The sequence below is a fragment of the Podarcis liolepis genome, assembly GCF_965112155.1.
Source record: "Podarcis liolepis genome assembly, chromosome: 17".
Classification (NCBI taxonomy): domain Eukaryota; kingdom Metazoa; phylum Chordata; class Lepidosauria; order Squamata; family Lacertidae; genus Podarcis; species Podarcis liolepis.
In genome coordinates this window covers 40782301-40916294 of record NC_139571.1, presented here as the reverse complement: position 1 = coordinate 40916294, position 133994 = coordinate 40782301, and the positions used below count along the sequence as shown (strand labels likewise).

The 133994-nt window shown below is 48.0% G+C and overlaps 5 protein-coding genes and 1 long non-coding RNA gene across 9 annotated transcripts; all 6 read right to left on the bottom strand.

Annotated features, from left to right (window-relative positions):
* Nucleotides 1-1574: 1574 nt before the first annotated feature.
* LOC310696480 (protein C10) lies at nucleotides 1575-6774 on the bottom strand. The gene is made up of 3 exons (XM_083482059.1): nucleotides 6493-6774; nucleotides 3687-3863; nucleotides 1575-1915 (listed from the first exon to the last, which is right to left on the bottom strand). Exons 1-3 carry the CDS (start codon nucleotides 6566-6568, stop codon nucleotides 1767-1769), a joined length of 402 nt encoding a protein of 133 aa, XP_083338185.1. The 5' UTR covers nucleotides 6569-6774; the 3' UTR covers nucleotides 1575-1766.
* Nucleotides 6775-10148: 3374 nt separating this feature from the next.
* ATN1 (atrophin 1) lies at nucleotides 10149-42065 on the bottom strand. Of its 3 annotated transcripts, none has more exons than XM_083481675.1 (11): nucleotides 41965-42065; nucleotides 28178-28390; nucleotides 26851-26904; nucleotides 26450-26587; nucleotides 24772-24885; nucleotides 22464-24445; nucleotides 20954-21176; nucleotides 17786-18503; nucleotides 15097-15240; nucleotides 13024-13204; nucleotides 10149-11128 (listed from the first exon to the last, which is right to left on the bottom strand). In XM_083481675.1, exons 2-11 carry the CDS (start codon nucleotides 28253-28255, stop codon nucleotides 11095-11097), a joined length of 3666 nt encoding a protein of 1221 aa, XP_083337801.1. In that variant the 5' UTR covers nucleotides 28256-28390; nucleotides 41965-42065; the 3' UTR covers nucleotides 10149-11094. The 3 variants fall into 3 exon arrangements, with proteins under 3 accessions (XP_083337801.1, XP_083337802.1, XP_083337803.1); XM_083481676.1 differs by lacking the exon at nucleotides 41965-42065 and adding an exon at nucleotides 41756-41934; XM_083481677.1 differs by lacking the exon at nucleotides 26851-26904.
* Nucleotides 42066-60378: 18313 nt separating this feature from the next.
* LOC310696520 lies at nucleotides 60379-67178 on the bottom strand. The gene is made up of 3 exons (XR_014520603.1): nucleotides 66863-67178; nucleotides 66392-66483; nucleotides 60379-61449 (listed from the first exon to the last, which is right to left on the bottom strand). It is a non-coding gene; the product is annotated as an uncharacterized lncRNA (long non-coding RNA).
* Nucleotides 67179-71520: 4342 nt separating this feature from the next.
* Nucleotides 71521-100258, bottom strand: ENO2 (enolase 2). Its single transcript, XM_083481874.1, has 12 exons — nucleotides 100067-100258; nucleotides 90576-90677; nucleotides 87104-87199; nucleotides 86818-86876; nucleotides 83552-83621; nucleotides 82575-82708; nucleotides 80392-80614; nucleotides 77535-77732; nucleotides 76604-76805; nucleotides 76374-76482; nucleotides 75628-75686; nucleotides 71521-72482 (listed from the first exon to the last, which is right to left on the bottom strand). Exons 2-12 carry the CDS (start codon nucleotides 90658-90660, stop codon nucleotides 72413-72415), a joined length of 1305 nt encoding a protein of 434 aa, XP_083338000.1. The 5' UTR covers nucleotides 90661-90677; nucleotides 100067-100258; the 3' UTR covers nucleotides 71521-72412.
* A 146-nt stretch (nucleotides 100259-100404) lies between these two features.
* On the bottom strand, nucleotides 100405-109278 carry LRRC23 (leucine rich repeat containing 23). 2 transcript variants are annotated; one of them, XM_083481933.1, is made up of 8 exons: nucleotides 109156-109278; nucleotides 106647-106781; nucleotides 105186-105298; nucleotides 104750-105003; nucleotides 104504-104634; nucleotides 103573-103709; nucleotides 102503-102770; nucleotides 100405-100715 (listed from the first exon to the last, which is right to left on the bottom strand). In XM_083481933.1, the coding sequence occupies exons 2-8, from the start codon at nucleotides 106770-106772 to the stop codon at nucleotides 100674-100676; spliced, it is 1071 nt and encodes a 356-aa protein (XP_083338059.1). In that variant the 5' UTR covers nucleotides 106773-106781; nucleotides 109156-109278; the 3' UTR covers nucleotides 100405-100673. The 2 variants fall into 2 exon arrangements, with proteins under 2 accessions (XP_083338059.1, XP_083338060.1); XM_083481934.1 differs by having other exon boundaries at nucleotides 109152-109274.
* An 11530-nt stretch (nucleotides 109279-120808) lies between these two features.
* Nucleotides 120809-133618, bottom strand: TPI1 (triosephosphate isomerase 1). Its single transcript, XM_083482015.1, has 7 exons — nucleotides 133366-133618; nucleotides 125450-125573; nucleotides 124647-124731; nucleotides 124387-124519; nucleotides 122887-122972; nucleotides 122638-122725; nucleotides 120809-121398 (listed from the first exon to the last, which is right to left on the bottom strand). The coding sequence occupies exons 1-7, from the start codon at nucleotides 133475-133477 to the stop codon at nucleotides 121280-121282; spliced, it is 747 nt and encodes a 248-aa protein (XP_083338141.1). The 5' UTR covers nucleotides 133478-133618; the 3' UTR covers nucleotides 120809-121279.
* Between the last annotated feature and the right edge of the window lie 376 nt (nucleotides 133619-133994).

Here is a 133994-nt window from a genome sequence, read left to right as displayed (position 1 = left end):
TCACCCTTAAATTTCAGCGTTCTGCCTCATAGGAAAGTGTCGTAACAGCTTTTCTTTGTTCTTGAAACATTATTATCCCTCTTTATATGCTTGTGTGTATATTCAGGATTCATTCTGGAAGCATTGATACATTTCTGACTGCTATGGCAACCTCTGTCTTCTCCCACCAAGGGTGATTTATGTGTGTGTGAGAGCCGTGCAACTCCCTCAATCCAGCACTGTTTTGTTTATGATGCTGCCCTCTAATGTCCGGTGAATTCATTTACTTTCAAATTAGTTTTTGTTAATTTTCAGAATTACAGAACTGCAAACAAATCTTACCAAAATGAGTAAACAGGAAAAGTTGTATGCAAAACATGAAAAACTATTGCTCATAAACTTATGCTCTTTCCTACAGCATCATTCCACTGCCCATTGTTCCACTGCCCATTCCACAAAAGCACATATGCCATGCTGTGACCCTCTGAAACTCCTCCTGTCCTATTTAAAACAAAATAAGGTCTTCTCATATGGAATAAAACTTGTCCTTTTTTTATTTCTTTCCTGAGCAGGTGCAGCTTTTGAGCCAAACCAAAACCCGAACATTAGACTACCAGGCCCCAACAGTGGCTCCCTCAAAATGCTGCCGGAAAGGAATAATTAAAACGATCATTCTTGCCCCCATCATCAGGAAACCAATGAGTTTGTAGTCCTTACGCTCTTTGGTTTTGGCCGTCCCAAATGTTTAGAAGCACTACTGCAGCTTTTGGTAAAAGGTATTGCAGAGTAATCTGATCTCCGGAATCCCCTCGAACTATTGCTATGGTAGAACTCCCAAAATAAAATTATTTCTAGGGAGAAATGAACAAATCATTATTCCCCTCCCCTTTTTTGGCCTGGTAATCAAGTTTTTCAAGGGACACGGGTGGCACTGTGGTCTAAACCACTGAGCCTTGGGCTTGCTGATCAGAAGGTCGGCGGTTCGAATCCCCATGACAGGGTGAGCTCCCATTGCTCAGTCCCTGCTCCTGCCCACCTAGCAGTTCGAAAGCACGTCAAAGTGCAAGTAGATAAATAGGTACCACTCCGGCGGGAAGGTAAGTGGCGTTTCCGTGTGCTGCTCTGGTTTCGCCAGAAGTGGCTTAGTCATGCTGGCCACAGGACCTGGAAGAACTGTCTGCAGACAAACGCCGGCTCCCTCGGCCAGTAAAGCGAGATGAGCACCGCAAACCCAAAGTCGTTCATGACTGGACTTAACTGTCAGGGGTCCTTCACCTTTTTTTTAAAAAAAAATATCAGTTTTGCAGCATGCTTTGAAGAACTAGGCTTTGTATCCTCAATTTCAGAACATGAACTACGTGTGCACCAAATTTTACTTATCCAGACTGTGGGAAATCGTTTTAACAATTTTTGATGGCCCAATAAGTGAGCCTAGATAACAATGAGCTTATTCTCCTTCTCAGGACCGAGCCAACTGATTTTATGAGGATTCCAGGTTGTATATGTGTGTGTTGAGAAAACAGGAATGGAGCACATTAACCAAACCTCTTCTCCCACCATGGGGCAGAACTCTGTCAGAAATATGCAGGGAGATGATTTACAAACAAGCAAAATTTATTGACGAGCACAAAAAATACATAATATATGATGCAAACAAGGACTGCTCACAGAAGTAAAAAACATCTCTCATGACAACGGAAAGAAGATGATGTCCAAGAATCACGTTAAGACTGCCTCAGGGGCAGCAGCATAATTTAGACAGGAAAAGGCGGCAGAGGTTGCCTGCTTCATGACGCTGCCACACCCCCTGCCCCAGTCCCATGAGGGGGCAGTGTCATTGGAGGCAGGAACATGGATTTTAGCTTCCCAGACATGCTTGCAATCTCGGGATCCTGAGACTCATACGATTTTATCAATCGGGCAAACTTTAGGACTCCTAGGAAAAAAAGGAGGATAAAGTGAAATCCAATTTATTCACCAGAACACTAACTTTTATCACAATGATCCCCAACATTGCATGACAAGTAAGGAAACCTCTTTTGGCTCAACCAAGCAATCAATGGGGCACCTTCCTTTTTTTGCCAATTCATTTAAAAAAAATTTAACAAATTAATTCAAATTAAAAACAAATTTAAAAGTTGACTTCCCACCCCTTTCCAGATGTTTCTTTTCTCTCCCTCCTTTGCTGCTCTCACAATAACATACCTTTCCCTAATTTCTATTAATTTCCCATCCTTTCTCAGTTTCCACCTGCTGTGCAGGTTTCGATCCCTGCTTAGACTTTTGTTTAACTATAACATTTCCCCAGTTATTCAAGTGGAGTTATTCTTCCTTCATCTATCCATATAAACCGTAAATCACAATTTTAAAATCGTATTTCCTCCAGTGCAACTTGTTAATCTTGCCTTTATGCATTCACAACACTATAATTAAAAGGGGTAATTCTATAATCTTCTTTAACCCCAGAATTCTATTCAAACTTCGCAATCCTCACAAACATCTGGGGAGTCTCCTGATCCCGCATGTTATGAAGTTCCCTTTAAGCAAATCAAACTTTGACAATATCCATTTCCTCAGGCTTAATCTTCTAGCTGTGTCCATGGTCAGATAATAATAATAATAATAATAATAATAATAATAATAATAATAATAATAATAATAATAATAATAATAATGTATTATTTATACCCCGCCCATCTGGCTGAGTTTCCCCAGCCACTCTGGGCAGCTTCCAATCAAGTGTTAAAAACAATACAGCATTAAATATTAAAAACTTCCCTAAACAGGGCTGCCTTCAGATGTCTTTTAAAAAGAAGATAGCTGCTTATTTCCTTCACATCTGAAGGGAGGGCATTCCACAGGGCGGGCGCCACTACCGAGAAGGCCCTCTGTCTGGTTCCCTGTAACCTCACTTCTCGCAATGAGGGAACTGCCAGAAGGCCCTCAGAGCTGGACCTCAGCGTCCGGGCAGAACAATAGAGGTGGAGACGCTCCTTCAGGTATACTGGACCGAGGCCGTTTAGGGCTTTAAAGGTCAGCACCAACACTTTGAATTGTGCTCAGAAACGTACTGGGAGCCAATGCAGATCTCTCAGGACCGGTGTTATGTGGTCTTGGCGGCCAGTCCCAGTCACCAGTCTAGCTGCCGCATTCTGGATTAATTGCAGTTTCCGGGTCATCTTCAAAGGTAGCCCCACGTAGAGCGCATTGCGGTAGTCTACGTGGGAGATAACCAGAGCAAGCACCACTCTGGTGAGACAGTCCATGGGCAGGAAGGGTCTCAGCCTGCGTACCAGATGGAGCTGGTAGACAGCCGCCCTGGACACAGAATTAACCTCCATGGACAGCTGTGAGTCCAAAATGATGAAGAGAAAAAGAAGAGTTTGAATTTGATATCCTGCCATTCACTCCCTTTAAGGAGTCTCAAAGCGGCTAACATTCTCCTTTCCCTTCCTCCCCCACACCAAACACTCTGTGAGGTGAGTGGGGCTGAGAGACTTCAAAGAAGTGTGACTGGCCCAAGGTCACCCAGCAGCTGCATGTGGAGGAGCGGAGACGCGAACCCGGTTCCCCAGATTAGGAGACTACCGCTCTTAACCACTACACCACACTGGCTCTCGATGGGACGCAGCTTGCGTTTGTGTCACCCCACAAGGAACGTGAGTCAGTCTAGCCCCTTCCCCTTCACTTCAGCACCTTGAACTCACCTTCCCCATCATTGCTGAACCCATAGGCTTTGATCACATCCTGCTGGATCTGGGTAGCCACAGGCAGCAGGAACTGGAGCATCTTCCCCATGTCATTGCAGGCATTGTCCCTCGCCTCCTCCATGCGCTGGGCGTTTTCCGGCGAACCAAACGCCTTGATCACTTCAGCCAGAACCACTGAGGAAGAGAGCAGAAGGACTGTTGCCACTAAGCCATCACAAACCTGCGAGGAACTTCCAACACTGGAAGACTGGCAGGTCAAGATGGTGGAATAAGCAGAGTTGGCAAAGTTGACGGGGGAAATCCGGAATCAGTGCGATGAACTGTTTCAAAAGGACTGGAGTAAATTTATATTTTATACGAAAGAAAATTGTAAACATCTGAAAACGTTTGTAGGTTTGAATTGAAATGTTTTGTAATGTGAATATAAGGAACTGATTTGCATACAATGAGGTGAAATATTAAAAGAAGACAGAAGGTAAAAAAGTGGTTATAGAAATGCTAAGAATTTAGTAAAAATGTTTGGAAGTCAGAAAGAAGGAGGGAAGGAGGTTGATGCTCGGTCTGAGTAATGTATCAGGTTATAGAATTATGTAACAAAATGTGAGTATGATAAATATGGAAAACTAAAAAAAAATTATATAAACAAAAACCCTGGCGAACCATACACACAGCAAGTGGAACATGCAAGCCATAGGCACTGACTCTATAGGGCTGAGGTGTCTTCAAGTCCCCACATAGTCTGTTGGTACAGGTTTGTGCCACCCCAGTCTTGAGGAGCCAGGCCTTGCCACGGTGGGCCTTGCTGCTGTGGCAGCAGACCTCGCCAGGGCAGCAGACCCTCCCAATGTTGGGTAGAATTCGGCACCTCCGAGGCAGGAGCATGCCTCCACCTGCTAATACTTTATCCATGAGGATCAAATCTCACCCTTGTCTCAAATTTCCTGGGATGAGTTGCCTACACGCAACAGCCTTGAAGTGAGGCTCTCTGAGAAAAGGTTTCCAGTGAAGGCGATGCCAAGTTCCTGGAATAAGGAAGATTAAAACGAGGAACCAGCACCATCGTCCCTTATTTCACAGAAGACACTCTGCAACTAAACAGTCCAGTTCAAGAGAGAACTGACAGGAACCGTGGCAAAACCCCAACCCCTCCGTCTCACTGGAAAACCACGGTTAACACAACATTCAGTTTTCCACTAGTCTTTCGTGCAATGGCTTTCAATTGTGTGGCTTTCAGGTAATCCTTTCCTTGTAAGCACATCAGCCATGGAACTCCTGTGTGTAGCAGAGGATTCCGGGGAGTGTTTTGAGAGCGCACACTCGGGCCCTGGTCATACATAAATACACACATCCATACTAAAGCGTATCAGGGACAATGCCAAGCTCAATCCTTCCTCCAGAGATGCTCGTTTTGCATGTACACAGATTTATTTGTTCATGAAGGGAGTACCACAAACAGTCAACCTTGAGCCTACAATAGTGCAATGCACTTTACAGCTTTACCATTTGATTCTGCTAAAGCAGCAACTGCTCCCGAGTAAAAGCAGAATGCTTTCTTATGCTCATGCTGGGTCCACCAAGAGAGAAAACGTCTAGAATAACACATATCCACAGGCCTTATTTACACATCTGAATGTGTTGTGTTGGTGCACATAACGTCCTTCAGGAAAGCTCGACTGTGATCTTCTCATTAAACACCCCTAATAAGTTTCCATAGAACCAAGTTTCCTAGTCTGAAAAACTCTGCTTCTGTGCAGCGGAGAGAGCCAATCTGCAGTCCACAAATGTGTTCCACAAAGGAATTTAATCTGACCCCTGACTGGCCCTGCTATATTTTAATCAATGCATGGCAGAAGCCTTTTTTCAGGAGATTTTGAAATTATTTTCAGGAAGCTTCCACTACTAAAAACATCACATCTGCCTAGGAAGGGCTATTACTGTGACGCTCTTACTGGTTTGGAAATTCTAAAGCAGTGTATATGTTGTTGTTGTTATTATTGTTATTATTATTATAAGCTAACTTTATTAAAGAGCCTCAATATAAAAAAAAACAACCGAAGATCCTGGCCACTGGGCCCATCACCTCCTGGCAAATAGAAGGGGAAGAAATGGAGGCAGTGAGAGATTTTACTTTCTTGGGCTCCATGATCACTGCAGATGGTGACAGCAGCCATGGAATTAAAAGACGCCTGCTCCTTGGGAGAAAAGCAGTGACAAACCTAGACAGCATCTTAAAAAGCAGAGACATCACCTTGCTAGCAAAGGTTCGTATAGTTAAAGCTCTGGTTTTCCCAGTAGTGATGTACGGAAGTGAGAGCTGGACCATCAAGAAGGCTGATCGCCGAAGAATTGATGCTTTTGAATTCTGGTGCTGGAGGAGACTCTGGAGAGTCCCATGGACTGCAAGAAGATCAAACCTCTCCATTCTGAAGGAAATCAGCCCTGAGTGCTCACTGGAAGGACAGATCCTGAAGCTGAGACTCCAAGACTTTGGCCACCTCATGAGAAGAGAAGACTCCCTGGAAAAGACCCTGATGTTGGGAAAGATGGAGGGCACAAGGAGAAGGGGACGACAGAGGACGAGATGGTTGGACAGTGTTCTCAAAGCTACTAACTTGACCAAACTGGGGGAGGCAGTGGAAGACAGGAGTGCCTGGCGTGCTCTGGTCCAGGGGGTCACGAAGAGTCGGACACGACTAAACAACTAAACAACAACAACAATCATCATCATCATCATCACCACTATTATTTCCTCTCAAACGACAAGGGAGGTGGATTTCGCCCCCGATGCGCTTCCTCCTCTCACCTTTGGCTTGCTCGGCTGTTAGGGAGACGGGCTGGGCCTGGGCCGAGGCGGCCACGGGGCGCTGCAGGCTGGACATGCGGCGGCCGAAGGGAGGAGAGGCGCTGGCGGCGAAGAGGAGACCCGGGGGGAGATCGGAGCAGGCGGCGGCGCCGGGGCTCCCTCCGCTGCTGGCTGCGCGCCCGGGTCAGGCGCCGGGAGGAGCGGACGCGCGACTTCCTCCTTCGCCCCGCCGGGAAGACGCAGCAGCAGCTGCCTCGCAAAGCATCCCTCCCCGCCCCGGAACGTGTGGATCCGCCTTCCTACTTCCGCGCTGCAAAGCGGGTTGGAAACGCCCCGCTCTGCCTCCACCCCCGGCGGCGACGTCACTTGAAAGCTAGAGGGAACCTCCCATGCAGGGGCAGTCGAGCTGCAGATTGTTCTGGGGTGGCAAAGCAGCGCTTGGCTTGATCCCTTTAGCTGCTGTTTCGTTGTTTCAGAGATTCTAATAAATGCCCAATTGATTTGTGAATCCTGCAATATGACTTCTTCTCTTTTGCTGTAATAGTGACACATAGGATTTATTTTTTTTAGTTGCTGCTTTGCTCATAGCGCTTTATAGATGACTGTTTTTTGTAATGATTGGTTAATTATTTTGTATGATTTATGCAGGGCCGGATTTAGGTCTGATGAGGCCCTAAGCTACCGAAGGTAATGGATATGTCCAGCTGTCCTTTGTCAACAACAAATTGACGCTGTTTTTTCTGTTGAGTGTATGCTATATGGTAATTTATGGACCTAAGAGGTATCCAAAGCCATTTGCACATGCAGAATGTAGGCACCCTATATATAGAAATGAGCAAACCAGTGATATTTTAGGGAGCAGGCGGGCCCATAACTTACATCATAGGAGCCTACACAACACAAAACACTGTTGCTGTAGGTAGGTTTTATTTTGTTTTTTTATCTTATATTTTGGAAACATCCAGTTTTTTACCCTTTGAATTTTTTGGGTGGCCCCAAGAGAGTGGGGCCCTAAACTATAGCTTGCCTAGTGTATACATAAATCTGGCACTGGATTTATGCCTTACTTGCGCTGCTCTGTTTCATTCTATTATGTTACTGTTGTTTATTGCTTGTAAGCCACCTTGGGATTCATAGAATTGTAGAGCTAGAAAGGGACCCCCAAAGGTCATCCAATCGAACCCCCTGCAATGCAGGAATTAATTTGAATGAAAAGCAGCAGAGAAATACAGTCAGTCGCACAGTCAATCAAATGGGTTGCACAGCAAGATGCTCCTGTGGCCTGATCCTGCAGGGCTTGCTTGATGGTCTGCCGACCTACTGTTTTGCTCCTTTGTCTTCCTCCTCAGGATATATAGAGCGTGTCATTTTGGCTACATGCAGGTTGTGGGTTGTCACGGGGTTCTTGCACTCCATGACCCGCAGATCTGTTAGAGCCCCACGCAGTGAATTTCAAAGTAAGAGGCTGACTTACTGATCAGTATTGTTTAAAAGTGTCCCTGCCCCAACAATTGAAAATCCTCAATTCCAGTCTGATCTCATTTATAGGAGCACAATTCAAAGTGTTGGTGCTGACCTTTAAAGCCCTAAACAGCCTCGGTTCAGTATACCTGAAGGAGCGTCTCCACCCCCATCATTCAGACCGGACACTGAGGTCCAGCTCCAAGGGCCTTCTGGCGGGTCCCTCACTGCAAGAAGCCAAGTTACAGGGAACTAGGCAGAGGGCCTTCTTAGTAGTGGCACCCGCCCTGTGGAATGCCCTCCCATCAGATGTCAAAGAAATAAACAACTACCAGACTTTTAGAAGACATCTGAAGGCAGCCCTGTTTAGGGAAGCTTTTAATGTTTCATAGATTATTGTATTTTAATATTCTGTTAGAGAATTGATCGAGTTTTCTGTGAATTGATGTTTGTTCCAATTCAGTGGTGAGCAGTGGGTTGAAAAGCCTCTCCAACCTGTGCCTAGAAAGCAGAGAGACACGCAGAAGATGTGGAAAAAGATGTGTGGATAAACCCTTTGGGTGGAGGCCTGGCTCTTAAGACAGCCTCTTGTTCTTACTCAGAAGTTCCCCCACAAACCACATTGAAAGTTGTTTGGTCCACTTTTTGGGGTGGATGCCAGCAGGCAGCTGGTTATTTTGGCTGTTGCTGGTGTACCTAATGTCCTTGTCTGTGCCGTGTGCCCACACATCTCCCCAATGAACATCTGCTCGCTATGAAGAGTGCTGCTGTTGAAACATCCATTCTTGCCACCCACCAAGTGGGTGGGTGGGAGGGGAGTAAGAGGAGAGCCAAGCTCAAAGGCCGCTAAAATTAAGACACTTGTTGATTTGGTATTTGATAAGCTTTGTAACTTGCTTTGTATGCACATTGTAGCATGATGCGTCACACACTCAGCTATGAGCTGCCGATTTACCAAGTAAGAGATGAGATTTGGCCAGATGCATTGAAATGAATGCACTTAACTTTTTATCATGTTAATTAATTCAATGGATCTACTCTAAGGGCTCACTCACACTTTTGCAAAACCCACATTTTTATTGTATTGTGTACCAATAAATTTCCCCACACCTGATAGCTATTCTCGATGCTCTATGAGTGTGTCTTGCAAAAATCCGATCTCACTCACTGAACCGGATCTTATCAGATGCATGGACAATCCAAAGAGAGGTCTTGCTTCAGTTCAGGGGGCAAGATCGGATTTTTTCAAGGCAGAGCCATGGAACAGTAAAGGAAACTCTTGGACCCACGGGAATTAATCGGTGCACAATCCGATCTAAATACGGCCAAGCAAGAGTGTGGATGAGCTGTAATTAAGTTAGCTGAATATTACTCAGAAGTTTTTTAACTGGCAGGTTTTTCCGTATTAAAGTTGAAAGTGGGCATTGTGTACTCCCTCCTTCCACGTGCATAAATCCTTGTGCAAGTAAGGGTGTTGTGGGTGAGAACGGTTTATGCATTTCAGCCCTAGAAAAAGAAAAGAAATGAATTGCACCTGTTGGTCCATCACGTTATCTTACACGAGTATATGCACTGGTGCATTCCTCCACTGCACAGAAGGTATGCCTGGTGAACCCAGTCTTTTCAATAGTTGATCCCTATCACCAGGGATGTAAAGTGAAGCAAGAGCAGCGGAAAAAACGTCCCCTACCTAAACCTCCCAAACCTGACACTGGGGATTCCACTAATGCAAGCACAAACCAACATTCTGCTTGCTACTGGAAGAGCAGTATGAAAACCTAACTAAAGATTCCGTGGAGGTAGTTTGCAAGGAGGAACTGGGTTCATCCAGCCACTTGCCCAAGCACACGTCAGGAGACACTGAACTGCAGAGCTCTGGAGAAAGGAGAGCTTCAGAATAACAACACCACCCCACTCTAATCCAGAGCAACAGATCCTGTTTCCGGCAGTGTCCTGTTCCACTTCCACACTTTGCAACAAAATAGCAGGGGATGTGGTTTCAAAAATCTTATCCTCTTGGTAATAATAGCCCCCGCGGGGTGTGCAGAAAATGAACAAAGCAGAACAGTTTCCAGTATGCTTCTGTTTTGTTGTTGTTGCTTTGCTAGTTTCTTTCTCTCCCCCTCCCCAACCCCTGCCCCACACTTTTAAGAGCGCCCTTAATATAAAAATTATTAGAATGTGTGGGGGGGAAATTGGGTGTGTAGGGAGAGTCTCCTCCCATAGTTGGGCATCTTTTAATGTTCTTATGTAAATATATATGAGGACAGATCAAGATATACAACCGTGAGATTAGACACACACACGGGGAGATCAAGGAACCACAAATTGCTACGCAAAACCGCCACGTCTAACAGAATGTGAATGAGTTAAAAGTACATCAACTGGAAGGGGGTGGAGGGGGAAAGGGGCAGCTGCCATCGTGGAAAGTCCCAAACGTGCTTTTTTTCGTCACTCGGCTGCATCCACCTCCGCCCTCCTCACCCCCATGAGATGGGAGGGGAAAGGGCAGTTGCCATCCTTCAAACAGTCCCGCAGCTCGTCAGTGCTCCTTCCCTCTAGGCATGGATACGAAGAAAAACGGCAGCTGCCCTCTTGGAACAGTCCTGTGGCGCTTTGCACCTCTCGGCTCGGCCCCCGTCTCTCGGGGGGGCTGAGCAAGAACGTGGCCATGCCTTCTTGAAACGTCCCGCGAGTCTTCTGGACTCTCTCCTGCGTCAAGGCATGGAGGAAGGGGGCTTTGGGAGACTCCCCCCATGCCTTTCGAAGTTCCTGCTGACTGGCCGCAATTGCCCGAGGATTGCAGGGGGTGGGGTGGGGAGGGCAGAAAAATAGATGCACGATGGTTTATATACCTTTGCTTACAGGATACAAGGGCACATTTAGCCACAGGTTCGGAATCCTTGCCTGGTGTTTGGCGCCCTGCTTGTCCTTCCCCTTTTGCCCCCCCCCTCCCGCCAGGGGTCAGCCTGCTTTCGTCCCTCTCCCATTAAACGACATTAGAAGTTGTGTCACTGTGCAGCTTCCAGGGTTTGGTTGGCAAATCTTCCTCTCTTCCTCTCTCTCTCTCTCTCTCTCTCTCTCAGAAGCAGCAGCAGCACCAAGAGGGTCAATGACGTCGCCATGGGGAATGGGATCTGCTTAGAGGGGCTTGTCGCTTTCTTTTTTCAGGTGACTGGGGAGAAGAGCAAGGGGGAGGGGAGAAACAGAGAAGAAAGAGTGAACAAAACACCACAAATGTGACCTTTTATTTTTCTCATTTCAAGGCAATCTTGTCGCTTTCCATTAGCAGCCTTCTTCTGTGTCCAGGGCAGCTGTCTACCAGCTCCATCTGGTACGCCGGCTGACACCCTACGTGCCCGCACACTGTCCTGCCAGAGTGGTACATGCTGTGGTTATCTCAATGCACTCTACATGGGGCTACCTTTGAAGGTGACCCAGAAACTGCAATTAATCCAGAACGCGGCAGCTGGATTGGTGACTGGGAGTGGCTGCCGAGACCATATAGCACCAGTCTTTAAAGATCCACATTGGGTCCCAGTACGTTTCCAAGCACAATTCAAAGTGTTGGTGCTGACCTTTAAAAGCCTTAAACAGCCTTGGCCCTCCATACCTGAAGGAGCGTTTCCACTCCATCGTCCAGCCCAGGCACAGAGGTCCAGCTCTGAGGGCCTTCTGGTGGTTCCCTCACTGCAAGATGGGAAGTTACAGGGAACCAAGCAGAGGGCCTTCTTGGTAGTGGCACCCGCCCTGTGGAATGGCCCTCCCATTGGATGTCAAGGAAATAAACAACTACCTGACTCTTAGAAGACATCTGAAGGCAGCCCTGTATAGGGAAATTTTTAATGTTCGATTATTTATTATTATGCTTAATAATAATAATAATTTATTATTTCTACTCTGCCCATCTGGCTGGGCTTCCCCAGCCACTCTGGGTGGCTTTCAACAAAATATTAAAATGCAGTAATGCATCAAACATTAAAAGCTTCCCTAAACAGGGCTGCCTTCAGATGTCTTCTAAAAGTCTAGTAGTTGTTGTTCTCTTTGACATCTGGTGGGAGGGCGTTCCACAGGGCGGGTGCCACTACCAAGAAGGCCCTCTGCCTGGTTCCCTGTAACTTGGCAGTGAGGGAACAGCCAGAAGGCCCTCGGAACTGGACCTCAGTATCCGGGTAGAACGGTGGGGGTGGAGACGCTCCTTCAGATATGCTGGACTGAGGCCAGTACTTGTTGGAAGCTGTCCAAAGTGGCATATCATTCTTATTCTTATTCCACTGTAAACGTCCTCAATATCACTAGGGCCCTGTGGCAACAGGAAGGATTTTCAAAACACTGAAACACACTTTGGAAACCTATACAGTGGTATCTCAGGTTAAGTACTTAATTCGTTCCGGAGGTCCGTACTTAACCTGAACCTGTTCTTAACCTGAAGCACCACTTTAGCTAATGGGGCCTCCTGCTGCCGCTATGCCGCCGGAGCCCGATTTCTGTTCTCATTCTGAAGCAAAGTTCTTAACCTGAAGCACTATTTCTGGGTTAGCAGAGTCTGTAACCTAAAGTGTATGTAACCTGAAGTGTATGTAACCTGAGGTACCACTGTACAGTGGTGCCTCGCAAGTCGAAAAGAATCTGTTCTGTGATTCTCTTCGTCTAGCGGTTTTTTCGTCTTGCGAAGCAAGCCCATTGACGGATTAGCGGATTAGCGCTATTAGCGGCTTTTAGCGGCTTATTGGGTCAGCTGATAAGTGGCTTAGCGGCTTAGAAAAAGGGGGGGAGGGGAAAAAACCCGCAGGAACTCGCAAGACATTGGCGTCTTGCAAAGCAAGCCCATAGGAAATTCGTTTTGCGAAGCACCTCCAAAACGGAAAACTCTTTCGTCTAGCGAGTTTTCCGTCTTGCGAGGCATTCGTCTTGCGGGGCACCACTGTATTAAGAAGATTGGAAGCTGTTGTGTCTGGGAGCAGGCAGCTTCTTAACAATTCTGCTCTTGGGATCCCTGCTGGTCCCTTCATGCTAGTGCAAAACCAAACCTGTTGCCCCCCCCGCCCCCCGCCCAAAGAAGCCACTCACCTGTAGTAATCCTCCTGGGTGGGGAGCGGCACTCCGTGCAGAGGGTGGTGGGCGTGCAGCCACTGCTGCTGTTCCAGGGCCAGGCGCTGGAGCTCTGCTGACTGTGCATGCATGGCTTGGAGCTGATGCGCTGCCGACATCGGAGCCGAGAGAGAGCCTGGCAGGTCTCTGTAGGGGGCAGCTGGAGCCACAGAACAAAACAAGGACAAGTCACATTTTGGGGTGATCATGGCGATCCACATGGGTTCTTTGCCTTTAACAGCGGCACAAAAGAAGAAGAGTTTGGATTTGATATCCCACTTTATCACTACCCTCCTGCCAACCTAGCAGTTCAAAAGCACGTCCAAGTGCAAGTAGATAAATAGGTACCACTCCAGCGGGAAGGTAAACGGCGTTTCCGTGCGCTGCTCTGGTTCGCCAGAAGCGGCTTAGTCATGCTGACCACATGACCCGGAAACTGTACGCCGGCTCCCTCGGCCAATAAAGCAAGACGAGAGCCGCAAACCCAGAGTCGGTCACGACTGGACCTAATGGTCAGGGGTCCCTTTACCTTTACCTTTATCACTCCCCTTCAGGAGTCTCAAAGCGGCCAACATTCTCCTTTCCCTTCCTCCCCCACAACAAACACTCTGTGAGGTGAGTGGGGCTGAGAGACTTCAAAGAAGTGTGCCTGGCCCAAGGTCACCCAGCAGCTGCATGTGGAGGAGCGGGGAAGTGAACCCGGTTCACCAGATTACGAGTCTACCGCTCTTAACCACTACACCACACTGGCTCTCAGAATTTCAGGCAGAATTTCAGCAGCAGAGGCAGCTTGCCACGGAGAGCTGAAAAAAGGCGTGCCTGCTCTCATTCCCTCTTCTGTATACCTACCTAAGGCAAGCTGCCTGCCACCTTCCTTTGCATCGGGCAGCAGCTCTCCAAAGCTTTCAGACAGCAGCCTCTCCCACACCCCTCCCTAGAAATGCTGTGGGTTGCACCTAGTGCCTTCTGCATGCCAAACTGTTGCTCTGCCCATGAGCCACCCGGCCCTTGCTCTGCGCTTTTGCCTTACAGAGCTGAAGCAATGCCCCAGCTGAAATCCGCAGTGGGTATCCTTCAGTTTCCACCTGCCTGACCCAAGAGCCTGCAAGCTGAAGATTCTTCCCTTTATCAAATAACAGTAACAAAACACATTCTAATGTAATTAAAAATAATCTCCCGCGTGCTTGTCGATTGGCACAGCACCTTGGCATTCATTGGCTGCAACCCTGTAAGCCGGGAGCAGATTTATATTCTCGGCAAGCCATTGGTTAGAGAGAGAGAAAAGGCTGCCTGCCCACTTCCCTGTCTTATTTCCATAAATAAAAGCAGTGGCGTAGCGTGGGGGGTGCAAGGGGGGCCGGCCGCACCGGGCGCAACATCTGGGGGGGGGGCGTGCTCGCCGCCTCTGGAGTCGCCGAAGAGCCTCGGGCGCAGGCTATAGCAGAGCCCCATGTCTCGCGGAACCGACGAGCTGGCAGCGGCTCTCAGAGCTCGCCGCAGTCCCCGCGCATCAGGGCCACGGAGGGCGCACCAGGCAGCCCCTCCTCACAGCCCCGCCGCCGCTGCTGCAGGTGCTGGGCCATGTTGCATTTTCCTCGCCTCTCTGCCCTCCTCCTCCTCCTCTGGGCAAGCGGCGTCGTTTGGGCGGCAGCGCCAGCGGCAACTCGCCTCAGGTCACCTGACGTGGCAGGTTAGGGGTTAGGGGGCGCAAATTACTTGCCTTGCCCCGGGTGCTGACAACCCACGCTATGCCACTGAATAAAAGGGCAAGAGAAGGAGCCACAGCAGAAGAAGGTGTGAAAGAGCACATAATATTTCTGCGAAGACCAGACCCCCAGAGTCTATTATCCTACACCCTTGCTCCCAAATCAGGTTCTCGCTTTTGATTCACAGTTGTTTTGCAGTTCCACGCATGCGCCTATGCTCTCGGCCACACTCAATCCATTTTCTCACACTCCCGCTTTCGTTCTGCCAGTTCTCTTCCCTGCCCCCGAATCTTGCCGCTGCCTTTGCCTCTATACTGCACTCCTCCATCCCTGACAGAGATCTTACCGAAAAGCTGGTGGCGCAGCACCTCATTTTCATGCAGTGGGTGAGGAAGGAGCGGATTAGGGATGGTACCAGCTGGGTAGGGTATCCGGGTGAGATGTGACCCGGAAGCCAGTGGGTCGATAAGAGGGTGAACGGAGGCGGAAGCTGAGGAAATGGAGATTGTAAACAGTTAGCTTGTGACATGGGATAGAGAGAGCAACAGGAGAGAGAAAAGTATGTTGTGTAATATGTAATACAGTCCTACCTTGGAAGTCGAACGGAATCCGTTCCAGAAGTCCGTTCAACTTCCAAAACGTTCAGAAACCAAGGTGTGGCTTCCAAATGGCTGCAGGAAGTTCCTGCAAAAGCCACATTGGACGTTTGGGTTCCCAAAAACGTTTGCAAACCGGAACACTCACTTCTGGGTTTGCGCCATTTGAGAGCCTAAACGTTCGAGTCACAAGGCATTTGACTTCCGAGATACGACTGTAAATTCAAATACAATTTGTTCCTGATTTTTTTGCATTCAGGCTAAATTGTATGTTAGCATTTATGTGGCATTTTTTCAGTAAACTTTGCAACACTCTTGTAAGGTAGACAAGTATTACCCACACATTGCAGATGGGTATTGGATCCACCGAGAAAAACAGTTATTATTATTATTTATTAAATTTGTTTACCGTCCTTCATCCCATAGATCTCAGGGCAGTTCACAACATAATATCTACAGAAAGAATTTGTAGCTGAGATGATACTAGGTGCTGGACGTCATTGCTCACATTAACATTCATACCACTCCTCTTCCTCTCATGAAGGGGCCTGATTCATGTAACCAGATCCCTCAGAATCTCAACAAGATTCTAGCTTTTACACATGCAAAGATAGGAATACAAGTCGGACATCACAGAGCCCCCAAAGAGTGACTGAATAAAATGTCCAGAGGTTATGCCCAGAGACTTTAGTACTTCAGAGTTCATTTTCCCTCCCTGACGAGCAAAAGCAGAATGAAATTTGCAAAAGAAGCAACAATTTTGCGTGGACGTTTGCTTGATTTGAATATTCAAGTAGCGGAACCCAGCATTTCTCTGCAAAATTTGGATTGCAGAAAAAGTCCACAGATAAGAAAGAGGGAAGCAGAGTCTCAAGAGCTCGTCTTTCAACTTGCAATCAACTTGAAAATACACAGACTATTAATTAATTAATCGGCACTTCCAGGCTGAAAAGAACAGCACAGTTGCTTGAAGCTTAACTTCTAGGTGAGGTGTGAAACCCATGTTTGAGCTATACCATGTCAGACAGAATGTGGGGGTCCGCACAACTGACTGCTGCTCTGCATGCAAAAATCCCCATCGCGCAGAAGATACATCAGGCAGAATGATTCTAGTCCCATATGACACGCACCAGTTTCCCATGTGCAGGAGATTATCTTGTATGCAACAGCGTTCATTCATGTAAGAATTCCATGCCCCCCCCCCCACCGGCTGAAATGGCACAGCCAGAACAGAGGTCCTGCACTGTATCATGAGCTGGAAGAGACCCAAATGGTCACCTAGGCTCATGCCCTACAATGCAGGAATATTTTGCCCAACATGAGGCTCGGACTGACTGCAAGAAGTGAAGTTACAGGGAACCAGGCAGAGGGCCTTCTCAGAAGTGGCCCCTCCCTGTGCAACGTGCCCCCATCAGATAACAACAGATAAACAACTACTTGACTTCCAGAAGACATCTGAAGGCAACCCCGTTCAGGAAAGTTTCTAATGTTTGATGTTTTATTATGCTTTTATTTGTTGGGAGCCGCCCAAATTGTCTTACAAGGCAACTAGAAATAACAATGTCTACATATTTGAATTACGGTGCTGGAGGAGACTCTTGAGAGTCCCATGGGCTGCAAGAAGATCAAACCTCCCCATTCTTAAGGAAATCAGCCCTGAGTGCTCACTGGAAGGACAGATCCTGAAGCTGAGGCTCCAAGACTTTGGCCACCTCATGAGAAGAAAAGACTCCCTGGAAAAGACCCTGATGTTGGGAAAGATGGAGGGCACAAGGAGAAGGGCACGACAGAGGACGAGATGGTTGGACAGTGTTCTCGAAGCTACAAACATGAGTCTGACCAAACTGAGGGAGGCAGTGGAAGACAGGAATGCCTGGCGTGCTCTGGTCCATGGGGTCACGAAGAGTCGGACACGACTAAATGACTAAACAACAACAACAACAAATTTCACTTTAAGTAGCATGGGACTAGAGACTTCCTTTTTTGTTTCAATTAAATATGAAAAACCTGGAAATGTGCCCCAAATCATCATCCATGTTGTTGTTGTTGTTGTTGTTGTTGCTATACCACTGTGAAGGTCCTCGATATTGCCAGGGGCCTGTGCTTTCAATATTTTGTTTATTCAATTTTTAATATTTCACTTAATATTTTGTTGGGAGCCAGTGGCGTAGCGTGGGGGGTGCAGGGGGGGCCGGCCGCACCGGGCGCAACATCTGGGGGTTAGGGTTAGGGGGCGCAAATCCACGGGTTAGGGGGCGCAAATTACTTGCCTTGCCCCGGGTGCTGACAACCCACGCTACGCCACTTTTGGGAGCCACCCAGAGTGGCTGGGGCAACCCAGTCGGATGGATGGCCTAGAAATAATGTTATTATTATTATTAAGGACAAGACTTAAAAGTGATGCCAAGGCAAGCTGGAGAGAGAGGCCCCGCTCCTCACCTGCGTGGATGGCGTCCTGCTGGTGGAGATGGAGATGGGAGTGGATGTGGGAGTGCTGGTGGTGATGGGGGGTCACGTTGAGCATCTGCAGCCGGGCCAAGGGGTCGTTGCTCAGGGCGGCCACCCTTTCAGCATGCTGCCGCTCAGCCGCCAGTCGCTCGGCGTAGGACATGTCGGGCCGCAGGGCAGGGCCGGCCGCCAGCGCTAGCCGCTCCCTCTCCAGGTGGCCCAGCCCCGGGTGGAAAGGGAAAGCGGGGTGCAGGCCTGGGCCGGCCTGCAGAGCCAGCCCCCCGTGCCGTGGGAAAGGATCCATGGTGGCGCTGGGCACGGCGTGCAGCTGCTCCAGCTCGGCGGGCTTCACCTCGAAGCCGGGCTTGAGGCGTTCACGCAGGTCACGGTCCCGGAGGTCTCGCTCGCGGGCCTCCCGCTCTCGCAGCTCCCTCTCCCGGGTGGCCGGGTCGCTGCTGTAGATGGCCGGCACGTTGTAGCCCAGCAGTCCGGGGTCCACCGCGCCCAGCGGGACGTAGAAGGGGTGGTTGCGGTTGCTGGGGGACATGACGTGGGGCCGCGCGTACTCGCTGAGGGTGCGGAGCGCTGGTGTGTCGGGGCCCAGGTAGGGGGGGACAGTGGCAACGGCGCTGCCTTGCTCAAACGACGGGCGGTGAGGGACGGGCCCCAGGGAGGCGCACTCCACTGCGCGGCCTTCTTGCGCCACCTTCTGCAAAAGACCAGAGAGAGGCGTGTTCGATTGATTGAGTATGTTTCTCTGCCACTTTTTAGTCAAAGAAATCCCAAAGCGTGTTCGATTGATTGATCAATTCTGTTTCTATGCAGCTTTTTATTCAAATAAACCCCAAAGCGGCTTACAAACAACAGATAAAAATAACATAATGGAACATCACAAATACAGTGGTACCTCGGGTTAAGAACTTAATTCGTTCCAGAGGTCCGTTCTTAACCTGAAACTGTTCTTAACCTGAAGCACCACTTTAGATAATGGGGCCTCTCGCTGCCGCCGCACCACCACTGCACGATTTCTGTTCTCATCCTGAAGCAATGTTCTTAACCCGAGGTACTATTTCTGGGTTAGCGGAGTCTGTAACCTGAAGCGTATGTAACCTGAAGCGTATGTAACCCGAGGTACCACTGTACAGCATGAATCGTATGGAATACAGTGGTACCTCGGGTTACATACACTTCAGGTTACATACGCTTCAGGTTACAGACTCCGCTAACCCAGAAATAGTACCTCGGGTTAAGAACTTTGCTTCAGGATAAGAACAGAAATTGTGCTCTGGTGGCGCAGCAGCAGGAGGCCCCATTAGGTAAAGTGGTGCTTCAGGTTAAGAACAGTTTCAGGTTAAGAACGGACCTCCAGAACGAATTAAGTTCTTAACCCGAGATACCACTGTACTTAACAAATCATCAGTAAAACAATCCCAAATCAAACAATTACCATCCATGTAACGCTATTAACAAAACAACTAAAAAATAACATAAACATCACAGTTACACCAAAAATCATATTATAGGATTCATGAAGTACAACAGCATTCATATCTATAAAACAATATTAACAACATTAGCAAAACAAAATGTTGAATTTGTACAGGTGCTCTCCCCTCTGCCATGACTCATAAACTTTCATTCTATTCAATACATCAAAATACACCTGTACAGTGGTGCCCCGCAAGACGAACGCCTCGCAAGACGGAAAACCCGCTAGACGAAAGGGTTTTCCGTTTTGGAGGCGCTTCGCAAAATGAATTTCCCTATGGGCTTCCTTCGCAAGACGAAAGCCCATAGGGAAATTTCCGGGACAGCGGGGAAGCGCAGCGCGTCTTCCCCACTGTCCTCGGACCTCCTCTGAAAGCTGGCGGTGGGGCGGAGAGACTTCCTCCCGCCGCCAGGCTTCGGAAGGCTCCTCCGAAGGCTGGCGGTGGGGCGGAAAGACCTTCTCCCCGCGCCAGCCTTCGGAAGGCTGCTCCGAAGGCTGGCGGTGGGAGGAGGGTTTTCCTTCCCACCGCCAACATTCAGAATGCTGTTCTGAATGTTGGCGGTGGGGAGGAAAAACCCTCCTCCCACCGCAAGCTCCGGGAACAGAGGAGAAGCGCTGCGCCCCTTCCCCTCTGTTCCCGTACCTGTCCTGAAGGCTTGCGGTGGGGAGAAAAGCCCTTCTCCGCACCGCCAGCCTGGCAAGCGGTTTCCATAGGAACGCATTAATTGATTTTCAATGCATTCCTATGGGAAACCGTGCTTCGCAAGACGAAAAACTCGCAAGAAGAAAAAACTTGCGGAACGAATTAATTTCGTCTTGCAAGGCACCACTGTACACAAAGCTCCTCAGTGAGCTACATTCCTTTTCATTAGCCGCAAGGGGCCCTGTGTTATTATCAGGAGCAAGCCTGATAAGTAAATCACACTGTGCAAGTTGAGAATTACCTCTTTATTGGCAAAAACATGATTGACACAAGTGTCAGGCCTAATGAGCACATCAACTCGTCTCCAGTAGGGCTTGCCCCCATGAAACATTTGCTGAGATTGAAGGTCCCTGCTTCCTCACAGCTGCCTAAGTCCCCTCCTCTCTGGGTCTCCCCCCCCCCACAAGCAATCGGATACTGCGCCTGCGTGAAGTCAACCTCTCCTCTGCCCTTTTCATGCCTCTTCTGGTTCTGGGAGCGCTTGTTGCAGCAGGAGGGAGAGACACCCGTGACTCTTCACCAGCCTGACTCATCTCTGCCTCTTGGCCTCCCTCCTCTCCTGCTTCAGCTTCTGCCTCTTATTCTGGACTTCTCTCTGCCACAGAATCTCCCCGCTCACTAAAGCCCTGCAACCTCTTCAGCTTCCACCTCCTCTTCCTCACCTTCTCCCTCTGACCACTCATCGTTGGCCCACCACCAATCCTGGACTCTGAGCCTTCTCCGCTTGGGGGTTCCCAGCTGATTTCTCCCACCATTCCTCAGAGTCCAACCAGTCCATGACAGTTACAGGCATAACTGAAAAGGCCTTGTGCCAAGCCAGGCCATTCATTCGTTGGGTTTGGCACCAGACCACCATGTTGACCACACCATTGTTCTGTCCAACATTGGCTCTCCTCATCACTGGTGGAAACCTGGCAGTTTCCTACCCTTTTAATTGGGAAACGGAGGCTCCTGCGCCGGTACTTACCACACTTCTTTCCAGCTCCCGTTCTTTCTCCCTCTCCCTCTCCTTCTCTCGCTCTCGCTCCCTTTCACGCTCCTTCTCCTCCCGGGCCTTCTGCTCAGCCTCCCTGCGCACCTTCTCCACAAGATCTGCCCGCTTTTTGGCCAGCTTGGAGCCGTCCAGTGGTACAAAGTAGAGATCGGTCCGTGAGCAGGAGTTGAAACCGCGGTCCAGGTGTTTATTGAACCTGTGGAAGGGAAGAAGGAAGAAGGCGTCAACGCCCAAATGAAATGGAGAAGGAGGGAAGGCCAAAAGTGGTGAGGACAACTGAGAAATGTGCCTTCAAAGGTAAATAGCATGTATATACAGCCATACCTCGGAAGCCGAACGGAATCCAAATCACAGCTTCCGATTGGCTGTGGGAAGATCCTGCAGCCAATCGGAAGACGCGGAAGCCCAGTCAGATGTTTGGCTTCCAAAAATAGTTCGCAAACTGGAACAGTCACTTCCAGGTTTGCAGCGTTTGGGAGACAAAACGTTTGAAAACTAAGCTGTTCGAAAACCAAGGTACGACTGTATCTGAATCCTCTAAAACCCAGGAAGGGAACTTCAGGGCTGGGGGGCGGGGGGCGCACACAAATGCCTCTCTAGCTAGCCTCTTGGGATTCTTCCCTATGCCATTCTGGCTCCCCAGACTATGCCCCTCACAGACCCTGCTCCCTAATTTCTGGAACAAAAAAATATATGAATTCTCCAGTCTGTGTTAATTAGGTCAATGAAGCCAATAGGCAGAATTCTCTCTCTTTTGTTGTTGCATATTCTATCCTGTTTCCACTAGTGTTGGTGGGGGGTGAGGAAAGCAAGGAATGTTGTGGGGCACTAGTGAAGATTACCACCCACTTGATCCACAACAAGTCCTGTTCTGGCTTCTGAGATTTTCCAAGGCTCATCCTACAGCCCCCAAGGCTCAGGGAAGTCTCTGGGGCACATTTCCAGGTTTTTAATTCCTACCTTGGAAGTTGAACAGAATCCGTTCCGGAAGTCCGTTTGACTTCCAAAACATTCAGAAACCAAAATGTGGCTTCTGATTGGCTGCAGGAACCAGAAGCCGCGGGAGCCCCGTCGGACATTTGGGTTCCAAAGAATGTTCGCAAACTGGAACAGTCACTTCCGGGTTTGCAGCATTCGGGAGCCAAAACGTCCGAGTACCAAAGCGTTTGGGATCCAAGGTACGACTGTATTTCATTGAAACCAAAAGGAAGGGTCTAGTCCCATGCTACTTAAAGTGAAAATATGTAGGCATTATTCTATCCAGTTGCTTTATAAGAAGAAGGCAGGGGACCACTTTTGGCCATTGAGAGCAAAACCACCAGAAGGTGGCTAAAGTACTGCGCTTGGATCGGTGCAGACCCAATGGCAGAACTTCTTTTATGATGCGCTCTGAGATTTCCCAACCCTTCCCGCTCATCCTTACCCCATCTCTCCCCCATTCCTCTCCCTTCCACCCTGTCCCTGGCTCCCTTTCCTTCCTCACCTCGCAGACTGGCTGGCATGGCTTGCCACGTCCACCACCTTGGGGGCTGGCGAGGGGCTCCGGACGGGGGGCATCGGACTCTCCGGGGGCTCGTATTCCTCGGAAGGCTCTTGCTTGATCTGCGCGGCGCTGAGGGGCAGCGGGGGCAAGGGAGGGGGAGGGGCCGGCATACCCCCCACAGCTGGGGGGGCCACGGGGGCCGGCGAGGGGGCCTTGTAGCCCCCACCTGCCGGGGAAGAGGCCAGTCTGTACCCCGGTGGGGTGGCAGCACGGAATGAGGACGCTGAAGAAGAGGAGGAGGAGGAGGAAGGAGGGGAGCCCGGCTTGTAGGGGGCCGGGGGCTGGAAGGTGGGGGACGGAGAGGCCGTCCGCTTCCCATAGGGGGTTACCGAGGGGGGCCCTGCAGGGGGCGACGCCGTCTTGTAGGGTGCTGCTGAGGCGGAGGCCATGGTGGTGATGACGGTGGAGAGGGTGGCGGAGGCGGAGGTGACCGGTGGTCCGGCTCCGTGGGCAGGCGAAGGCGGTGGTGGTGGTGGGAATGAGTAGGCCGTGGTGTTTTGCCCCTGGGGGTGGCTGCAGACTCCCGGGTACGTTCCCTGGGGTGCAGAGGAGGAGGAAGAAGAGGAGGTGGTGGAAGAAGAAGAAGAAGAGGCAGAGGACGAGGAGGCAGAAGAGGAAGACGCAGAGGGGGCCTGGCTGTATGTGGCATGGCCGTGGGGCGGGTAAAGGCGGAGGCCATAGGCAGCGTGGGACGGGTGGTGCGGGCCTGGCTCCAATGGGTGGGGATACCCTCCGGGGGCCTGGGGGGCTGCCGCAGCCGCTGCCGGGCCCCCCGCACCACTGCCGTGGCTGTGTTGCTGGTGCTGCTGCTGGTGCATGGCAGTCTGACCCGGGAAGGCGGCCGGAGGGTGTGAGCCGACATTGCCCAGGGGGCGGCTATAGGGCGGCGGCCCTTGGCTCCACACTGGCTGGGAGGGCATGGAGGGCTGGGTGTACTTGGGGGGCTGGCTGGCGACGGAGAGGCTGCTGGGCTGGGGAAAAGAGTGGCCGTAGGAGGAGCTGTAGCTGGGGAGGGCCTGGGAAGGGGGCGGCAGAGCGTACTGGGCGGCCGAAGAGCTGGGCGGGGCGGGGGCGTAGGGGTAGCGGGAAGGGACTGGCGACTTGTCCTGGCCCATCCCGTGGGGAGGCGGGAGGTGCCCGCCCAGCGCTTGCCCCGCCACCCCCGGGGAGCTGGAGGCGGCCGACATATTGTTGAGGGGCCTCAGAGCGGGCGGCGGGGGCAGGTTGGCAAGGACGTGGGGGAAAGCGGCCGCGGAGGAAGGGAGCACCGAGGGGGAGTTGTTCGGAGGGGTTTTCTGAGGGGGCAGGCCCCCCGCCACCGGGGCCAAGGAAATGGGGGTTGTCGGGGGCGGGTTGTGCTTGGTGCCAAGGGCTTGCTCTCGCCCACCTGGCGCGGGGAGGCCTGGCCCTGCGCCAACTGCTTTGGGTCCCATCTGGACCACGTTGGCGCCAGAGTAGAGGGGGACGTGGGTCGTGCAGGAGGAGGAAGAGGTAGAGGAGGAAGGCGAGGACGAGGAAGAAGAGGAATTGGCAGACAGAGTGGGAGGCGGCGGGGCTTGCGCCTGGAAAATCCTCGAGGCCTGGGCCTCAAGTTGCGGCTGGTAACTGCCGGCGGGGCCCGGAGGATGGCCGTCCCCTGCCAGGCCAAAGTTTGGCTCTGGTGGGCGAGCTAGGCCCTCTGCCAGGGGGGCAGGAGAGGGGCTCTGGGGGAAGAGTGGGGGGTGGTGGTAGGAGCGGGCCGGCCCCTGGGACAAGACTGAGGAGGAGTCAGAGTCGTTCTCCACGCTGCCAGGGCTGTAGACGCTGGGCGAGGTGCTCCGGTTGTCCTGGTCGATGTCGCGAGGGTCGCTGCTTGTCTCATCGTTGAAGCTGTGGCCGTCGAGGCTGTCAACGTCCGAGGGCGACTGAGGCCTCGGCAGCTCCTGGAGTGGAAAGATGAGTCACAGGTTGAGCAGAGGGTCTCACAAGGGGGAGGGTCCCAGAGGGAGAATTTGGGTGCACAGCAAATTTGGGCTCTCCAAGGGTGGTATGCCTTGCTCACGCAAGAAGAACCTGCAGCCATTGTGGCTTGGTGAGGTCTCAGGTATGGAAGCACATCAGCCAGGTAGCTGGACCTAGCACAGGTGAGCACAGGAAATAGGTGAACGCAGGAAAGGCAGGGACAGCCTTAGAAGGACCTGGGACAGGACACCTCAGGAGGTGTTTGGGGCAGGCAGGGAGAGGAAGCCTGTGGCCAGGGAAGCCCCACCTCGGTTTTAGTTTTCTTTGGGGCATTGGTGTCCTCTCCTTCGCTCTCCGATATCTCCTCTGGGCGGCTTTGCTTGCTTCCTTTAGGGGCCATGGACTCCTCCACCCGACCCTTCTGCAAGGCAGAGAGAAGCCCGGTTAGAAATTTCTCCCCCAAGTTTTGCAATGTACGTTTGTTTGGGTTTTTTTTGCCTTCTATTAACTGTGGAAAATGTAATGTAACACGATGTGCATGCTAGACTAGCTGAAACTGCTTCCTGTACTAGTCCAAGGAATGATCCCATCGTTCAAAGTTCGGGACGAGAACGGGAAGGCATTGTGAGGCTATGCAGGTGATCATATTTTGTTACTTGATGACGGAACACAGGACAAGTGATTACATAGAATTGTTGAGTCGGAAGGGTCCCTGAGCATCATCTAGTCCAACCCTCTACAATGCAGGAATGTGCAGCTGCCCCATAGGGGGATCGGACCTGCAGCCTTGGCGTTATCAGCCCCACACTCTGACCGCTGAGCTATCCATGTTTGTGAGAGTGAAGATAATGCAAATTAACAAGTGGACAATAATTGCTCCAAAGAGGAAGTACTCTGGGATGCATAACTCAGTGCTGCAAAGCATTTGCTCTCGGGAGCAATTGTTGTTCAGTTGTTAATTTGTATTGCTCTCACTTGGACACAGTGCTGACACTGAGCATAGCACTGTGAGGCGTTTCCATCCAGGAGGAAGAAGCAACAGATAGATAGATAGATAGATAGATAGATAGATAGATAGAGTGGTGCCCCGCAAGACGAATGCCTCGCAAGACAGAAAACTCGCTAGACGAAAGAGTTTTCCATTTTGGAGGTGCTTCGCAAAACGAATTTCCTATGGGCTTGCTTCGCAAGACGACAATGTCTTGCGAGTTCCTGCTGGTTTTTTCCCCTCCCCCCCCTTTTCTAAGCCGCTAAGCCGCTTATCAGCTGATCCGATCAGCAGATAAGCCGCTAAAAGCCACTAAAAGCCGCTAATAGCGCTAATCCGTCAATGGGCTTGCTTCGCAAGACGAAAAAAACGCTAGACGAAGAGAATCACAGAACGGATTCTTTTTGTCTTGCGAGGCACCACTGTAGATATAGATAGATAGATAGATAGATAGATAGATAGATAGATAGATAGATAGACAGACAGAGGTGCTAAAGAATCAGTTGCTGGGTAAAACAACTTCACTCAAAAGGATTTTTGAACGGCAACTATTTTAACAATCTAAGTGGTTTTTTGGAGAAATTTCTAAAACAGCTTTTTTTTAATGCAATTTTTCACTGAGACTTTCAAAAAGGTTAAGGAAACAAAATCATATTAAGAAACCCCTGCAAAATCACAACAAAGGTGAATTAAATAAAAGGTAAACATTCATCATTGCTTGTTCTAATTTTCCTGACTCTTGATAGGGTCGTGATGGTGCAGCATAAGAGTTCCAGAGATGCCGCCTTACTGGTCTCAGGTACCATGCGCCATGGATGTGAAGAATTCCACAAACTTGCATTTCCCATTGGTGCATTTGGTTAGAACATCTTGCTTCTACTGCACATAAAAACCAAAACTGGGGACTATCTGGTACAACTCAAATAAGTGTGTTTCTGTCACTTCCAGTTCTTGAGCTGCCAAAGTGTAGCTTGACACAGAAGCTATGATGACCTACCTTGGAAGTTTGCCGGGATTTCTCAGCCTTGCCATCACTGCTGGAAGTGCTGACGCCACCTGGAGAGGCTCGGCCCCGCGTCCTGAGCTCCTCTCGGGGCCCCGGAGTCTCCTTCTTCCTACCACTCCGCATCGACATCTGCAGAGAAAATTAACGGAGAGACAAGAGGCTTCTTTCGATGGTCCTGTGAAAGTGTCTCCTGCTTATCCCAAGCTGGGGCCAATCCCACCCTGTTCTGACAAGTGTTTCTCAGGGTTGAGTCGCACCATCGCTTTGATGCATGGAACTGTCAAAGTGATAGGTTCCCCCCCCCCCGATGATATTTTATTAAGTTTCAACATTTTAAACACATACAATCAAAGCACAATTTCGTCTTTTTGCTTTTTTTGTCGACTTCCCACCTTGTTTTCCATGGAGTTGCTGTTCCTCCCCTTCTGCTGCACCCTATCTTCCATCTATTAAATCATAACCACAATTATTATAATCTAATTACATCTGTTGGTTCATAGCTCAAATCCTGTTCTTGAGTTCCATCATGCTATAATATTTCCTTAAGTATCCCGAAAAAGCCATCCATTCTTCCATAAAACACTCATCATTAGGTTCTCTTCATTTTGCTGTTAATTTTGCCAGTTCTGCCTAGTCCATTATCTTACTTATCCATTAATAAATCTGCAGTTTTCACGCTGTGTTTCAGGAAACTCTGAGGTTCCTTGGAGGCTTGTCAAGGAGGCCTCATTGTGGACTTCAACAACGGTGCACAAACTTTCCTGAAAGCCACTCTGCCCATTACTGCAGCTCTTCCTTCTGCAAGGGGCTGTAGTACATGACCCAGGTACATCGTAAGTGAAGATTCATGAGGTCCAACAAAACTGACCAGACCCTGTGTGGACCGAATGTACACCCTAGAACAGGAGTAGCCAATGAGGTGCTCCCCAGATCACGCTGGATCACAGCTCCCAACATCTCTGACCAATGGCCAAGTTGTCTGGGATTGATGGGAGTATGAGTCCAGCAACATCTTAGAAGATTTTCTCCCGAGAATTCTAAAGGAGGCAAGTTACCAAGGTGAGATGTTTGAAGGTCTCTGCACTAAAGCTTCCATTCATTATTTGGTGGACCTCAATCTTAATCAGCAGAGGCTGACAGTTTGAGGAACACAGTTATTTCACTGAAGGACGTTTGTAATAGGGGATTAAAAAGAACACTCTTTAGGATGACCTTTCCTCCCAAGAGTGATTAGTTAACTTTACTTTATTGATTTGTTAATAATCCAGCTTTACTTTTCATATATTGAAAACACACCTATCTTGAGGGTGTTGGGGATTTTTTTGTTAGACATGGCTTTATTTAGAATTGAGTCAATTTATAAATTAAAAGGCAGAGAATTAATCAACTGAAACAATTTAACACCCAAATTCCCCCCCTTTTTTGCTTCTTTTCTCCCCCCAAACCACACCCAAAAATTATCCATCACCCAGGTGCAAATGGTCCACAAGTGACCAGCTCCCCTGCTATTTATGTCCATGAACCCTTAAGCTTTTCCAGTGTCCTCAAAGTCTCAGTGTCCTCTATTCTACCTCATTGCCCAAAACAACTTGGATGGCTTTAAAAGGACCTGAGACAAATTCATGGAGAGTAAGGCTTCAACTATGATGGCTTTGCAACAATACTGGAGAGACCCTGAGTCCTTCCCCCTCTCTACCCCGCAGTCTCCTGGGCACTTACAGAGTCTTTATTCTGTCGAGTCTTCATTCTTTTGGATGTAGGGTCCCCATTCTCCTTTGTCCGAGTGGATGAAAACATTAACTTTTATACAGTCCGCCACACAACTATTCCTTGGGAGACTGAGGTGTGAGCCTCAAGGGGTAAAACAACCTCTGCTCTTCGGGAAAAGGGCAGGGAGAACTTTGTCCAAGGATGCTAGGCTCCCAACAATTCCTAAAACAGAGAATTTTGGTTAGTGGGAAGGATTAAGAGGTCTGGAAGTGCTGTGTATGTGAATCACAGCTAGAGATTTGTTCATGCCTTGATTTATATCCCTCCTTCTTTCCAAGGAGCTCAAGGTGGCGAACATAACTTCTCCTCCCCATTCTATCTCCACAACGACCCTGTGAGGTATGTTAGGCTGAGAGGCAGTGGCAGGCCCCAGTGGCGTAGCGTGGGTTGTCAGCACCCGGGGCAAGGCAAGTAATTTGCGCCCCCTAACCTGTGGATTTGCACCCCCTAACCCTAACCCCCAGATGTTGCGCCCGGTGCGTCCGCCCCCCCCTGCACCCCCCACGCTACGCCACTGGCAGGCCCGAAGTCATCCAGTGAGCTTCGCAGCAGAGGGGGGATTTGAACCCTGGACTCCCAGGGCCTCATCCAGCACTCTGGAGAAACCCAGCCAGATGGGTTGAGTATGTATAAATAAATAAATAAATAAATAAATAAATAAATAATTATTATTATTGCATAATGCTCCTTAACCTCAGTTCCTTTCAGTGAATACACAGTTACAATTTAAAACACAACAAATTGCACTAAGCATTTCAGAGCGGCAGAGAGAAATGAGTCTATGCTTTCATTTTGTTCATTTATAGACTACAGTGGTACCTCAGGTTAAGTACTTAATTCGTTCCGGAGGTCCATTCTTAACCTGAAACTGTTCTTAACCTGAAGCACCACTTTAGCTAATGGGGCCTCCCGCTGCCGCCGCGCCGGCGGAGCACGATTTCTGCTCTCATTGTGAAGCAAAGTTCTTAACCCAAGGTACTTTTTCTGGGTTAGCGGAGTCTCTAACCTGAAGCGTATGTAACCTGAAGCATATGTAACCCGAGATACCATTGCACTTCCCCCAAAACTGGCAAGAACAACATAAAAAAAAAATCATTTATTGCCACAAAATACAACAAAACATCGACACTACGACTGCTTATTGTTGTTCCTGAATTATTATGTTGTTGCTCTTATTTATCTGTTTGAACATTAACAGTGGTTCCCTCTCCTTGATTGCATGTCTGTGAAGCCGGACTACAAGAAAAACCCATTGCTTCAAAAATTTGCTCAATTCATAACTATGCTACTTATATCCTTTTATAAAATCATGGAAACATGGGTTATCTTAAGTGCCTTATAAAACAGAACTCCCCCACCAAATGCGCTGATAAATTATAGTCAAGAAAATGTATATTACACATGACTCCCAAAAGGAAATCAAGTCACTGGGCTTTGACCAGAAGATGCAGTCAGTTATTTATTTTAATGTTACTCAACAAATTGCATATAGTTGATGACCATTTCACATGGAGGGTCCGTTCTTGGCCCCCGTATGTGTCAGTGGAGCAAGTTCATCCTGTGCAGTTATGGCACGTGCTTTGTGACATTTTTGGTTACTTCCAGGCTTGGCTTGTGTGCTTATCCACAATCTCACATGTTTCAGATGTGTGCTAATAGGTTTCCCCCCCTGTCTACCACTTTCACTGCAGTAAAACCTCTAGGCGATTTACATGAAATATTAAAAGTATCAATAAAAACATTATTTTTAAATTTAAAATGAACAGTAAATGTGATTAAAACACATCCATATCCCTGTGTCTGGATTTCTGCTTCTTTTCTGACTCCCGTTACCATTCTAGAGCCACTGCGATCTGGTTGAGGTCCAGACATGACCCATGTGGGGTGCCATTTTGCATGGTAAAGTCATTTATTAGGAGCACAGCTTACATGGCTTGGGCTAACCCCAACCATGCCAGCTCATATTAATGTTGTGCTTCACAGGCGGTGTTAGAACTCAAAGCTAGGTGCTAAATGGCTCCTTAAACCAGGGTTACAATTGCCTAAACAGAATGTCTAGTTGCCATTTTGGGGCCAGACGGCTTGGGAGTCATATTTTTCATTACGTTTTGGTTCCTGAAATCCGTTCTGACTGTGCAAATAAAATATAATGGATAGAATTCCAAAGGATGTGTTGCTAGTGTGTGAAAATAGGCAAGATCCTATTATTATCCACCCCCATCATCCAGCCAGGACACGGAGGTCCAGCTCTGAGGGCCTTCTGGCAGTTCCCTCACTGTGAGAAGTGAGGTTACAGGGAACCAGTCAGAGGGCCTTCTCGGTAGTGGCACCCGCCCTGTGGAACACCCTCCCGTCAGATGTCAAGGAAAGAAACAACTATCTGACTTTTAGAAGACCTCTGAAGGCAGCCTTGTTTTTAATGTTTGATGTTTTATCGTGTTTTTAATATTCTGTTGGGAGCCGCCCAGAGTGGCTGGGGAAACCCAACCAGATGGGCGGGGTATAAATATTATTATTATTATTAGTTGTCTAATCAGGCCAAATGACACTTTAAATCCAGGTTACTATTGCCACAACAATGGAATGTCTATTCGCCAGGGGGTTGGGCTACATGCCCCTTGAGGTTTTCTTCCAACACTACAATTCTACACTCTCAACTGCATTGCTTGACTGTAGCTTGCTCTTACAGCAATTCACTTGTCCCACTATGCAGGAAGGAGAAGCAAACACACATAGTGGAAATGGAAATAGTTAAGTTGTGGGTGAACATATCAGACGACACAGCAATTCTTCAAACAGCTCTTGTTTATTCACAGGTCAGAACAGAACTGAACTGAAGGGTTCAGCCAGCCTGCTTATATAGAGCTCCACTACAACGCAACTGTAACCATTTTCTGTTACTAGCCAATCACTGAACGTTACTTTCAATCCCTTATTTGCATATGTGGACCTGAACTATCTACAGTATCCCCCTGCTGGCCCAGGGTGAGAACTTCAGTACATAACAGAAATGGAAATGGTGTAACTATGGACTAAGGCAGAAATTTTTAAACTGTGGTCACCAACCCGGTGGCCAGAAATCTCCACATAGCCGCAATTGGACTCTCACCAGTGGCAAAACGTGCCTGGCTCATTTCCAACACTGAGCAGAACCAGTGAAGCTTTCAGAAGCTCCCTGTCATATTGCCACTTCGTTCCACGGAAAACTGCCCCATGTCAGCACTGACTGGCATCTCCACAAATGTGGATTTGTTAGGACACATAGCTGCTTCTGTGTCGTCCCCCACCCCCAAGTTTTCACTTCAAAATAGTTCTCTAATCAAAGATGCCCCCCTCCAGTTTTAGGTATAAGAATATGCCCGCAACATCAGCACCATGCAGACAGAAGAAGCCTCTTTCTTTTCAGCAGAACTTAAATTTCTGTTCCTTGCTTTCTGCCACCTTCTCATGCCTGGAAATCCCTATGTCACCCACCCATCCACCCTATGTTGTTGTTGTTTTTTATCCCACCAGGGACGTGGGTGGTGCTGCGGTCTAAACTACTGAGCCTCTTGGGCTTGCTCATCAGAAGGTCAGCGGTTCCAATCCCTGAGATGGGGTGAGCTCCCGTTGCTCAGTCCCTGCACCTGCCAACCTAGCAGTTTGAAAGGATGCCAGTGCAAGTAGATAAATAGGTACCGCTCTGGTGGGAAGGTAAAGGGCATTTCCACATGCTCTGGTTTCCGTCATGGTGTTTCATTGCGCCAGAAGCGGCTTAGTCATGCTGGCCACATGACCCGGAAGCTGTACGCTGGCTCCCTCGGCCAATAAAGCAAGATGAGCGCCACAACCCCAGAGTCAGCCACTACTGGACCTAATGGTCAGGGGTCCCTTTACCTTTACCTAACATTTACAGTACAGAACAATCAAGTAGAAATAGGGCATTCTCTTCTGCAAGTCCCATTGAAGTGAATGGGATACATGTTAGAATATAGCGCTGCTCTTGCACAGCTCCTGTTTGTTCCCTTTAATGTGAGATGCACAAGAGAATTTCATGAAGGAATGAGTTTAAATGTGCACATATTGCTATTCACTATCCTGGAGATGCACTCAAGCAAATTTGTGGGTGGGAAGGAGGTATCAATTTCTCACTTATTTCACAAAATCTATAAACCGCTTGATTGTAAGAAAACAAAGAAGAATTAACTACAATAATTTGAGAATTTTGAAAAGGTAAAATAACAAGAAACAGATTAACAGATTCTTCGTTTAAAATCTAATGTTAGGCTGAATACCCTTACTTGGGAGTAATTTCCACTGAACACAATAGGACTTGCTTCTAAGCAAGCATCCTTAGGCTCGTGCTGTAAAAAAACTAGGATCATTTTGCATCATGCAGAGTTTTTGAAAAATGAAAATATAACAGATATTCTGGGTTGCAGAACAGTTCGCAGCTCCTAGCGGTGTTTAGCAGTATTCCCCTTTTCACAGGGAAAACATTCACACTCAGAAATCCAGCAGTTCATTAATGCTAAGCAAGAAAATGTGTTTCATGCTAACTAAGCTCGCTTTGAGCTATTTTGGAAGGTCACGGTCTATTTCCTGCAACATACAGAACAGTGTGAGAAACTCAGATATATAAACTAGGTGTCAAATGGCTCCTTAAACCAAGGTTGCAGTCGCCAAAATGGAATGTCTAAGTTGCCACTTTGGGGCAAGATGGCTTTCCATTTTTATACCGACTTATATTTTAAAGAACAAATATCAAAGTGGTTTACAACACATTGAAACATCAAATAAAATAATCCAGAATAAAACAAAATTAAACTTCAAGGAAAATATTTCAGGTCCTTCTCTTAAGTGACATTTTGCTTTCCCCAGTCATCAGCCTGGCATCCAGAGATCTCCACGTGGTCACAATTGGACCTGCCCCAGTCGCAAAATACGCCTGGCTAATTTAAAACACTGCCAGGATGAAGTAGGGACCTCTTGATCTGCAGTCAAGTGGCGTACCGTGACTCCAGACAGTCACATGGAAAACTTATCAGGCCCTTTCCCAAAGCTGGTAGGCCAACAGACCATTTCTGACCACTGAAACATCTCCTCCGGGGTGCTAGCATTTCAAGGTATGTAGGCACATCAATGAACCCATCCTCCTAGCAAAAACCAGTGCAAAACCTCCTATTAGTACAACTGGTTCTTCCTCTTTCTTCTCCTGCCATCTCCCCCAAATCTACTCTGGAGGGACAGAAGAACCTGTGGAACAGCCTGCTGCAGGAAGTGAGGGGAGATTTTTCTGTCAGGGTACCCAGAAAAGCTTTCACGGACAGAACAATCTCCTTTGTGCAGCACTGAATTCCACCCAGATAATCCCTCTCTATCTTACCCTTTCGTAGCACATGTAATATGGCTATAGCGGCCTTTTGGAGTCCCTGGGGTACATTACCTTTCTACAGGTCTGTAACCAACCTGTAATTTGGCAGAACCATGTGTATGACACACATTCACACACCCACACACCCCATAGCCTGAGGGCCACACCTTGGGAAACCACGGACATGCCCACAGCCAGGAATGTTATGGCAGAAGTTCAGGGGCTGTTTGTGCGTGGGCAGAGAGCATCACGTCAGTATGAACAGGCATGTGTGAATGAGTCAACACCGATGAAACAGCATGGAGAGGTTTTGTGTCACCTCCCATTGCTTTGAAGACAATTCGGCAGAGCCACTTTCTGTTGTGAGTTGCCTGGTGCTGGGTACCGTATTTTTCGCCCTATAGGACGCACTGGCCCATAGGACGCACCTAGATTTTTTGGGGGGGAATAAAGGGAAAAAAATTATCCCCCCCCCAGGCGCGGGGCTGGGGAAGCTCGGGCTTTGGCAGCTTTGGCATCGTTCTGGGAGCTTGCGGGGCTGGAGGAGGGGAAAGCCCTCCGCCAGCCTTCTCCCACTGTCCCCCGAGTTTGCGGGGCTGGCGATGGGGAGGAGCAGGCTTCTCCCCCCCGACAGCCTTCTAGCCAAGTGGGGGACAGTGCGAAAGGCGCGCTGCGCCTCTCCCGCTGTCCCCCGAGTTTGCAGTGCTGGCGATGGGGAGGAGCAGGCTTCTCCCCCCCCCCCGCCAGCCTTCTAGCCAAGTGGGGGACAGTGCGAAAGGCGCGCTGTGCCTCTCCCGCTGTCCCCCGAGTTTGCAGGGCTGGCGACGGGGCTCTCCAGGCTTCAGCGAAAGCCTGCATTCACCCCATAGGACGCACACACATTTCCCCTTCATTTTTGGAGGGGAAAAAGTGCGTCCTATAGGGCGAAAAATAAGGTAGTTGGGTGTCACACACAAACACACGCACGCACGGGTCAATCTGCTGTCAGTTACAGCCTCACACACTGCAATGACAGTGTACATGCATGCAGTGTGGCAAGGAATCTCTGAAACCAGAATCGTCACTTTGCAGCTACACCTGGTGACGCATAAAATAAATAAATACATATTTTACGTATTCAAACAGGGCTGTATACCTCTGCCTTCCTCAACCTTGGCCCTCCAGAGGTTTGCGACGCCAACTCTCATCCGTCCCAGCAGGCACAGCTGTGCTTGACTGGTGGCTAATGGGAATTGTAGTCCAAAACATGTGGGGAGGCCCAGACAGGAAAAGGCTTAGCTTGATCCTATAGAACTGGAAGGAGCTGTAAAGCTGGTAGGAGGAACAAAATGTAACTCCAAATAGTGATAAGGAATATGGGGCAGGGGGAGGAACAGACGCCCTGACAGTTTCTGGCTCCCATTTATCCACTCTGCCCAACGCAGAACAAAAGGACAATCCAGCATTTCACAAACTACTCCTGGTCTTACTACAAGAAAGCAAAATAAAAAAATTCCTTCCAGTAGCACCTTAAAGACCAACTAAGGTCTTTAACCAACTTAGTTGGTCTTTAAGGTGCTACTGGAAGGAATTTTTTTATTTTGACTATGGCAGACCAACACGGCTACCTACAAGAAAGCAATTGGACAGGTTTTTGCAGCTTCAAATGGCAAACAAAGGGGGGGGGGTGGAGGTGGAAAGAGACCCAATGCCTTTTCCAATCCACCCACCTAGAAAGGCTTTGAAGGATGTTAGCAGATCCAGGCACCAACCCAGAAATCTCCAAGCATGGTGTCTTCACACAGCCAATGGGACCGTACCACTAAATCATATGATGTACCGTGATTTACACAGCTGGGACACAGATCTTATCGAATGAAAAGAGGCAGGGAAGGAGTCCAAAATTGCATGTGATAATGACGGAGCCACAGAGTGTTTGTTGTGGGGGAGGAAGGGAAAGGAGAATGTTAGCCGCTTTGAGACTCCTTAGGGTGGTGATAAAGCGGGATATCAAATCCAAACTCCTCGTCTTCTTCTTCTTCTGACAAACAAGGGGGCTGCTCACTTCACATCTAATGCATGTGTGATTATGTGGTGGGAGTGATTTAAAGTGCCAAAGCAGCAGCAGCAGCAGCAGCAGCAGCAGCAGCAGCAGAATAATAATAATAATAATAATAATAATAATAATAATAATAATAATAATAATTTATTACTCATACTCTGACCATCTGGGTTGCCCCAGTCACTCTTGGGCAAGGATATTGAACCTTCACCCTCCCCAATCTATCCCCAGAAGTCCCCCCCCCACTGGATTCCAGTACAGTGGTACCTCTGGATGCGAACGGGATCCGTTCTGGAGCCTCGTTCGCATCCAGAAGCGAACGCAACCCATGTCCCTGCGTCTGTGCATGCGCGGGTTGCAATTCACCACTTCTGCGCATGGGCATGATGTCATTTTGACCATCTGCGCATGCACGAGCGGCAAAACCCAGAAGTAACATGCTCCATTACTTCCGGGTCGCCGCAGCGCGCAACCCGAAAATACTTATCCCGAAGCTACTTCAACCCAAGGTATGACTGTACTGGAAACAAGTCTCGCTGGAAGAAAACAAGTAGGCAGGGCAAGAAAAAATGAGCTGCAGAGAGAAAGTGAGTGGAGAAGTTCAGCCTCACCTCCCATGTGATCCTTAGGTGCTCTATATTACACTTCCACCTCATCTTATACAAGATTCAGGCAAATCTGTGTTTAAATACATAGACCTGCCACAGCCATTCCCAAGAAACTTTGGTGCAACGGGAGTGTCAAAGAGTAATGAAAGATGAGTGGGGAGTGGGGAAAACTACTCACTAAGTCACTAGAGATGCGGGTGGCGCTGTGGGTTAAACCACAGAGCCTAGGACTTGCTAATCAGAAGGTTGGTGGTTCGAATCCCCACGATGGGGTGAGCTCCCGTTGCTTGGTCCCTGCTCCTGCCAACCTAGCAGTTTGAAAGCATGCCAAAAAGTGCAAGTAGATTAATAGGTACCGCTCCGGCGGGTAGGTAAACGGCATTTCCGTGCGCTGTTCTGGTTCGCCAGAAGCGGCGTAGTCATGCTGGCCACATGACCTGGAAGCTGTACGCCAGCTCCCTCGGCCAGTAAAGCGAGATGAGCACCGCAACCCCAGAGTCGGCCACGACTGGACCTAATGGACAGGGGTCCCTTTACCTTAAGTCAATAGCTTTCACACACTGTTCTCTAGAAATCAAGACTAGCACAATTTCTGAGCTCCTAAGCCAACCGCAGCAGACCAGACACCTACTGGAGCCCACCAGGACCTTCCCAACCCCATCCCTGTTTTTGCAATCCCCAAAGCAAAAAAATCCAAGCAACAACGACAACAAAAGGTTTCTCAACTTAGTGGGGTCCTGTACATGGCTGGTTGTGTTCAGCTTGGTGGATCACCAGTTGTGCAGGCCTGATATAAGTTAAACTGAAAACCAATGTTATGTTTGGGTCTTTGGAGAAGAAGTGGCTGATTCTGGCTCCTTCTGAGACCCAGGTTTCTGAGGTTTTGTGGGGCTCCCTTTGGTGAAGCCCCTCGATTCCTGCACTCCATTCTGTGCCCTTCACCCAAGAAACGGATTAATAAAGTATAATGAACAGAACTCAAAGAACAGCCTGTCCGACAGAGACTGCAGAAGTCCTGTCAGTTGAACTGGCCCAAACTGGCCACAGTCTGACAAGTCATTTTGTACATTCACACAGACACAAACAACTAAGAGCAGCTGCCATGCTTCTGTGTCCCTTCTGGAGACAGTCTACCATTGAAATGGAGTTTCAAGCACACTTCATAGCAGTGGTAACCAATGTGGCTCCCTCCACATTCTGTCGGACTCCAACTCCCATCAGCCCCAGTCAGCGTGACCAGGGATGATAGGAGTTGTAGTCCATCATCAACTTAGCAACGTGACATTTGCCACCTTTGTTCTATGGCAAATCACAAGTCTGTGAAAAGGCAAAACTAAATAAAAGTGATGCTACATCTGCAGGAAAACATATTCTCCCTCTCTCAGTTCAGTCTTTCCTGCCTTTTCTTCAAGCTTGGTGGCCAATATGAACTTTACCCTGTGTTCAGATCTTTAGGGGAGATACTCTGTTCCTATTTCTACAGTGGTACCTCGGGTTAAGTACTTAATTCGTTCCGGAGGTCCGTACTTAACCTGAAACTGTTCTTAGCCTGAAGCACCACTTTAGCTAATGGGGCCTCCCGCTGCTGCCGCACCACCAGAGCACAATTTCTGTTCTCAACCTGAAGCAAAGTTCTTAACCTGAAGCACAATTTCTGGTTTAGCGGAGTATGTAACCTGAAGCGTATGTAACCTGAAGCGTATGTAACCTGAGGTACTACTGTATTGCCTTATTCTTTCTCAATTTTAAAATGTTTCCTTTAAACTTATCAAAATATATTTCAGACAAGTTGGGGGTCCAAATTTCCATTCACGCTGCAAAGCTCATGGGTTAAACTTGGGAAAGTAGTGACGTCTGAGTCTAACCTGTCTCCCAGGGTTCTTGGCTCAACACCCGGAGCACCTTGAAGGAAGGGCAGGATTCAATATCATAAATGCAATGAATGAATTAAATAAATAAAACATATTGCAACTGGTTTTTTCCTTGTCTAATGTATAGGTTGTATGGCGCATTCTTTTTATAATAGTTTTATGAGATGGTTGTTAATTTTAAAAGCTGTGACTTTGAGCGTTTCCTTGTGAGATGTCTTGAGGGTTCCACTGGGACTCTAAGGCGGGATAAAAATGTTAATAATTTTAAAAATGCCATTATGGTGCTACTTTCCTTCAAAGGGGCACATTATTTTACATTTCAGCATCGTAAACGCTACTCAGCAGCTAGAAGATCTCCTCCCCATTCATTCCCTAACTATCAGAAGTAAAATGGAAGGAAATATGGATAAATCCGAGACACGCCTCTGGACTGAGAGTCATTACTGAAGTTAACAGGCTGGCAGACATAACATTATTTTTATTTAAAATAAGAAGAATTTTCACAACGATATTACAATGTGTTTTTCTAGCACTGGTTTCAGTGGGGAGGAAAGATAGGTAAATCCAGTGAAATCTATTTCCAATTCAATTTCTGTGGAACCCCTTTTCCACAAAGAAATGTGGTTACTAGAATGCAGTAGAACCAACCACAAATGTATATTGCTCTGAAATGGCAAGATAATAATGGCCAAGCCCAATGGCAGCTCAGCCTTCTGTATGGGTATCAGTTAAGACAGAGGTAGGCAATGGAAGGCTCCATCTTCTCTGGAGCTGTTTATCCTTCCCTCCCCCCCCCCCCGGAACAATGCAAAAAGTCCTGATACGGTGGCCAATAAATCCTGATACGGTCCATAGATCTTATATCAATTACACCTGAACTGTCCCATTGGCATTATTATTTGAATATCCACAATACATGGAGTCGGGCCGTTGATCTATTGCATCAGGCCATGAAGCTACCTAGCTCAATAACGCTATCAATGGCTATTTAAGGTCTAGATGCTTTACAATGGAGGTGACAGTGACTGAATCTAAGGCCTTGCATATAACAAAGCAATGTTTTGCTTCAAATAAATCACTTCTGCTCGCTAATAGAAACGTAGGAAGCTGTCTTGTACGAAGTCGAGCCAACAGCCCATCTAGGTTATTACTGTCTACACTCTGGGATTTGACAGGATTTTTTCCCCTAGCGTTACCTGGAGAAACTAGAGATTGGAAATAGGTACTTCTGCATCTCTACCGCTGAGTCCTTCCTCTAATACAGCCTAGAAAGCATAACAGTGACTCCACGGATAACACGTTTCCCAGTATTCTTAAAACAAAGCAGACTACAGCCAGGCCAAATGATGCCCATCTTTTAAAAACTACTAGATATCAAGCGATGCCCATTGTCATCTCTCTACAGAAGCATTCCTGGTAGAGCAACTGAGCCATGGAAACTATCCAGTGACAGGGGACAGGGAAAGAAGAAATATCCACTATGTATATCCGTGGAGCTCCTGAGTTGGAAAAAAACCCAGTGGGTCATCGTGCCTAACCCTGAGGTTGCATCCCCACATATCCAACCGATTGATATCTTTTCTTGAAACAACTCCAACCACAGCAACAAAACACCTAGAGAGATCTCTGTCCATTTCCTGTTTCCTTGTGATTCCTCCCTATTTCCATCATTCCATCCCCGCTCCCATGTTCCCTAAAATGATTCCATGGCATTACTGCAAGGATGGGATAGCAATAACAAGAAGAAGAAGATATAAGGAGGAATAGGGAATAAGGGAAAACCATTTTTCCTAGTGCCCATTCTTATTCAGCCACCCACATATACATATACATATACACATACATATACACAATATTGCATACATATATTGTACACACAGAGACATCCGGTGAGAGAGAAAGCAGGAGGGCGAGCACAACGGTATTAGAAAAAAAGCACACCAACTGACAAGATACTTTAACTTAGTAGAAGATGTGTCTCTCCCAGCCATGGTTGTCAAGACTGGTCCTATTTTGCGTGGCATTTGAAGAAGCTCAGGGGAATGCAAGTGTGTGTGGGGGGAGAGGGTTGAGAGAAAAAGACTGATGGCCATATTCAGTGTATCCCTACTCCCAGAGTAGTCCCATAGAAATTATTGGACATGACTAACTCAGACTCATTAATTTCAATGGATTGCAACCTTGACTGTTTTCTGGACTATACGGACTAAGAAAAGTGGGAGGTCTCTTCTTTGCAGTCTTGTGGATGTGTCTGTAGGACAACTGGAGAAGAAACACCTAGAGCAGTAGCTTCCATCTTGCCTACTGATGTAAGCGTTCTCTCTCTCCCTCTCTCCAGGTACTGAGCCAGGAAGCCTAATGTTCAAATTTTGCCTCATCTTGGAATTCACTAGGCAGCCTTAGGCAAGACACGACCACCTCATCCTTCACCTCCCACCTCCAATTTGTAAAGCAAGAAAAGCGGCCTACTTTGCTGGGCTGTTGTCCGTGAAGCGTTATAGCGCCTCAGAACTGTTAAGTACAGAGTTGAGAAGGCGCCTCCAATCGCTGGGCTTTCTCGCTAGGTGCATGACGTACTGGGGGGTGGCTCTGGAGAGAAGCAACATCTCCTTAATGTTCTACTGGATTGCGGCCTTTCAGGGTGCCCGTTCTACGAAACGTGAAACCTTCCTCCAAGAGGAGAGATTGAGAAGTCCTCCTGCTGTCACTTAAAAGACTGAAAAGAAGCCACCTTCCACGGAAAAGACCACGGCTTGTGAGGTGCTGTGGCCTCGCCTGTGCATTCCAGTCTCCATTCATTTGCACAAATAAGCGAAAGGTTTTTACAAGACCCATCTACTCCGTGGAGGGTGTGAAGCGCCAGACCTTGCTCTTCATAAGAGGCACCCTCCTTGTCACCCCCCACCCAGGAGTAGCGCTACTAGACTATAACTCTCCAGAAGGACACACTGGAATGTCAGGCTCCTGGCTCTCTGGCCAGGCTACAGGAATCGGTTCTCTGAGGTCTAGTGGAGCTTCTACATTATGAGGGGGTCTCCTATGGCAGAATGCAGCTTGGGTGAAGGGGCAGAATTAAACTGGGGGGTGGATGTTCTCTTTGGGGTTCTCCTTGAGGTTCTGCAGCATCAAGGGGTTACTCTGTCCTGGGTTCTAGGCGTCTTCTACTGTCAGGCCCCGCGGATCCGGCGCAGGGAGTGGACTTGTTCCACGGGGCTCCACCGTGGAGTTGGCCATCTCTGCTTCGGGGAGGCGTTTCTTAGGGGCTCCCTAAAAGATCTCTTCCGCAGAGCCAGCGCTCTTATGGGGACGGGAGTCGCCAAGAGGCTGGGCAGTGGTGTGTGTTGGTGCGCGCGCGCCCGATCGCTCGCGCTCGGGTCCTTTTAAACCACGACCTCCCGGGCTAGGGTGGGTGGGGGGTACCTTCTCTCCTGCGCGCGGGGCTCCTGTCGCCCGATCCCTCCTGCTTTCTGACAACCCCCTTCCTTACTTCGCGCTCTCCTCCCCGCAACCATCCTCCTCTACAGGGAGAGAATGAGAAGAGATGGCCAGGCGCCCGCCAGCCGTCCCACCTCCCTCGCCCCAGAACGCACGATCGGTGTCGAATGGATGCCGAGCAGGCGAGAGAGATGGGGCTCCCGGGCTCCTCGCACTTACCGGGCTCCGGCAGCGAGGTCGAATGAAGGGGGGAAGGAAGGAGAAGGAGGCGCAGGAGAGGCTCGGAGAGCCAGCTGTAGCAGCGGCGGCGGCAGCTGCACAACTCCGTCTTCCCCTCCCTCCCTCCTCCTCTTCCTTTTTCTCCCCGGGACTTCAAAGATGGGGGAGCGGGAAAACAGGATCGCAACCCCCCCCCTCCCCCGCCGTACCTCCAGCCTCCGAGTGGCGTCTGTCGGCGGCGCCCCCCCCCCCCCGCCTCCGGGTTCAGGCGCCGCCGCCCGTGCCTGCGCGCTCGCCCATCGCAGCGCCCGCCCGCCGCCTGCCGCCTTGGCCACCTCCCATTTCCGAAGAGCCCAGTACGCGCAAGCAGCCCCCTCCCCTCCCTCTCCCCACCCCTCTCTTTCCAACAACCCCCTCTCCCTCTCCGCGCAAGAGCGCATCGATTGCACCCGCCGCTCGCCAGCAGGGGGGAAAAGAACTGTTTGCGCCTTAAAGCAAAACGATGGCGAGGGCGCAGGAGTCGGGACATGTTATATAACGCTTTTTAAAAGGCGAGGCGGTGGGGCTGGAGGGGGAAGGGGTTGGTGTGAGCAAAGGCGAGGTCGCGGGAGAGAAATGGGGGCGGACGGGTGCAGGGGGACCGGGTGATGGGGTGTCCAAGGATACGAGGCCTTCTCTCGGGCCTTCGCCCCCCCCCCATTGCGCGCAGTATTGACCCACACAGGGGTGCCAACTTGAATAAAATATTGGGGGGCCCAGGTAAGTCCCGCCCCACATAATCGATCACATGACACGGCGCGCGCGCACACTATTTGGATGGCAATAGCCATCAACTTTGCGGGGGGGGTGCAGCCCCCTTCAGTATTTTATTTGGGTTGGGTGAAGGTACCTCGGCCCCTATGAACTGGTTCCAATGGACCCACATGTTTTGGCGCTGCATACTGTGCCGGAGTGTGTGTGTGCGGGGGTGTCGCATTGAGGGTACCCAGCTCCGTGAAAGTTTCATTGGGGAGGAAATCCCACTGGGCTGCCGAGCGTTTGCTGCCAAGGCTCTGCAAGATGTCTATAGGATCGGGGCTGCGTAAAGCTGGCGAGCGGCACCTTTCCGCTTTTCACGGACGGCTATGTCATCTCTCTCTTCCTTCCAGAGCATACGTGCAAATCTGGGAGGATGGGGGGGGGCAGTGGTGGTTTCAAGGGAGACCCCTTCAAACGACAACGAGAAGGGAGTTCGGAAGAGAACGACAAAATGGGGAAGAATATTAATCTGTCTCCGGCTACAGACGCTCCGAAATGGCTGTGGTTGGAGCCGAGGTCCTCCTGGCTGCCTGCCTCCCCCTCCTTCCCAAGCCCCCTGCCCCCAACGCTTCCCCCTCCTCCTTTCTCTTCCCAGCTTTCCTGCCATTTCTCCTCCCCTCTCAATCCCCAGTACAAAGGAATGGGAGATGCCTGGAGCTTTTTTTGGCAAGGCAAGACTCAGGAGCAACAGAATCTAGGAGCGGGGGAAAGGAAGGAAGAGACGGATCGGATCCCGTAGGAACTGGATTCCGAGCAAACACTGTGCTCTGGAAAAAGGCAAGGGCGAGGGAAGGAGCCTCTGTGGAAGCGGTGATGGCTGGCACCACGGAGGAGGTGGGCACGTAGCGGGAGGTGTAATAAACGGAGCCAATTCAAGGGTGCATTCAGACGCGCCACTAATGCCTCTAATGATCCCCGCCCTAAGGTTTGGCAGTTCTTGTCATTTAACTTGTCAACGGGTTTTGGACATTCAAGGCTGCCAGCTATGGGAGCTTACTGTTTTGCTGCCCTGGGTGAAAATGAAATTGAATCACTTCTTTCTCAAAGAGCTTTCAGGAGTGTGGCCCCTTTTCCGTGCAACCAAATGGAGTCTGAAGGAAAAGGGCTGCAACCAGCAAGACCTTGGCAGAGGGAGCGCCATCATCCCTTCTTCAGACTTTCCTTGGGACAACAGGGACTTTGGTGGGGAGAAATTGCATTTTCCTTCAAATATTTACCCAGTTGCACTCTTAGGGACTCTGCTCTGGATTTGTGTGGGGTTAAGCCCAGCTTCCTCAACCTCCAGATGTTTTGGGCCTACAACTTCCATGATCCCTAGCTAGCAGGACCAGTGGTCAGAGATGATGGGAATTGTAGTCTCAAAACATCTGGAGGGCTGAGGTTGAGGAAGCCTGTTCTTGAGCGCTGGACCCACTATTGGTCTTGTCCGCTAAATCCACCAGAGCCTGTCTTTGCATGCAGGGGAGGTCCCTAACTCACCAAGGGTTTGAGATCCATCAGCTATCCTCACCTGGTTTAGCTGGCCAGTTGAAGCTGTTTCCCAGGGTGTGGCCACCATCACATGCTGACAGCTCCTAGGAGCCACAGGTGAGAGCTGAGTGCAGGGTGGGACCAAAGTCAACAGTGTGACGCGGCAGCTAAAAAAGCCAATGCAATTCTGGGCTGCATCAATAGGAGTATAGCATCTAGATCAAGGGAAGTAATAGTGTCACTGTATTCTGCTCTGGTCAGACCTCACCTGGAGTACTGTGTCCAGTTCTGGGCACCACAGTTCAAGAAGGACACTGACAAACTGGAACGTGTCCAGAGGAGGGCAACCAAAATGGTCAAAGGCCTGGAAACGATGCCTTATGAGGAACGGCTAAGGGAGCTGGGCATGTTTAGCCTGGAGAAGAGGAGGTTAAGGGGTGATATGATAGCCATGTTCAAATACATAAAAGGATGTCACATAGAGGAGGGAGAAAGGTTGTTTTCTGCTGCTCCAGAGAAGCAGAAGATTCCACCTAATCCAGAGAAGCAGAAGATTCCACCTAAACATTAGGAAGAACTTCCTGACAGTAAGAGCTGTTCGACAGTGGAATTTGCTGCCAAGGAGTGTGGTGGAGTCTCCTCTTTTGGAGGTCTTTAAGCAGAGGCTTGACAACCATATGTCAGGAGTGCTCTGATGGTATTTCCTGCTTGGCAGGGGGTTGGACTCGATGGCCCTTGTGGTCTCTTCCAACTCTATGATTCTATGAAAGGTGGACAAACAAACAACCAGGAGGAGCACAGTGTGTCCTCCATCAGAGGTACTACCCATCACCTAGCACACAACTCCCGTTATCCCTGATCAACGAACATGCCAGCTGAGGCTAATGGGAGTTGTAGTCCAACAAAATGTGGATGGCCACATGCTGGCAACCCCAGATCTAAATAAGGAAGAAGAAGAGGTAGTTTGATTTTGCTTAATTTTAGAATGGTACAAAATACAGAGGTGTTACGCCACTCATCTCTACCAATGTTACTTGGTGGAAGGTCCAAGAGGTAGCCATGAAACTTGTTCAGTCATATTCTACCTGGTAGTCACACAAAAAGTGATAGCAGGGAGAAAGACAGCATTTCTCCAGGAACTGCATGTTAATGTAGTTTTCCCATAACAAAAGCACTTCCTGGAGGGGGAATGTCAGGCACTCCCACCCCCAAAATACACATGAATAACAATTTCACATTTATTGTTCGGGGGGGGGGAGACAAATGGGGGGGGGGAACCCTAAGAAATCATGGAGAAGAAGATGCAACTTTTCTAGATAGGACATAAACAAAACGGACTGGTTGAAGGAAAGTCACAAGATTGTAAGTCATCATAAGAGCCAGAGAAGGAAGATTTAAAATCCCTGGGGCCTAGGAAACAAGGAAACTTGGAATATTATTATTATTAATTATTTGATTTCTTTGGCACCCAATTTCAAAATGTTTCTAGGCAACTTGCACACACAATTAAAAGCAACGATTAAGTTTAATATCTACACACAGCCATTAGTTGGCATCTAGTGGGCCAGGAACCATTTTTGAGTTGGAGCTTGGTCTAAGCTTGGTTGCTACAAGAGCACGACCACATGCACAAAACAACCAGTTTTAAAATAAGAAGTGGGTCCCAATTGCATCTTTTGGCTAAAGATGGCTTCCAGACTGATGACTGACTGACTAAATAATGTCGCTTCCATTTGCTATATAGTTAAGTCAGGTCTACAAATGTAGCCGATGGGAGATCTTTTCGAATTCTCCCTTACATCAAAAGCTCCCTGAAAGTTGAAACAGCAGGAAACAGGCTAGACTAGAAATGTTCATCTTATACATTAAAAGCTCCCTGAAAGTTAGAACAGCGGGAAACAGGCTAGACTAGAAACATTCACCTCATTTGCCAAGTTATTTTACTCACAAGGTGGCTTGCTATGCTTTAAAAACAAAAAACAAAAACCTCATGCCACTGAACTAAAAATGGCATTTCCCATCTGCAGTCTGAAGTGGTACAGTTAACCTCAGGATTCTTATTGCCTCATTCTGCTCCTTGTATAGGCCAAACGTGAAACTGTCCCTCCAAAAGGTATGGGATTTTCTAATCCAGGGAAGGGGAAGCAGTGACCTGCCGTATGCTGTTGGACTACAACTCCCATCATGCTTGACTGCTGGCTGATGGGAGTTGGAGTCCAACAACATTTTATATTGTGATTTTATGCCCTGAAAACTGTGAGTATAGGGCAGTATGCAAATTTAATAAAAATAATAATATTTGGACAAGTCACAGGTTCCCCATCACCCTTCCACACATTATTCAAAGGTAGAGTGGCGGGCCAATATGGTGGAATTCTGACTTGCGCCATTTCAAAATAAAGGTGACTGGGCCGTATTTTGAATTCTTCCCTGTATAAAAATTTCCCTGCATATAGTAGTACCCAAACAGAAAATACATGCAGGAAGATTATTAACATGTGGTGCATTCAAAATCATAACCCCCTGCCTTCACTTGGAAATATGTATAAGACCAGGTTTCCCCCCTAAAAAATAATGTCCCAAAATTGGGGGCATCTTATACACGGATAGCTCTCTCCCCATTTTCTTAAATCGGAGTCCCCCCCAAATAGGGGGCGTCTTATTCATGGGGAGCGTCTTATAGACAGAAAAATACGGCAATTCAGAATTCTGCCACCTCGGCCTGCCACGTCCTTCAGCTCCTTAGAATCATAGAACTGTAGAGTTGGAAGGGACCACGGGGGTCATCTACCTCAACTCGCTGAAATGCAGGAATATTTTGCCCGATACGGGGCTCAAATCCATGCCCCTGAAGTTAAGCATCTTGTGGGAGTTCTTGCAGTGTGGCTACATTCTACATTTGCTGCTGCATAGCTATGGGGGTATCCATACATGAACTCCACATGTGCAGGTTAGACCCACCCCACTGCTTCCGCCCCTGCTGTCCATGTGTTTACCAGGTATGAGAAGAAGAGATATGATAGCCATCTTCAAATATCTGAAGGGCTGTCACATGAAAGATGGAGCAAACTTGTTTTCTCCTGCTCTGGCTTCAAGTTAAAAAGGTAAAGGTAAAGGGACCCCTGACCATTAGGTCCAGTCACAGACAACTCTGGGGTTGCGGCGCTCATCTCTTTTTCTTGGCCGAGGGAGCCGGCATACAACTTCCGGGTCATGTGGCCAGCAGGACTAAGCCGCTTCTGGCGAACCAGAGCAGCACACGGAAACGCCGTTTACCTTCCCGCCGGAGTGGTACCTATTTATCTACTTTCACTTTGACGTGCTTTCGAACTGCTAGGGTGGCAGGAGGCTTCAAGTTACAAGAAGGGAACTTTCTGACAGCAGAAGCTGTTTGGCAGTGGATCGCTCCCCCTTGGGAGTTTGTGGACCTGGAGGTTGGACGGCCATCTATCATGGATGCTTTAGCTGAGATCCCTGCATTGCAAGGGGGTTGGACTCTAGGATTCTATATGCACACAGCAACCTTCTGGTGGAGGTGTTTTATTCACACACATCCATATGCGCGTAAGGGCACTTCACATGGCTGGAGGTGGGGGAATGGCTGGCAGGTGGGAGTGGGGCTGGTCCATGTGGCTTCCTCACAGTCCTCTGGCTCTGGAGCCGCATGAGCACCATACACATAAAGCGGTTTCATTCCATTTCAACAGGCATGGCTTCCCCACAAAGAATCCTGGGAATTGTAGTTTGTTAAGGGGCTGAGAGTTGTTGGGAGACACCGATTTCTCTCACACAGCTACAGCTCTCAAAATGATTTAACAGTCAGTCCCTCTTCCCAAGGAACTCTGGGAACTGTAGCCCTGTGAAGAGAACAGAGGATATTGATTATACCTGCATTTTTTGAAAAACAACAACTCATATATTTTGGCATAAATCATGTCTGAATTCTCACTGCTTTTTTAGGGTTGATTATTTTAGTATACTGTACTTTGCATACATTACATTCATAATTTTCATTTCATTATGTTTAGAGCGCTGCATTAATGTTGAAAGTGCTTTATGGTATTTATTTCATTTCTACAACAGCCTTAGGTGATAGATTATTAATATCCCCATTTTACAAATGAAAGTTGAGATTGCCCTCCTCAGTCTAAGGCCAATACTCTGCCAACTACACCACTTTTCACAGCATGTGGTTAAGCCACTAAAATGCTTCACTTGATGTGACCATGACTAATCACATACTCCGTGGTTGAAATTCTAGCTTCTGAAATACTTAGAAATGAACAAACTGTGAAGTAATGAAATGCAGATTGCAAAACTCTGGGCCGAGATGAGATTTCTGATCAGAACTCGCATTACACGTTTGTGAACACTGTGTTCGTACAGTTGCTTTGCAATAAAAATGAGAAACATCGCAAATCAAATCTTTGTCTTAACTTGCCATGTGTGCTACAAGGAGAGTTTGAGAACAACGTTTAACATGTCTGTAGCCCTGTAGACTGGTGTTCTAAGTGCTTCTCATATGTTTTTATTAAATCTTACAACAGCCCTATAAAGTAGGTCAGTATTATTCTCATCCCCATATTTAGATGAAACAGAGATACTGGCTTCTGAAGTAAGTTTACAACAGGATATTTGGACAGTGGACTGCCCGGTTTATAGCACATTTACATCATGCGTCACAACAAACAATAAACCACATAATTTAATGGAATTTACTCCTAGTCCCGAGTAAATGCTTTTGGAACTATAACCTTAGCCACTCTGCTATGCTAGTTCTATGTGAGCCGGTTTTTAGATGGAGGCCATAAAGGGAAAGGGACCCCTGACCATTAGGTCCAGTCGTGGCCGACTTTGGGGCTGCGGCGCTCATCTTGCTTTATTGGCTGAGGGAGCCGGTGTACAGCTTCCAGGTCATGTGGCCAGCATGACTAAGCCGCTTCTGGCGAACCAGAGCAGCACAAGGAAACGCCATTTACCTTCCCGCCAGAGTGGTACCTATTTATCTACTTGCACTTTGACGTGTTTTTGAACTGCTAGGTTGGCAGGAGCAGGGACCGAGCAACGGGAGCTCACCTCGTTGCAGGGATTCGAACCGCCAACCTTCTGATTGGCATGTCCTAGGCTCTGTGGTTTAACCCACAGACCACCCGCGTCCCCAATAGATGGAGGCCATATAATACTGTTATAGCACCAGTTGCCAGTGCTTTTTTTCTGGGGGGACGCAGAGGTACACATAACCCTAAACATTTTTGTATCCAAGTTTGGCCTCATTGAGGGGCAGTATTTCAATATGAGTAGGAAAATGAGAGTACCCCTAAACATTTTTTTAAGGGGGAAAAAGCACTGCCAGTTGCCGTTTTTAGTGCTCAATGTACATTTCCTCAGTGTTTATGCTTCATATTCATATAGCGCTTTCCAACACTCAAAGCACTTCACAGTTGTGATCCACAGCAAACCTGTAAGACAAATCAATATTACCATTCCCCATATTGCAGGTAGGGAAACTGAGGCTGAGACAAAACCGTTTGTGTTCGTAGTGCCAGTGCATTGGGAAGGAGCCCATAACAACAGTGGCTGCCTGCCTAAGACCCCCTTATGGGTTTATGGATGAGACTTGAGTGGGAACTTCCCAAGTCATAACTCATGTGCAAGCAGCCTGGTTCAACGCATGGTTACTACTCAAAACTAAGCCGCCCTTTCAGCTACGCTCTGCTCCCAAGATGGCACATGCCTCAGCATGTTCGCTAGTCCCACTGACTTCAGCGCCACTTGCACATCACTGCATGGCACAAACTGTCAGCTGATGTGTCAGCAGCCAACCCAAATCTCTCCCTCACCCCAATACGGTAGTTGATACGCAGCATCCATGTGGTTTGGGGGCAAAAGGTTCTCAGAGTGCATAGAGCAAAATCCTAGTGGTTGTGGTCCCTTCACCCCCCATAAAATATTTGAGGGGGTTGTCCCCCCCAAAAAGTTGATAGGCATTGCCATTCAAATGGTGTGTGCATAGGGGCCAACTCCTAGGTGCTGAGGTCCTTTTGCTCCCCACAAAATATTTGAGGGGGCTGCCCCTCCCCCCCAAAATTGCTGGGCATTTCCATTCAAATGGTGTGCACCAGGACTAGTGATTGATTGTGCAAAATGGGGCATAGGAAAAGGTAAAGGGACCCCTGACCATTAGGTCCAGTCGTGACCGACTCTGGGGTTGCGGTGCTCATCTTGCTTTACTGGCTGAGGGAGCTGGCATACAGCTTCTGGGTCTTGTGGCCAGCATGACTAAGCTGCTTCTGGTGAACCAGAGCAGTGCACGGAAACGCCATTTACCTTCCCGCCAGAGCGGTACCTATTTATCTACTTGCACTACTTTGACATGCTTTTGAACTGCTAGGTTGGCAGGAGCAGGGACCGAGCAACAGGAGCTCACCCCGTTGCGGGGATTCGAACCGCCGACCTTCTGATCGGCAAGCCCTAGGCCAGGGGTCTGCAACCCGCGGCTCCGGAGCCACATGTGGCTCTTTTACACCTTTGCCGCAGCTCCGGGGCGGATACTAGCGAGGGGAGGAGGTGCATTGTGCGCCCCGACACTCCCCACTGTGGCGGGCGCTGTACTGGCTGGGACGTCACATGGGGGCAGTGCGTGTGTTAGTCACGCACCGTCCCGACGTCACCTTCCCACCCGCTATCAGATCGGAAGGCAGCGGCGCGCATGCTTTAAATGTCGCAATGGTTTTGCGGCTCCCAGGTTTGTTTTTCTTTGGAAACGGGTCCAAGTGGCTCTTTTTGTCTTAAAGGTTGCAGACTCCTGCCCTAGGCTCTGTGGTTTAACCCACAGCGCCACTTGCGTCCCTTAAGACGGGGCATACCCACCCCCCAAATTTTTTTTACTCAAGTTGGCACCCCAGTTGGGCTGTCTAGTTGTGGGTGAGAGTATGCAAAAGAGAGAAAGAGAGAGAGAGAGAGAGAGAGAGAGAGAGAGAGAGAGAGAGAGAGAACTATGGTCCCGCTGCTCAGAGCAGTGCTTCAAGCCCCACTGGTTGTGGGGTGTGCCAGGCCCAGCCTTGCTTTTTCAAGGGGGGGGTGCCCCCTACTGAAGCCTCTGCGCCATCGCCTGCGGCGCGCGCTCTTTGCGCGCCTTGAAGAGCGCAACTCGTTCTTCCCTTGGATGCGGGTCAGGACTCCACGCCTGGTCTTTGCTTCCGCCGGCCTGCAACTAATCAACATGCAGAGCCTTGCCTGGAGGATTACACAAACCGCACACACTTCAATTGCTTTCTCCTTCTCTCTCCTCTCTCTGCCCCCCCCCCCAACTTCGCCTCTCTCCATCTTCCCCTCCTGGAGCCTGTCCCATCCCCCCCCCGCCTTTTTCCCAGTTACCAGGCAACGGCACAAAGGGAGAGAACTAGTGCGGAGGCCAAGCGAGGGCCCCGAGTCCTTTGCAAGAATGGAGGGGAATGCGAGGCAACCCAATCAGAGCCTCTGTACCTGGGAAGCGAGCAGGGCATAATGGAGAGCGAGAGCCATTGAAAGGCGGAGGCGGGAGGGGGGCCGGCAGGGAAAGAGGAACACACAGCGATCATGTTCTACAAAGGGCAGGCAGGGCAAGGGACCGAAATGCAGGAGGAAAATAACGAGGAAGCAAGCACCCGCCGCCTCCTCCTCCTCCAACTGGGGTGAAGATAACAAATGTGACATTCAAGGCGCGAGCTGGGCTTCTGGAAAGATGGCTGGCAGCGCAGTTGAGGTTCCCTTCGTTCTTCTCTTCCTTTCTCGCCTTGGAACAAGCCTTAAAATTGCCACATGGAATTTATCTACAGCTCTGCCCCCCTCAAAAAAAAAGGAAGGGGAGGAGGTTTCCAGAAGAAGAAGAAAAAACACGTTTAGCTATAGTCATGGTTCTTCCACAGCCAACAACTCCCACGTGTTTCTCATCTTATATTTTTGCATTTTGAAAGAATGCCCAAGGCCCCTTTAAACAACGTTACTGAGTAGCTACAAGGGCATCTGAGTATGTGCAGAGCGCTTTTACCTTGCCACTGAGCAACTACAGCAGTTTGCCCCAGTGGCGTAGCGTGGGTTGTCAGCACCCGGGGCAAGGCAAGTAATTTGCGCCCCCTAACCCGTGGATTTGCGCCCCCTAACCCTAACTCCCAGATGTTGCGCCCAGTGCGGTCGGCCCCCCCTGCACCCCCCACGCTACGCCACTGGTTTGCCCATATCCTGAGAACCAAGAAGCAGACCTTCTTCCAAGGCTGATGACAGGGATCCTGTGCAGTCCTGGGCTGCGGCATCACCCTATTTTTAAGCATAATACTGTTGCCTCTTCCCTTGGCAGCCTTCTGGGAACACAGACCCAATAAATATGACTGAAGTGTTCTAGCTTATGGTTGTACCCCCATTCTACTACTAAGCCTTATCTTGGTCAGGGGAAGGAGGGCTTTAGCTCGATGGTGGAGAGCATTAGAAGCTTCCACGTTCAATCCTTGGCATCACCAGTTAGGGTTAGGATTGCACCTTACCTGAAGCCCTGGGGAAGCAGGACCAATCAGAATGCTGCATTCTGAATCCTATTGTTCTGGGACCAATCAGACTGCTGCATTTTGGATCCTATTCAACTCAGTACATAACAGCAGTGTAAACAATAACAGTGCAAGGCAGTTTTCCTCTCTTCTTATGCAGTAACTGGCCTTAAACCTACTTTTCACCACTGGTCGGTTGCAGGTCATCAGAATATATTACACTGCATAGCTGTGATTTTTTAAAATGTCCGTTGGTGGATTTTTCTTCCAAGCTCTGGAGCCCAGGGTCCGTTCTCTTCCAGGCCTGTGCCAGCCACAGAGGTTTGTCGCAGGTTATGGATGCACATGTGAATGTAAGAGGAAGGAAAAAGTTGTAGCGTTGTCCACTGCCTTGTTCTGGTCAATGAGGCCAATTGAAATGCTCTTCCTGCACTTTAAAGCATGAATATCTCTTATGGGGACAATCCTCCAGGAAATTTTCGTTTGCAAGACCTATTGAAATTAATGGGAGCCCACATTGCAATGGTCCCTGTGCAGGAAAATTTACTGGCTGATAGGAGTGCTTCTCTCTTAGTATGAACGTCTGTTCCAGATGATAAACAACCCATACTACAACGTTCATATTACAGTAGTCACAATCCAGCTCCAAGTATGATATCCTGTCCACATAAGAGCACGAGAATAGCTCTGTCGGAGCAGACCAAAGGTCCGTCTAGTTCAGGGGTAGGCAACCTAAGGCCCAGGGGCCAAATCCAGCCCAATGGCCTTCTCAATCTGGCCCATGGACGGCCCGGGAATCAGCATGTTTTTACATGAGTAGAATGTGTCCTTTGATTTAAAATGCATCTCTGGGTTATTTGTAGGGCACAGGAATTCGTTCAGACTTTCCCCCCAAAATATAGTCCGGCCCACCACATGGTCTGAGGGGTGGTGGACTGGCCCACGGCCGAAAAAGGTTGCTGACCCCTGATCTAGTTTCTCACAATGGCAAACCAGATGTCTATGGGATGCCTCTAAGCAGGACGTGAGTGCAACATCGATCTCCCCACTGGTATTCTCCAGCAAGTGACATTCCCAGGCATACTGTCTCCGACTGTGGAGTAGAACAGAGGCATCACAGATATCAGGACCTGAGAATTTTATCCCCTTTGCAAGTCCATGCCCTCAAGGTGTGTTGGGATGTGCATAAGAGAACAGTTGCTGCTTAGGTAATAGCCTAATAAAAGTTTAAAAACTGATAGAGGTAGACAGAGAGGAAGTTGGGTATCTTGTGACCAGTGACATTGCAGAAGGTATTCATTGGTTGCCTGTAACATTGGCTTGCGCACATCTCTGTGTAGTGATTGGAGCAGTGGTTCTCAAACTTTCCCCTTTGGGCTACACTTTCAGAATAAAAAATTCACTGTGCCACACCACATTTTTTTATAGAGAAGAAAAACATTGGAAAACAGAAGGAAACTGAGCTGTTATGTACTGAGTTGAATAGGATCCAAACTGCAGCAGTCTGATTGGTCCTAGAACAATAGGATCCAAAATGCAGCAGTCTGATTGGTCCTAGAACAATAGGATTCAGAATGCAGCAGTCTGATTGGTCCTAGAACAATGCAGCAGTATGATTGGTTGGCAGGAACCACCCAATCCTGCTCCAGATAGAAGTGAATCCACAACCTGATTGGCTTACAGTAGAATTCCGGAATTAGCCAATCATGTGCAGCCCATTGTGTAAATAATGTATATAAAGCAGATACTGTGAGGGGACTTTCATTCATTCCTCCTCACCACTATGAGCTGAATAAAGAGCATGAAATCACTTTGCGACTCTGAGTATATTTCATCAGCGATGCTCACTTTGTAACATAGAACACAGCTATCACCATGGGAAATCCAGAAAGTATAAAGCAATGCAGCTACATTACGTAAGAACATGAATCACTCCCAAAATATAATGATAAACTGGTCGCTTACATATGCACCTTAAGTATGTATACAAACTCAATGAGAAGTGTGAGGTCGTTTTTGCCAGGTAGCCTCAATTACTGTATATGAGGTCTAATTTGAGGCAAACTCTCATCTCTTCATCAGAGCAAAGCAGCTTTTCTGTTTTCTGATCTTTCATATTTCATAGAATCAGAGAACTGTAGAGTTGGGAAGGACCCTGGGGGTCATCTAGTCCAGCCCCCTGAAATGCAGGAATATGCAGCTGCCCCAAATGGGGACTGATTTGTCAAGAGTTGAAAATCCTTGCTCGCAACAATATGTCACGGAGAACTGTAGCCAATGCTTTCGAAGAGAGGCGTGGATACTGTTTCTGGTTGTATATCCAACAAGAAAATACTTTGAAACTATACTAGCTAAAATGTTTAAATGTGGGGGGTTTTTTAGTGTCCTTGAATCTTCCCACCACACTTGCCGTTCTCTAAAGCCACACCCTTTGAGAACTACAGGCTTAGAGTGTTGGACTAGGACCTGGGAGTGGCTGGGGTCCTGAACCAGATGGGCGGGGTATAAATTAATTAATTAATTAATTATATTATTATTATTATTATTATTATTATTATTATTATTATTATTATTATTATTATAATATCCCCACTTGGCCATGAAGCTCACTCGGTGATCTTGGGCTAGTCATTGCCTCTCAGCCAAACCTACCTTGCACAATTGCTGTAGAGATTAACTGAAATCTTTCCCCAAGGTGAAATGTGGGATCTAAAAGCAATGAAATTATTATCATCATCATCGTCATCATCATCATCATCCCACACATCAATTACAAAAGCAATGCGCTGTGTTGGCTATGGTGTGAAAACATGGTTGTGCAAGTGACATAAGCAACTATATATTTTTTTTGAAGTGGATAAAATTACTTCCAGCCATCAGCTTCCCTAGCAATGGTAGCTCCTCCAAACCCTCAAAGCATGACGACAGAAGAGTCGCCTGTTTGAACAGGGAGTTGTACTAAAATAGAGACGGTAGACCCATCTGCTGCTGTCAAGGCTAACCCGATACAGTCTGATGTTTGAGGCAGGCTGTCCAAGTGGCACTCTGCTCCACAGTCAAAAAGAAATTGGAATAACTCACAAGTTGCTGCCTTTAAACAACATCCACAATTTGTCAGATTTTGTGAGGCAGTCACCTCACGTGGTTGCCATTTCTCCCATGTTAAGCCCTTGTCAGCAACCTGTTTGTACACCTAGCAACCAATTACATCTCACGGTGAAGAAAGCCTGACATGTTTAACAGGTCAGGAAGCACAGGGTCAAGAATGAATGCTTGTGGAAAAGCAAATATTAATACAGAACTTGAGATTAGTGCTAGACATTACTGTGTAATGGCTTCTGTACCTCTCTGTCCTTGTGCTGTTTTGTTTTTCCAGATTTTTTTAAAAAACTTGTTGGTAGAGTATGTTACTTTAGAATTAAAATAATATATATATCACCAAACGAAGGTAAGCAACAACCAAATACATCCATTCCATAAAATCACCCACCCTTTCGCTAGTCCGCTATAATCTGCAATCTTATTGTTCCCAGCAAGCCAGTGCCCCAGTTGCACCAGTGTAACGTTGGCACAACTTAGTCAAGATTCTCTATAACCTCAGTGCAAAAATTAAGGCGAGAACAATAGAACAGCCAAAAGCATAGAACAAAGCAACCCCACCCGTGTCCTTGTCTACCGAACCACAACAGCAGATAAGAAGCAGATATATTATAGAGTCCTGTTGAGCCTCCAAAGTTTCATGCAGGACCACAGAGGTTGTATAAGAACACAAGGACATATAAAGGTAAAGGTAAAGGGAACCCTGACCATTAGGTCCAGTCATGACCGACTCTGGGGTTGCGGCGCTCATCTCGCTTTACTGGCCGAGGGAGCCGGCGTACAACTTCCGGGTCATGTGGACAGCATGACTAAGCCGCTTCTGGAGAACCAGAGCAGCACACGGAAATGCCGTTTACCTTCCCGCTGGAGTGGTACCTATTTATCTACTTGCACTTTGACGTGCTTTTGAACTGCTAGGTTGGCAGGAGCAGGGACCGAGCAACGGGAGCTCACCCCGTCACGGGGATTCGAACCGCCAACCTTCTGATGGGCAAGTCCTAGGCTCTGTGGTTTAACCCACAGTGCCACCCGCAACCCTCAGGACTTTATATACACGGCTATAAAGGCTTTCATGGCTCAGGACCTCAATACCTTAAGATTTGCCTCTCCCCATATTGAACCAAACCTGTGCTTGTCATCTGAGGCCTTTCTCTGTGTCCTCCATCCCAGAGAGGTTTGGATGGTGGCAATATGAGAGCGGGCCAGAGAGATTCACCTGGCACCTTCATTATATGTTTTTAGGCGCCAGACAAAAATGTTCCTCTTCAACCAGGCCTTTGGCTGATTAATATTCTACAGACTTTTAAATGTGTCTGTGGGAAAGGGGGTTAGTGTTCCACTGTTTTGTTTTACTTGTATGTTTTTATCCTGTGTTTTATTCTGTGAACCATCCCGAGATCTTCTTATAAAGGGCAGAATAATAATAATAATAATAATAATAATAATAATAATAATAATAATAATAATTATAATTTATTTATACCCTGCCCATCTGGCTGGGTTTCCCCAGCCACTCTGGGCGGCTTCCAACCGAATATCAAAAACAATACAGCATCAGACATTAAAAACTTCCCTAAACAGGGCCGCCTTCAGTTGTCTTTTAAAAGTAAAACCTCTGCCTGGTTCCCTGTAACCTCACTTCTCGCAGTGAGGGAACCACAAAAATGCCCTCAGCGCTGGACCTCAGTGTCTGGGCTGGATGATGGGGGTGGAGACGCTCCTTCAGGTATACAGGTATATAAATCTAATCAAATAATCAAAAAAGACTGAATAGAAGTTTAAGTCTCCCACATGTCCTGCCACTCCCCCGCCCCCCGCCTCCCGGGGAAATGGACCAAATGTAGACTGGGTTTTCCGAGCATTGGTATTTGCTCTGATTCCGTGGTAAAGAGAGGATTTTCCCAGGGAATGCAGGGAGGCGAACAGAAAACCATCACACCTGTGCCAAAAAGCGTGGGAGAAACAGAAAGCATCTCGGACCCGTGAAGTCCGGAATAAGCAGAAATGTGGATGAACCCTGAATCAGACATCCCATTGTGCCAGAGTAGGCAGAACAGTTGGAAGCGGATGTGCAGCGATGGGTTTTCTTTGTTCCCCTTTGAGTTCAACGGAAGAGTTTTAACTTACAACATGCCTGTTGTCACTGTAATATTATGCTGGTATGTGGGCCAGGTGAGAGGTTTGAGGGAGCAGAGGATTTGGTGTAAGCCCGTTCTTCCTCTGTCAGCACCCTATTTGGAGACAGCCATCCATGGAGTTAAGATGGAGTCAGGCGTACGCATATGGACTGCCCTGCCAGATTATCCCTGACGTTATGCCAGGATAGGGGGATTTACAGTGCATCCTAAAGCCCCTGGCCAACATATCTGAGGTAAAAGATTGTGCCCAAATTCCCTTTCCAAGGGCAGCCCCATAAACTTTCTGACTATTGTTACCTCAAAGGTGTTTTTGTTTGTTTTTTGTTTACTTTTTAACCTGTCATGTTCGAAACCCCTTCAAAACCAGTTGAAGCCATTTGGAAATAAAGAGGAGCTTCTTATTTTTTGAGTTGGTTTAAATCACTAGAGGGGAACAGTCAGTAGGGCCCACATTACTTAAGCACTCTAACAGGCAATTTTAGATGACAAATTCCTGATACTTATCTATTTTTGTGTGTGCGCGCACGTGCACATATATATATTATAAATGTGTGTGTGTACATATAACACACACACACACACACACACACACACACACACACACACACACCCTGTGCCAAGGTTATCCAAACTTTGCACAGGAAAAACTGAATCCTGCAATCTTTATAAATTAGGCAAATTAAGCAAATTTTCATATTTGTTATCATGCATAATTTATTCTGCTTCTCCTAGCTATAGGGAGGCATGAGGAGCTATGCAGGGCACTGAAACCTCTTCTCCATCTCTCTCTCTCTCTCTCTCTCTCTCTCTCTCTCTCTCTCTCTAACACACACACACACACACACACACACACAGTATCACTGAGCCATTCTTCACAGCCACAGGAACTATCTAGGAGGGATGGGGAACCTGCGGCTCTCCAGGTATTGTTGTACTCTGTCTCCCAACGCCCCCAACCAACAAAGCCGATAGTCAAAGGATGACAGGAGTTGTTATCCAACAACAGGTTCTCTACCCTTAAACAAATGAAAACGGGGGTTCTTGTACCCCGTCCTGCATTTGGTGCCTCTTCTGTGCTTGCACAGAACTGCAGAATAAATAGAGCGCTGGCCACAGACACAACACCATCAAGAGACACGCTAAATATTAAGTGTAGTAATTGTTTTAGAAGCCACGGTTGGAGCACACAGTTGACAGTGGATAAACTAAGTGGGGAGGGACATTCCAGCTTTCCTGCCCAAACACAAATTTTAAACTCTTAAAGGGGAGAAGCTGCTCTCTGGGGAAAGGAATCAGAAGTAGAAAAACAGCAAGCAGAGAAAACGCTTCGACTCCACACACCTACACACACCATGTCTCCACTATCAGGTCATGCAATATGGAAGTGACTTACAAAACAGAAAAAGAGGTTTTGGACTAGAGTTAGAAACAGAAAAGACCAAGGGCCTATATACACTAGGGTTTTTCTTTCTTGAAGTCAGTAAGCAACAGAATTAGGACATACATCTCATAGACATTGCAATTTGTTTTGAGCACATTGACTAAAGTGAGCACTAGCAAATCTGATGTGCTTGCATGGCAAAATAAAGAATCTGGGTGCAACAGAGTGACAAGTTCTGCCGTGCAAACAAGCCCCATTGAATCGGATGGCACTGCTCTTTACGCAGATCCCATTCAATTTGATGGCACTTGGGCAGGAGGTCTTGTGCCCTTGATGTAACTGAAACACACAAGTCCTGTACTCCTTCACCGACACGGCTTGGTCCAATATACAAGCCGTCACCGATCAATTTAGCAGCTCCAACGGGCAGTGTGAAGAGGCGATGTTCGCCAGATAGATTGTCTAGTAAAATCATTATCTTCTCTGCCCACAGGACACACATTGTACTTCAAAATCACATTGCCGACGGGAAGTCGTCCAGTTCAGCTAATCATCTACAAGGGCATTTCCCCCAATGCAGTCGAAGAAGGAATGTCAGAGCAACTTACGCCCAAGAGATACGTGTGGCAGCAAATGTTCAGAGTCCAGTTCTGCTGCCAGTCCTGAGGCAAATCTCTATCCTGCCAGATGTTGCTTTCTGTGGGGCTGATAGATACTGAACAGGACTCAAGCCTTTAAAAACCTGATCTGGTATAACATTTATATTATGACGGCATAGCTCTCCCCTTCTCCTCTTCTGAGTAATGTCATAATGTGGCAGTTCTTAGCGTCTGGTGAAGCTAATTCTTTACCTTCAAGCTTTGTACTCAAGCCTGTGAGGTACAGGTAAATACTCAAAAGATTTCTGACCCTTTGGATTTTCCACAATAGTCCCTTCCCTCCAAGGAAAAGCTAAACATCAAGGCCTTTTTAATTTAGAAAAGAAAAGATGGCTGAGGATGGGGAACGTGTGTCTATGAAATTATAAATGGCCAGGGGCTGCCTCACTACTCGCTCTGCTCCCCAACCCCCTACCATTCACACTGCATTAACTCTCCAGAGCTTCCCCTTCCCACTGTATGTGAAGTGTAGGTGAGTTCCCACAAGGCAAAACACAGTGATAACAGCAAGAACCTTTATTGAACTAACAGAACTGGACAACGGGCTGCTGATATACATTCCTGAAAGCCCGGGCCACTCCCACTCCCAACATGATTGGCTGTCTAAACTTCCAAGCTGCGAATCACAAGTCCAAGGGCCAATGGCAGAGGCCCAAATCCTGAAATATTCTGTGATTTCACATCAAGTATCGAATCAGAACACAGGAGCTGAGAATCCTTAGTCCAGACTCAAGCTCAGGCAAACGCAGAGCACTGAATACATAACGGTGTGCAACTGCTAAGCTTGCTTTTCACCATCCCAGACCCCTTTCTGAAACCACCTCTCTCTTCTGTTCTGCTGCCCTGCTTTGCACCCCATGCCCGTGCCTCCTCGCCCCCAACACCTTTTGTGCAACCCTCCCTTGCACACAAACCACCCTTCATGGTAACGTTCTGCATCCGGGGCCGGCTCACCCATGAGGCAAGGTGAGGCAACTGCCTCGGGTGGCAAGATCCATAGGGGCAGCAGATCCTGCCTCCAAGGAATGCATCACCTGCTGCTTCTGTGGCAGCAGCACACGCCTTGAAGTCCAGATCTGCCTTTCTGCCTTGTCCCTGATGCAGATCTTCGCTCACTCCTCCTTCCCGTCTGTCTGTGTGTGTGTGTGTGTGTGTCATTTTGTGGTTCGCCTCAGGTAACAAAATGTCTTGGGCTGGCCCTGCCTGCATCTTCCTCCTCCCACACAGCGCAGCTACAAAGCACCCATTTCACTTTCCACCCAGCTATGAAGCCACCAATCTTTCCTGTTCTGCAGCAGCTCTCGTGCCCCTGCTCTCATCTTCAACCACATTCCCATGCCTCCTGCTTCCTCTCTTTTTGCAACCCCCTCCTCCTGCTCATTGTTCTCAACTCTCCTTTGCACACTGACCAGCCACATTTCCAGGCCTCCTCCCATTCTGAAGCCCCCTTTGCACACCCACACTCCATGCTCTTAAGAGCAAGCCTGCCAGTTAGCGCCTTCAGTAAGAGAAGGTAAAGTCACTCTGTTGAATCTGGAACTTCATGCTGAAGGCAACATAAGGTATTGCGTGAAGGGTCGGTAGAACGTCTGAGGGCTCCACATCGTTTATCCACATCCCCATGAGGCTGCTGAGGAATAGGAGAGAGAGACTAGTGAGTACAGCGAGAAGGGAGTGACACTAACAAGAAAAAAGTAGCTGTTGTAAACAACAGCAGAGGTTTGAAAAAAGCAGGGATGGAGCACACTGAGAAGCACATGGATACCCTGATATGTACTAGGGCTGGGCGAAATCTGGTTTTCAGCATCGTGATATACCACCGGCTAAACATCACAATATACTGATATATCACAATGTCTGAAATAAGGATGGGGCTGGCTTCACGGTTTTGCTTGCATCATGATTTTTGTATAACACACACACACACACACAAACACACACACACACACACACACACACACACGATTCACAATATATTGCCAGGTCAAAAATTATGAAACCAATACCATGATATGGATTTGAAACTAATTTTGGGTGATATATCACCCCGCCCTAACACTCATCACGATTCACTATAGTCAAAAATTATGAAACCAGTATGACGATATATTGATATATCGCCCAGCCCTAATAGGTACCCGGCTGAAGTCAAGCAGATCTGACAGGCAGATCTATCAGGACGGTGTTCTCGTTCATCTCAGTGGAGTGTGTACATGAGAAGCTCCTGGTGAGTTATATAAGTGTGTCAGGGGCGCAGACCTGCCCCCGACAATGACGGAGCCCAGCGCCGCATGACATCATATGCACTTAATGTGCAATTGGGGGGGGCACAAGATCCCCATTGCCCCCTGGCGGCAGCAGGGGCTGGAGGGCACAGAGAGCAAAGATCACCTTCTGGGCCCCAACCAGTGCTCTGCCGGTGGCTGTGGGGAATACAGAGGGCATGTTCCTGACAGTAAGAGCTGTTCGACAGTGGAATTTGCTGCCAAGGAGTGTGGTGGAGTCTCCTTCTTTGGAGGTCTTTAAGCAGAGGCTTGACAACCATATGTCAGGAGTGCTCTGATGGTGTTTCCTGCTTGGCAGGGGGTTGGACTCGATGGCCCTTGTGGTCTCTTCCAACTCTATCATTCTATGATTCTATGTTTGCAAGTGGGAGGGCGATCTGTTTGGTGGGCCCTCAATACAGTGGTAACTCCGGTTAAGAACTAAATTCGTTCTGGAGGTCCGTTCTTAACCTGAAACTGTTCTTAACCTGAGGTACCACTTTAGCTAATGGGGCCTCCCGCTGCTGCAGCGCCGTCATGGTGCGATTTCTGTTCTCATCCTGAAGAAAAGTTCTTAACCCGAGGTACTATTTCTGGGTTAGCGGAGTCTGTAATCTGAAGTGTCTGTAACCTGAGGTACCACTGTATTGGGGGGGGGGAGTTCAGCCCCCTGCCCACAAATATTGAGGGGGGCAAAGCCCCTTCTGCCCCTATAGTTGGCATCCCTGGTGTGTGTGGTGGTGGTGGGCAATAAATTGGGCGATAAATATCAGCCCCCCCGCTGTGCGGCATGTCCTCCAGATTCTTTGTAATGTCCTTTCCTGAAATTATGGCTTCCTACCACCTTTCATCCTTGTACTGCTGCAACTTTAGAACAGAACACCTTATCAGATACTTCTGATATCAACTGCAATACCTCACAGGGAACATAGCTGGCAAGCCAATGTGGCTCACCGCACATTTAATCATTTATTTATTTTTACATTTGCTCCCGTTCAATTTTCACGCTGCTCTTATTATTTATCTATTATATTTGCATCCCACAAGGCACTTAACAGCTGTATAGAGTGTAGAGCTCTGTCTGCCTTTGAGAATTGAGAAAGATAAAACTAAGAAGGAAAGCCATGCGAGTTACACTGAGCTCGGAGACAGCGACTCTCCGAAAAGCCACTCTGTAAGCTCTGCTCTGTAAGCAGGGATGAACTGCCATGGCCCTGTTCTATCCACTATTTCACCCTTGTTATCTGTACAAAAACATGTGTGTTAGTGTTGGTGGAGTGCAATGTGAGGACCAAATCTAGGAAGACTACAGCATTTAAGAAATTTGCTTTCAGGAGTTCATGTTCAAAATGACTCATTTGCCAGAGGTTTGGAGGGAATAGCTGTGGAAAGATGGAAGGGTGTACTCCCTGATTATCTAGGACCTGCTAAGGGAAATTCTTCATGCCTGTACCAGTAATTCTTGTGTCCTTACAAACCACCTCTACGTATTTGGCAAGACTGATTTAGATGACTGTTATGTACTGAGTTGAATAGGATCCAAAAAGCAGCAGTCTGATTGGTCCTAGAACAATAGGATTCAGAATGCAGCAGTCTGATTGGTCCACAGGAGCCACCCAATCCAGCTCCAGGTGGAAGTGAATCTGCAACCTGATTGGTCTACAGGAGAATCCTGGAACTGGCCAGTCACGTGGGGCCCATTGTGTAAATAATGTATATAAAGCAGACATTCTGTTTTTTGTTTTGTTTTGTTTTTTATAAAATTTTTATTGGTTTTTCAACATTTATATAAACACATACAATACACAATACAAACAAACAAACAAACACATAAACACACAAGTATAATTTCAACTCTTTTCCCCCCCGTAAACCTTACTTCACCGACTTCCCCGTACCTCCCCTTTCTGCATCCCTATTTCCAAATTTATTTCAGCAAATCCTCCCCCTTACATTTATCTAATTTCCCCTTGTTCTTCTCTTTTACTTGATCTTTTACAGCTGTAATCCCCTTTTTTCTATAACCTCAACATTTTAACACTCATTAATTTTACAATATTTCTTGAGATAAATTTTGAATTTCTTCCAATCTTCTTCCGCCGTCTCTTTCCTTTGGTCTCGGATTCTGCCAGTCATTTCAGCCAGTCCCATGTAGTCTATCTATAAAGCAGACAGTCTGGGGGAACTTCCATTCCCCCTCACCACTATGAGCTGAATAAAGAGCATGAAATCCACACTTGACTCCGAGTATATTTCAATGGCAAACAATGAATGGGGATAAGCATCCCATACAAACACTCTGCTAGCATACAAACACAATAAATGTAACATATTAGTCTAGCCTTCTGCAAATATAAATGCATTTGATCACTGACCTCAGCATACATTTGATGCTCTTTTTTATGATAGCACATGCCACAGTAAGACCGCATCCTATGCACGTCAACTTGAGAAAGCCATTTCCCAATCCTGGGGAGATGTTGCGGGCTGGAAGCAAGCCCTCCCCACATACACAGGGTGGGATTGCCCCTGCCCCATTGGATGGTCCTTAGCCATGTCATCCCCAGACTGTCCAATCCACCCCTTTTCTCCCTGCTCGGTCACTTCTCCCACCTTAGATTAGGCTCTTTATTTCTTGACCTTGCTATGGACCTCGGTTGGTCACCTCGGTTGTCCAAGGGGCCTGGTAGGAATTTTTCCCCACTTGGCAAATTGGCACCAGCCATTTGGTTTTTCACCTAAAGGTAAAGGTAAAGGGACCCCTGACCATTAGGTCCAGTCGTGACCGACTCTGGGGTTGCGGTGTTCATCTCGCTTTATTGGCCAAGGGAGCCGGCGTACAGCTTCCGGGTAATGTGGCCAGCATGACTAAGCCGCTCTGGCGAACCAGAGCAGCTCACGGAAACACCATTTACCTTCCCACCAGAGTGGTACCTATTTATCTACTTGCACTTGACGTGCTTTCAAACTGCTAAGTGGGCAGGAGCAGGGACCAAGCAATGAGATAATAGATCATAGGTACGTATCACTATAAAGTCCTTCAAAGGCCATCACCTACTCCTCCTAATTCAAGGGTATTCCGTTAAAGGAATCCAGGGGGCATGGTCTCTGTCCGAAGCCCCAGATGGGGGCTAGGCCCATGGCACGACCCCTAGTGGTGACCCTGGGGGAGTTCCTAGTTGATGTGCATCAGCAGGGCTCCCCCTACTGGTGGTTAACCCTTCCAAGACTCCTGCAGACGGCAGGAGTCAGATATAGTCATGTGGTTTCCAGTGCCTAAGCCAATACCACTCACATTCTGTAACCAATAAAGTTGTGGCCTTTTTCGCTCATTAACCTAAAATCCTGCTTTGTGTGTCTTTGTTCCACTTCCAGGGGGTGGGGGTGGGGGGTTTGGGACCTTGCCACACAACTCAATTCCAAGCAAACATGCATACGGTTTGGCTGTACGTGTGATAGGCTGGAGGCAGCCAATAATTCTTAAGAGAGCTGAAACCGATTTGAAAGACGGACCGGCCCCCGTTCTGTGCGGATGCGTTGATTTCACCCCACTGCCGTCTGCAGGCAAACAGGTTTTGCAGTGGGTTCATTGCAATGGGAAAATCTGCAAAACCTGTTTGCCAAATGCAAACATTGGCTGAGTGTGCCCATTAATCCCTCTTTCAAACCACTCTCTGAAAAAACTGTCTCTCCAGACTGTTAGTTTACAAAGGATAGGTGCAGGCAGCAGTTTGAAAGAGGGGCTGCAACTCCTGGTGGGTATACTCATGCCACTTCTGATTATCCACTCTGATCAAATATGCTTTGCAGGTTTTAGATTGTTTAGGGTTGCCATACATCTGGGATTTCCTGGACACATACCGTATTTTTCGCTCTATAACACGCACCCGACCATAACACGCACGTAGTTTTTAGAGGAGGAAAATCCGTAGGCATGCCACCCGTAGGCATTTCCTCCATAACACGCACAGACATTTCCCCTTACTTTCTAGGAGGAAAAAAGTGAGTGTTATGGTGCAAAAAATACGGTATGTGGAATACTGCAGTCAGAAATCGTTAAAATGTGGCAGCCCAGATCAGCAATGCTGTTTTTGCCAATTTTCCTTAAAAATAGCTCAAACACCCCCCCCCCTCTCTCTCTGTCTCTGTCTCTTTTTGCAATTTTGCTTAAAAACTCTCAACAACTTTTCTGTCCGGATTTTCACTGTTTGAAATATGGCAACCCTAGGATTGTTAAAACCTGCAAAACCTGTTTGACCGGAGTGATAGGGCTGGGTTGTTGGGTTTCTTACAAAATTATGCATGTACCTCATAGAAAAGGAAGTCTCCTTCAAAGTGCTTTAAACACTCGTAAAATATAGTTGTCTCCCTTAAATTGCTTTGTGCTGTTAGAATCTATGCTGGAAAGACAATTGCATGCAACACAAATTTACAGCAGGATGTACAAAAATGGCAAGACATTTTCCTGTAAGATTGTGCACGCCTTTGCCCCTCTACCTTACTGTATCTCACTTTCACTTTCTTCCAAACTACCACCCGCTTTCACTCATCTGCTAGTCCTTTAAGTTTGATCACGCAGGCCCAAAATGCTAGGAATCCAGTCTAGGTCAACATCCCCATTCCCTCCCTTCAGGTTTGTAAATTACAAAGCAAATAATTTATTAACTCTTTCACCTTTTTATATTATATGGTTAAGCCCCTGTCCTTACATGCCTCTGCCCTCTAGTGGAACGCACACGGCCAAATGCTTTCTGCAGTTCCATCCTCTTATTTCCTTACCTGTTGAAGGGATCACATTTTGAAGAGAGGAGTCTGAGACAGGAAATAAAATGGAGTTTTATGCAATGGTCTCTCAACTACAGTTCCCAGAATGCTCTTTGTTATTATCCTTTGTGAAGCTGAGCAAGCTCAGCCAACTTGCCCACTGTCTTGCCTTAGTCCAAGGATGAGAGTCCATAGTGGCTCTCGTTCCAGGACTCTGTGGAACCATTTGATTCCTGGAACTCAGGACCTGGAGCATATGAAAGAATAGCATTTTTTTTTAAAAAAATAAATCTTGCAAATTTCACACTATGGGCCCTATTACAGTAGGAATTAAACTGATGGCTGCTTACCCTCTGCTAGTACTGTATACATCCAGCATCCCTCTTCCACAACAAGCCGGGATAACTGCATGAACATCTCCCTTCATTGCACATTGGTGAAGATTATTCTCCAGCAGCTTTATGTACCCATTCAGCAACATTTACATTTGCCTTCTGGATATAGGGTGCTTCCAGACAGGGGCTTAATTTGCAAATGGATCGCTAAGATGCCACAAGTGGGATAATTGCCACAGGTTTATTTTACTTCGTGGGATTACTTCTGGAAAGGCTAAATCTTGAATAAAATTGGAGGTGTTGGTGGCAGGATATGGGTTGCATACCCTCCAACATTTCTCCAATGAATATAGGGATGTGCGTATAATAATAATAATACAGTGGTACCTCGGGTTACATACGCTTCAGGTTACATACGCCTCAGGTTACAGACTCTGCTAACCCAGAAATAGTGCTTCAGGTTAAGAACTTTGCTTCAGGATGAGAACAGAAATTGTGCTCCAGCAGCGCGGCGGCGGCAGAAGGCCCCATTAGCTAAAGTGGTGCTTCAGGTTAAGAACAGTTTCAGGTTAAGAATGGACCTTCGGAACGAATTAAGTACTTAACCCGAGGTACCACTGTAATAATAATAATAATAATAATAATAATAATAATAATAATAATAATAATAATACCTTGCCCATCTGACTGGGCTGCCCCAGCACTGAGGCTTCCAACATACCGGTATATGAAAACATAATAAAGCATTAAAAAAAATTCCCCATACAGGGCTGCCTTCAGATGTCTTCTAAAGGTTGTATATTGAAATAACAAAAATTAAGGTTTTATAGATATATATAATAAATGTTCATAAATGTACCAACCAAGCACATACATAGATATGTGGACCACATGTCTGGAGCAGCACAGGAAGACCGTCCTGAAACCATTTTGACTCCCAAACTGACCAAATGTTTTCTCTGCAAGGAGAGAGGGGGTGAGGGAACCTTCCCATTGTCTTGGGAATTGGGTAATCACCATCTCAAAGGAATGGCCAGACTACCAGGAAAGACAATCAGATACAGCATTATCAGATAACCTGGCAGACAGGAAAAACAACAACATTCAAATTTCTGTTGTAGACCACCTTTTCTGTGATGTATGTATGATGTATGGAGGGGTGGTCTTGAGCTCCAGGGCGGGCAAATTAAAATGTCTATATAAGAGCAGGCACACCTTTGTTCTGGGTCTTCCTCCTTCTCCTGCATGTGAGGGGAACACCCTGTTGCAACAGATCAATAAAGATTAGGCTTACTAGCTGCTTTGCTTCTCAATATTCTCTGGTTGGCCTCTGTTATTTTCTCCTACCGATGGAGAACCTACAAAGGACTCTATAAGGGCTCTTGTGTCCCCCATATGGGAATAAGGGCAGATTCTGTTTACAACAATAGTTACTAGTCTCCTTGGCTTGTGGGTTGCAGAACTCCATACCCTCCAACATTTCTCCAGTGAAAATGGGGATGTCCTAAGGAAAAGAAGGATATTCCAGGATCACATCAGAAACCTGTGAATCCGGGACTGTCCCTGGAAAATAGGGACACCTGGAGGGTCTGCTGTCTCCTGGTCAAAAGTCATTTATTTCTGTATTGGGAATAAACCGCTCTTCTCTCCGATAAAACAGAGCTTAATTTGGCACAGGTTTAACTAGAAACATAGCCACAGAACCCACTTTCAATGCCAGGGCTTGGCCAAGAACCTCGTGTTTTGAGTCCAAGACCTCGCCGTGTAAGCAACCCATGCCTCTGTGTTCTCTTTTCGGACACAAGGCGGAAACGTTGGCCCCTTTATGATTGGCAAAAAAGTATAAGGCAGCTGAATTGGTCGGACCAGGCATAAATACAGAAAGTGTGACTTTATTCCTTCACCTGGTCAGTATGGCAGAATGTCTGCTGCAGCTCAACTGTAGGGCTCTACCTGCCCGAAGATCAGCGTTCGGAGGCCAGAGGTGGCCAGATGTAATTCCTCTCACACAGGCAATTGGTGATGTAAAAGCTGAGCACTCGCCACTTGCGCAATGCTGTGCATGTGGCTCCAAATCAAACTCGGATGACCAATGGATACAGCCCTAGCGTACTGGAGACACCATTTTATGCAGCCAGCACCTTGTATGCACACAAGTCCTGATGTCGCAGGGGATCCACACATACATTTTTGTTGCTAGTTTGGGATGAATACATTCTATATATCGAGATGGGGAAGGAGGAGGTGTCTAAACTGCAAGATTTGTAATAATCAGGGGAAGTATATTTGTGTGAGAGGTTTGAAATATATTACAATATCACAGACGCTTTTTTATACAAAAAAGCTATTTTGTGGCATTTATCACCAATAAATAAAACATATCACAGTATGTTCCCTGCAACAGATCCATGATAAGTTAGTGGATAATGCGTTGGTTGTGGTTGGAATTGGCTGAAAATAAATCTGTCCCCTCCAGTTAATGAATGACTTATTAAATTCAGTACTTTGTCACCTTGTCTCAGTTGCTGTCCCTATTTCCCAAAAATCCATCACTGTTAATGTTGGGATGGGAGGAACAGAATTAGTTGTTGTTTTTTTGAGGAAAAAAAAGCAAATTCAAAGAATGAGAAGGATTTTCTTAGAAACTCCTCAAACACCATGCAATTGATTGCAGCTGTATAAAATAGGCAGGGTTGTGGGTGGTAGAATTATGGGATGGGAAGGTCAGGGGCCACACAGCCCAGCAGAAATGGACCCTTTCTTCTTAGTGTCTATCTGAGAGCAGTACATGTGAAAAGGATCTAGGAGTCTTGGTTGACCATAAACTTGACATGAGCCAACAGTGTGACGCGGCAGCTAAAAAAGCCAATGCAATTCTGGGCTGCATCAATAGGAATATAGCATCTAGATCAAGGGAAGTAATAGTGCCACTGTATTCTGCTCTGGTCAGACCTCACCTAGAGTACTGTGTCCAGTTCTGGGCACCACAATTCAAGAAGGACACTGACAAACTGGAACGTGTCCAGAGGAGGGCAACCAAAATGGTCAAAGGCCTGGAAACGATGCCTTATGAGGAACGGCTAAGGGAGCTGGGCATGTTTAGCCTGGAGAAGAGGAGGTTAAGGGGTGATATGATAGCCATGTTCAAATATATAAAAGGATGTCACATAGAGGAGGGAGAAAGGTTGTTTTCTGCTGCTCCAGAGAAGCGGACACGGAGCAATGGATCCAAACTACAAGAAAGAAGATTCCACCTAAACATTAGGAAGAACTTCCTGACAGTAAGAGCTGTTCGACAGTGGAATTTGCTGCCAAGGAGTGTGGTGGAGTCTCCTACTTTGGAGGTCTTTAAGCAGAGGCTTGACAACCATATGTCAGGAGTGCTCTGATGGTGTTTCCTGCTTGGCAGGGGGTTGGACTCGATGGCCCTTGTGGTCTCTTCCAACTCTATGATTCTATGATTCTATGATTCTTTCTCCTTACCAGGGACTCGGCTACATTAGTCAAGAAACAGTGTTTTGAATGCGTTATAAACGTGCAACACCAGATGGCGCCAGAGAGCAAAATAAATTTCTAACCGTTTTTCATAGTGGTTCCCCCCCCCCCCTTTTGTTATGATGATTTAATTTCTAACTTATTTATAGGGTATGAGCTGCAACTTCCGGCACTAGCCCCCTTTTCTGGCTCTCCAGGGGAAGGAATAACATCTGAGAATAAAAGGCCAGAGTCAAGGGGGCAGAATATTTTCTCCTTGACACGATGAGAACTTCTGCTTGTTCTGCCTGCTCCCCCTCCTTCAAATAATAATAAAATCTGGCTCCATCCCTGACGCATCCATCTACCCTTGGCTAGTGAGGTGTGCTGTGGTCTGTACTATGCCCAACTCAGGCCAGAAGTGGCTCACCAGGTGTGGTGATGCTGGTACCCTAGCTTCCTGGCAGGTGGGTTGCTGCTACTTGCAAGGAGAAAGAGGGGTGAGATGCCAGGGAGGTCAGCGCGGTGCAAATACCTTGTGAGGAATGGCAGATAGAGTCCGCTGGTGCCTTTGCACCATGCCAACTTCCTTATCGCTTTGCCTTACCTTCTTCCAGTAATCAAAAGCAACCACCCTAACTGGAAGTCAGCATAGCAGCTGCCCCACCCAGGGAAGCCTCCTCTCTGATCCAACAATCCAACCTCTGAATGGTCAGGCGCTATCTTTCAGATTCCCGATTCTGCTACTTAAGTCTGAGCCTCAGCACACCTGCAAATCCGAGTCCCCTCCCCTTGCACAGAGCTCGTCCACTTTCCATCTTCCAGAAGAGAAAGCAAAAAGACATTGAGGCAGAGGCACGATACTCAGGTGTGAAACAGAATTTAATTTTGAGGGTTGGTCTGTTGGTTGATTTTCTCGTGTGTCTGGGGGTAGGGGGTTCTCCGCTTGCTCAGTTGAGGGTGAAACTTCTGGAGGTCGAAGCAGAAGTGATAGGAGAGCAAGGTGGGGAACAGGTGATGGGGAAAGGAGCGCCGTGTGACCGAACAACCAGAAAGAGAGAGAGAGCGGTCTGAGCAAGATGCTGATCACAACAACACGCCCACAATACACTGACCCACAACACCCCACAAAGCATGGCATAAGGACCCAGTGTATTGCAGCAGCACAGGTTGCCTTGGTGTCACCCGAAAACACAAACCAAAAGTACTTTCAGATCAGTCGCAGGTGTAGGTATGGCACCACACAGACAAACACACACACACCCCGCCCGAAACAAAAAGAGAAAACAAAACTTGAAGGCTGGCAGGGACAGGCTAGAACATACAGAAATCTGCTGTTGACAGTAAGCGCTACAAAGGTTTTAAACACTGTCATAATCCAGGAGTAAAACACAGACTCCCAGCGGCAACGAAGGAGGGGGAACACAGGGCGAACTTCAGCCACGCGCACCCTCGCCACACATCCTGGCAAACATGCTCACAGCACTTGACACCGGGGTGCAACGATGATTCAAGCAGGCCCAGAGAGAAGACACTGCGCAGCACACGCAAAGCTGGCTTGGAGCACCGCAGAGGGAAGCTTCATTCTCCACACGCCTTGGGGGGGCGGCGGCTCCAGTGAGAGGCCAGAGGAGGTAGCTGGAATGGGGAGAGGAGACAGAGGAGCCGGGGAAATGGAGGGTGTGGTCTAAAGGGGCACTCAGAGTCTGTGCACTGGGAGGTCAGCAGGCAAGCCAGAGTGTGCCCAGGGCAGGGCTTATAGGACGCTCGGGTTACGGAAGTTGTGCCCGGCAAAGTGGGCTTCGTCGCCAAGCTCTTCCTCAATCCTGTGGGAGGCAGAGAGAAAGGCAGGCCGTTATATTCACACCAGAGGCCCTGCTTCACAGAGCGGACGTAAACCAGAGACGGTTAGGTTCTGCTGAAATTAAAGCACAGAAGTCAATTACCGTATTTTTTGCTCTATAAGACTCACTTTTTCCCTCCTAAAAAGTAAGGGGAAATGTGTGTGCATCTTATGGAGCGAATGCAGGCTGCGCAGCTATCCCAGAAGCCAGAACAGCAAGAGGGATTGCTGCTTTCGCTGCGCAGTGATCCCTCTTGCTGTTCTGGCTTCTGAGATTCAGAATATTTTTTTTCTTGTTTTCCTCCTCCAAAAACTAGTTGCGTCTTATGGTCTGGTGCGTCTTATAGAGTGAAAAATACGGTATGTTAAAGGCCCCCCGCTGTACAAGCTACAGGTTGGGAAGGCCCTAGCAGGCGCATCTTATCCATAGACGTTAGTGGCGCAGGGCACCAGGGCGCCAGATTTTGGAGGGCGCCACAAGCTGAGTGTCCGGGAAGGAGAGTCAGGCCACGCTCCCTTCCCCATTCTGGTGCAGCCCCCTCCTCTCCTCTCAGCCACCCATCAGAGCATGCTGCGTCCAGCTCAGGGAAGCCCCTTTGCGTCCCCTCCTGCTGGGGCTGCCTGGGCGCCTGGCAGGTGCAATTGCGGGGCGGGCGAAGGGCGCGGCAGGCGTGTCTCTCCTGCCCCTCTCTGGCCGCGGTGCTGCCTGTGCACCTCTCTGCGGAGTCTGGGAACGGAGCAGGGAAGCGTCCTGTGCAATCCCAGTGCTGAGCAAGGATGGGACAGCCAGCGAGCCACCAGATCTGCTTGCTGGCCTTCCTGTTGTGTGGACTTCCCTGGACGGGGGTAGGTAAGGGGTGCCGGGCGCTTAGAGGGAGGCTTCGCGGGAGGCCGTCTGGGCTGCGATCCGGGCACCTCTTACTTACGTGCAGCACTGAGCGTGCGCTGGACCACACAATGTAAACAAGCTGAACCGAAGTGTCCCCCCCCCCCTTAAAAAAGGTTGATAACTCTGGGAAACGGGGGGCGGGGCGGGGGGGGACGCCAGAGAGATATTTGCACCACGGTGCCAGATATGCTTAAGACGGCCCTGGGCCCCAGTTAGAATCTGGCTTTTTCCATGAAGTCACTTTTTGGCCTTTGGCAAGCTCCTATTCTCTCAACTTCATCCGAAATGTGGGATAACACTTGGTTCCAGTAGGGATTACTCAGTGCTTTTCTTCAAGAAAAAACCTCACCATGAAGTTGTGGGGCACCAGCTAGAGGGCGGGGCAAGGGATCTTGGGCCCTCAAAAGAAATTTCCAGTAGGGGGCCAGGCCCCCTTCATATTCCCCACGCCGTGTGCGCGCACATGATGTGCAACATGGCCACGTCACTCGCGCATGACAAGCCAGCATGTGGCCCGGTATGCAGCGGCGTAGTGTGAGTTGTCAGCACCCGGGGCAACGCAAGTAATTTGCGCCCCCTAACCCGGGGCAAGGCAAGTAATTTGCGCCCCCCCAACCCCTAACCTGCGAGTTGCCGCTGGCGCTGCCGCGCAAACAACGCTGCTTGCCCGGAGGAGGATGGAGGCAGAAGCAGCCGCCGCCTGTGGCTGGGCCGAGCGGATGGCGGCGGCGGCAGGGTGCAGAGGCTGCCCGTGCCCGGCCAGGCGTCGGTGGCGGCGTCGGCGCTGCTGCAGCGGCTGCTCCTCCTGCGAGCAGTGAGCGGAGCGCAGCCACAGCGACGGCGGGGGGCGCGCGCGCTAGGGCGCAAGGCTGGCGGTGGCGGCGGGGAGCCCGGCGGAGGAAGGAACTTGTCCCTTCCCTCTGGACTCGCGCCCCCCCAGATGTTGCGCCCGGTGCGGTCGGCACCCCTGGCACCCCCCACGCTACGCCACTGCCGGTATGCATGTGTGATGTGAGCACATGGCGCATTGCTGGCTCCCTGAAAGGCAGGGGCAAGCTGGCCCCAGTGCTTTTCTTCTAGAAAATGCGGTGCTGGGACTGCGTATCCTTCAGCAACCCCAGAAGAAGAAGAAAGCACAGGTATTGCTAGAACAATGTATGGGAGTGTTTTGATAATGTTTCGTGATTTGATGGAAGGGAACGACATCTGCGTCTGGCAATGTTAATCTAATCTAGATAACCCCTCATGCCATTTTGATGCCAAAGGTATGTGCTGCTTTTTCAAATACTGTGTGTGGACAACTTTGCCTGGACTCCTCGGAGAATAATGGAAGTCTAAGATGCTCAAGGTTCTTGTTCAGGGCCGTGGAAAAGAAAACCCTTTTATGGACAGCTTTGGGGAGCCCATGCCTTACAGCAGGTATCTTCAGCCTTTTCAGACCCCGCATCCACTTTTAACCCCAGTATGCATTTGGGGACCCCATTCTTAATCTTCTACCATATATTTGCAAGGTAGAAAGCCAGTGTGTTAGAAACCAATGCTAGGGGCAGTTTAGTGATTTTTGCTGATTTAGATAGAGAAAGGCAAGTCATCCTTATACAGTCGTACCTTGGAAGTCGAACGGAACCCGTTCTGGAACGCCATTCGACTTCCGAAACATTCGGAAACCAAGGCGTGGCTTCCGATTGGCTGCAGGAAGCTCCTGCAACCAATTAGAAGCAGTGGAAGCCATGCTGGACGTTTGGGTTCCAAAGAACGTTTGCAAGCCTGAACACTCCCTTCCAGGTTTGCAGCATTCAGGAGCCAAAATGTTTGACTTGCAAGGCATTCAGCATCCAAGGTACGACTGTATAAACCAGGCGTAGACAAACTCTGCCCTCCTCATGTTTTGGGACTACAATTCTCATCATCCCTGGCCACTGGTCCTGTTAGCTAGGGATGATGGGAATTGCAGTCCCAAAATATCTGGAGGGCCAAGTTTGCCTATGCCTGGTATAAATTGACAGTGCGTCCCTCAATTTCCTGTGGCATTGCATGATAGAAGCTGAAAGAGATCTTAGACTTACATGCTGTTCCATCATTGTGTGTGTGATGGTCCACCTACACTCGTCTCCCCTAAGCTCTGCAATAGTGATTAGGTCCCAATAGCTGCCTGCATGCATTTGCCCATTGCACAGAGGCCGACTCCTGCTGGAAGGCAAACTGATAATATGCCAGCATTTCCCCTCTTGTTTCTTACCTCATTAACTGATTGTATTTCGCCAGTCGCTCGGACCTGCATGGCGCTCCCGTCTTTATCTGCAAAAGTCAATGTCAAGGCAACAATGTTTTATGGAGGGTCCACACCAGCATTACAAATGGGAACAGGCGCATTATGAGCAAAGGCATGGGTGCATAGCGGATATTTTAAATTGGCTTTTGCCTGTGCAGTTTGGCAACTCTTTACTTCTGGTAAATGAGCCCCCACAGCCGCTAGAGGACTGTGAAAATTTGTGTCCCAGTCTTTTTAGACTCGTCTACCCATGTACTATCTGAAACCAAATGGGTACATTGGCTGCCAGATATGAAATACCTTGGGATTACAGTGGAACCTTGGTTCTCAAACTTAATCCATTCCAGGAGTCCGTTTGACTTCCGAAATGTTCGAAAACCAAGGCACAGCTTCCAATTGGCTGCAGGAACTTCCTACAGTCAAGCAGAAACCGCGTCGGATGTTTGGCTTCTGAAAAAAGTTCCCAAACCAGAACACTTACTTCCGGGTTTTCAGCGTTTGGGAGCCGATTTGTTTGACAACTAAGCCATTCGAGGACCACGGAACCACTGTCTTTTCAACTCTCCTACCCCACTATTCTACAATGGGAAACTTGAATTATCTCTGGCTGTAGAAAGAGATTATGTCTCTACACTGACATGGTTGATCCAGCCTTCACCTGTTTCTTCTCCAGAGAACACCCAAGACATGTTTTCTCCCCACCCAGAACTTACCTGGCCGGTACAGAGTCCCACCACCAGATCCGCAATGAAGGTGTCTTCGGTCTCCCCTGATCGGTGACTCACCATCACCCCCCAGCCGTTTTCCTGGGCCAGTTTACAGCTGTGGAGGGAGACAAGGAACTCAGTGGATTTGCCTCAGTCCCAAGTCCCAACAGGTCTAATGTTCTTGGAAGGGAACACGACTGGGCACTAGTGGAACAGAGCGGTTTGGCTGGACTCACGCTTGGATGGCCTCGGTGACTGATCCAATCTGGTTGACTTTCAGCAGGAGGCAATTGCAGGCCTTGTCTTCCACAGCTCGCTCGATGCGTTTGGGGTTGGTTACAGTCAGGTCGTCCCCCACAATCTGAATCCCAACGTTTGCTGTGAACTTGGACCAGGCCTCCCAGTCATCCTGATCAAAAGGATCCTCGATCGACACCACTGCAGAGAGAAGGGGGAAACGAGAGTACATTTAACATGAATTTTGCTCTCTAACAAGAGCATTGATCCATAAAATGAAAGCAATAAACGATGTACTTGCAGTCACCCAATCAATCGGTACATGAACTGGGTTCCACAGTGTCATACACACAAAAAAAGAGCCACAAAAACAAAAACGCAAGATAAATACAGGGGTACCTCGGGTTACATACACTTCAGGTTCCAGACTCTGCTAACCCAGAAATAGTGCTTCAGGTTAAGAACTTTGCTTCAGGATGAGAACAGAAATTGTGCTCCAGCGGCGCAGCAGCAGCGCAAGGCCCCATTAGCTAAAGTGGTGCTTCAGGTTAAGAACAGTTTCAGGTTAAGAACGGACCTCTGGAACGAATTAAGTACTTAACCTGAGGTACCACTGTAGCAAAAACAGACAGACCTCAACGTAACACTCAAAACAGAAGTGTGGCACTCAAAACAGAAGTGTGGCACTCAAATTGGGAGCATAACACTAAAAACGGAGCACATTCAGCTTCTGAAAAATGTTCACAAACCGAAACACTTACTTCCGGGTTTGCAGTGTTTGGGTCCCAAGTTGTTTGAGTACCAAGGTGTTTGAGAACCAAGGTACCACTGTATTGCAGCAACCCATTGCTCCTGTTCCCATTCAGCAAAGAGCAAAAACTTCCACAATCTGGTACCCTGGTACTGAGGCTTTAGGCACGGTGGACTCACCTGGGTAATCCCTTACAAAGCTTTGGTACAGGTCACCCAGCTCATCAGCAGAGATGTAGCGGCTGGGGTCATCGGGGGATTTGAAGTCCAAGTCATATTTCCCGTCTCTGTAGAATTCCGATGCGGCCACATCCATGCCAATCACAATCTTGTCAGTGTAGCCAGCTTTCTCTATGGCTTCCTTGAGGAGTTCCAGAGCTGAGAGGTCAGAAAGGAGAGAAACTCGGATTTTGCAAGCATCTGCCATGTTTGAAAACTATCTTTTTAGGCTCTTCAGCTTCCAGACCAATTTGTGAAGTGGCCTGTTTATCAAGCATGTAAAGGTAAAGGTAAAGGTAAAGGGACCCCTGACCATTTAGTTCAGTCGTGACCGACTCTGGGTTTGCAGCACTCGTCTTGCTTTATTGGCCGAGGGAGCCGGCGTACAGCTTCCGGGTCATGTGGTCAGCATGACTAAGCCGCTTCTGGCAAACCAGAGCAGCGCACGGAAACGCCGTTTACCTTCCCGCCGGAGTGGTACCTATTTATCTACTTGCACTTTGACGTGCTTTCGAACTGCTAGGTGGGCAGGAGCAGGGACCGAGCAACGGGAGCTCACCCCGTCGCGGGGATTCGAACCGCCAACCTTCTGATCGGCAAGTCCTAGGCTCTGTGGTTTAACCCACAGCGCCACCTGCGTCCCCTATTATTATATATTATGTACCCTACAAGCATGAACCCTAATATATTTGCACAGAGCTTAGACAATAATGCCAGCTAGTAGTTGTTATCCCTCACTTTCTTGTGCAGTTTTCCATCACACTTTCCTTATTGGACTTCTGGCAATGTGGAAAGCGATAGGATATTTGCCCTAGAAGCTGTGGGGTAATCACAAAAGTGTGTGTGAATAAACAGCTAATCTGGAAGTATTTAACAGGATTGAAGTGGTTTGTGTTAAGTGGTTTACCTAATGTACGCATAAAAATACCAATAAAATCAGATGTTAGAAGCAGGTTGAAGCAAATATGCACAGTGAAGCCTTACGACCAAACAACACATTACATTAAACATAAATTTAACTGTTATGCTGCACACTGAATGATTTCTGCTGTTGTGCTTCTGACAATACATTCATAGCAGCTCAGCTTGCCCTGAGTAGTTCAGGAACCACATTCTGTACCAGCTGAACTGTCTTCAGGAGCCGTCCTCTGTATACTGTATTGCTATCATTTAATCTGAATTATGGTGCTGGAGGAGACTCTTGAGAGTCCCATGGACTGCAAAAAGATCAAACCTATCAATTCTTCAGGAAATCAGCCCTGAGTGCTCACTGGAAGGACAGATCCTGAAGCCGAGGCTCCAGTACTTTGGCCACCTCATGAGAAGAGAAGACTCCCTGGAAAAGACCCTGATGTTGGGAAAGATGGAGGCCACAAGAAGAAGGGAATGACAGAGGACGAGATGGTGGGACAGTGTTCTCGAAGGTACCAGCATGAGTTTGACCAAACTGCAGGAGGTAGTGGAAGACAGGGGTGCCTGGCGTGCTCTGGTCCAGGGGGTCACGAAGAGTCGGACACGACTAAACGACTAAACAACAACAATCTGGACGTCACTATGGCATGGCAAACATAGCAGCCAAGTGCCATGTGGGTAGGACTGGCAAAGACTCTGAGGACTTCCAGCGTATGACAACACACAATCAAGAGACTACTAGACCACATAGTACTGAATGCACAGACAAGGAACAAGGAAAGTGGTGGTGTGGCCCTGTGATGGGGAAGAGATGTAGCCAGTTATGGAGCCTTTAACAAGAGAGCGAGGAATCACTTCTTTTGCTATGCCTGTTGTGAAAAACTCCTTTTCTGACAAGGCAGCTTAGAGCCTTTTTAGAATCTCAGCAATCCCTCACAGAGAGGTGAACATCCCCCAGCCTAGGCCTTGGCTTTGGGAGAAACAGTGCTTTTCCCACCCCCACGATTTCCCCCCCAAGAAAAATAGGTGCTCACCATGAAGTTGTTACAGTTAAATCACTGGGGCAACCCAGTGCTGGTTTGACAACAGCCACATTCACCACCTGCGAAGGTGCTAAAAACTACAGCAAACTGTCTCACTTGCTGGTTTGGGGTCAAATAAATGTGCCCCCACCTCCTTTGTTCTCTTAGATTCAGGCAGATGTTGAGGGCAGCTCAGAAGGGCACAGTGTGGTTGGGGCAATGCTGCCAGATGGGTGGGGGTATTATTATTATTATTATTTTGGGCGTCCCTATTTTCATTGGAGAAATGTTGGAGGCTATGCAGTGCCTATGCCAAACCTCTGTTGTCAATAAAATTGTGGCCTGATTTGATCCTCAAGGACCGCCTCTTTCCATAGGAACCTACCCGGAGCCCGAGATCATCTTCTGAGGCCCTCCTTCATGTGCCTCCTCCTCGAGAGGTCTGGCGGGTGGCAACACAAGAACGGGGCCTTCTCTGCAGTGGCTCCCTGTCTATGGAATGCTCTCCCCAAGGAAGTTTGCTGGGCACCTTCATTATGCACCTTTAGGCACCAGGCAAAAACGTTCCTTTTTAACCAGGCCTTTGGCTGATCCGATTTATATCTTATGCCCTTTTAAACATGAGTTTTTTTGTGGAGGGGAGTATTGGGTTGCTGGTTTTATTTTTATTAGGTATTTTGTGATTTTATATCTTGATTTTATTCTGCGAACTGCCCTGAGGACCCCCCCCCCCGGGTATAGGGTGGCATATAAATTCAATTAATAATAATAATAATAATCCCATTCAAGCTGGGTTGTGTCATTCATTACTACTCGGTGGGAGAGGTGCAGGGAGTGCAGAGCCCGGCCATGCAAGTAATTCCACACTCTGTTCTTGTTCTCACCTTCACTGTTCTCCAGGATGTTAGGGGCAAAGCCTCCTTCGTCGCCCACATTGGTGGCATCTTTGCCATACTTGTCCTTGATCACACCCTTGAGATTGTGATAGACCTCGGCACCGATGCGCATGGCGTCCCGGAAGCTCTCAGCCCCAACTGGCAAGATCATGAACTCCTGCATGGCCAGCTTGTTCCCAGCGTGGGAGCCCCCGTTGATCACGTTGAAGGCCTGGGAGAGTTTGGGAAGAAGAAAGACATGAAACTCGCTTAGAGGACACCTACACGGTCAATTGACATGGTTCGTGTTAGTTTCTGTTTGCCACTGAGCAGCTGCTTAGAGTCACAAGGCTCTGTTTACATTCCAGAGACAGTCCAGGCTATTGGAAGTCTCACGGGAGAAGGGAGACAGATGTGACGTACAGTGGTGCCTTGCAAGACGAAAAGAATCCGTTCTGTGATTCTCTTCATCTAGCGGTTTTTTCGTCTTGCGAAGCAAGCCCATTGACGGATTAGCGGATTAGCGGCTTTTAGCGGCTTATTGGCTTATCGGATCAGCTGATAAGCGGCTTAGAAAAAGGGGGGGGAGGAGAAAAAAACCCGCAGGAACTCGCAAGACATTTTCGTCTTGGGAAGCAAGCCCATAGGAGATTCGTTTTACGAAGTACCTCCAAAACGGAAAACTCTTTCGTCTAGCGAGTTTTCCGTCTTGCGACGCATTCGTCTTGCGGGGCACCACTGAACTGGTTTCTCTGTTCCTTTGTTCCTTTGTTTCAGTTGCTCTCTGCTCTCACAGAGTGAGGATGTATTTTTCTGTCTGCATAGCTTAGAAATAAAGCATAGCATGTAGTCATAAATCTCATCACTTCTGCATGCTGTTTTGGATTCTCTGCTGAATGGGATGTGCCTGGAGCCTTATCAGAGGCTCAGGACGTCAATCACGTCGGGGGCGACTCGGCCGGAAGATGAGCTTTATCAGCTCGGTCGAACGAAGATCCCGACAGTTCGTGCGGGCCTTAACTTTCATGGCTTCCCACAAAATGCCCTGGAAGCCGAGGTTCCGTGAGGGTCCTGAGAAGGCCTTGTTAGCAACCCAAAGATTTTACATGGAACCAATCGCAAGGCTGCATTCCAATGTGAGGTTTATTGCATGAGCTTTACTGGCTATTCTGCTAGTGCTTCCAACCTGATTTCCAACATTCCCTTTACACTGCGCTAACTGTTGTGTTATGGGACTGTGGCTCTTTGAGGGATATTACATTATGTCGTGCTATTTCAAAAGGTGGAAAAGAACCGTATGCTCGGATAAATTTCCAGTTTCATTCTGTAAGTGGCAGCAGCACGATCAAGAAAAGTCCAAGCAAAGTTTGCACAGTTTCCAAGTTAGTGGTGCTGCAGATTGATTTCCTCTCCTGGAAACTACTGAAATGGAAATGAGTACTAAACTTCTGCTAGCTTCCACCAGATTTCCAGAAGTAGATAGAGAAAATGAAAAATTTCTTGTTTTTTTATTACATACTCTGAGCCACTTAATAGGTTAACGATTATCTAACTGATTGTTGTTCTCTGTTAGCTAACATGTGAGTGTTGTAACCTTAGGTCATGTGAGAGGTATTGGGTTGCAAATCTCCCTTTTTGAAAGGGAGTTGCCTTTAGACTTCGTCTCCCAAATGCCATGGAGTGAGGATGTGAATGAAGCTTTCCTGAAGGGAGCGTACACAGCCAGTGGCCAATGGAGGCCGGAATGCAGGCTGTGGAAAGAGAGCAAGAGACCTTTGCTTATAGGTCTGTTTGGGTTGTTTCATATTTTGCAAGATGCTGAGCCCATACAAGACATTGCATGGATATTTTGGTTGTATCTTTGATGCTTATGTTTTGTTCTGAAGAGTTCTACCAGTAAAAGTTTAATTTTTTATTTTTATGGGGCTGGACAATGATTCCTTTCCAAAAGGGGTTAGTTCTTATGCTTCCAGTCACTTCAAACTGCACAAAAAATAATATCTACAACAGTGCAGGGCTGAAGCAAGGTTACACTTGCAGCGTGGCTATAAAGGGTATGCAGAGAACTGAGGTAGGTGTGACCTCTCTTCTCCTAGTAAGGGATTTCCATTTCCTTGCATATATGGTTACTCTACAGCCTCCGACTCCCCTTTGGGTTCTCCTTGTGAAATCGGGAGTGATTAAATGCTTACCGGCACTGGCAGAATGAGATCGGAATTTCCAGCCAGGTCAGCGATGTGTCGGTACAGGGGAATGTCCTTGTCTGCAGCCGCCGCTTTGCACACAGCCAGGGAGACACCCAGAATGGCATTGGCTCCAAACTTGGCTGTGAACATCGTCAAAATTAGATGACCACCATCAATGGCTCTTTGCTCAGGACAATTCAACAAAGCAATATAGGTTCCCTGGCCCCAAAGATCATACAATCAACTTTCCAGCCCCACAGCACCTGCTACTAGTCTAGCCCTGGATTCCTTGTGTTATAGATTATGGGGTGTTGGCGGCTAAACCCTATAAAATAGTAGGATTTTGATTAATTGGGATATGGATGAAAGTACAAGCTGCAGAATTGTGGCAGACAGGAATCCCTGGGCTGGCTTATGCAATTGGAAAATCTGTTAAGATGACAAAAGGGGTTGGATGGGCCATCCGAGAGGAATCCTTTGGCCTGGGGAGGCAGATCGTGCCGAGGTGATGAGTGTGTGTGTTTGCGGTGGCAGGAAAAGAGAGTTTTTGAGCAAAGGGGGCTGGGAAGAAGAAGGAAGAAGAAAGACTGGGATCCATCTTGGGCAGGCTGGCTGAAGGCTGGCTGGGAATGATGCCTTGGACTCCACTGGCTGCACTGCTGTGGGGGAGAACTGTCTCTAAATGACCATGTTGTAAGATCTGGACCCCCTCCATGCAGACTAACATTGTAAACAGGTGAATAAACCACATTTCTTAAAACTATGTCAGTCTCTGCTGTGTCTCAATTTTCTAAAGGAACACAGGTGAGTGCCTGGAACCCCATGGAAACTTGCAGAGAGTGGGGGTGGCACACGACTTTTTTTTAACTTCCATACCTCAGCTAGTGCCTTTTAATCTTGCTGTAAAGTTCCTGGCTGCTCCCCCAACTTGCCCCTCCAGCCCCCTCCCACAAGAGTTTTTGTTATGAATAGAGAGGCATTACATTTATTCTCTGTCCCGTCCATCTCCAGCATGAGGCTATCAATCTTCTCTTGCTCCACGACCGAAAGGCCCTGCGGAAAGAAAACATCTCTCAAATTGGAAGTCTGGGTAATAGGTTGCCTAGGGGACTTCCAGAAAGAGGACACTTTGGGCAGGTCCACACAATACACTTAAAGCACATCCGACACACATTGAAAGCACATGACTTCCTCCCAAGGCATACTGGGAATTGTAGTTTGTTAAGACTGCTGGGAATCGCCTGCTCTGTGAGGGGGAAACTACAGCAGCCAGGATTCTTTGGGGTAAGGTATGCGCTTTAAAGGTATGGTGAAGATGTGCTGTATTATTTTTAACACTCGATTGGGAGCCACCAAGGGTGGCTGGGGAAACTCAGCCAGATGGGCGGGGTATAAATAATAAATTATTATTATTATTATTATTATTATTATTATTATTATTATTATTATTATTATTATTATTATTATTATTATTATTATCCTAGCGCTACAAATCATTGCTCTTCAGCTGCAAGCTATAGACAGAATTGCAGCTGACCATCTACCCTTCAGTTCTGTCCATTTCTCACTGGTGAACTCTTCTTCTGTCATTTAGAAGTGAAGGCGTCTCAACACCATTTTGGCACCCACTTTTATTTGTGCTTGTGTTGTTGGTTGGGTTTTTAAAAATAATTCATGAAGTAGCACATTAAGGAAAATTAAAAAGGGGTCTTAAAGCACAAGGCAAGATGATTGCAGCTAATCTGACTTCTGAGCAAACGTGGCTACCAACTGGGCTGTAAGTCCCACATACCCTCCGACATTTCTCTGATGAAAATACGAACATCTGCTTTTCTTTAGGACATCCCTATTTACTTCAGAGAAATGTTGGAGGGTATGGCGTGACCCCTGAACCAAGGAGAATCTTTAGAAGACACCTGTACAGGGAAGTTTTTAAATGCATTATTATGTTCTCATATATTTTGGAAGCCTCAGTGGCTGGGGCAGCGTAGTCAAATGTGCTGCGTATGAATAATAATTATTATTATTTCTCACTTTCCTTTAGGATGTCCCTATTTTCAGTGGAGGGTATGGCGTTATGTGACCCTCCAAGCTAAGGAGATAAGTAACTATACAACTTTTAGAAGACATCTGAAGGCAGCCCCGTTCAGGGAAGCTTTTTAATGTTTAATGTTTTATTAGGTTTTTATATATGTTGGAAGCTGCCCAGAGTGGCTGGGGCAACCCAGTAAGATGTGTGGTGTATAAATGATAATGATAACAACAACAACAATTATTACATGTTGTTACTACTACTAATAGGGACGCAGGCGGTGCTGTGGGTTAAACCACACAGCCTAGGACTTGCCGATCAGAAGGTCGGCGGTTTGAATCCCTGTGACGGGGTGAGCTCCCGTTGCTCGGTCCCTGCTCCTGCCAACCTAGCAGTTTGAAAGCACGTCAAAGTGCAAGTAGATAAACAGGTACCGCTCTGGCGGGAAGGTAAACAGCGTTTCCTTGCGCTGCTCTGGTTTGCCAGAAGGAGCTTAGTCATGCTGGCCACATGACCCGGGAGCTGGACGCCGGCTCCCTTGGCCAATAAAGTGAGATGAGCGCCACAACCCCAGAGTCGGCCACGACTGGACCTAATGGTCAGGGGTCCCTTTACCCTTTACCTTACTACTACTACTGTTATGGAATAGGAAGTCCCTACTTTCACTGGAGAAATGTTGGAGGGTATCATAGAATCATAGAATCATAGAGTTGGAAGAGACCACAAGGGCTATCGAGTCCAACCCCCTGCCAAGCAGAAAACACCATCAGAGCACTCCTGACATATGGTTGTCAAGCCTCTGCTTAAAGACCTCCAAAGAAGGAGACTCCACCACACTCCTAGTCATATTTGCAACCTGCCTAGAAAACTTGATTTTCCCTGCTTGTTTGTAGTGCTATTCTATAGCACAACTGTGAGGGGGGCGGAGTGTCAGGAACGGAGGGTTGTAGTCCTACAGAACTGCAGCTGGAATCTACACAAATTTGCTCAGATGTAAGCAGTAGAAGGTTGGAATATGGCAACTGTACAGGATTACAGCCAGAACCTGCACTGCGGTTTTCGATGTAATCTACTAATTAAATAGCAAATTGAAGTGTGTGGTTTGAGGGAACCTAATTCCAGGAAGCAAGCAATTAATTAAAGCGGAGAGCCAGTTAATCAGGGGAATGGACTTGCAGTGCCGGGCATGAAACTGGAAATACACAGCAAGCAACAGGGCAGGGGCGAAGAACCTGGGTCTCCCCCCACTCCTCAGATTTTATTGGACTCAACTTCCCATCAGCCTCAGGAAGCCACAATTCCTCCCATCGCACCGCAGTCCTGCATTTTCCTATCCACACCTCCAAAGAGATTGTACTGCTATTCGGCTTTTCTCTTCCTTAATGGATTTTTCACAGTGGTGAAAAAATGGTGAAAGGGGTGGCAAAAGGCAGGAGAGTTGCAACGTTGTCTGGACTGCCTGTAAAATGCATGAAGGAGGCACGGCGACTGCAGATTAAAAGCCCCCCCCCCGGAAATATCCACAATGTTCTTGATCAGCGTTACCCAAACTTAGGTCTCCAGCTGTTTTTGTACTACAATTCCCATCATCCTTGACCCCTGGTCTTGCTAGCTAGGGATGATGAGAACTGTAGTGCAAAAACAGTTGGAGACCCAAGTTTGGCCTTTTCTGGTTATTTCATCAATGCTCTATCAGGACTCAGCTATACAGCTGCAAATAAAAGGTTTTAAGTGTGTTTTAAGTACAACATACAATGTGACACTAGATGACAATGGTGAGCCTTATGGAAAATTCAATGCTTTTTAAAAAAATAAAGCATTTTCATAACAGTTTTTATATGTGTATAGATTCCATCTCATGCTTCCTTCAGATTTCAGAAAAGCTGTTGTCCGTACGCAGGATTGGTCCTGTCACTGCTCTCTACAAAGGCCTCTGAAGGAAAAGATATTCCTCCAGCCTTTGACAGTGCGCACGCGCGCGCACACACACACACACTCACATGCATGCACACAGAGAGATAGTATGTAGAGCATCCAGAAAACAAAGTAGGTTGAAATGAAGGGACAGATAGATAGATAGATAGATAGATAGATGATAGATAGATAGATAGATAGATAGATAGATAGAGAGAGATAGATAGATAGATAGATAGATAGATAGAGAGGATGAAAGACCCGCAAGTTGAGCCAATGAGAAAAGCAAAGGGGGATCCTTACACAGCTCACGAGAGCAGGGGCAATGGTGCTGTTGATGTGATCCACCGCCTGCAGGACCCCTACAGAAGGAAAAAGACACAGAGAGTGTCAGACAGAGGCAGAAGGAAATAAGAGGCAGAGAAAGGAAGGCACACAAGGCCACACACTCTTCACCGTGGAATTTCACGGGCTGACATCCGTTGTTTCGGCCAGCCCAAAAGCAGAAAACACACACACACAGAGAGAGAGAGAGGACTCTGGAATTATTGTTTGTCATTCTATGGGCAGAAGCTTGGAATACCCCTACCTTTCCCAAGGAATCTGGACTTATCGTTGTCACGCAGCTCCAGAGCTTCATAGATGCCGGTGGAAGCGCCACTGGGAACAGCTGCCCGGAACATCCCTAGGGAGGAGTAAAAACCAAGGTGGAAAACATTAAGGGGAGGAGCCATCAGCACCACTTAAGCCCACAACTCTTCTCTGATGAAACAGCTGCCTTGTCATTTTAAGAAAGTTGTTAAATTGTGGGTGAACATATCAGACGACACAGCAATTCTTCAAACAGCTCTTGTTTATTCACAGGCCAGAACAGAACTCAACTGAAGGGTTCAGTCAGCCTGCTTATATAGAGCTCCAGTACAATGTAACTGTAACAATTTTCTAAAACTATCCAATCAATGAACATCACTTTCGATCCCTTATTTGCATAACTATCTACAGTATCCCCCTGCTGGCCCAGGGTGAGAACTTCAGTACATAACAGAAGTCACCAGCTCTTTTCTTTAAAAATAATAATAAAAAAATACAGCTGGTGTTTTCTAACCAAACTCTCCATAAGAAGTCCACCTACTTCCACTTTTGACTGTTTATGACCAATGAATCCGAAGACTAATTAAATTAAATTAACACTGTTAGGTTAAATCACTTTAAAATACCTGTTTCCAATTTTTTGCTTAAAACCCTGAACTAAGATTATCCTTCACAATGTACATATAGGTAGGGCTGCCATACATTCGGGATTTCCCGGATATATCCGGGATTCATCCGTCGAAAACAGCATCTGGGCAGAATTTCCAAAAACTGGTAAACATGTCTGGGGAAACCTGGGCTTGTGGCAACCAATGTTGGAAGTGTTCAAAAACCTCTCTCTTTTTTTGGAGATTTTGCTCAACAACTTTCGTGTCCCGATTTTCACTTTCTGAAATATGGCAACCCTAATTTAGGCCCACTAACCAACTCAAAGGTTTCTGGCTTTGGCCTGGCCTAAACTTCTCTGCATAACTGTTGAAATCCTTGTCGGCTGTGTATGTGTGATGAGATCTGTTGCCAGCTGTGAGGCTGCTCCAAGCAATGGTCTCTATCCACCTTGTGTGCAGGTAAGTCAAAGATCAGAGCAGAATAATGCCACATCCTATCAGAATCTGTGTACATGCAAGACTTCTGAAGCACTTTCGCAGCACATCCTTTCCCGCAAAGGGTTCTGGTCACAGTAGTCTATCCCTCACAGTTACAGTTCCCAGCAAGTCATAGCAAACCCATAATTATTAGAGGGAAAGGATGTGCTTTGAATGTGCTTTAAAAGAAGAGTGCATAACACAGCTTTAGAGAGCCTCTTGATGCTATAAAGCAGGATATAATATCCACAGAGTCATAGTATTGGAAGAGACCATGAAGGCCCGCTGCAATGCAGGAATATTTTCCCCAATGTGGGGCTCAACCCGAAAACCCTGAGATTAAAAGTCTTGCGCTGTACCAACTGAGCTATATTCTAAATTAAAGTAAGAGGTTTGTATCTGGAGAAATGCAGTTCTCCTCCCTGAAAGCGCACACATCGCTATTGTGTCTAGTGATTGCAATAGCGTCTAAGGCAGACATGGCCAAACTTGGCCCTCCAGCTGTTTTGGGACTACAATTCCCATCATCCCTGGCCCTGTTAGCTAGGGATGATGGGAGTTGTAGTCCCAAAGCAGCTGGAGGGCCAATTTGGCCATGCCTGAGTCTAAGGCATCTAAGGCACGACTAGGTACCATAAAACACAAGCCCTCCAGGAGTCCCTATTTTCCAGGGACAGTTCCAGATTTACAGGATCCATCCCAGAATTTGATACCAGAATGCCCTGCTTTCCTTTAGGACATCCCTATTTTCAATGGAGGGTATGGAGTTATGTGACCCCCCAAGCCAAGGAGATAAGTAACTATACAACTTTTAGACGACATCTGAAGGCAGCCCTGTCTAGGGAAGCTTTTTTTAATGTTTAATGTTTTATTATGTTTTTATATATGTTGGAAGCCATCCAAAGTGGCTGGGGCAACCCAATCAAATGGGTGGGGCAGTAGTAATAATAATAATAATAATAATAATAATAATAATAATAATGGTATAGTTCTTCCCTATTTTCATCAGAGAAATGTTGGAGGGTATGGTACCCACCATTTCATTATTTTCATAGTTAGCTGCAAACAGCTATTTCAGTGCTGCAAGGCTATCCCCCTTGCAGGAATCTAGACCCAGCATTAATTATATGAACACCAAGAGTGTTTTAGTTTTTTGTTATGTAAATTGAAAACTTGGGGAAGGCAAAGGGGCTGTGTGGGTGGGGTGGCAACATTGAACCATTTCTCTCCGAAGCTGCTTTTTGCATTACACTGGAAGCCTACACTGGCACCAACGGACGCTTCCCTGAAATGCAAATAGCAGCTTCAGGGCAGCAATTTTTGCTAGACCTCATACACAGGCAGGGGGACAGCTTGGCTTCTACCTCACCCCCCTGGGTCAAGCCTGATGGATAAGGGTGGCGGAGTAAATAGCACTCAGGCCAATGAGGAAATTGCCTGCCCCCTTGAGTCTGCCTTCCCATGCACAGATTTTACTCCTGAGAAGCTGAGGGGGCAGCTGGTATGCCTCAGTGTTTGCAGTTAAGTACATAGGTAAAGGGACCCCTGACCATTAGGTCCAGTCGTGACCGACTCTGGGGTTGCGGCGCTCATCTCGCTTGATTGGCCGAGGGAGCCAGCGTATAGCTTCCGGGTCATGTGGCCAGCATGACTAAGTCGCTTCTGGCGAACCAGAGCAGCGCACGGAAATGCCGTTTACCCTCCCGCCAGAGCGGTACCTATTTATCTACTTGCACTTGACGTGCTTTCGAAGTGCTAGGTGGGCAGGAGCAGGGACCAAGCAACGGGAGCTCACCCTGTCGCAGGGATTCGAACTGCCGACCTTCTGATCGGCAAGTCCTAGGCTCTGTGGTTTAACCCACAGCGCTACCCGCATCCTAGTTAAGTACATATTTATGCCAATTAAAGCATTTTTATTTGATTGTCTCTCAGACATCTGACATGGCAAGCGCTTCGGCAATGGATGCTGTTCTTCATGGGCTAAATTCTCAGCACCTCGACCCTGAGGCCTGTGGAAAGGTGTATACGTGTAAGACTGGGGAACGAAAGCCAGGCACTGCTGTTTGCTTAAAAGAAAGCCAGCGAGGCGGGAGTCTGAATATGTCTCATTTCTCTGCCTTTCCCAACCACCTCCTGCTCCAAAAGTGGGGCTGCATCACAGAGCGTGGCTAAAATTAGATGCTTTTGCTGTGTGGTGACTTTGCTCGGGAGAGGGAGAGAGGGAGAGGCACAGCTCCAGCCTCAGGCCATCTCTGCTTGGCGCCTCCTGCCCTTTCCGGCTCGCTGCCTTGGGACTGAGCTAATCCGTTAGCAGCACGATGCCCTGAACTGTGGCTGAGATCCCAGCTGCCTCCTGCAGTTTGCTGCCTCTCCACCAATACGTACCTTTAGCTGTGTACAAATCCACCTCCACGGTTGGATTCCCACGAGAGTCCAGGATCTCCCGAGCGTGAACCTTCTCAATAGACATGGTGGAGCTGGTCTTTCCTGGAGGAGAACAAACAGAGAGGAAAATGGGACCTGGAATTTTGGTTCCAATGCCCTTGCTGTTCCATGATCTCTTACACCACCTCCAGTTGCATCAAATGGCCACTTGGCCTTAGTATGGAATGAACGGTGTGATAAGCTTCAAGAGGGTTTGGAGAAACAGCATATTTAATAATGATGGTGATAAATTTATTTTCAAATTTTACAATACATATCAAATATTCTTTATACATTTAATATTATCAACTTCCTTCCCCCCCCTTTCTGCAGTTACCTAAGTTATCTCTTCTTTTTTCTGCCTCTCCAGCATTAAAGCCTAATTATAATGAATCTCTTATACTCAATAGTTTAACTTCACCATCTGGGTGTCTTTAAGTCAGTCCTTACAACAGTTCTTTAGTCAATAAATGATCCACACTCTTGTTTAAAAATCCTCTCCTCTTGATTTCTTAATCTTTCAATATGTTTCGCCATTTCTGCATACTCCAGTAACTTTCGTTGCCAGTCATCTTTTGTTTGGGGCTAATTCTTCTTTCCACTTTTGGGCAAACACCATTTGAGGTGCCGTGGTTGCGTACATAAATAACTTTTTTTGATCTTTAGGTATTTCAGAGTCAATTATTCCTAAAAGAAAGGCTTCTGGTTTCTTAACAAAGGTCACTTTAAACTTATAATTATTTGTACCCAGCCCATCAGACTGGATTGCCCCAGCCACTCTGGGCGGCTTCCAACATATATAAAAACATAACAAAACATTAAACATTAAAAAGCTTCCCTATACAGGACTGCCTTCAGATGTCTTCTAAAGGTTATATAGTTTTGGGATGCAGATAGCGCTATGGTCCAAACCACTGAGCCTCTTGGCCTGCCTACCAGAAGGTCGCTGGTTCGATTCTGCGCAGCGGGGTGAGCTCCCATTGCTCTGTCATGGCTCCTGCCAACCTAGCAGTTCAAAAGCATCCGAGTGCAAGTAGGTAAATAGGTACTGCTGCGGCGGGAAGGTAAACGGCATTTCCGTGCGCTCTGACTTCCGTCACAATGTCCTGTTGCACCAGAAGCGGTTTAGTCATGTTGGCCACTTGAGCCAGAAAGCTGTCTGTGGACAAATGCTGGCTCCCTTGGCCTGAAAGCGAGATGAGCGCTGCAACCCCATAGTTGCCTTTGACTGGACTTAACCGTCCAGGGGTCCTTTACCTTTCTACTATATGGTTTAGGATTACCCATCTCCTTGACATCTGATGGAAGGGCGTTCCACGGGGAGGGTGCCACTGCTAAGAAGTCCCTCTACCTGGTTCCCTGTAGCTTCACTTCTCACTGTGAGGAAGCTGGTCTGCTCCCTCTTCTCCCTCTGACTGATTTGCGTTGTCCCACAACCAATCCCCTGGCTGTGAACCTTCTTCCCCTGAGGGTTCCCTCGGGGATTCCCCAGCTGGTTCCTCTTACCACTCCTCTACATCCAACCTGTCCATGACAAATAGGAACTCAGCTCACAGCTTGTTTCTTCCAGACAAACCATGAGAGGTAAACCAAGAACAAACCTTGGATACACTCAGCGGCGTAGCGTGGGTTGTCAGCACCCGGGGCAAGGCAAATAATTTGCACCCCCTAACCCGGGGCAAGGCAAGTAATTTGTGCCCCCTAACCCCTAACCTGCCGCCGCTGCCAGCTTCTTCTTGCTGCTGCCTGGTCTGGTCTGGTATGGTTCTCTCCCGCGCTCAGCGCTGCGCTGGGCGGCCGCTGCACTGTCCCTCCCCCAGATAGTCCCTCGCTCTCTCTCCGCACCGCACGCCTGGCACCCACCCCCTCCACAGTGGGCGGCGACCCGGCGGCTCGGATCGGATTCGCACAGCCAGCACTGCAGTGAGAGAGAGTGAGTGAGCCAGGTAGGGGCAGAGAGCTGCGAGTGCGAGCGCCCCCCCCAGATGTTGCGCCCGGTGCGGCCGCCCCCCCTGCACCCCCCACGCTACGCCACTGGATACACTTGATGGTTTATCTGAAGTCTGAGCTCAAATGTAACACTAAACCAAACCATGGCTTGGCTCCAGGCAGTGTAGCAACAGGAACCGTGGAGGAGTGAAGCGATTATGATTTTCCCTCTGAGTATCCACACACTCATGTATCATCATCATCATTATCAATATCACTATCATTGTTATAATTTATTTGATTTATATACCACCCTTCATTGTAAGATCCCAGTGCGATTCACAGAATAAAGGTAAAGGGGACCCCTGACCATTAGGTCCAGTCGTGGAAGACTCTGGGGTTGCGGCGCTCATCTTGCTTTACTGGCCGAGGGAGCCGGCGTACAGCTTCCAGGTCATGTGGCCAGCATGACTAAGCCGCTTCTGGCAAACCAGAGCAGCGCACGGAAATGCCGTTTACCTTCCCGCTGGAGTGGTACCTATTTATCTACTTGCACTTTGACATTCTTTCAAACTGCTAGGTTGGCAGGAGCAGGGACCGAGCAACGGGAGCTCACCCCATCGCGGGGATTCGAACCGCCAACCTTCTGATCGGCAAGCCCAAGGCTCTGTGGTTTAACCCACAGCACCACCCACGTCCCCTTCACAGAATAAAACACAGGATAAAAAAAATTAAAATGAAGGCAAAGCAATAATCTCCCCTTCCCACATTTAAAGGGCTCTAGAATATTAATCTGCCAAAGGCCAAGTTTAGCATTTCATGTGAACGGAGCCATTCTGAATGCAGATATTTGCATACAATTCTGCTTCACGTAGCTCTGTCCTGAGCGAAAGGATCCTGGAGGTGGGTGGTGCAATTCTGCAGGGTGTCTTTGGTGAGACATGTTGGTCTTGCAGCCGACATGCAAAATGAGTCAGCCGAGTCAAGTAGATTACAGTCACTGTCTCTACCACCTCTTCTAGAAAAAGATAAACCAGCACCCTCTGTTCTGGAAGACCTGCCTCTAATTCACGATGTTTGTGGATTCTACTCTATATTGGTACAGTACTGGGAGGAAATGCATTCTGCACTGCCTTAGAACCTTGAGTTCCTATGTTCCAGGGCTGAGTCTTGGGCACTAAAAGGAGATGCTGAGGCCAAGTCCCTGTGAACCAGGGCACAAATGAAGGGCTAGCTCCCTCTGACAGAGCACAGCACATGAGATTCCTGATTTAAGATGTGGTACAGATTCTGCAGCACAGCTGCTTTCTCTCCGACAGAAAAGGAGTGTGCCTTTCTCAAAGAAAATCTGCTGGGGGTGGGGGAAGGAACTCACCGTGCATTTGCCAAGGGAAGGTCAAGGAATCCAAATGGGCTTCTGAATGAAAAGGAACAATGCAAGAGACACACAACTTGCCCCATACTCTCAGTGTCCCAATTTTACAGGGACAGTCCCGGAATTACAGAAGCCATCCCAGTTTCTGATTTGATCCAGGAATGTCCTGGTTTTCCTTTCCCTTCCCCTCCACATCTCAGAGAGCAATTAAAAGTGGTGGGTAAAAGTAAAGGTACTTTTAGGTCCAGTCGCGGATGACTCTGGAGTTGCGGCACTCATCTCGCTCTATAAGCCAAGGGAGCCAGCTTTTGTCCGCAGACAGCTTCCGGGTCATGTGGCCAGCATGACTAAGCCATGGTAGGTAGGTAGGTAGGTGCAAAAACAGAGTTCTGTTTATGCTGAAAGTAGAATCCCTGTACCAAATGAAGGAAATTGTGAAGCTGGCATACGAAGCCCTTCCTATAATTTTGAAGGAAAAGGTTACTAATCCGCTTCAAATTCTTTAATCGCAGTGCTTCAGCAGCACTCCAAATGCATGGAGTGTTTATTCCTTAATTGTAAATGGAGACTTACACTTTCTACTCAGAAGTAAGTCCCACTGTATCCAATGGACCCGACTCCCAGGTAACTGGTTAAAGATGGTGCAGCCTTATACTGCAATCCTAAGCATTTTTATTCAGAAGTAAGTCTCACTGAGTTCAATAGGATTTACTCTTTGGTATGTTCCTGATCATTCTCACACTTTCTATCATCATTCTCATTATTCCTTGACAAGGACTCATGGCAGCATGCCACTAACATTTTATTTTATTCCATTTATCTGTCAAAGATGTTGTACACGATCCCTTTCCTCGCTCAGGTGTTTTTTTTTACAACAATCCTGTGAGGTAAGTTCAGCGGAGAGGTTGGAATTGGCTCGAGGTGACAGGTGTTTACATGATGTCTATGTGTGCGGAAATATCAAATGCGGGAGAAGCTTCCTGATGTGGAATAGGATGTCTCTATTTTCATCTGAGAAATGTTGGGAGGGTGCGCAAACCCTGGCCAATGCTGCAGGGTTCAGCCCCACGGCGGTTTAAGCCAGAGGCCTGAGCTCTGCTCTAGATCCGAGTGCCTTTCATGGAGGCAACGTGCTCCCACAAAAGCAGGTCACGTGGACAAACTCGACATTCTCCTTCCTCATCTCTGCTGTCCAGTTTCCTCTGACTGGGAGCTTACAGTGGAATTACATTCCCCCACAGTGGAATATCATTGCCAGAGAGCTGACATAGGTTCTGCAGACATTTATACCTTTAAAGTAGAATCATTAGAATCATAGAATCCTAGAGTTGGAAGAGACCACAAGGGCCATCGAGTCCAACCCCCTGCCAAGCAGGAAACACCATCAGAGCACTCCTGACATATGGTTGTCAAGCCTCAAGACCTCCAAAGAAGGAGACTCCACCACACTCCTTGGCAGCAAATTCCACTGTCAAACAGCTCTTACTGTCAGGAAGTTCTTCCTAATGTTTAGGTGGAATCTTCTTTCTTGTAGTTTGCATCCATTGCTCCGTGTCCGCTTCTCTGGAGCAGCAGAAAACAACCTTTCTCCCTCCTCTATGTGACATCCTTTTATATATTTGAACATGGCTATCATATCACCCCTTAACCTCCTCTTCTCCAGGCTAAACATGCCCAGCTCCCTTAGCCGTTCCTCATAAGGCATTGTTTCCAGGCCTTTGAAGCACATTCTTTCTCTCAAAGAATTCTGGGCCCTGTAGTTTACCTCTCACAGAGCTCCAGTTCCCAACTACCCAGAACAAACCACAGGGCCCAGAATTCTTTGAGGGCTGTGTGTGCTTTGAATGTGCTTTCCATATTTAGCGTGCATACAAAATAGTTGCAAACTGTTTGAGCTGCGAGGCTGCAGCTCAGATCTCACCTCAGGTACAAACTGATGCGCAAGACACTTATTCCCCCTCTGGCTGCAACATGGGGAAAAATAATTCTGACCTTCCCTTTTGGGTTATTGTCAGATTACTGAGGTAAAATGTCAGGCTTCGCCAACCTGACAGGCTCCAGATGCTTTTGAGGTGAGTCGTCATAAAAACACCAGATGACTTTTGAGGAGAGCCAAAAGCGCTTAGGCAAGACTAGAGAAGTTCCCACACATCCTCTCCTGATTGTTGCCTGTTCACATTTGCCTTCGTGCTGATTTCTGCGTTTGTGTCTGAAGTGAACAACAGCATAGGATTCAGTGCCTCCCAAGCTCAGAGAAGCAAGCTGAGTAATCTGACCTTGAGCCTGTGAAATCACTGATACCCAGCAGATCTGTGCTATTCCGGAAGGCTTGGGAAGAAGACCGCAGGTTCCATCCACCTGAGATGGAAGGTAAATGAAATTCAAGAAGCAGGTCTTGGGCCTGAAAGCAACAAGATCATAGCAGAAGCAAAGCAGAGCTGGTGAATTTTCCTTTGCTCTGCACTATTAGGGGTGATACAAGGCATCAGAAAAAGACCTAACCTGCACTTCTGCTTTCAAGACAGCACATCCTTATGATTGATGCAGTGCCCACCCATTTGTTACCTTTATACCCTGCTTTGCAGCAAAGTTTGGTTTCCAAAGCAGCTCACAATAATGAATATCCACAGCACAATCCCTTATTACATGGGTAGGCAAACCAAGGGCCGGGGGCCGAATCCGGCCCAATCGCCTTCTAAACCCGGCCCTTGGATGGTCTGGGAATCAGCGTGTTTTTACATGAGTAGAATGTGTGCTTTTATTTAAAATTAGTCTCTGGGTTATTTGTGGGGCATAGGAATTCATTCATTTCCCCTTCAAAATATAGTCCAGCCCCCCCCAAGGTCTGATTTGCTGGAGCAAGTTGTAAGAAATCCTCTCTGGTTGCAAAGGTGTGATACCGATGTCATCCCGGATTGTGCCTCTGTTGTGAGGAATCTGGCATTCAGATGACAACGGAAGTTGCTGGTGAAAGACTAGCACCTCCATTGCCACTAAGAATTCATCTGAAGTGCTTGTGCATCTGTCATGGGCATGACTGGAGAGCATGTATGTATTCTGTGCTAAAATAAATTATGAAGCCAGGTAATCCAAATTCAGTGCAAAGAAAAAGCTGGATTCTGTGACTTGCATAAATTCTGCAGATGGAGCAAGCTGCAGAATTTCTTATTTGGCAAAAATACACTATTCTGCAATGTTTATTATTTGGTACATATTGTTCTGGTTTTGCTAATCACTAGAAAGGGCGAGGAGCTAAGGCACTGAAGCCTTGGCCCCTGACAAATAGACATCTTATTTCGCAACAATCTTGACTCCTGAAATTCACCAAAGCTTTTCCCGTTATAATTTCAAACAGCCCTTCATAAGGGCTAGAAAGTTGCTTTCTTAAAAATGGAGGAAGATGAATTCTGTGCCCATTCCCGCATCCTGCCCTTTTCTGCATTCATGGAATAAGTAGGATGTATAACATCACAGATGACAAAAGACAACTGTGTCCCGTCCCGGCTTGTGTAATTTTAATAGGAGGATGGGACATTGGATACAGTTATTAAGCTACATCCAATGCGTGGACTTCTCCACTATACAGCATAATTCCCCAGTGGGTTAGCCACTTAAGGCTGCAATTTTATACACACTTAGCTAGGCTTTTGGCTCCCTGTTTATTTTAAAAAAAAATGATGCACACCCTGCAAGCACAAATTAAAACAAAGTAAGATTGGGTCATGTGAAGGCATTTTCCTGCAGGAGGTATATGTGTAATTGTTTACTTACCACTTTTACACCTCACTCTCCCTGCCAGGGAACTCCGGCAGCAAATATTTGCCACGTGTACAGTGCAACACTGTACAGAAAAGGCCGATTCATTTCAATGTGACTTACTCCCAGGTAAGTCCTCCCATGTACTGAGGTTCTTACCCGCTGCATGTCATCTGTTGCGATTGGTGTGCTTAGGTACAGGATGGGTGCTTGAGGAACGGCACAGGCAAACTCAGGGAGGTGCCCAGAATTATTGTGCTTGATTAATATACCTGCTTGGGCTCTTTCTCGAAGGATCTCATCGAGTGCTGTGTAATTCTGAAGCAGACCCCCTTCCAGACTTGCTTAGCATCAGCAATACCACTGTGACAGGTGTCTTCAGACCATTTTCGCATCTGTCATCTTCTCTAGGCTACTGGCCCCAAGGGAAGAGACGAAGTCCTCAGGAGAGCAAGTGGTTTGCCCACTGGTTTCGGCATATTTTTTAACATTTGTGTTGTGTCTGCTTATTACCTTGCAGAGGTGCCACTCTGCATGGCTTAATGCACAAATGTCTTGGGAACATGGAGGAGGTGCAGAAGAATCCTGCCCCCCTTAACCCCCACCCCCACCCCCCACCAAGCAAGGACTCCTTTCTAGGATCAGTTGACTTGTTTCCTTACTCACTTCCCGCCTTATTTGTTGTTGCTAAGCTCTTTTGCCAGCAACAGCTACAACCTGGAAAGAAGAATCTTTAGAAGAATGGCAATGCACGTTGACCTGACACTGTGCCAGGAAGAGATTTATGGACACCCCCTCCACCTGCATTGTGTGTGACGCAAAGGGCAGGCTATGAACGGGGGGGGGGGGGGCAGAATGGAGAAGGCCGCAAACACCACAGTAGGTGGTGGGGGAGAGGAGAGATGGAGCCTGACACAGCGCCGGAAAGAGAAGAAGGGAAAAGGTGCAAGGCACAGCACTGCTAAGGGTTTAGTCTCCTCTGCACTGCAAAAATTGCAGATAACCACGCCAGGAAAAGCCTCTGGTGCCTGGGAATTTTCAGCCAACAAGGCAGGGATTCTCCAGCACCTACGCAGGTCTCTATTCCCCTCCCACCATATTCTGCAGCACCTTCTGGGTCGGTATTTCCCGCCGTCAGCTGCTCCAACAGCTGCTCTGCACTCCGAAACGGCTTGCCCAGTCTGTTCAGATGCCACAGGCACTCTCAGTGGGGTGCAAAGACCCTTGATTTCCGACAGAAACGTCCTTGCCCCAGTGTCAAGAGGAACTCGTCCATCCCCCCCACCTTGGGCATGTGTTTGTGTGCACAGATGTACTGAGGACTCCCTGGGCATCAATATTTCTGCAGCACAGCCCAAACTGTCAGCAATCCAGCCCAAATAAATTCCCGGCGGCTCATCCGTGCTTTCGCTGGCTTTGCCTTTTGATTCATTCCGGTTCGGACAGAGATTAGACAAAGCCATTGGCTGTGTGCCTGATCCGTCGTCGTCCCCCCCCCCCCAGTCCTTTTCCAAGGGTCCTTGGGTTCAGAATAGGAAGGACTTTTGCAGGCTGTCCCCCCTCCCACTTTCATTCCTACTCATCTTTCCGTCTCTCTCTTCTATCCTGCCCCCCCTTCCACAACTATTTTCCAAGCTAGAAGTGGGGAGGGGGGGGGGCAGAGAGACAAGAACACTGTCCTCTAAGGAGGTCAGGGCCAGATAAGCAGGGATAAGGGTTGGGGCGGGAGAGGCAGAACTGGGAACCCAGAGGCAGTCATTGGTACCAAGAATACACAAGCTGCCGTGAGATGGTGCAGTGAGGGCTTCGCTTCCCTGGTTCCCATCGCTTCCCCTTCCGTATTAACTGGAGCACAGGAATCCACCTTATGATGACTTTTGGCTCTTTGGGGAGCGCTGGTTGGCATGGCTGCAACCTTGCCACGCAACTATAGAATTATTGGGTGATGCTGACTGGGGGGGGGGGGGAGAGAGAAGCACAGCTTGATCCCTGGGGTGGCAAAGTCCTGTGCTTGCCAGACTCCCTTGCCATCCCAGCAAAGGCAGGCTTAATAGTAGCACCCTCCCCCTATGATGCCTCCAGCACAAGAACCCACCAAGGGGGGCACCGGCAGGAGTCGGGGCAAGAAGAATCTCAAAAGCCCGTGAGCAGAGGCTGGAGGATGGGAAGAAGCAGAACCAATCCTTGGGATGGTGGTGGGATAGAGAGCAGACCCCTCCAACATTTCTCTGATGGAAAGGAAAGGCAGGGGTCAAACCAGAAAGCGGGGCGGCTTCTGTAAATCCGGAACTGTCCCTGGAAAATAGGGGCACTTGGAGGGTCTGAGATAGCATTTTGAGATGCGGAGGGACAGGAGTTTCGCCTTGCGGGAGGAGACGGGGAAGCCACTTACCTTCCTAAGGCAGAAGCAGGAAGGCTGGCCAAGGCAGCAGCGCACTAAGCAGAGATGGATGGCGAGAGGAAAGATACAGGATGCGAAGGGGAGCAGCTCTGTCCTCTGAGCCAGCGGCAGGAAGAGCAGCAAAAGCAGCAACAGTGGGATGGAGCCGCCCCTGATAGGGCCTGGGCGGGAGCATGTGACCCAGAGCTGGGATGAGTCAGGATTTCAAGGGAGCTTTGCAAACAGCACGTAGAGGATGGAGAGAGGGGGGGGGGAGGAGGGAGGGAGGGGCGGCGGTGCTGCAGGGATGGGATGCCAAAAACAACACACTCAGCCCGGCTCCATCAGACTTCTTTTCCTGCCCTCCTTTTTTTAATCCACAGTCACATGCATCACATCACATCCCATTCAAAGCGCAGAGACGCGCCTCTGTCTCTCGGCACCTTTCGGGTACTGCGCGCCAGGGAAGCAGCGCTCCTTGGGTCGGCGCTGCGCAGCGCAGGAAGGAAGGAGGCTTTGCAAGGCGAGCTCCTGCTCCTGCTCCGCGAAGCAGCTGGCAGCTGAGCTCCGGAAAAGCGGCTCCGGGCAAACGCCCTGTCTGGGGACTGGCACCCTCGTGTCATTCTGGCGCATCCTCCTCCTGAGCGAGGTCATCCGTTTCCTGGAAGAAAAAGGGGAGGGGGCGGAGTGGGTAGGAAGAAGAGAGGGGAATTGGGTTATTTCCGGATGGAGGGTCTTTCAGGTGGCAGGCGGCCTCATTGGCATACACGACACCCGCGAGACACACAAGGAGAGGGCTGGTCCCACCCGCTTCTTGAGAGCCCAGATACTAAGATCAGAAGAAGTGCGTAATCGACAGAGAGGGTCTTCTGTGCCGACTCTGCTGAAATGGATGGGAAATGCGCAGCGGCCAGCAATTCTGATGCGGCTCGTGTAAAACTTCCCACTGGATGATTAAGCACTACTAGAGCATCAGGTCTAACAGCCTTAGCGCAAAATTTCTCCTTTCCCTCCAACTGCCTTCTGCTTTCATCTCTTTTATTAGCGGTCAGCTACTCACAGAATTGTAGAGTTGGAAAGGACCAGAGGGTATCAAAACCAGCCCCCTGCAATGCAGAAATCTTCCGGCCAGTGTGGGACTCAAACCCATATTCCCGGCATTAAGAGTCTTATGCTTGCCTCCCTCCCCCATAGCTACAGCACAGCAAAGGGGTTGCAAATGGACCACTGGCAGGAGTTGTTTTTAATTTATTGGATTTTATCCAGAAAGGACAGATCCAGATTAAATCCTGCTTCAAAAGTCTCCCCACCCATGCCCGCCAACAGATACTGTTGCTCCCAGTCTGTGCTGGTTCAGTGTCCTGTTCTGGCAGGCAGCCTGTTATCTTGTCTGTGACAGGCACCATGGTCACATGCTGTGGGATTATTGAAAGCAGTGTTTCTTTTTAAAAAAACAAAACATAACTGCCTGCCCATGAAAACCCCACACCCTCCTTCGAACCTGGCTTCCCTAATTATTTCATTTGAATTTTCAAATGGATTGAGATTTCATGAGTTTAAATGTGTTACTTATATTGCACATATTTCTGGGAAACACTCACGCCCCCCCAACTGAGATCTTCTGCCATATTCTGCCATTTTCTGCACCTTTCCCAGCTCTGAGATATCCATCTGGAGATGTGAGGACCACAGCGGTGTGCAGTATTCTAACGGTGGCCATGCCATAGATTTGAAAAATGGCATTAAGACTTCTTGTTTCATTTTCAACCCCTTTCCCCAGTATAATGTGCTGCACCGAATTCATTATAACATTGTTGTTGAGCAAGACCTCCAGGTCAGCTTTTAACAAAGCAACTAGCATGCATGCGATTGGATCCCGCCCAGAGAGAGTGACAACACAGGGAGTGATCTAAGGCTGAAAGTGACCAGATTCCTGATTTCAGGCTTTTCTCTTCTTAAGTGGGGATCCACCCTATTCGCACCACCCCTGCCCCTGTGCTCAAATTATGGGGAGAAACAAATACAGTGGTACCTCTGGATACGAACGGGATCCGTTCCGGAGCCCCATTCGTATCCAGAAGCAAATGTAACTAGCGATGGCACGTCTGCGCATGCGCATGTTTCACCTCTTCTGTGCATACGTGTGATGTCATTTTGAGCGTCTGCGCAAGTGGCAAAAGCCGGAAGTAATGCGCTCCGTTACTTCTGGGTTGCCGCGGAGCGCAACTTGAACGCGCTCAACCCAAAGCGCATTCAACCCGAGGTATGACTGTAAATTAAATCCACACACTCCTTTCCACCCCCTCCTCCATTATAGCCAAATTTTATCACTTTAAAAAACGGCAGGGAAAGAGGCTGTGCCACAAAAGGGCGGAGAGTATGGTTCTCTGTGGCTCCTGACAATTTGAGCCTTCGCTGCCCCTCCTGCCACCCCCCTTTGCGTCTCACTTCCAGCTCCAGCTCCTTCTCTCTCTCTTTCTCTCTCTCTAGTTCCAGCTCTTCTTCCCGGCGCCTCTGCCGTAGCTCCTCAGCATCCGTCCGTTCGTCCTCTTCAAAGAAATCCTTATCGAGGCGCTCAAGGCGTGGAAGCATCACCAGCACTTCCACCCGGTAGTCCCCCTCCTCAGCGCAAGGGTTGTCTAGCAAGACCAGGGCTCGTAGCATGGGCAGCACCAGCAGCTTCGACACTTCCTGGAGCTGCACAATCGCATTCCCCCTGCAGGAGAACGAAGAAGTTAGCAGGTGCGGGAACTTCCAGCTCCTCCTGCTGAAAATGTTCCCTCTGTGCTCTGGTTTGGCTCTCTGATGCCAGAGTTTTCCCTTAACAGCCAGTGCCATAGTTAAGTACCTTCTATGCACAAGGCAGTCTTCCTGTGCTGTACATGGGTAAAGGGACCCCTGGCCGTTAGGTCCAGTCGCAAACGACTCTGGGGTTGCGGCGCTCATCTCGCTTTATTGGCCGAGGGAGCCGGCGTACAGCTTCCGGGTCATGTGGCCAGCATGACTAAGCCACTTCTGGTGAACCAGAGCAGCGCATGGAAATGCCATTTACCTTCCCACCAGAGTGGTACCTATTTATCTACTTGCACTTTGACATGCTTTTGAACTGCTAGGTTGGCAGGAGCAGGGACCGAGCAACGGGAGCTCACCCCATCGCGGGGATTTGAACCGCCGACCTTCTGATCAGCAAGCCCTAGGCTCAGTGGTTTAGACCACAGTGCCACCCGCATCCCTTGTGCTGTACATACATAGACTCTAGAAATGGCACCAGAGTGAGCTGAGAATGGCAGGAGCCTTTGAAGCATGGATAGGCCACTATATGGCCACTGGGACCATGTAACACTGCTCTGGTGGGCCACAGGTTAACCACCCCTGATTTACAACAAATACTTCAAGGAGCTAAGAACCAGTCTCAAACGTAGACTTGGCTCAGATACCACTCCCTGCCTTCTGTGCCATTCCCCCTCTTATTTCTAAGAGGCCCTGGTGGAAATTCTGTACTACAGGAAACAACTCACCGTAGGTTGAGATACTGGAGAGACTTCAAGCTTGCTGAGAAGCCATCCAGGGTTTCAATCTGATTGTCGCGCAGATGCAAAGTTGTGAGCTGCCCCAGGTCCTCTAGGCCCTCTATTACGGTAATGGCATTCTGGGCCTAGGGGGAAAGATGTTGCAATGTAAGAGAAAGACGACATAGTAAAAGGTAAAGGACCCTGTTAAGTCCAGTTAAAGGCGACTATGGGGTTGCGGTGCTCATCTCGCTTTCAGGATGAGGGAGCCGACGTTTGTCCAAAGACAGCTTTCTGGGTCATGTGGCCAGCATGACTAAACCGCTTCTGGCACAACGGAACACTGTGACAGAAACTAGAGCTCAGGGAAACACTGTTTACCTTCCTGCCGCAATGGTACCTATTCATTTACTTGCGCTGGTGTGCTTTTGAGCTGCTGGGTTGGCAGGAGCTGGGACGGAGCAACAGGAGCTCACCCCGTAGCGGGGATTCAAACCGCCAACCTTCTGATCAGCAAGCCCAAGAGGCTCAGTGGTTTAGACCAGGCACAGGCAAACTCAGCGTCCCTGACGACTAGTTCCAAAACATCTGGAGGACCGAGTTTGCCTATGCCTGGTTTAGACCACAGCGCCACCCACGTCCTCAGACACAGTATTGATCCAGAGTACATCCATATACCCAGCAAGGGTAAGCGTACCTTATAACTAGTAACCTGTCGAAATCCAATAGATTTGAGGGCATATCTATACTACAAAACTCTGTTGCTCTGTTGCAGCATGAAACACAGCGTAATCACGCATGACATTAACTGCATGCATACAATTAACAGGCCACATGAAGCCTGTGTCGTCCTGAGGTTGGTGATACTGAAAGCACATGTGTTTGCTCAGGCATTTGGGGTTTGTAGTTAATGAAGCCGTCATCAGTAAAGTTCTCTTACCAGGTACAGAGTTTTCAGCTTGGGCAGGCAGAATCCAGCTGTGGACTTTAGGCCGTTTCCCCGCAATTCAATTGTCTGCAGATTTGACAGCTTTTCTGGGTCCAGTCCTGTTATTGCCTCGATCTCATTACCTGGGTGACGGAAGAATTAGACTGTGATGAAAGGGATTCTTTCCCCCAGGAGATTACAGAGAATGAGTTTTGTCGTCGAGGGCTAGAGGGACTCTCTTGAGCGTTGCACACCTACTTTTCAGGTTGAGACTGACCAGCCGTGGGTGCCCAATGCCATTGCTGTCTTTGATGTGGTTGCTGGCAAAGCTGGCGTGCTGCAGGTATATCAGCTCATCCAGGCCGGCGCTAGTTAGCCGATTGCCATCCACCTTCAGCCACAGCAGATGCGTGAGTCCTGACAGTGGGGACAGGTCTTTGAGCAGGTTTTCGGACAGGTCTACATAACGTAAGTGGATGAAGCCTTGAATGAGGTTGATGTCTGTCAGTTCCCTACCGCAGGATGAGGGCAGAAAGCAATGTTATTTACCAGTGCTAGCTTACCAGTGCGCTTGTCCCAAACTGCTCAATTTTTCCAGGAAGCATGGACAAGGAAATTATCCCATTTCTGGGCAGCTGCACCCATTGGAAGGGAGGAGAAATGGGGGGCAGGTTAGTCATGCCTGTGCACTCACTTTTCTTTGGCCTCTAATTTCACAAAGGCATGAGCCAGGCCGTTGCCAGTTTTACATAACATCGAAAGGCCTTCCTTCATGTGCTCTTCGGTGAGAGGGTTTGAGACTTGGTGCTGGGAGGGAGGAAGCACAGCAAGGAAAAAGAGACATCAGATAAAATTAAAGTTGTCAAGCGGCAAAGATTTCTGCTGAATCTTTAAATTTGCCTCTGAACCAGGAGATCAGGCAATGGCGATCTATCCCTCAACCCCACAAATTTTACACACACTGTGCCTTCTCACCTGTGTTACACCTGGAATTCTGTTCACTACAGAAGGCAGGTTAGGGGGCCACATCAAAAGACTGGAATGGGGTCAGAGGTGATCAAAGACATTGCCGCTCTGCCCCCCCCCCAGTTTAGTGGCAAAACTACCATATTTTTGCCCTATAAGACGCACCAGACCACAAAACGCACCTAGTTTTTGGAGGAGGAAAACAAGAAAAAAATATTCTGAATCTCAGAAGCCAGAACAGCAAGAGGGATCGCTACGCAGTGAAAGAAGCAATCCCTCTTGCTGTTCTGGCTTCTGGGATAGCTGCACAGCCTGCATTCGCTCCATAAGATGCACACACATTTCCCCTTACTTTTTAGGAGGGGGAAAGTGAGTCTTATAGAGCAAAAAATACGGTAAATGGCAGCTGCAATCTGAGTTGCAGTCTGGCAGCCTTAGATAAAATCAGGGTCCATGGCCCTTTACAGAGATGACCATGGGGCACCCAGAAAGTATGAAACAATGCAGCTACGTTACGTAAGAATATGAACCATTTCCGAAATATAATAACCAATGAGCCTCTTGCGTATGTACTTTAAGTATGTATACAAACTCAATGAGAGGTGTGTGCCTGCTTTTGGTGAATAGTCTCATTTATACAAGGCCTAATTTGAGGCAAACAGACTCCCATCTCCTCATCAGAATTTGCTGTTGCTCTCATTTCGAAAAGATATCTATTCACATTCTGCAAATAATAAAAAAATACTATTTTGATGCTATACTATGCTACACTATGCTGAAATGTTTCTTTGATTAGCCTTGAATCTTCCGGCCAAGGAAGCAGACAAGAAACAGACCCATCTTGACTATTTGCCTTTCTCCACCACGGACGTCAACAGGGAAGAAATTTCTTCTGCCCAGTCTAGGGCCGGTGGAATGCTGTGCCACGGATGGGGGTAAATGTGCTGTGTTTGTCTGCCGCTCAGATATCACCCAGGACTCCATCCTGTTCTGCTGGCGATACCTTATTTTAACACCCATGGACCAAGCAAGGTTTCCTCCAAATCCTATCACTCCTCAGCCATCAGAACTCACGTACAGGATTTCACCCTTCGTCTCTTCCACTGACATGAGAGAGCCTAACTTTGGTTGAACTGTGTCCTGCATTTCTGAACATAAAAACAAAACAAAAAAGCCACCAATCTGTTACCTCTTCCTCCTCCTCCTCTGGCGCTTCCTTCTCCTCCTCCCCTTCCCCCTCGTCTCCACCTTTCTCTTCAGCATCATCCTTCTGATCTTCGACTTCATCTTCATCATCCGGCTCCTCATCTGACATTTTCAAGGGCTGGTACAACAAAACAGACTAAATGTGGTTTTTCAGCCACTGGCTAGAGAGAGAGAGAGTCCCCTCATTCCCATGGAACATGAGTCTAGACTGTGGAAAGAAATACCCATTCATCTCAACCCAGATCCATGCATCCCACCAGCATCTCATCCCATCCTTGGTAGTGGTAGGAAGCACATTTTAGGAAAAGCAGGGGTTGTCAATGTTTTGGGGCCTGTGGCTCTATTTGCAAACCACTTGTGGGCACCACACACAAACACCACAGCCAAGCACACACTGCGACCAATCCTATCAGCTATGGCAGAAAGCGTGTTTCAAGTCTAATTTCAGCAGCATAGGTGAGGCCTCAGCAGAAACATGTTTGTCCATGAGTTTGTTGGCGGCATCCATCTGTCTTGAGAGACAGTGGAGTGAGCCTCTGGGGGTAAAGTCAAACTAAAGTGACCTCCTTGGGGCACAAGCCTGAGCAGTGGGGATGGAGGGCCTGGGCTGCCCAGACAACTGTGGGAATGTTCTGGGGTGCAGGAGAGGATATATTGACTAATTATATCCTTATCCAACTTGTGCTAACAAGTTCCCAAAATATCAGCAGAGTTTATAGACATTCCCCTTTAAGTTCGCAACGGTAACGTGTGCACAGGTTCGCTAGAACCTCTATAATAATTACTCTGGTAATTTCCCCTTTGTTCCCTCTTAAAATACAAGACACGACACAGTCTTTATAAAAGTATAAAAGAGTTTACTCACGTTCTGTTCACAATATGATCCCAGAAGGCAGACAGCTTAAAAACATTCAGAATCTATCTTATAGCAAGATAGTCCTTATCTCCTCTCTTGGCTGGGAGCCAAGAGAGCATCTTTAGATGCTTCCTCATCGAAGGAAAATGGCAGAGAGAGAGAGAGATGGCTGCCTGCCCTGTGCTTTTATCATTTACCTGCACAAGTGAGGCCACACCCACCTCTGGTCTCATGCGGAGGAAGTCCGTCCCCAGGAAGTTTACCTGCTTGCTGGACAGACATCCCTCCCCATGTTCTAACATGTACACTCTAGGAATGTTGTCATTGACTGCTCCTGTGTTTACATCCCACAACAACAAGACCCTCTTCTTAGCTGATGGGGTCCAAAAGAAAGCAGAGCAATACGTCTGGCACCAGCTTGGCTCCAGGAGTTGCCGGAAGGAGGCATACAAGCTGCCATCCAACTGTCTTAGGGACTCCAGATTTGTGCAGGGATTACTCCTGAAACTTTTTTTCTTCCTCCTGAAGATATCCCACAAAGCAGTGGAGTTGTAGGACCAGAGTTTCCCGTCTCCTAGATGGGCTACCATCCCTGGTGGACGAGCCCCATCTGCCCCTCACTTTCCTATACAGTACATACAGAAACCACCTTCTTGACCTTTGAACCCATTCTTGGTCTTGTCCACTCAGTTCACCGGATCCTGTCATCACATGCAGGGGAGGTCCCCAACTCAGCAAGGGTTTGAAACGCATTGGCTGCCCTCACCTGGTTTAGCTGACCTGTCAAAGCCGTTCCCGGGGTGTGACCAATGTCACATGCTGACAGCATCTAGCAGCCACAGGTGAGAGCTGAGTGCAGGGTGGGGACCAAAGGTGGACGAACAACCCCAGAAGGAGCACAACGTGTCCCCCAGCAGAGGTACTATCCCACCCCTAATACCCCATACACCCCTGGGTACCACACAGGTAACCCCGCTGTATTTCAATTGGTCCTTGATTAAGGTTCTGGCCACCTGAGGTCTTTCTTTACCCTTGCTGTCAAACTAATGCCATCTGTCCTGGATCCCCTAACTGGCCTGGTCACAATGACAGGACGCCTCAGAAATGTATCTATCAGAGTAAGGTTGCCCAACAATTTTGGGAAAAACTAAAAAAATATATGTGTGGCAAGCTATATATCAGAGGGCAACAAGGATTGTGAAAATGATGGAACCCGTATCTCTCTCTCTCCCCCCCCCCCCCCTTCTGGAGCCAGGAGCAAAAGTCTAAAATGCAGGGCAAAAAGCAGCAACGACCAAGCGCAACGATGCGATCCTGCCATGTTTTAAACAGCGCTAAGGCAAAGAGTTGTGGGCTGCGGAGCTCACCCTTAAAAGGCGGAGAAATTTCACAGATGTAACTTGTCACAGTGCCGAGAGAAGCGGCGCCTGCTCAACTCCCCCCCTTCGCTATTGCCCTCCTGAGCAAATGACGACCCTCGGAGCCTGCGATCCCCAAACCAGCCAAGCCACAGTCCCCTCGGCCCAAAGGAACTCTCCCCATCCATGCAAAGACCCTTCCCTGCTAACCCTTCTTCTCCCTTTGCGCGGGGAGGATCCAGGATGGGGAAGAAAGAAGAGCAAGGACAGCTACCCACGCTCAAGCTCCGAGCTGCTGCTGCTGCGAGGTGTTTCCGTTGCTACGGGCCCGGGACGCCGTTGCCAGAAGCCTCCGCTCCCCGGGCAACCGCGACCTGTTTGACGGGTGGTTGTTGTCGCCCAGTGCGGAAGAGTCGGGGCTGGAGCGAGGCAGGCGCGGGCGCTGACTGGCTGAGGGAGCGGCATGATTTGCATGAAGAGGCGCGGCGGAGGGAGGGGGCGGGAAACCTCACCTCTTGTTGTTGCTTAGTCTCTTAGTCGTGCCCGACTCTTGGTGACCCCCTGGACCAGAGCAGCCAGGCACTCCTGTCTTCCACTGCCTCCCGCAGTTGGGTCAAACTCATGCTGGTAGCTTCGAGAACACTGTCCAGCCATCTCGTCCTCTGTCGTCCCCTTCTCCTTTTGCCCTTCATCTTTCCCAACATCAGGGTCTTTTCCAGGGACAGATAGGTAGCCGTGTTGGTCTGCCATAGTCAAAATAAAAAAATTCCTTCCAGTAGCACCTTAAAGACCAACTAAGTTAGTTCTTGGTATGAGCTTTCGTGTGCATGCACACTGTGTATCTGAAGAAGTGTGCATGCACACGAAAGCTCATACCAAGAACTAACTTAGTTGGTCTTTAAGGTGCTACTGGAAGGAATTTTTTTATTTTGACTCTTGTTGTTGCTTAGTCTCTTAGTCATGTCCACCTCTTCGTGACCCCCTGGACCAGAGCACGCCAGGCACTCCTGTCTTCCACTGCCTCCCGCAGTTTGGTCAAACTCATGCTGGTAGCTTCAAGAACACTGTCCCCCCATCTCGTCCTCTGTCGTCCCCTTCTCCTTGGGCCCTCCATTTTCCCAACATCAGGGTCTTTTCCAGGGAGTCTTCTCTTCTCATGAGGTGGCCAAAGTCTTGGAGCCTCAGCTTCAGGATCTGTCCTTCCAGTGAGCTCTCAGGGCTGATTTCCTTAAGGATGGATAGGCTTGATCTTCTTGCAGTCCATGGAACTCTCCAGAGTCTCCTCCAGCACCAGAATTCAAAAGCATCCATTATTCGGCGATCAGCCTTCTTTATGGTCCAGCTCTCACTTCCATACATCACTACTGGGAAAACCATAGCTTTAACTATACGGACCTTTGTTGGCAAGGTGAAGTCTCTGCTTTTTAAGATGCTGTCTAGGTTTGTCATTGCTTTTCTCCCAAGAAGCAGGCGTCTTTTAATTTGTGGCTGCTGTACAATACAATACAATAAATAAGTCTTTTAATTTCGTGGCTGCTGTACAATACAATACAATAAATAAATAAATATCCCATTGGGAAATGCTCGACTCAGACTCTCTTCCTCTGTGAACTCTGCCCTGGCTTCAGCTGAGTGTGTGTGCCGGCTGCCAGCATGGTGCTAGCGGGACTTAAGTCCAAGGCCTCATGTCCCTTATCTGTGTAGCAATGTAATCTGTCAATCTGCGGCTGTCAATATATTTTGTTTTATTTTTTAAAAGCATAGCTTGAGGTTTCTGGGAGGAATTCAACATTGCGTCATTCTGACCATGCTGGTCAATGCAAGCACTTATGCTTGCCAGATAGAAGACGTCCCTTCTCCTCCCCTTCTCTGCTGTTCTGGGGGTTCTTTTGACCCTCCCTCCAAGAGCTAATATGGGGGGTTGCACAGGGGGGAGGAGAGAGGAGAAAGCCCCATTACACCGGCGGGACCTGTTGCACTGGGTCCCACTGGCACAACTGTTTAGTTGAATCCAGGCCTATATCAAGGGCAGGATTGATTGAATTAAACTATTCCCCATCTTATTACATTATTGGGCGCTGAATGAAGAGAGATACATTGGCTCTGCTGGCTTGGGAAGTAGTGATCCCCAACAACATTGCTAAGTAGGTTTCCCCTGTGCTACCACTGGAAAGCTTCTGAATTATTTGAACTAGACCAGGGGTCTGCAACCTTTAAGACAAAAAGAGCCACTTGGACCCGTTTCCGAAGAAAAAAAAACTGGGAACAGCAAAACTCGTCATTATAAAAATAACTTTTTTGTCACTTTTATTATTATTTCTTTGTTTGACCCCTCAGAATTACTCCTCCTCATAGAAATAAACGTTAAATTAACAAGTTACCTTTGTGTGTGTGTGTGTGTGTGTGTGTTCTTCACTCCCCTTCAAAACAGGGACCAGCGTACATGCCCCCTTTCAATGCAGTGACCAGCGTACATGCCCCTTACAATGTAGCGGGCAGGTGGGCGGGAAGGTGATGTCGGCTCGGTGCGTGACTAACGCACGCACCGCCCCCATGCGACGTCACAGCCAGTACAGTGCACGCCACACTGGGGAGTGTCAGGGCGCACAATGCGCCTCCTCCCCTCGCTAGTATCCACCCCGGAGCCGCGGCAAAGGTGTAAAAGAGCCACATGCGGCTCCGGAGCCGTGGGGTGCAGACCTCTGAACTAGACCTTGTCTTATATTTGTGATTTAATGGTGCAGATAGAGGAACAGGTTGAATGCATCCAGCCATCATAATTTTGGGTGAATATTCGTTCTATGAGAGCTATGCACTAATACTTTATCTTTAACGTTCCTGAGATTTACAGGTGTGGTTTTTATTACCTTGGTGCAAGCAGAGTTGTGCTTTTGTCATCCCAAAGATGATCCCATTTTCATGAATTACTTGCAGTAATTTGCAACAGTGTATATATGTGTGTTTTATAATTTATTTGAGCATTTGATATAATGAGATGTGAATAAATCTTTGCATTGTTTTCTTTTTTTCTTTTGTGTTCAGGGTTACCTTTGTTTTAAATGTTTTGATTTACTGTTGCCTGCTATTATCCATTTCATTCTTTCTTTGTTAGCTAACTTGATTTTCTTTCAGGATGAACAATTCTAATTCACTACATTGAAATGATGACAGGTGGCAAAGAAATTAACATAATTATTTTACGTCCCTAGAATTGACCGGAGGAGACTCTTGAGAGCCCCATGGGCTGCAAGAAGATCAAACCTCTCCATTCTGAAGGAAATCAGCCCTGAGGGCTCACTGGAAGGACAGATCCTGAAGCTGAGGCTCCAATACTTTGGCCACCTCATGAGAAGAGAAGACTCCCTGGAAAAGCCCCTGATGTTGGGAAAGATGGAGGGCACAAGGAGAAGGGGACGACAGAGGACGAGATGGTTGGACAGTGTTCTCGAAGCTACAAACATGAGTTTGATCAAACTGCGGGAGACAGTGGAAGACAGGAGTGCCTGGCGTGCTCTGGTCCAGGGGGTCACGAAGAGTCGGACACGACTAAACGACTAAACAACAACAGAATTGACCACGTGAGGGAGCTCTAAGACAGGCTATCAACAATTTTTGGGTGGCCAAAATGACAAAGCACTTCCTCCCCCACCAAATTTTGCTCTGCATTCTCTGTTGCTTTAACAGATCCAGCAGCAACACCATTATATTATTTGCCTTTTTATATAAAGCAAAATAGCAAATAAACTGCTGGTCTGGGAGATATGGTTTACGGGTTAACTTTGCACTGCAGGGAGAATCACACCCTGACTATGTTCAGAGAGACTTGGGTTACCACTTCTGTCGTCATGTCCACAGAATGGAAGATGACAGGACCCCCAAAGGTGTGCTTTACAGGGAGCTGGCTTCAGGTACCAGGCACGATGGCAGACCAACTATGCGCTACAAAGATGTCTGCAAATGTGACATGAAGGCTGGCAACCTGGGAATCTCTTTCAGATGCCTGCAGACAGGCAGCCAAGTTGTGCATCCATAGCAGTGACCACAGGAGGAATGACTGCTGGGAGGAGCACAGAGAGGAGGAACGCCTTGGTGCGTCTGCAGAACATCCTCTGCCCTACCTGCAACAAAACATGTCTCTCCCATATCGGTCTCTACAGCTACAGCAGGTGCCATCACTCTCCACTGGATTTGACTGTATCCCCAATGGCACTTGTCCGTTGTCCCTTGAGACAGATGCCAGCAGGTTTTCCTTTGCCAGGGGAGGATGAGCTATGGAGGTAGAGAGAGGACTCTGGCAGGCAGGACAGAGCCTCGTGGGTCTCCGTAAGGCTGCTTTCTTCAACCTGGCACTTTCCAAAGGTTGCTGGACTCCAGCTCCCATCAGCCTCAGCCAATGGTCCGAGATGATGGGAGTTGTAGTCCAAAATTATCCGGTGGCCACCAGCTTAGGAAATTCTGCTGAAGAGGTGCACGGTCAATAGCAAAAAGCACAATAACCCTGAAGTGCACCAGTTTGTCAGGCTCCAGTACCAGTTACCTACCTTAATCAAGTTTTACAGTGGGCTGCTGAAATGATGGAGCCAACGGCAACCTTATGAATGAGAAAAGGGTATAGCAGGAAACCCTTTCCCAAGGTAGTCTGCTGAGCAATCACGCTAGGAAACTTAAGTGAAAGGAGAAGGCTCAGCCAGGCAACCCACATCTTGAAAGGTTTTTTGTTTTGAAAATACCAAGCATACAATTTAAGACTGCAAGCTCCTAAGGGGCAAAGGTATGCCTTGTTTGCTTATGAAATTCTGCATCAATATCTGTTGGCATCCATCTGCCTCAAGTGACAATGGAGTGCGCCTTTGGGGGTGAGATCAAACTGCTGAATCACAGTGCCTGCTGTGGCTGCAGAGACTGTCAACTCCTAACTGCTGCCTCCTATGTTGTTTTTGTTAGGGTGTGAAACCTAAGACGCTGGCAAGTTAGCAATGTCATGTGACTTTAAGTAGTCAAGCTCGTTAAGTTGTTAAGTTGCTCAGTATATAAAGAGTGTTTGTTTTCTCTGCCTGGGGGGCGTGAAGCAAAAATGTCTGAAAGCTCCGGAGGTGTTTCTGTTATCTTTCTGCAATAAACCTGTCTTTGGAAAGACAGGCTTCCCTGTGTCCTTATTTCTTTGCTGCTGAGACTCTGAAGCTTGTGCTGCTACAAGAATCTCTGCACTGGACTTAATTAATACTCTGCAAAGAGAGCTGTTGCTGGTGGCGCAGCGGAAGCGTTTACTGGACCAGTACAAACTCTCTTAGGTTATGGATCCTTCTACGTTTCTACAGCTGTATTGTGTGCAGAGAAAGTGAAAGCAGCTTTCGGATGAGAGAAGACTGGCTTGGTCGTAAATCCAGCTCTTAAAGAAACTGAGAGGCTGCAGAAAATTGAGAGAGCTGCGTAAGTGAAAGTTTAAAGGCTTCAGAGGAGGCTGGAGGCGTCTGAAAAGTGAGTAAAACAAATCCCAAGGGGAAAGAGAAGAAAGGGCACACAGAGGGAGTAGCAGCAGACCCCAAGAATGGCAATGGAAAATTTCCAGGTTCCCTTTACAAAGTTGAACTCTGCTAATTACGTGCAGTGGTCTAAGAGGGCTCAAGTCTGGTTGGAAGCCAAAGAAGTGTGGGCTGACTATGTCCAGAGGCGAAAGCCGTTTGTGGCTGTTGCAGCAGATGCCACAGCAGAGCAACAGGCTGCTGCACATGCTCAGAACAGGGAACATGATAAAATGGACACTAAAGCTAGATGCATGTTGATGGTATCGATAGACGATTCCCAATTACCTCATGTGGAAAATTTAAGGTCTGCATTTGAAATTTGGGAAGCTCTTAGGCGAATTCACCATAGAGCCACGCCCGGAGAGAAGGTGAACATTATACGTGCTTTGTATGAGTTGAAATTGGAGCCAGGGGATAGTGTGGTTGAACACACGTCACAGATGACTGAGTATTTCAACCAACTGTCATCTTTAGGTGTGAACTTTCCTGAAAATATTAAAGTTTATACTCTGCTTAGCAGCCTGCATGCAGGGTTTGAAAACTTAGTACTAACTTTACAAGTTTTGCCAGAGGACCAGCTGAATATGAATTATGTGACTGGTAGATTGTGTGAGCAAGAATACCAACATCATCAAAAACGTATTGATAATTCAAATACCCCAAGGGTTGGATGTTCAGATAATTCCCAGCATGGGGAAACTAGCAGGCAAAGCTGTAAGGAAGCCTCACAAGTGTCTGCTATGGCCAGCAAGTCATGTTTTCGATGTGGCAGCAGGTTTCATTTGATAGCAAAGTGTCCAGAAAAGCAACAGGAATTTCAACAGTCCAGGGCCAGTTTCCGGAGCTACAGGGGAAGACGACGTGAGAACTACAAGAATCAACGATCCAGAGGGGGAGCAGGTGCTGATAAGGGGCTATCTGCAATGGCAGCACAACAGAGTCTTAAAAGGAGCCAACAAACCTTGAAGTGGATAATTGACAGTGGAGCAAGTCACAGTTTAGTTCCAGCGACATCTAGGGGCCGCTTGATGAACTGCAAGACATTGCCAGTTGCAAAAACCGTGACTATAGCAGACAATAGTAAACGAGAAATGAACCTTAAAGGCACAATTTATGTTAACTGTTTGCAAACTAACCTTCCTGTTTTTGTTCTTCCAGGAATGAAGAATGGACTTTTGAGTGTGTCATGCCTGGTAAAAAATGGTTTTAAGGTTGAGTTTGAAAAAGATGCGTGCACCATTTCGAAACAGGGGAAGGAGCTAGTTAAAATTCCCTGTGAGGATGGGCTTTTTGTTTTGGATGAAGAGCAGTTAGCAGCAGGTAGATGTTCAACAGGTGAAGCACAAGCTAAGTGTGTAAATAAGGCTCCTCATACAGGTTGTGCACATCTACTACACAGAAGGTTGGCTCATATATGCTTTAAGTATGTAAGCAAGATGCCAGATTTAGCTGAGGAGTGTAACATTAAACCCTGTCCAAATTTTCTGGATTGTTGTGCTTGTAAACATGCTAAGGTTAAGACGTGTAACTATCCTAGATCTGATAGAGTAAGCAAGAAACCCTTTGAACTTGTGCATACAGACGTGTGTGGCCCTATGCCAGTCAAATCGCTTGGAGGTGCGAGATTTATGCAAATTTTGGTGGATGATTTTTCAAGGGCTAGTTGGGTTTTCTTTCTGAAAGAAAAATCACAAGCAGCTTCCATCCTGATGGATTGGATTGAAGAAGTCGAATGTAAATTTGACACCAGGGTACGTAAAATACAATCAGATCGTGGTGGGGAATTTGTGAACCACACGCTGGAGACGTGGTTAAAAAGGAAAGGTATAGTTCATAGACTTACCAATCCCTATTCACCACAGGAGAATGCAGTTGCCGAAAGAAAATTTCGAACATTACAGGAAGCCATTACTGCTTTGCTGTTTGATTCTGGACTTCCACAGCGTTTTTGGGCTGAGGCTGCACTGTATGCAAATTATACTTTTAACAGAGTGTACAACAGCACAGTAGGCAACACTCCTTACTTCATGCTATTTGGGAAAAAACCAAAAATTGATCATCTAAGAGTTTTTGGATGTCGTGCTTATGTGCTGGTGCCTAGGGCACAACGTAGGAAAGGCGATCCTAGGTCTAAAGAAATGTTTTTCTGTGGTTATCAAGCAAACACAAAAGGTTGGAGATTTGTGAATGTAGAAGGCAATCAAACGAAAATCACAATCAGCAGAAGTGCGGAATTTTGTGAACAGGATGGTTGGAATAAAATTCATGGAAATCCTGACATACTATTTGATGTGGTGAACAGTAACAATGAAACTCAGGCCCCAGGGCAGGTATTAGTTCCAGAACAGACTGAGGAATTTGAGTCTAAGGACGAGGGTGAGAAATCGCCTAGTTCACCCAAATCTGTAAAGTCAGAATCTTCTAGCTCTAAAAGTTCACCTGTACAGCAAGAGAGACGTGTAAAGTCAGAATCAGAAAGTTCTACAACTACTAGTGACAAACAGGTGACGACTAGTGATTCTGGGTCAGAGGGGGAAACTGAAGGAACATCGCAGGAACTGTTAAGGCGTTCTAAGCGTACCAACAAAGGTAAACCTCCTGAAAGGTACCAAGCTATTAGTGTTTGGGCTGGTTTGGCAAATTGCGAACCTGAAAGTTTTGAGGAGGTTGAGCAATTACCCCAGGAGGAGGCCAGTAGGTGGCGTGAGGCCATGCAAAAGGAGTTGAATTCTATGAAAGAACTGGGTGTGTTTTCCATCACCAAACTGCCAGAAGGTACCAAAGCAGTAAGTTGTAGGTGGGTGTACAGGATAAAGACAACAGCGATGGGGAAACCAGAGTACAAAGCAAGGCTTGTAGCTCGAGGTTTTACGCAAAGAAAGGGGTTACATTATTCCGAAGTCTATGCACCCACTTCAAGGAGTGAAACCCTACGGGCACTATTAGCAGTTGCTGCTCAGAAAGGGTTCAGAGTGAATCAATTTGATGTCTCTACAGCTTATCTTCATTCAGACTTGGCTGAAGAGCTCTATATGGAGCTACCGCCAGGATTGAAAGTTGGTAAATCAAATCAGGTATGGAAACTACATAAATCTATTTATGGACTCAAGCAATCTGCTCATAATTGGAATGAGTGTTTGAATGACGTTTTGGTAGGCATTGGTTTTAGCAGGAGCAAGGCTGACAATTGCTTATATTTCAGAAGTTCAGGAGATGCTCAAGAATCTTTGCTTGTTTATGTAGATGACCTGATTTATACTTCAAAGACAGAAGAACAAGTAAAAAAACTAGCCAAAGAGTTAAATACACACTTCAAAGTTAAGAATCTTGGTGATGTGAAGGTCTATCTTGGTGTTCAGATAGATAGGACCAAAAATGGCAGTTTTCTACTGAATCAAAAAGGCAAGATATTGCAAATGTTGAAAAAGTTTAACATGACGGAGTGTGCAGGTGTTAGAACACCAATGGAAATGGGTTTTGTAAAAGACAATGAGTTCAAGGATAGTGCTGAATTCAAGCGTGCTGAGATCTTTCAGTCAGCACTGGGAAGCTTACTTCATCTTTCGCAATGGAGTAGACCAGATATTGCTTACGCTGTTAACCTACTCAGCAGAGAAGCTTCGAAACCTAGTGTAAATGCATGGAAAGGAATTCAAAGAGTGTTAAGATATTTACAATACACCAAGGATTTTTGCCTTGAATTGTCTTCGGAAGGACAAGCACAGATTACTTGTTGGGCAGATAGTGATTGGGCAAATTTAAAGGATAGAAAATCAGTGTCTGGCTGTGTAATAAAATTTGGTAACTCTCTGATTGGGTGGAGATCCAAGAAACAGAACCTAATTGCTTTGTCGTCAACAGAAGCTGAGTTCTGTGCCTTATCTGAGTTATGTAGAGATATAGAATTTTACAAATGCTTGGCACAAGAGATGTATGAAAAGGCCATCACTCCAATCACTGTTTGGGGTGATAATCAACCGTGTCTTAAGTTAGCACAAAATGGGCAGTTTAAAGGTCGTACAAAACATTTGGATATCCGCTTTCAAAATGTTTGTCAAACGGTAAAAGCAGGAATTGTTAAATTAAATTACTGTCCCAGTCATGAAAATCAAGCTGATGGTTTTACAAAACCGCTTGGGTTTCAGCGGCATGAAAACTTTTGTGAAGAAATGGGTCTGAAGTAATTTTTGTTTTTTGTATTGCCAGCGAGAGGGGGTGTTAGGGTGTGAAACCTAAGACGCTGGCAAGTTAGCAATGTCATGTGACTTTAAGTAGTCAAGCTCGTTAAGTTGTTAAGTTGCTCAGTATATAAAGAGTGTTTGTTTTCTCTGCCTGGGGGGCGTGAAGCAAAAATGTCTGAAAGCTCCGGAGGTGTTTCTGTTATCTTTCTGCAATAAACCTGTCTTTGGAAAGACAGGCTTCCCTGTGTCCTTATTTCTTTGCTGCTGAGACTCTGAAGCTTGTGCTGCTACAAGAATCTCTGCACTGGACTTAATTAATACTCTGCAAAGAGAGCTGTTGCTGGTGGCGCAGCGGAAGCGTTTACTGGACCAGTACAAACTCTCTTAGTTTTTGCTATGTTAGCAGCACTGAAGTGACCTCCCTGGGACACATGCCTGGGCAGTGTGAATGGAGACCCTGGGCTGCCCAGACTTCAAGACCTCCCTCTCGGCCTCACTGATGGGGTCCAAAGGAAAGCAGAGCAATATGTCTGGCACAAGCTTGGCTCCAGGAACTGCTGGAAGGAGGCGTACAAGGCACCATCCAGCTGTGTTAGGGACTCCACTCAAGATTTGCGTAGGGTTTCCTCCTGAGCCTTTTCTTCTGTGGAAGATGTCCTGAAAGACAGTGGGCATGGACTTTTCTTCTGGAAGCCTGACCACAAGGCAGTGGAAGTTTAGGATCAGAGTTTCCTTCAATAGTGCTGCAAAGATTATGTGGTTACATCTCGGTAAGGGCTAAGGGAGACAGTGTATAGAAGTGATGCCACCCTCCCCATCTGTAGGTATATATAGCAAATGTAAATTATCGTGTAGTATGTGAACAGCAGTCCAGCAACCATATTTTTTATCTACCTGGTTCAGACAAAGAAAACGACCCTGCAATTTAGTGGTGAAATATAGCTTCAGCATCCAGCGAACATTTTTGTGTGATCAATGTTATATTTTCCTCTGCGAAAAGCTCAATTTTTTGATAATTGCGTTGACCAAGAGTAAACAATTCTTCCCAATTATAACAATCATTCCTCCGTGGTGCATAAAATCCAGCCCCCCCCTTTTTTGCAAGCGATGCCCCCTAAACCACCTGCCTTGACAGATGTGGAATTTAAGATGGCCTGCTTCTAACCAGAAATCACTCCCATTTCACGTGGGAGTTTTAATGAGAAATTAACTTCTAAAATGTAGTTTATATGGCTTCAGGCATGCCAAGGATACGGATTCATTAAAACCAGTGTTATCAATCTCGCCTTAACCCCCCCCCCCCCCGCCCCCGGTCTGCCCTGCCCCTCATTCATTTCAGCTAAAATGTGTTTGCCTTCATTTTTCTATGCTGCATTCTCTGGCTTATGCAGCGGTCAGCTCTGCTCACCTCTGAAAGGTATGGACTTAGGGATAGACTTGACCCAAGCTGCACATGGCAGCTTGCTTTGAAATTATGAAAGCCAAAGTTTTCCTTCCCTGTATTTGTGGTGGGGAGTGGAGCGGCTGGCAAAAGCTCTCCAGCCAATAAACAGCACTCTTAATTCTTGCCCCCTCCCATACATTTTCACTCCTAGCTTCAGACACTGTGAAAATGAGACTAATTCCTCCCAAAACATTATGTGAAAATCTTGAGGCCTGGACGAGTTCCCCACCACGTTCTCCTCCGTATGACTCAAAGTGAGCCTGCCTGGCAGAGGATCAGAAGCAGCTCATCGCCCACCAACAAATCATGAAAATCAGTGCTAAAGGGAAACGCAGGGTAACTTGACAGTGAAGCAAAATGGTCTCTGGCCCAGTATACCTGAAGGAGCGTCTCCACCCCCATCGTTCAGCCCAGACGCTGAGATCCAGTGCTGTGGGCCTTCTGGCAGTTCCCTCATTGTGAGAAGTGAGGTTACAGGGAACCAGACAGAGGGCCTTCTCAGTAGTGGCACCCGCCCTGTGGAACATCCTCCCATCAGATGTCAAGGAAATAAACAACTATCTGACTTTTAGAAGACCTCTGAAGGCAGCCCTGTTTAGGGAAGTTTTTAATGGCTGATGTTTTACTGTATTTTTTATATTCCATTGGGAGCCACCCAGAGTGGCTGGGAAAACCCAGCCAGATGGGTGGGGTGTAAATGATAATAATAAAAATAAGAATTAACAATAATTTATCTTGCAGGCTACACTGTAGTTGTGGCAACAGATTTCAGAGCCTTACGTTCGTTTCCCTTTCTTTATTTCTGTTCGTCGTTGGCTTAGGGGGTGGGACACAGTACGGACGCACATCTTACACACAACACAAGCCACTGGGTAAAGACTCCGACTCGGCTGAAGCGAGAGGCAAGAGACCCCGTCCTCAGCAAGGCAGCAAAACTAGACATTGATCAGAAAAAAACAGGCCTCTGTCTAGCTTACAGGGAGAAGAGCAAGGCAGGAAGGCCTGTCCCTCCAGCACAGGGGGAAGTAAACAAAGGCCTGCTTGCACAAAAGATCCAGCTAACCGAGAATTGCCTTGGCAACCGTTGTGTTTAGCAGCAGTGTGGGACAATTAACAGCAAAGTATGGGAGCGGGGACTTGAAGGGCAGTTCGTGTGACCCAAGTGCAGAGGGTGGGCGCAGGTTTCTACAGTGCCGTGTCTTCTGCCCGCGATGAACTGCACCCCCTCACTTCGAACGCCGAGCAGCAGCTTTCAGTGTTTTGCGTTGATGATGTCTACGAATTCAGGCTTGAGGGAAGCCCCACCAACGAGGAAGCCGTCCACGTCATGCTGGGAGGCCAGTTCTTTGCAGGTGGGGCCAGTGACGGAACCTGCACAGGATTACAATCCCCATATATTTTTTTTTAATTTAAAAAATGCCCAAGGAGGGAGGACAAACCACACAGCAGATAAGGACCAAAAACACACACAATGGCTTTGGCGACATGGCTTTTCCAAGGCTAATTCTGCGACCTCCTCACAGTGCCTTTCAAAAGCAAAACTACTCTGGGAAAGATAATGTGGAGGGGTGGCAGGAGTCCTTCCTTAATCCTGTCCAGCTTTTCTGCTGTAATAAAACTGTGCGCACACAAACACATATACCGAAGGAGGGTACCTTGGAGCAATGTAGGCAGGTGGAGGGTTAATGCCCACCTCTTCTCCTTGCTTCTCTGTTCTGAATTGTCTCCTCTCAGAGCACACATGCTTTCGAAATTAGGTAGCACGATTACATGTACTAGCTAGGCTGACTATTGGATCAAACCACTGCAAACTGTTTGTGGAGGTTTCACCACAAGCAAGTAGCATATAAATGCTACTCCACCTTGCCTTTTAAGAAAACCTTTCTTCTAACCCACATCCGCAGCACCTCACAAGACACTTATCTGCAACTAAATTATGTCTTTCCAGGTGAACTTTCTTTTAAACTTTCTTTTAAAGTTTCTATGCCTACCTTAATTATTAGTGCTGGCAGCAGGGTCAATCTGGTCACGAAACCGTGCTATCTAAAAACCACACAGAAAGCTTGCTGCTCGCCAACAGCTACATTGGGGTGGCAATTTGAGGAGGCGGTTCCATAGGCCTGACCATCCCTCCCAAATTAAAACTGCCATTCGCCATGGCAAGCTGTGAGAAGATGGACGCTGCTTCTGCGCTTGAACTGCGGTTCCTTTAATTTTAATTGCCAGTGTTTCATTATTCAGTTCAAGGATTGTCCTTGGCAAATCCTTACCAAAAGCCTACAAAGGAGCTCAGCGCTTAAGACATTTTCCATTCTCCAGTACGAACCATCTCTTAGAAAAGGGAAGTGAATTTGGGCAACACTTTCCGCCCTACCAACATCCATATCTGCTGAGGAGCTGAGGATTTTTAGTTCTTGTGGCCTGAACTGGCCCTACTACAGCTTGTAACAGCTAAGGAACTACAACGAACACGCAAATTAGCTTTGTGCCCCTTTGAGATTCTGTTTGACAGGCGCACATCTGAAACAGGATGTTTGCTGTGCGATCGATAGGGGGAAAGGGCAAACTCTTGCCACACTTGCTTTGCGAACTGGGGAGGGCTCCGTTTACCTCCGTAGATGATCCGAGTCGACTGTGCAACAGCATCGGACACGTGACTCTTCAGCCAGCCCCTCAGCTTCTCGTGAACCTCCTGAGCCTAACAAAAGGCAAGAATCGTGTTACTCACAGCAAGCTAAAGGCCACCGGTCCAGAGTCTCAGAGTGGGGCTGAGGGATATCCCCCCATCCTCTGATGCCAAGACCACCTCCAAAGGGAAACAAGATTTGGGAACACGGTTCTTGCTAAGCACATCCGTACCTGTTGAGGAGTTGCAGTTTTACCAGTCCCAATGGCCCAAACTGGCTCATAGGCAAGAACCACTTTGCTCCAGTCCTTCACGTTATCTGGGGACAAGAGAGGGGGACAGTGAGCATTGGGGGGGGTTGGGGGGGAGGTAGTCAGGCACAAGTTGACCTATTGGGAAGAGCATGTATAGTTAGATGGCAGTTGCGGGGTGGGGAGCACCAAGATTAGACATCTCTAAATTTCCCATCAAGTTATGAGGGTAGAACTCCAGAACTGTAGAGTTGGAAGGGGTACCGAGGGTCATCTAGTCCAACCCCTTGCAATGCACCAATATTTTGCACAGCCTGAGACTCGAACCCACAACCTGAGATTAAAAGTCTCATGCTCTGCTGACAGAGGGGGATTCGAAATAAAGCTGGAAGCCTCCATGAGCAGAGCAGATTCCCAGCTGGAGACCTTCGGCTTCAGTGCATGTGCGGGGGGGGGGGGGGGGAGCAAACGAGGCCTGAATGTGCACCCCTGCCCCCCCCCAAAAAAAAAACCATGATACGGAGCACATGAGGACAAATGCCTGCATAGGGCTCAGGTTTTGGAGTAATGTATCCAGAAGCCAAAGTGATGAGAGAAAACCTGGGTCACTTAAAAGTTAGTGCTATCCAGAACTTTGAGGACCTCTGAGCAAGCATTTACTGTAAGCAAGTTGTGCTTCCTTTTTCTGGTTATTCGGCTCTAACTTTTGCTAAATACAGACAACTGAACAAGCTTTGTTGCATTGCATTCTTCATTAAATTACTGTATTTTTAGCTCCATAGGACGCACTTTCCCCCTTTTAAAAACTAAGGGGAAAAGTCTGTGCATCCTATGGAGCAAATGCAGGGGGGGGGAGGCAGGCAGGAAAAGCCCCCAAGAGCCGCACACAAGCTTCGTGCAGCTCTTGCGGGCTTTTCTCCAGGAGGGAGAAGGGACCGCCGCTCCCCGACCTGTTCTGGGGCTGGGGTCCCAGCCCCGCGGCTAAAGAGGAAGCCAAGACAGCCAGCGGGATGGATCCCGCTCGCTGTCTTGGCTTCTTTGATCTTTGGGGCTGGGGGGGGGGGACCCAGGCTTCCCCTGACAGCCCCAGAAGCTCTGGGAGAAGCAGACAGGCTGCACACAGCCTGTCTGCTGCTCTTTGGGGCTGGGGGTGGAAATAAGATTTTTTTTCTTGATTCCCCCCCCCCCAAAAAAAAACTAGGTGTGTCGTGTGGTCCGGTGCGTCCTATAAAGCGAAAAATACGGTACCTTTCCATTGATATATAATTTTATGGTATTACTAAAATAAAACGGTATTATGAGCCATCAAACCTCAAAAACACACTTTCCCCAAAAGGTTTTGGCCACTAGTGTACATGGCCTTTCCTGCCTACTGAATGATCTATTACCAAACGTTTTGCCCCATTATTTCAAAGCAAAGCATTTCTCTCCCCTCACCTGAAACCCAAGGAAACTTCTGCAAATTCCCCAGTCCCCTCTTACCAGCAATAGCCTTGGTCTGCTCAAATACCACTTTCTCGGTGATGCCAGCCTCTCGCTCGTCCAGCTTTTCCCCAATGCAGGCGATGACGCCCAGACCCTCAGCCAAGGCGTGCGCCACCTTCTGCCCAATGAGCTGGAAAAGGGGGAGGAGGACAGCTTCAGAGTCCCATACAAACTGTACCATCTCCGCACACCTCCTTGCTGCAGGTGATTCCCAGCCCAGCGATGGTGGAGGGAAAGAAATCTACTAGATCACCCACCTCGTCAGACTCGCCAAAGACATGCCTCCTCTCAGAATGTCCCAAAATCACCCAGGTAACGCCAACATCCTTTATCATGGCTGGGCTGAAACAGAAGGAAATAATAATAATAATAATAATAATAATAATAATAATAATAATAATAATAATAATAATAATTTTATTTATACCCCGCCCTTCCCGGTTCAAAAACTGGGCTCAGGGCGGCTAACAACAAATTTAAAACACTTAATTATAAAAGCAGCATAAAATACGGTATAAAAACATGAATAACAATAAAATTCAAAAATCAAAAATCAATCAGATAATCCCCAGGGCTAGCTGGCTGAATTGGTCCTACTTGGGCCAGCGAGGAGGCCAGGGGAAAATTTGCTGTGGGGTCTCAGAGCAGGTGATCTTCATTAAAAGGGGAGGGGGAGGGAAGAGAAGGGAAATAAAAGATCAGGCTGAATTCAAACTAAAGGCCAGGCGGAATAGCTCTGTCTTACAGGCCTGACGGAAGGAGGTTAAATTCTGAAGGGCCCTAGTCTCATGGGACAGAGCATTCCACCAGGTGGGAGCCATCACTGAGAAGGCCCTGGTCCTGGTGGAGGATAGTCTGACTTCCTTAGGGCCCGGGGCCTCTAAACTATGATTATTCATGGACTTAAGGTCCTCTGCAGGGCAGACCAGGAAAGAAATTGTGCCATCTGTTCTGCCACGGGGTGCAAACCAAATCCTTATTTACTTTTTAAAAATTACACTTCGCTAAAGGAATGCCAGTTCTTTGTGGCCCCCGGCCCCCAGAGTCCCAGCAGACTAACCTGATCTCTCCTGTGAAAGCTCCCTTGGGCACCTTGTAACAATTCTGGGCAGCCACACCGATCTTGGCATCGAGCTTTTGGCGGGCAAAGTCGAGGTAGATGGAGGGGGCACCACAAACGACCTCTGGGGACGAGAGAGAGAAAAGTGTCTAGGATGAAGCAGGCGCCCCACAGAGTCTCTCGGCTGCAGACTGTTCCCACCCCAAGGCCAACTCACTCTTCAGGTGCTGGACACAACACACTTGTGGGTCAACTCTGCTGGTCGTGCCATGAGGTTCAGAGGGTAACCGTGGGAAAATAAACCTTCCCTTCCTTCCGCCACCAATCTCCCCTTCCCGAGTGTTAGAATCTCAGATACAGTGGTACCTCGGGTTAAGTACTTAATTCGTTCCAGAGGTCCGTTCTTAACCTAGAGCGCATTACTTCCGGGTTTCAACGCTCACGCATACGCTCAAAATGACATCATGCGCATGCGCGGAAGCAGCAAAACGAGACCCACACACGCGCCATCATGTCTTACGTTCTATTCAGGATGTGAACGGGGCTCCGGAACGGATCCCGTTTGCATCCCGAGGTACCACTGTATATAAGCTAGGCAGCAAATGGTTCCTTAAAACCAAGGTTGCAGTTGCCAAAACGGAATGTCTACTCTAGTTTATATTTTTGGGCAAGACAACTCTAAAGTCTTGTTTTTCAAAGGATGGACTGACTGCGATTGATTCTCTGTTAAACGTCTGGCTAGTTCAGATGACAATTGTGAGCTAGGTTAAGAACTTCAAAGAAGAAGAGTCACTTGACTGAGGACAGTCCCCATGTATATCGGCCTATTCGGACCTCTTTTTCTTAATCATGACTGCTCCTGCTCAGGCTGCACAGGAAAAGCAAATGGGCTCGAGAAATTCATTCAATGCAGATAAAATATACCGTATTTTGCGCCCCATAGGACGCTCCAGCCCATAGGACGCACCTAGTTTTTTGGGGGAGAAATAAAGGGGGGAAAAAATTTTCCCCAGGTGCGGGGCTGGAAAAACCAGGTCGGGGAACAGTGGGAAGGCACGCTCTGCCTCCCCGCTGTCCCCCGAGCTTGTGGGGCTGGCGATGGGGAGAAGTGCGCTGATCCCGGGACTGCAGGCAGCTCTGCCCCGCCATCTGGAGTGGGGCGGGACTTAGCACCCTGCTCCCAATGGCCGCGCAGAGCTGCGCTGATCCCGGGACTGCAGGCAGCTCTGCGCAACCCTCGGAGCCGGTCTCCCGAGGGTTGCGCAGAGCTTCCTGAAGCCTGGAGAGCGAGAGGGGTGCGCACCAACCCCTCTCGCTCTCCAGGCTTCAGCAAAAGCCTGCATTCGCCCCATAGGACGCACACACATTTCCCCTTCATTTTTGGAGGGGAAAAAGTGTGTCCTATAGGGCGAAAAATACGGTAACTGATGCCACCACTACAGGATGGGGTACAAGTGTGTGGAAGCAGTCCAGATCCAAGGATCCCCAGGCACGCGCCACCAGATGGTGGAGGTGTCAGGCATCATCCTGGCACCCAGACATCTTCACTTGGTCGCAGCAAGTGGTTGAAAGTCAGATGCAAATGTGCCTGGCTAATTTCAAACCAAATGAATGATTTAAAAAAAAATTAAAAATTGTATTTTCAAAAAATTTAAATCGGATTTTTAAAATAAAATGCTTTTGGAGAAAAAATACTTCTAAAGATAGCTTTCTATTTAAGTTACATTAGAGTCCAAAAGCTATTCAACAGGAAATAAGGATTTGTTGTAAGTTTTTCATGTGTGCTAAAACGCAGTCTTTTTTTAAAAAAATTGTTTAACCACATCAGTTAACAAAAAATGGATACATATGCTATAATGTTATTGTTTTAGTTAAACAAATTGTTTAAATTGTTATTAAGGAAATGATTGTTTTTCTCCTTCCAATAAAACATAGCAGAAAAGTTGTCCAAATATAAACAGTTAGCTGTTTAAACCTCACAATTATCTGTCTGTGTATTTCTAATAGTATAACCAAATCAGTAATTTTTGATACAACTGTAAAAAAACTACTTTGAAGATTTATTATTCCAAAAAATGAAACCTTCATCTGGTTGTAACTATTAAGATTATACCAGCAAGAATGAGTCTTGTTGCCTAAATGGTGATTTAAATTGGTTTGATTTAAATCAAATCCACCCTGTTTCAAACACTGTGGCCCTCTCTCTTGATGGCGCCATGAGGCCTCCACAGCACTATGCACAAGCCCCACAGCACACTGACGGCCATTATTAAGTGTGCTGCTTGCACATCTCACATTCAGTCTGACTTCCCCCTTTCATGATCAATTGTAAATGCACCTCAGAATTCAGCGCTCCAAGAGTTAACAGGGAGAACACAATCAAAAGTGATTTTATTGTCTTCAAAGGGCCTTTATCATACCTGGTAGCATTTGAACAATAGTCTAATTTGGAGGGTTAAAGCTATCAGTTCTAAAAGCAGACCTGAAAACACACTAGAGTGTAGGACAATTGGTCTGTGGAAAGTGGGGGGGGGGGGAGAGAAAGAATTTGGCTGAAATGAGGTGAAAGGGGAGATTTGGCTGAAGGTGTTAAGGTGGCACCTGAAAGAAAATGAATGCGACAAGGGCAAATTGTTTTTAAAAAGAGAAGGGGAAGCTGGAATGGCATTTGCATAGTGATTTTGTGGAGCCTGGGGAAAGGTTTAATGTGAGAATTAAAAGGTAAAGGTACCCCTGCCCGTAAGGGCCAGTCGTGTCCGACTCTAGGGTTGCGCGCTCATCTCGCTCAAGAGGCCGGGGGCCAGCGCTGTCCGAAGACACTTCCGGGTCACGTGGCCAGCGTGATGAAGCTGCTCTGGCGAGCCAGCACCAGCGCAGCGCACGGAAACGCCGTTTACCTTCCCGCTATAAAGCGGTCCCTATTTATCTACTTGCACTTAGGGGTGCTTTCGAACTGCTAGGTGGGCAGGAGCTGGGACCGAAGGACGGGAGCTCACCCTGCCGCGGGGATTCGAACTGCCGACCATGCGATCGGCAAGTCCTAGGCACTGAGGTTTTACCCACAGCGCCACCCGCATCCCAATGTGAGAATTAGAATAGGCAATTGCAAGACTTGGGTGGGGAGCATTGCTAGAGAAGTAAAAGTTCCATGGGGGGGGTGCATTTGGGGGGTGAGGAAACTAGAGAGAAAACACGTGCACAGGAAGGGGAAGAAAGAGCGTAGGTTTCCCTAGAAATGGGATGCGGGTGGTGCTGTGGGTTAAACCACAGAGCCTAGGACTTGCCGATCAGAAGGTCAGCAGTTCGAATCCCCGCGACGGGGTGAGCTCCCATTGCTCGGTCCCTGCTCCTGCCAACCTAGCAGTTCGAAAGCACATCAAGTGCAACTAGATAAATAGGTACTGCTCTGGCGGGAAGGTAAACGGCATTTCCGTGCGCTGTTCTGGTTCGCCAGAAGCGGCTTAGTCATGCTGGCCACATGTACGCCGGCTCCCTCAGCCAGCAAAGCGAGATGAGCGCCGCAACCCCAGAGTCGGCCACGACTGGACCTAATGGTCAGGGGTCCCTTTACCTTCCCTAGAAATGGGGACCTGGTTGGGTTTCAGAACAGAAGACAGGTAAGGGTTTGGGCAGCTGATGGGAAGGAGTGGAGAGCAGAGTCCACAGGAGTTTCTGTGAGGGGAAAACGGCATCTTTTTGGAAATCAAAAAGTTGGGCTTAAAATCAACAAAGACAAAGGCTGCAAATCCTGTCTTCCTGATAGTGACTGGGTGTTAGGGTGCCAACCAGGAAGAGATTGTCCTAAAGTTGTGGTTTCCTAAAGTGGTTTCCTAAAGTGGTTTCTAAAAATGCATCTTCATGCCAGATGGGGGAAAGGAGATGAACGTATTTTAGGGGGTTTTCTGGAAGTGGCCTTAGGTCATTGAAACTACTAGGTTAGTAAGGGGGGAGAAGAAAGGAAGGAGTGACATTTTTGGCAATTTTCCTCTTTGCTTAATACTTACATGCTCTTTTGTTTATCTTTAAATTTACAAATGCGAAGAGAGGATATCAAAGGCTTTCAGCAACGAAATTTCGCCTCACTTGAACATGGCCTGCCTGAGTGACAATAGATGCTCTCTCCTTGACTTTCCATACAAAAAGAACTTCCCTTCTCAGATGCAGGCCAAATCTTATACCAAGAGCTGAATCTTAGAGGCGCTGCACAAAATAATACAGCCTGGCCTACTTTTGTAAGAGCGAAAAGTGACAAAGGATATATTTGTAACCCAACCCGAATCTTTGGGATACTGCTGAAAAAGCCCAAGTAATAAAAGAGTTGCTTTGGTAAGTTTTTCAGTGAGGTTAAATGCATCTACTCCCTCCAAATAGTTTTCACTGAGAAAATGGAAATCTACACTAAATCTTATGTCTCAGTCTAAAAAGTTACCTTCAGGAAGGTTAACCAGCAAACAGATTGGCTGTCATTTCCCATTATAGATTTATTTATTTTTATTAAAAAAAACCCACCCTATCCTATTGACCAGGTATGAGGAACCACTAGTCCTCTGAATGTTGGACTTTAAATCCCAGTGTTCCTGACCAGTGATCACGGGGGGGTCACAGGGAAGCAGATGTGCCAGCCACATCTGGGTTCAAGGCAGTACAAATAGCATCCTTCTTGGGTGTGGTTAATCCCTTCTTGCTCTGACTGCCAGCTCTAATCCTGAAACAGTATCTGCCTGAGGGTCAAGAGCACAGATAGGCAAACTAAGACCCAGGGGCCGGATCTGGCCCAATCGCCTTCCAAATCCGGCCTGCGGATGGTCCAGGAATCAGCGTGTTTTAACATGAGTAGAATGTGTCCTTTTATTTAAAATGCATCTCTGGGTTATTTGTGGAGCACAGGAATTATTATTTTTTTCAAAATATAGTCCGGGCCCCCACAAGGTCTGAGGGACAGTGGACAGGAGGTCCCCTGCTGAAAAAGTTTGGTGATCCCTGGTCAAGAGAAACTTGAGCCTTATAATTTGTTTTTTGCAAGCTGGAGCCAGAACTCAGGGGTAGAACACTTGCAAGTTAAAAAAGATCTTACTGGGGTGGGAAAAGCCTTTTTTCTGCACAGGATCGTGGGTAGCCACTGCTGGTCAAAACAGGTAGCAAAATAGGACTAGACAGACAAGTAGCCTGACTCAGGACAAAGCAGTCTCATATGTTCATAGACATATAAGAAGTTATAAAGATGGAGGGAAACCTAATAAGTGTGTGGGGTGGAGCTGTGGGCGCTGCAAAGGTCAGAAACTTGAAAGCTGACTCCATGGGGTAAAGGGCAAACTTATTCCCTATAACCAATAATCTTAAGAACTGCTACACTATTTCTTGAGAAAGGGGGCTTTTGGGGTGCGGGCAGCCTAGCGTTTACCTAGCAACATAATCCTGCATGTTTTTACAAGCTATTCTGTGGCTAGAAGCCTTGCTTAGCCAGCTGGCAAATAACGGGTAAGAGAAAGCAACAACTGGATAGCTCAGTTTGTTGGAGCATGACGCTGATAACACCAAGGTTGCAGGTTTGATCCCCGTGTGGGGCAGTTGCATATTCCTGCATTGCAGGGGGGTGGACTAGATGATGCTCAGGGTCCCATCCAGCTCTACAATTCCACGATGCAGTCTGCATGGGGGACACGACAGTGGCATCTCCAACAGAGGGAGGTAAGAAGAAGAAGAGGAGGAGTTTGGATTTGATATCCCGCTTTATCACTACCCTAAGGAGTCTCAAAGCGGCTAACATTCTCCTTTCCCTTCCTCCCCCACAACAAACACTCTGTGAGGTGAGTGGGGCTGAGAGACTTCAGAGAAGTGTGACTGGCCCAAGGTCACCCAGCAGCTGCATGTGGAGGAGCGGAGATGCGAACCCGGTTCCCCAGATTACGAGACCACTGCTCTTAACCACTACACCACACTGGCTCTCAGATCTCCTCAAATCCTGAGGAGGCCATATAGTATAGAGGAGACAGAATATCTGGGGCAACTGAGTAGATCAACCTCTCCCCATATAGTTCATCTGGAGGCCCATTTCCTGACCTTTAGCAAGCTGCAGGGATAAAGTTTCCCAACTCCAAGTACAGTAGCTGGTATTTTTAGGCAGCTGCGCCGCCACCTATATTTAGGAACCCTCTCCTCCAGACCCTTTGACATTTCTTCAGGATGCCCCCACCTTGCCCTTTTCTAACCCGAGAGGGACAGCGAAAAGGATCTGCCGGCCAAATTTTGGTCCAGGCATCCCCTTTGCCCCCATCGCTGGCGAGCAAGGAGTCCATGCTGCAGGCAGAGTCTGGCACAACCATGCTGGCACAACCATGCCAACCAAAAGGAAGAGAGGCAGACGGGCTAGCTAGCCTCACTGCCTGAGAACTGGGCATTGTGCCAGCCCCATTCAGACAAAGAATTCTGCAGCAGACCAGGCCTCAACTGCATTCCCTTTCCGCTACATGGCCCTTGTGAGGACTGGTCAGATGATTTCCCGGCTTCTCATCCACTGCAAGCCACCAGTTAAATGTAGGGTGGGTGGTCATGAACACAGCACCCAAAGCACTCTGTGCCACGTGACTAGTAGGCAGGCTCTCTCTGAACACATGGATTTCCGTAGACTGGGCTGAGCTGTGACTAATAGTGGGCCTAGTCGCCCTTTTACAATAGACTGTAGGGAGAGAAGCTCCTTCAAGGGCATTCTAAGGTTTTTAAACTTTCATTTTTCTCAAAAAGAGGTCATTAAGAGAAGGCAAAAATGTGCAGGCAGTGCTTTACACAACTGCTCTGCAAGGAGTAAATCTGCTCCTCTCACAACTATCCGTACAAAATCACCAGCACTTGACCCGTTTACTAGTAATATAAAATCTACTTGTATTTTAATCCTCTTTGCATTGAAACAATTAACTTCACTCTGAGCTTGTGCTAAGGCCTCCGCTGTTCTATGCTGGCCTCCCTGGAAAACCCACCCATGACTCCATTAATTTCAACAGCTCTACTCTGAATCAGACTTAAGTTGAACAGCACCCTCGGAACTGCCCGCCACAGTATTTCTTCGGCCTTTTGAACCTGCCGACACGTTCCGCCCGAGGATTTGTCTTTCTTTTATAGTACAATAGTGCAGTATTTCCCGGCGAGGAAATAATGTAGCAAGAAAAGCCTATTTTCTCTGCCCGGCCGGAAAGATGTTAAACACAGAAGCAGTAAAAAAGAAAGTATGTAGCAAGTTTCCTTTCCGGGGCGCAGAGGCTTCTTCGGCTGCCTTCCTCCTGGCAAGGCTCTATAAACACCCAGAGAAGGAGAGAGAGAGAGACAAGGAAGGCGGCTCGCCTGCCGGGAGAGGCAGCCCTGGAGTACGTGCGGGCGAGCACGCGACGGGGGCGAGGGAGGGACCCAGGCATCCGAGCGCCTCCCCCGCCCTTTCCCGAGCCCCTAGGAAAGGCACCGCTGCAGCCAGGAAGGGGGTGGATGGAGCGGGCCAGGGAAACCGGCCGGCCTCCTTCACCGGCTCCCCTTTCTCATGCTCCATCCCATTAGAGGCTGCTGCGAAAAAGCCCTAAGCGCGTTAATCGCAGACTCCTAGAGTTGGAAGGGACCCCGCGGGGTCATCCAGACCAACCCCCGGCATCTCGACCTTGTTTCTCCCCCTGCGCCAATTCATCGGCGTGAATTATCCTTCGCGCTCCCCTATGGCGAAGGGGGCGCAGGAGGGGAGACGGGCAGGGCTCGGCGGGGCGTGCGCCCCCGGACGGTTCCCGATCCTAAACGTGACACCCGGTGTCCCCGCTTGCCTCCTGCCAGCGCCTCCGGGGAGCCTGCAGACCCGGGCACGGGGGCTTGCCCTCCCCTAAGGCTAAGCGCGCGCACGATCGCGCCCCTTCCCCCCCCCACCTGGGCACCCCCCGGCTCACCGGTGTCTGCGGGGACCTTGGCGCCATTGAGGGTCTGGATGAGCTCCCCGAGGCTCTTCTTGTCGCCATTCATCTTCCAGTTCCCGCCGACGAAGAATTTCCTGGGCGACATGACGACGGTGGTGGTTGGTGCCCCGGGGCCGCCCGCCTAGATGGATGCGAAGGAGAACTGCGAAGGTCAGAGCGCGCAGCGGCGGCGCAGCCGTTTCCCCGGCCTCTTTATAGGGGCGCGAGGGGGACCCGCCCACTGGCCCCCGTGACGTCACGCGGGCCACGCCTCCCCGCCGCCTCCCTTTGATGTTCCGAAAGAACCCGCGAGCGAGCGCGGAGGGGAGGCGCGTGCGCGCTGGCTGGCTGGCTGGCATAATTTCTTTGCCGGCGGTGATGTAAGAAGCAGAGAGACTTATCAAATGCACTTCACGTTTCTAAAAGTGCATCTGTGTCTTCTGTAATCAGGGGTGCCAAACTGAATAAAGTATGAAAGGGGGGGTGCAGGGAAGACTTGCCAAACACAACAGCATTTGAATGGCAATGCCCATTAACTTGGATCCCTGACCATTAGGTCCATTCGTGGCCGACTCTGGGGTTGCGGCGCTCATCTCGCTTTACTGGCCGAGGGAGCCGGCGTA

Bases quoted from the DNA above. Each gene is read 5' to 3' on its own strand.
- ENO2 (XM_083481874.1), bottom strand. From the start codon at position 90,660: ATGTCTATTGAGAAGGTTCACGCTCGGGAGATCCTGGACTCTCGTGGG. The intron at 82,709-83,551 runs GTAATGCCTCTC...CGATGTTCACAG, and splicing joins GGACGGGACAGAGAATAAAT to CCAAGTTTGGAGCCAATGCC. The intron at 77,733-80,391 runs GTGAGAACAAGA...CTGACCTCTCAG, and splicing joins CATCCTGGAGAACAGTGAAG to CTCTGGAACTCCTCAAGGAA.
- ATN1 (XM_083481675.1), bottom strand. From the start codon at position 28,255: ATGTTTTCATCCACTCGGACAAAGGAGAATGGGGACCCTACATCCAAA. The intron at 24,446-24,771 runs GTGGGGCTTCCC...TTTCCACTCCAG, and splicing joins CAAAGAAAACTAAAACCGAG to GAGCTGCCGAGGCCTCAGTC. The intron at 11,129-13,023 runs GTGAGTGGCTTC...TCTTCTCCCCAG, and splicing joins ACCCAGGAGGATTACTACAG to TCACCTGAAAAAAGAAAGCG.
- TPI1 (XM_083482015.1), bottom strand. From the start codon at position 133,477: ATGTCGCCCAGGAAATTCTTCGTCGGCGGGAACTGGAAGATGAATGGC. The intron at 122,973-124,386 runs GTAAGAGGGGAC...TCTTGTCCCCAG, and splicing joins GCAGACCAAGGCTATTGCTG to ATAACGTGAAGGACTGGAGC. The intron at 121,399-122,637 runs GTAAACGGAGCC...AATCCTGTGCAG, and splicing joins GACTCGGATCATCTACGGAG to GTTCCGTCACTGGCCCCACC.
- LRRC23 (XM_083481933.1), bottom strand. From the start codon at position 106,772: ATGTCAGATGAGGAGCCGGATGATGAAGATGAAGTCGAAGATCAGAAG. The intron at 105,299-106,646 runs GTAACAGATTGG...CCTCCCTCCCAG, and splicing joins CAGAGGAGGAGGAGGAAGAG to CACCAAGTCTCAAACCCTCT. The intron at 100,716-102,502 runs GTGAGACGCAAA...TTTTTCTTCCAG, and splicing joins AGAAGGAGCTGGAGCTGGAA to GAAACGGATGACCTCGCTCA.
- LOC310696480 (XM_083482059.1), bottom strand. From the start codon at position 6,568: ATGTCCAGCCTGCAGCGCCCCGTGGCCGCCTCGGCCCAGGCCCAGCCC. The intron at 3,864-6,492 runs GTGAGAGGAGGA...TCTCTTCCTCAG, and splicing joins AACAGCCGAGCAAGCCAAAG to TGGTTCTGGCTGAAGTGATC. The intron at 1,916-3,686 runs GTGAGTTCAAGG...TTTTTTTCCTAG, and splicing joins GTTCAGCAATGATGGGGAAG to GAGTCCTAAAGTTTGCCCGA.